This window comes from Hippopotamus amphibius, chromosome 6 (genome assembly GCF_030028045.1).
Source record: "Hippopotamus amphibius kiboko isolate mHipAmp2 chromosome 6, mHipAmp2.hap2, whole genome shotgun sequence".
Taxonomy (NCBI): domain Eukaryota; kingdom Metazoa; phylum Chordata; class Mammalia; order Artiodactyla; family Hippopotamidae; genus Hippopotamus; species Hippopotamus amphibius.
In genome coordinates this window covers 164,866,817-164,986,867 of record NC_080191.1, presented here as the reverse complement: position 1 = coordinate 164,986,867, position 120,051 = coordinate 164,866,817, and the positions used below count along the sequence as shown (strand labels likewise).

General features: G+C 37.1%; 2 protein-coding genes across 2 annotated transcripts; one reads left to right on the top strand and one right to left on the bottom strand.

Annotated features, from left to right (window-relative positions):
- The first annotated feature begins 837 nt into the window (after nt 1-837).
- On the top strand, nt 838-24,926 carry TMEM207 (transmembrane protein 207). The gene is made up of 5 exons (XM_057737816.1): nt 838-912; nt 2,755-2,792; nt 8,941-8,985; nt 9,823-9,965; nt 24,790-24,926. Exons 1-5 carry the CDS (start codon nt 838-840, stop codon nt 24,924-24,926), a joined length of 438 nt encoding a protein of 145 aa, XP_057593799.1.
- Nucleotides 24,927-42,587: 17,661 nt separating this feature from the next.
- CLDN16 (claudin 16) lies at nt 42,588-63,264 on the bottom strand. The gene is given in 7 exon segments (XM_057739701.1): nt 42,588-44,213; nt 44,847-45,038; nt 47,196-47,360; nt 51,215-51,317; nt 62,942-63,076; nt 63,078-63,155; nt 63,157-63,264. Coding segments are annotated over 7 exon segments (915 nt in total). The 3' UTR covers nt 42,588-44,079.
- Between the last annotated feature and the right edge of the window lie 56,787 nt (nt 63,265-120,051).

Below are 120,051 nucleotides of genomic sequence, written 5' to 3'. Positions count from 1 at the left end.
TGCATCCAGTCTTTTTTCAAAGTCCTGGATCATCTTCACCATCATTATTCTGAATTCTTTTTCTGTAAGGGTGCCTATCTCCTCTTCATTTAGTTGTTTTTCTAGGGTTTTAACCTGTCCCTTCATCTGGTACAAAGTCCTCTGCTTTTTCATTTTCTCTATCTTTCTGTGGCTGTGGTTTTCAGTTCCACAAGACGAAATACTGCTGATACTGCTTGATACTGCTGTCTGCCCTCTTGTGCTCCTTAGACATTTCTGTAAACTTTTTGGTGGCAGTTGTGTTAGAGTTGTTTCATTTATATAAACACTGAAATATACTCTACTTAAAAGTAAGGTGCAACTATTATGAGACAGGGAAAGCTTTATGCCCAAGGTTGGGTTAGGTCTGGGACTTAAAATGATGTATAGGAAAAGAAGAATAAAGAGGACCAACAAAGGGAAGAAAGCTTAATAAATTTTCCAAATAAAAATTGTTCAAAACAAACAAACAAACAAACAACCCAGAAGTACCCTGGAATAAAACAGGCACTTGAATGTCGTTAGTTATTTCAGCAGCCAGCTAGTTTTGCAGGTCAGCATGGATAACCCTGGCTTTTAAGGGCTTTACAAACATCATCAGGGTTCTGACCTTAAGCTGAAATTCCTTGAACTCTCAGTACCTGTGAGCTTGCACCTAAAGTTCTGGCTCCTGGCATGCACATTACCAGTCATAAGGATCCAGCATTAATTAGCATTCTGGCAGGAAGCAGAACTTGTAGAGAGGCTAACAAGTTCTGAGAAAGACGGAGATAAACACAGACAGCAAACCACTGTCTCTGAGCAGCTTGTCCTTTAAGTATGTCAAGATCCAGACATTTAAGTGTTACTTCAGTGATCTCACAAACAGGAATCTTGTGTTTGCCACTATTCCAGGTAACCATCTCTCTTTCTGGGAAAAGATTTTCAAAGCTGCTACTCTAAGAACCTGATTTGTTATAGATTTGTGGTTTGGATAACAACTCCAACATTTAGAAGATTTCCTTTAAGAATGTGTTACCAGAATCTTATGACTTACTATATTTATTGGTTAAAGATGCAGAAAACAAAATAGTTCATGACCTTAGCCCTATGTCTTCTTTATTTAATTGTATTGCTATTGAAATACTATGATGCAATTTAATCTTTAACTTTGCTATGCTGTAAAATTTTTAAAAATCAGAAGTGCTATTGACATAAAATGCTATGGCAGGATTAATTTAAGGCATGTCTACTGTTGCCCGAAGCCATACTTGAGGCTCAACAGTTTTTCAGTGCTGAACAATGCAGACAGAACCATCTTAGGGTCTATTTTGATTCCTCTGCTCTAGCATCTCATACCTGCATTTCTGTATCTGTGTTACTTGAATGCAGTGTATCTGAAAAATTTAGGTCTGAAATATATTAAGACTTCACTCCCCATTTCATGATAACTCCAAAGCCTGACATTGGAAGTGAGGTGGTAATAATGCAACACTGTGTACTTCTTGCTAGGGTATAGCATGCAAGACTAGGAAGTGACTTGAAAGTGAAATGCTGGCTTTGTTTATCTGTTAAGCTGGATCCTAAATGATTTCATCTACTCATAAATAAACTTTCTTTATGGACAAAATTTGAATGTTCATTTTCCCCTCAGTTAGTATGCAAGTCTATTTGCAGCATTCTAGCACAGGAGAGTACAACTCATTTTCTGTGCTTATAAATTGTTCATTACCACGCGCTCTGATGGCCAATTCTCGGCTCCATCTGCAACTCCACAAATCTCTTTGCCCAGATAAACGTGGTGGAGTAAATATGAGGTGCTGAAAAAGATGAGTTTGGGATTAAGGAAAAAAAAAAACACATATCTCACACAAAATTCCCGAGTCGATGATTTTAAATTTTGTAACTTCTTACTGATATTGATATTTGTATGTCGGGGTCCAGGAAAATAAATACTTCATTGACCTCATCAACACAAATTTTAGGGCTACATATAAATAATATTTAACAGTTTTCTCATTGTACATGAGAAGGGTGTCTGTTCAAAAGAAAAACAAACATACAGACAAATCCTCTAGATAGGAGTACTTTCTTTACTCTGTGATGTGAGTTATTGTAGCCTATAAGGCTCAACACAGAGGACTAAAATAATTGTGTTAGAATACTTATGGTTTGGGTCTTTTAAAACAAAGTAATTAAGGTTAGTAGTTTTCCCCTCTTCTTTGATAAAGAGAAAAATGTAAATCTCGACAGGAATGTCAATGGATTTTAGGTTGACCTTAGCCTTAGAGCAGGTTAAAATCACTCCTTCATGCCTATATTTAATATCCACTAATGCTAATGGGATAGACTTCAGTTTTCACGTAGAGAACTTGATTCCTTTGCTTGAAAATAATATTCACGAGTAATTTAGCTCCTTCCTCTAGCTGAAATGTGAAAAAGAAAAAAATGCCAGGTGCACAAAAGCTCTTTAGATGAAGCAAAATCTGCCTGTAGAAAAAAGTGTTTTCACACCCACCTCTGGCCATGTGTAGGATGGGAATCTGGTTCACAATATATATCTCCTGCCACTGCTGAGCTGGAGAATCTACCCAGAGATTTTTTTTCAATTAAAATTCTGTGCACCAATAGACTCTGCTGCAGAGCTTTTAATTAAAAAAAAATGATATAAACTTGCATTGTCTCTAGGCGCTGTTTTTATTAAAGGACTAGACTGATGAGATGTTTGGATTTTATTGTTTTAAACATGTGTTTCAGCTGGTGCTATCGGACTCACCATGTGAAGAAAATGAAATGTAAGTAAATAGCAAGAGACTCCACAGTTGTATTCAGCATTTTCAAAATTCAAAGAATAAAAATGTCTCAAGTCACTTGAGAAGCCCCAAATGAGTTTCAAATGATCCTTATAATCATGCAAGAAAAATAAGAAGTAAATTGCTTTTAAATGCAAATGCCTCAATTTTTCTAAAAGCAGAAAAGATGCGCTTTCATTATGACCAGCTTTGTTAAATCAATAAAGGGCCTAGTTAATTTCTAGGTATTTTTGCTCACTGCATTCTCCGTCCTTGAAGTTTTAAGGGTCCTTTAAATTCATGAAAGAATCATGATGTCCTCTACGACTCCATCCTCAGGAGTAAGTCACAGGGAAGACAGGAGACAGTTTTCTGGATAGTTTGGTTTCAAATATAAGCAAACTAACAAAGATCTATCCTGTATTATGTGTGCCTTTCATAGTGCTTTTGATATAAGTTGTGTGAATAATTGACTCTATATTCTCACTTTTCATGCCGTAGGCTTAATGCTGCTCAGAATTCTATTCGGGGGATGGGGAGAAGGTGCCATTAATAAAGCTGCTGCTGATTGATGATAACTGTAATGTACTGAGACTTAGTGCAAGTGTCAGAAAGCACTCCTGCCAAGCACTGTCTTCTCCTGGGAGTAGCCCTCACTGCCAGCTAGCTGTTCTTAATTATCATGGACTGTTACCCTTAAGGCTGGGGGTGTCTGGGCATTGTCTCCAGATTAAGAGGCCACACTGGTTGGGATGCTTTCCTTGGCCCTGGAATCCTTCACCTGTTTGTGTTGGGTCATCCCATTACCGATCATCTGTTGATTATGTGTGTGCTGCCCTTTCAGCTACGGCACGGCTCTCCATTGCTCTTTCTTTGCATTGATTTTGGACTTGCTTTTTTCTCTGTCTTCTGGTGTTGGTAACATAATGGTCTTTTGACTATTGGTGTGCTTACCTAACTTTCGACCTCATGGCTGCCTCATCTTGCCCTTTCATCTTCTGCCTTTGACCCAGAATATAAAGAAATTCATAATTGGAAAGGATCATAAATGTTGAATCTAATGACAGGAGAATATGGTATTGAGGAACTGTATAAGCTAACTTTAGAGTCACTGAGGCAAGTGGCCTTTTTTTCAGGTGAAGAAATTGAGGCCCAAAGAGAGATCATAAGAAATTAATCGCAGGACTTAAATTAGTACTTAGGTACAAACTTTTTGGCTACATCATTTTGCATGTAAATGTCTGTTACATTTGTCATTATTTAATTTCATTGCTTTTGAATAAAAACAAGAAACAATCTCAAATATAATGCAAGTTAGTAGAAAATGAAGACAGAGAAGGCAAGAGAGTGGCTGATTTTATGGGGAATTGATATAAGGTAAGTAAATGTATTGAAGATAGACACAATATTTCAAATATTTTACCACCACAAGAAGGTGTTTGTGGGATCTATTATTAGTTCTATTTAAATTTTTTTTCAAACACCAGACTGATTTTTTCTGCTCTAACCTGATCGATTTATTTTTTTTAATAAACATTTATTTATTTATTTATTGGCATCATTGAATCTTCGTTGCTCTGCGCGGGCTTTCACTAGTTGCGATGAGCAGGGGCTACTCTTCTTTGTGGTGTTTGGGTTTCTTATTGAGGTGGCTTCTCTTGTTGCGGAGCACAGGCTCTAGGTGCTCAGGCTTCAGTATCTGTGGCATGTGGGCTCAATAGTTGTGGCTCATGGGCTCCAGAGCCCAGGCTCAGTAGTTGTGCATGGGCTTAGTTGCTCCGCAGTATGTGGGATCTTCCCGGACCAAGGATTGAACCCATGACCCCTGCATTGGCAGGTGAATTCTCAACCACTGTGCCACCAGGGAAATCCCCCAATTGGTTTATTTTTGTAACAGCATTTTTAGTATAAACAATGCATCACTAGACATTTTGTATTTAATTTAGATGTTATAAGTAATTTAGTGTATGAAATCAAACATGTCAGAGCCTTTATGAAAAAGATTTAAAAGATTAATCTTTTCCCTTCCCTAGAAATAACCAAGTACACTGATGTGCATGTATATATATAACTAGGGTATTTTACAAAACATAAATAAAATTATACACATACAGTATTCTGTAAATTAATTGCATTAATACATTGCTGATGATAGTCTACCGTATTACCTGGCTTGGGGAAGTTAAGTATTTTGCTCAAGAGCAAACAAATAAAAGGCAGAGCTTGGATTTGGGCCTATGACTGACTCCTGAGCCTGGGATTTTCACTATAAAGCCATACTGCATGTCCAATACTTAGATAAAATTATACACCTGGTGAAATACCTGAGGGATGAACAACCCATTCATTCTTTTTTTTTTGTTTAAATAAATTTATTTATTTACTTTATTGGCTGTGTTGGATCTTCGTTGCTGCACACAGGCTTTCTCTAGTTGCGGCGAGCGGAGGCTACTCTTCCTTGTGGTGCGCGGGCTTCTCATTGCAGTGGCCTCTCTTATTGCAGAGCACGGGCTCCAGGTGCGTGGGCTTCAGTAGTTGCGGCACATGGGCTCAGTAGTTGTGGCACATGGGCTTAGTTGCTCCACGGCATGTGGTATCTTCCAGGGGCAGGGATCAAACCCATGTCCCCTGCATTGGCAGGCAGATTCTTACCCACTGCGCCACCTAGGAAGTCCAACCCATTCATTCTTTTGCTTACTGTAAAATTTACCCACCCCAAATTAATTAGGTCAGACCACTAGTCTTTGGGTAATATGATTTGGCACTCATCCCTCCCCCAGATTATTGGAGCTGAATTGCATTGTGACTTATGTTATGAGTAATTTTTACAAAACAGACTCATGAAATTTGTTATGGCATTTATTCTAAGAGTACTGTGATAAACACTGTTCCTGTTGTTAAAGGCAGCCTCTTTATGAAGCCCCATAGTTTGAGTTTGTCTCTCATTTCTATACCAGGAATAATTGTGCCTTTGGTGAATAATGCTGCCTGTTTTTGTTAATTTTAGAGGATACTGTATAACCAATACTCTCTTTCATCCTATTAACTGCTAGAAAGCTTAAGCCAGATCTGGAGTTCAGTTTTAATTTTATACATGGGATTTACTACATTCAGTTTATGAATTGATCTCACCCTTGGCTTATTTTCTTTGTCTGATACTCTCTGTGCTCTCATTTCTAATTTTTTTTTGTATTTTTAATATTTCTTAAAGCATTTTGGAACACAGGATATTGAATGCATTCAGGCAGTACTCCACACAGTAATATGAGGCTAGAGCTGACTTTATCCTTCCCAGCTGCAGTGCTGCATGGTAGTAAGAGACATGAACTAAGGACCATTTGGGTTTAAAGCCTGCCTCTGCCACTTCCAGCCATGTTATCATGGACAAGTTACTTAACCTCTTTATGACTGAATTGTCTCAACTGTAAAATGAGGATTATAATAGTGTGACCCTACTTTATAACATTTAAGTTTGAAAGTGAGTTAGTTCACATGAAATTATACAACTGGTTTAGAAGAATGCCCAGCACAGGAAATTATGGGCAATTCTGGTGGAAGAGACAATGAAACAACTCCGCACTTTTCTTCTATTTATCAAATTAATGAATTTGCAGTTAATCTGAGGTCCACAGTTTCTTAGCATTGAGAAAAAAAAATAAGATCAACTAGTTTGATCATCCCTGTAGAGCAGGAATGATCTCCACACATCAAAGTAGAGCACTGGTTGTTCCGGAAGGGACAGAAATGATCTCCTGCAACACCTACTTCTAAAGAGCCCTTATTATTGGAAATGTCTTCCTTAAACATTATAATCACTTCTCACTTCTCCTGGATTTTTTAAATTTCTTTTTGGCATCCTCATCCCAATTTGATCAAGCATAGACAAATCTCTGAGTAAATAACTTCATTTAAAAATATATAACTTTTTCTACACTGAAGATCTTTCACCTAAAATTTGAGTATTTAAAATATTGTTACTATTCAGATACTATTTTAATTTTTTAAGAACTCAAAAAATTTCTGTTTAAAAATTGAACTTGAGAAAGACATGGAAACAATGGTGAAGAGGGAGGCACACGGAGTCAGAAGACCTCTATTCTAGTGTAAGTTCTTTGGTCAGCAAGTGACCTCCCCATTTACTTCCCCACTGTGAGTGTCCTTTGCGCAGGGCTCAAAATCCTCAGGATGAAGTAAATGATCCCAAAGGAGCCTGCAATTGTGAAATTATCTGATCACTTTGCATTTCTCCACCTAATTGCTTCCTGGCTGTTGTACTGCATATCAGTAGCTTTACCGGTGTGTACACAAGGTCAGAAAGAGGAAGTAAAGTAAATAAGTTTGGATACTTGTTAGTACTTGAAAAAAATATGGCTCAAATTCGAGTGGCTCAAATATTAGAACTAAGAAATGGCATAAGGCACTTAATACTTAGAATTTGCATTTTAATAAGTATACAGTCTATTTTTACATGTAAAGAAGAGAAGCAGAGATTTATATGTGGAGTAAGAGGAAGGAATCCATACTTCTTTCTGGTCATAAGCTTAGATTTCAAGATTCAAAACCAAGAACTTTGAGATGTTTTATTGGGCCAGGACACTAGGAGAATTTCCCTACATTTATCTTTAAAGTGGGGTACTACATTTTAAAGATATTTTATATTTTTAAAATACTATTTAAAAATTTTATGACTATGAAAGTGATACATGTACATCATGAAAATTCAAACGATACAGAAACATTGAAAATACAAGGTGCCTCACAATACCATCTCCAAGAGAAGCAAGCTCTCTTAGTAATTTGGTATATATGTATACATAATAACTGTATAATAGTTATTTAGTGAAATCATTGTATTTACATAAAAGAAAATATACAAAGTAGAATTGAGCTGTCTGTATTATTTTACTTAATTGTAAATATAAATCTATATTCTCTTTGATGAATGGGTAATATTACTTTATAAGGATGTTCCATTAATTATCTTTAAAATCCTTTATTGATAATTGCTCATCTCAGGGTGCTTTTTTAAACCCATACTTCAGCTGCCATTTTTTCCCCTGCCATTTGTACCTATGTACTTGGCTAAACCCTCTAGGTGCACACACACACCAAAATTTTGTTGTCTGAGTGATTGACGTTTGTGTTATGTGTTTGTGGTGAAATGTTTAAGTTGACACTTCACATATGTTAAAAAAGTCATTTCTGACTAGTATAATAACAAACATGGCACACTGCCTCCTTAGAGACGCTGGGGGCAATAAATTAGCTGACAGTTATAAATGCTTTCAAGACGAAAAGTACTGAACGTTACTTTAACAATGGCTGAGGAAGGCATGATTAAGTACAGCTCCATCTCAGAAGCTTATCAGGCTGTGATGAACAGTTTTCCACCGGTTAATCCCAGAATACTTTAACAGCAGCCCATCCACCAAGCTGTGAAAAAAGTCCATCAGCAAACACACGTTTAGTGCACATGTCTGACATAGTGAGGGACTCTGGAATGAATAGCTTGTGAGTCTCTTTCCCTGGGGAGTTAAACCTCCTGAAAATTATTCTGTGAACTTTATTTTTGTGTCATTTTTAACCTAAACTCAGGAATGACCGAGCTGTGCCTAAATAAACAAATGGTTTGACCATCCTGTTGGAAGATCAACTTCTAACTCCTTAGTAAATGGTATATGTGACCACACACACTCATTTTCCTTTTTTTCCAATTTTTTCTCCAACAAGGTTATAGGCCCACTATTCCTTACCAAGATATTAAAGGATAATAGAGATTATGAACTTTCCCTGGAGAATTTGCATTTTGAAAAATTCTGGGTCTCTGAATAAACAGAATACTGGGATGGTTGTCTGCCTAATACCTAATACCTATGACATGTTAGCCCTGAAAAGTTGGTCACTACCTTCTCAATGCACAACAGTATTCGTAACCCTAGAATCAAGCTTATTACAGTGCAATTATCTGTTCACACTTACCTGTATTCTCAGTGCCTTAAATGAAGTGGACATTTATTTAATTATGTTGGGGGGTACAGTGAGTAAGTGATTGTTGGGGAAACAAGTGTGGTCAGAACAAACACTATGGTCCAGAAAAGTAATCCTTGTCCATCTAGAGGTCCAGCACTAACTGCTCTTCCTTTATCCCCAGGTGCATAAACTATAAAGATCAGTACACAAACGGCTGGTATCTCTGGTAAGGACATCCTCATGTTGTGTTATAAAACCTCTGCTTGTATATACACACACTCTTTTTCCTAAATAATTGAGATAGCTTCTGAAATCATACAGCTTAAAAAACCTTTAGGGATCATGTAGATCAACATATTAGAAACATCACTTTCAGGTTGTTGGCCAGTGTTTACTTAAACACTTCCTATGACAAGGAACTTGCTGTTTTTAAGAATAATAGCTGATTCCCAAGTTGGATATTTTTAAAGGTAAAATCATTGTTCTTTCTCTTGAAATTTCCCAAAGTGACTCCTCCGCTGATTTTAGTTCTGACCTTAAAAGCCATTCAGAATAAGACAAAAATGAGTTGCTATAACTTCCTAAATCTTGGCTTCTGTATTTTCCAAACTAAACATTACTAGTTCTCTCCATTAGATGGTTAGCTCCTGAAAGACAGAGACCTTGTCTTGTCTACATTTGAATCCCCAACCCCAGTATCTAAAATCCATTCGGTCACTTACATACTATTTGAATGAATAAATGGATAGCTGAATGGGAGAAATACTGGATGAATGAGTTAAGGACTCAAGATGCTGCTCCTTTGAACAACACTCCAATTTCTAAAGAGCAAACAATTAAGATTACCTGGCAAGACAGACGCCCTCTAGGCTCAGAGAACATTCCAGAGTCAGTGAAAATGTATGACTGTGGGGCAGGGGTGGGGACATTGCTTAAGGAATTCAGCCTCCCAGATTGCTTGCAGCCAGTCTTGCTGAGTTGGTCCCCTCTCCAGGAAGTAGCAGGAGCTCTTGATTTCCCAGCATGCTCCACCTCACTCCTCCCCTGCTCCTTCTGGCATCAGGATCTTGCTGCTAATTTTCCTGGTGGCTCTTCTCTGTGGAGCAGTGCTCTTCTGCCTCCAGTGCTGGCTGAGGACACTCCAAAATGGTCCCCGAAGACACACCATGGCTGTTTTTGCTGTTGGAGACTTGGACCCTGCTTATGGTAAGCTGTCTACACACTTCTAGACTTCCTCTTTGGAAACCTTATAGTTTTGTGTGAGTTGAAAAGCTAACCTATGAAAAGCAGATTGGTAAACATAGAACAAGACATAGTTTACTGAAGACTCAAAGATATGTACTGGGGAAAGAGTCTAAATGAGAAAACTTCGGAAGAAAGAAGACCCCGAAAGAAAAAAAAGTGTGTCCTGGGGAAGTGACTCAGAGTTGAGTTTGGGGATAGAACCTAAACATGTCATTCGGTCAACAAGCGGAAGGGAAAAGATACACAGAGCTGGCCACTCCAAGTGAACGGTAGGTTTAAGGTACAAAAGAGCATCTATGGGCTTTTGATCTCTGACTCTCCTACCCTGTGTTCATAGTCTCATTTACGAAGCTCTCCATGTCTCACTTACCTGCAGCAATGTTGAACAACACTTTCCAGAATGTCTACTGCACAGGCAGAACCTGAAATACTCGGAACTGGGCCGGAGAATTTCAGTACTCATGGCTTTTCTCCCCAGACACATCCTGTTGGCTTCCAACCCCCATCCCCCAAACCATGCCCTTCCTATTGTTTTCCAGTCTGCATTAAGAGGTACGAAATGGAGGATACTGTGGTTTTAAGTTATTTGTAATTGCTAGCTTCAGCTGTAAAGAGAAACATGATAACTTTCTGACTTCTGGGAGGTGACAATTAATAGTTTGTTTCTTTGTGTTAAGCAGTGTTCTCATCCAGAGACTGTCTGTTATGAGACTTTTCTGCTAAGGCACTGCATTGTATACTACAGATGCCACAAGAGTGCTCGGTAGAGCTTAACAGCTGCCTTTCAGAAACTTGGGTCAGCGTAAGATTTTCAGCAAATAAAGCAGGAGGTGTTCTGGAAAAACTAACAGCTAAATAGGAAGTAGAATAAAAATAAACTAAAATGTTTTAATATCCAAATTCAGTACTAAGATTTAGTGATTATATTCACTACTGGCTTTTTTTTTAAAGTTATTATTTAACAGGAAAACACATTGTTAATTTGAGAAATGGTTATTTGGGGAAGGGTAATTAAAATCTCCAATGAAATTAGCTTTTGCTCCTAAAATGAAAAACGCTTTCCACTGAGCATACAGGGAAATACAAGTCACTGACCTTCTAACAAAATATGTTGGTCAAAGGGATCAACGTGGTCACATTGGTCTATTTTTCTTTATCTAACAAGAGGTATTTATTAAATAAATGCAATTATGTTTCTACCAGCTTGACCCGAGTTTCTAAAGAGGAGAATCCACGCTGGTCTTTTTAGCCCTTCTCTCACTCTGAGGAAGACTCTTTCACTAGATGAACTTGAGGCACCAAGACAATTGTTTTAAATTTTTGGTAAATAAACTACCCAGTTAGAGTGTTATAATTCCTATATATGTAGGAAGAAATTATCTTATATATATATATATATATATATATATACATATACACACACACACATATATATATGTCACAGTTTAATTCACACCTACCAAGTACTTACTAGGCACTTAGGTTAGGAGTTTCTCAAATATTATCTCTAATTCCTAAATTACTTCCCTTAGAGGATGCTATCTACTTTTCTCACTCTATTGTATAAGTATACCCCATAAATCTTCATTGCAGTTCAACTAATACGCTACAGATTATCAAGAATTGAAGGTAGATAACAATGGAAATTTAGGCAGGGCATACGTGACTTAGCCACCTCATCCCTAGACACCAAGTACTGCCTTCTATCTTGAGCCTCCAGACATTTCCATTGGGTGATGATGCCTCAGTGGTAGGTATTGCTCTCCAGAGTCCTCATTTCCTCGCTCATTCCCTTCCTCATTCTATCTATTCTTCCCTAATCCCTCAGGTATAGCTCTGGTTCTTATTTTGCACAAGGAACACTTAAACTCTTTCTCAGCTCAAACTGCATTACCAAGTTCACTTCTGTTGATGTCCATCTTAGAGAACACAGGCTCAGTTGCCTCTTCTCCTTTATTTTTATCCTCACCTATGCTGGGATCGGTGTTGGGTTATCCCGTCCAACGTCTGTCTCCCATCCTGTCCTATGGATGCTCAGGGTGGCCATACACCTGGCCTCTTGCGAAGCCTGTTTCTTCTCACCAAAACAAAACACAAAAGAGTCATTTAGGAAGTGATATTCTCTGTGATCTCTAGTCTCCTCTTCTTCACGAGTAATTTCTGGAAGTAAACTCCAGGGAACCGATATTTTAAGGCAGCCTGAAACCCAGACCCACACTGGATTTCCTTTCCACACTGGGTTCTCATTACACTTTCAGCTTTCCAGACAAATGACCCTCCTTATCTAATATTTCCATAAAAGGAGGTGCTCTCCAAAAGAGAGGTATGGGTCTTTTTATGGCTACAGAGGGAAATAAGGGCCAAACCACAGCTTCTACCTCCACAGCCCTGAAAACCTTTGTGCTCCCAGCTTGTGGCTGAGTCCACTACTGCTGGATTCATCTGTCTACACTGCAGGTTATGGGTTTGTACTTCTGAGCCTTCCCTGTAGCCACTGTTCAGAAGCAGGAGAGGAAAATAAGAAATAGTTTGAAAAATACTGGTGACATATTAGAATATGAAATAGGGTTTCTGGACTCCCTGCCACCCCTTGAGCACAAAGGGGCAGAGAGGATATTCCCTCCTGAACGTAAAATGTGGGAAATAAGTTATTTAAAATGGTGAGACTAGATTTGATATATAAACCTTGAGGGGTTCCTCCAGGACCTTCATTTTATTTCTTCAAAACTTATTTCATGTTATTACCATTATTTGCTGAATATATTAGTTGAAATAGCTCTGCTCTTGTGGCCTGTGGGGCAGAAGCCTGGCTCTCAGGATCCCATGAAAGCTGCCCGCAGCTGAGAAGAGCAAAGAGGAGAATTTTACTATCAGTGGAGCGGAGTGAAATTACTGATGTTAAAATATGTAAAATAGGGAATTCCTCTCACTGGCAATTCCTGACAATATTACATGGCTCAGGTTGTCAATTATCGTGATTAGATATATTAAAGAGAGAAAGGCAAACACCTGGCTTGGGAATCCTTGCAAAATGTGTTTAAGGAAGGCCTTGCCAGCCCAGCCCATCACAGGGTCTGATGAGATTTCTGTCCGGGAAGGGTCTTTAGGAAGCTCAGCCGAACAGCCAGGCCTCAAGGGCATCACCTGGACCAATAATCCTGCCTTTTCACAGTTCTCTGCTGACTCGGTGCTCAAATTTCTCCGTTTTCCTTCCCCTCTTATGGGCTCTAATGTTTCTATGCATAACATGTTGTGATGAAGCCCTTTATGCACCAATAAAAGGAGAAGTAATCCCTCTGATACCCCAGTGGAGAGTAAGGAGGAAGGGGAGGTATTGTTGAGAAAGAGGAGGAGGAAGACCAAAATAAAGTCAAGACAGTGGAGGGGGAGGGGAAAAATGAAGAGCAAGAGGAGAAGGAATTTACAGTTTGAAGTTGGAGCTATTTTAAAGACTGAAATTAGAGGCATATATTTTATACAAGCCCTAAAATTATGCTATTTTCTTCTGTTTCAGGCCAATCTCCTTTTCTGGGACCCAGGCCCAGGGTCTCCTAAACAGTCCCTTCTTCTGTTACGTTCCTGCCCCTACCTCCAGCTCATCTTCTGTAGCCAGCTTTCCCTTACCAGAAGGTATCCATTCTGTGCTCTCCATCTTCTTGAATGGAATCACCCATGAAGTAGTCTCTGAGAACTTCTTGCTCTCTTGTCTCGACTATTAGAGCCTAACAGTTCTGGTATAATTCATTTTTTAGCACCTATGTAAGGGGTAAAAATGATTTAGTGTTTTAAAATTTTCTTATCTCATTACCTATTTTATTCAGTTTATTTTTTTATTTTTTTATTTTTTGGGGGGTACACAGGTTCAATCAGCTGTTTTTATACACATATCCCCATATTACCTTCCTTCCTTGACTCCCCCTGCCTCGAGTCCCCCCCACCCTCCCCGCCCCAGTCCTATAAGGCATCTTCCATCCTTGAGTTGGACTCCCTTTGTTATACAACAACTTCCCACTGACTATCTATTTTACAGTTGGTAGTATATATATGTCTGTGCTACTCTCTTGCTTCGTCTCAGTTTCCCCTTCACCCCCCACCCCCTCCCATACCTTGAGTTCTCCAGTCCATTCTCTGTATCTGCGTCCTTGTTCTTGTCACTGAGTTCATCAGTACCATTTTTAGATTCTGTATATGTGAGTTAGCATACAATATTTGTCCTTCTCTTTCTGACTTGCTTCACTCTGTATGACAGATTGTAGTTCTATCCACCTCATGACATATAGCTCCATCTCATCCCTTTTTATAGCTGAGTAATATTCCATTGTATATATATGCCACGTCTTCTGTATCCATTCATTTGTTGATGGGCATTTAGGTTGCTTCCATGTCCTGGCTATTGTAAATAGTGCTGCAATAAACATGATGATACAAGTTTCTTTTGGGATTATGGTTTTCTTTGGGTATATGCCCAGGAGTGGGATTACTGGATCATATGGAAGTTCTATTTGTAGTTTTTTAAGGAACCTCCAAATTGTTTTCCATAGTGACTGTACCAACTTACAGTCCCACCACCAGTGCAGGAGAGTTCCCTTTTCTCCACACCCTCTCCAACATTTGCTGTTTCCAGATTTTGTGATGATGGCCATTCTGATTGGTGTGAGGTGATACCTCATTGTGGCTTTGACTTGCATTTCTCTGATGATGAGTGATGTTGAACATCTTTTCATGTGTTTGTTGGCCATCTGTATGTCTTCTTTGGAGAAATGTCTATTTAGGTCTTCTGCCCATTTGTGGGTGGGGTTATTTGCTTTTTTGGTATTAAGCTGCATGAGCTACTTGTATATTTTGGAGGTTAATCCTTTGTCCATTGTTTCATAGGCAATTATTTTTTCCCATTCTGAGGGTTGCCTTTTAGTCTTGTTTATGGTTTCTTTCGCTGTGCAAAAGCTTTTCAGTTTCATGAGATCCCATTTGTTTATTCTTGATTTTATTTCCATGATTCTAGGAGGTGGGTCAAAAAGGATCTTGCTTTGATGGATGTCATAGAGTGTTCTGCCTATGTTTTCCTCTAGGAGTTTTATAGTGTCTGGCCTTACATGTAGGTCTTTAGTCCATTTGGAGTTTATTTTTGTGTATGGTGTTAGGAAGTGTTCTAATTTCATTCTTTTACTTGTTGCTGTCCAATTTTCCCAGCACCACTTATTGAAGATGCTGTGTTTTTTCCATTGTATACTCGTGCCTCCTTTGTCAAAGATAAGGTGCCCATATGTGCTTGGGCTTACTTCTGAGTTCTCTATTCTATTCCATTGATCTTCCTTTCTATTTTTGTGCCAGTACCATACTGTCTTGATCACTATGGCCTTGTAGTATAGTTTGAAGTCAGGAAGCCTGATTCCACCAACTCCATTTTTCCTTTTCAAGATTGCTTTGGCTATTCGGGGTCTTTTGCATTTCCCTACAAATCGTAAGATTTCTTGCTCTAGTTCTGTGAAAAATGCCATTGGTAATTTGATCGGGATTGCATTGAATCTGTAAATTGCTTTGGGTAGTACAGACATTTTCACAATATTGATTCTTCCAATCCAGGAACATGGTATGTCTCTCCATCTGTTTGTGTCATCTTTGATTTCTTTCATCAATGTCTTAAAGTTTTCTGCATACAGATCTTTTGTCTCCTTAGGCAGGTTTATTCCTAGGTATTTTATTCTTTTGGTTGCAATGGTGAATGGGAGAGTTTCCTTAATTTCTCTTTCTGCTCTTCCGTTGTTAGTGTATAGGAATGCAAGAGATTTCTGTGCATTAATTTTGTATCCTGCTACTTTACTAAACTCATCAATGAGTGCTAGCAGTTTTCTGGTAGAGTCTTTAGGGTTTTCTATATATAATATCATGTCATCTGCAAAGAGTGACAATTTTACTTCTTCTTTTCCAATTTGGATTCCTTTTATTTCTTTTTCTTCTCTGATTGCTGTGGCTAAAACTTCCAAAACTATGTTGAATAATAATGGTGAGAGTGGACACCCTTGTCTTGTTCCTGTTCTTAGAGGGAATTCTTCCAGTTTTTCCCCATTGAGAATGATGTTGGCTTTTGGTTTTTCATATATGGCTTTTATTATGTTGAGGTAATTTCCTTCTATGCCCATTTTCTGGAGAGCTTTTATCATAAATGGATGTTGAACTTTGTCAAAAGCTTTTTCTGCATCTATTGAAATGATCATATGGTTTTTATCCTTCAAGTTGTTGATATGATGTATCACGTTGATTGATTTGTGTATATTGAAGAATCCTTGCATTCCAGGGATAAACCCCACTTGATCATGGTGCATGATTTTTTTAATGTGCTGTTGGAGTCTGTTAGCTAGTATTTTGTTGAGGATTTTTGCATCTATATTCTTCAGTGATATTGGTCTGTAGTTTTCTTTTTTTGTGACATCTTTGCCTGGTTTTGGTATCAGGGTGATGGTAGTCTCATAGAATGAGTTTGGAAGTGTTCCACCTTCTGCAATATTTTGGAAGAGTTTGAGAAGGATAGGTGTTAGTGCTTCTCAAAATGTTTGATAGAATTCACCCGTGAACCCATCTGGTCCTGGGCTTTTGTGAGTTGGGAGATTTTTAATCACTGCCTCAATTTCTGTACTTGTGATTGGTCTGTTCATGGTTTCTATTTCTTCCTGGTTCAGTCTTGGAAGATTGTACTTTTCTGAGAATGTATCCATTTCTTCCAGGTTATCCAATTTATTGGCATATAGTTGCTTCTAGTAGTCTCTCATGATGTTTTGTATTTCTGAGGTGTCGGTTGTTACTGCTCCTTTTTCATTTCTAATTCTGTTGATTTGCATCTTCTCCCTTTTTTTCTTGATGAGTCTGGCTAATGGTTTATCAATTTTGTTAATCTTCTCAAAGAACCAGCTTTTAGTTTTATTTATTTTTGCTATGGTTTCCTTCCTTTCTTTTTCATTTATTTCTGCTCTGATCTTTATGATTTCTTTCCTTCTGCTCACTTTGGGGTTTCTTTGTTCTTCTTTCTCTAGCTGTTTTAGGTGTAAGGTTAGGTTGTTTGTTCGATAATTTTCTTGTTTCTTAAGGTCGGACTGTATTGCTATAAACTTCCCTCTTAGAACTGCTTTTGCTGCGTCCCATAGGTTTTGGGTTGCTGTGTTTTCATTGTCATTTGTTTCTAGATATTTTTTGATTTCCTCTTTGATTTCTTTAGTGATTCCTTGGTTGTTTAAGAGTGAATTGTTTAGCCTCCATGTGTTTGTATTTTTTGCAGTTTTTTTCCTGTAATTGATATCTAGTCTCATGGCATTTTGGTCTGAGAAGATGCTTGATATGATTTCAATTTTTTTGAATTTGCCGAGGTTTGATTTGTGACCCAAGATGTGATCTATCCTGGAAAATGCTCCGTGTGCACTTGAGAAGAAAGTGTATTCTGTTGTTTTTCGATGGAATGTCCTATAAATATCAATTAAGTAGAGATGGTCTAATGTGTCATTTAAAGCTTGTGTGTCTTTATTTATTTTCTGTTTGGATGATCTGTCCATTGATGTAAGTGGGGTGTTCAAGTCTCCCACTATTATTGTGTTCCTGTCGATGTCCCCTTTCATAGCTGTTAGCATTTGCCTTATGTATTGAGGTGCTCCTATATTGGGGGCATAGATATTTACCATTGTGATATGTTCTTCTTGAATGGATCCCTTGATCATTATGTAGTGCCCTTCCTTGTCTCTTTTAATAGTCTTTACTTTCAAGTCTAATTTGTCTGATATGAGTATTGCTACTCCAGCTTTCTTTTGACTTCCATTTGCATGGAATATCTTTTTCCATCCCTTGACTTTCAGTCTATATGTATCCCTTGGTCTGAAGTGGGTTTCTTGTAGGCAGCATATAGAAGGGTCTTGTTTTTGTATCCATTCAGCCAGTCTGTGTCTTTTGGTTGGAGCATTTAATCCACTGACATTTAAGGTGATTATTGACATGTGTGTTCCAATTACTATTTTCTTAATTGTTTTGGGTTTGTATTTGTAGGTGTTTTCCTTTTCTTGTGTTTCTTACTTAGAGAAGTTCCTTTAGCACTTGTTGTAAAGCTGGTTTGGTGGTGCTGAATTCTCTTAACTGTTGCTTGTCTGGAAAGCTTTTGATTTCTCCCTCAAATCTGAATGAGATTCTTGCTGGGTAGAGGATTCTTGGCTGTAGGTTTCTCTCTTTCAGGACTTTCAGTATATCCTGCCACTCCCTTCTGGCCTGCAAAGTTTCTGTAGAAAGGTCAGCTGTTATCCTGATGGGTTTTCCCTTATATGTTGTTTGTTGCTTTTCTCTTGCTGCTTTTCATATTTTTTCTTTGTGTTTAATTGTCATTAGTTTGATTAATATGTGTTTTGGTGTATTTCTCCTTGGGTTTATTCTGTATGGGACTCTCTGTGCTTCTTGGACTTGGTGAATTATTTCCTTTCCCATGTTGGGGAAGTTTTCCACTAGAACCTCTTCAAATATTTTCTCAGACCCTTTCTTGTTTTCTTCTTCTTCTGGGATGCCTATAATTCGAATGTTGGTATGCTTAATGTTATCACTGAGGTCTCTGAGACTGTCTTCTATTCTTTTTATTCTTTTTTCTTTTTCCTGCTCTGTGGCAGTTATTTCCCCCATTCTATCTTCCAACTCACTTATTTGTTCTTCTGCCTCAGTCATTCTGCTGGTTATAGCATCTAGAGTATTTTTAATTTCAGTTATTTTGTTATCCATTGCTGTTTGTTTTTCTGAGTTCTCATGAACTGTTTCTTGTACTTTCTCTATTTTGTTATTGAGATTTTGTATCATTTTTACTATCATTACTCTGAATTCTTTTTCAGGCATTTTTCCTATTTCCTCCTCATTTATTTGGTCTTGTGGGTTTTTTTCCTGCTCCTTTGCCTGCATGGTGTTTCTTTGTTTCCTCATGGTTGTCCAAACTTTTGGGGTTGCTTGTCCTGGCGATAGAGGTGTTTATAGAAGACTGTCCAAGCCTCAGACTAATGTCCAAGTATTAGATTAAACAGATATTAAGTCTAGGAAACACATACATGTATAAGACACACAATTACTGAATCCATTAGGACATAAGGCTCTGGAAAGACCTGACAGAACCCCAGTGTGCTATCAGATATTCAAAGAGAAACCCAACAGAAATTGACAACTGAAACAGAACAAATCAGAGACAAAAGTAAAAGCAAACAAACAAACAAATAACACCTTACACATAGAAACATTAATCCAGGGAGATTTTGCAAGCTAGGATCAAATATAGAAAAGAGCCAGAGTACCACCAGAGAGAATGGAGATTCTCAGAATGTAATTAGACAACTGTACTAAGAACTAAGATAAAGACCAAAGCCTAATATTAAATACCAAGGCAGTGCATCATCTGGAGAATAGAGCAAGGAGTCTGAGCAGACCGATAGCGTTGCTTATAAGTATGTTAAGATAAAATAAACTTAAAAAGGCTGGAAGAAAGGGGAACAGAAGAGTGTAATGTGGTTGGAAATATGCAAATAAAAAGAAAGGAATAGAAATGTATAAAAGATAGGGATGAAAGGAAAGTATGAGAGATATATTGTCTGTACTACCAAAAACTTAGCTAGATATAGAAGTATATAAAAAGGCAAAAAAAAAAAAAAAAAAGAATAAAAAAATCATTAAAAAATTATGTTATAAAACTTGTAGATCCCTTAGGGCTAAGATCATATTTAATAAAGAAAAAAAAAAGAGAGAGAGAGAAAAAGAAAAAAAAAAATCCAGAACTGATCCCAGAATGGACCAGTTCAATAGGTATTGATACTACTATTTCTGTTTCCCTAGTGTCTCAGCTGTAAGTGTCCTTCTCCTTGCCTTGGGTTTTTTTGCATTATTCTGTGACCAGCAGAGGTTCCTTTATTGTTCGTCTGTAAGCGTGGGTGTGTGGGGAGGGAGAGGGTACAATAGTGGCTCCTTCTCCTGGGAGGGAGTGAGCAGTGGCGCACTGTTGTTTCAGTCAGGCTTGGAGGTGCCTGTTGCAGAGGGCGCTGGTGGCTCAGGTGTAAACAGAAAGTCTTAGAGTTGGGCCTCTCTCGGGGTTTTTTTTTTTTGTTGCTGTTGTTGTTTTTTTTTTTTTTTCTCTCAGCAGCCTCCCTGCTGCTGGCTTTGCAAGGAGTTTTAATCTAGCCCCGCCCGAGTGCCTGAGGGTGCTTGTTATCCCTGAGCGCCTTAGGTGGCCCGCAGGGCGTCTCTCCACTGCCAGTTGCAGAGGCGCGGAAAGAGAAGGAGAGGCTACGCGCGGCTCCTCCCCCCCGCCCGGGAGCCTGCAGCCTCCAGCCGCCAGCATGGCGGCGCAGCTCTCAGGGACGGGCACTCCTCGCCGCGGACCTCCTCCCTCCTGTCCTCTCGGTCCGTCACCCTACCGGCAACAATGTTTCTCCCCCTGAACCAGCTCTCCAGTTCCCATGCTCCCGCTCCTGGACCCTCCGTTCAGCCGCGGATGGATGTCTCGGTCCGGGAACGCTGAGCTGGGCTGCGGACCCTCCGTATGTTTCTCATTCCCTCCCGTCTGCCACAGCTCCACCGCTTCACCCTCTTTGAGCCCTCGTAGATGCCTCCCTACCGGCTATGTCGGGCTCCCCGCAGTCCCATCCGGTGTCCGAGGCCGTCTGCTGGTGTTCAGCTGGTTCTCTGTGGGAATGACTGCGTTCTTCCGTGCATTCCCAATGCATCTGTGGAGAGGGATGCACTCCACATCCCTCTACTTCGCCGCCATCTTTTCTCCCCCTCATTACCTATTTTAACGATGCTTTTGGACACCCTCCTTTCTGACAGTTGACAGAACACAGGAGATTTGCAACCAGTTTTTTTTTTCTTTCCTCAAATGTATAAATGGAGAATGAGAACACATATTGGACAATAGAAAGTGTTTTTTTAAAGGGATGTGTGCAAACTTTTAGTAAAGATGGGAAAAGAAGGGCAGAAAATTATTCCCACATAAGCTTATCCGTATCCCCAAAATCTATTATTTGCAATCAGTGCTCTCTACTTTATAAGACTACACAAACAGGGTGAGGAGGTAGAAGATGCAAGTGATTTAAAAACAAAACAAAATAAAAAGTTTTGGGTTTGTTAGGTTAATTGGTTTATTTATTTTTAAAATTTTTAGCTTTATTTTTTAAAATTTGTATTTAAAAGTAAATGGTGACAAAGGAGTTTTAAAATGTACTAAAAACAATTTTTTTCAAATTCACCAAAAATAGGGATGAAAATAAGTTTTCATTGAAAATAAGGTTGTAAAGATGAGTGGAAGTCCTTACTTATGAAGAATTAGATATATAACGGTAATGAAGAGAGGTTTGGGGTTTGGGAGGTGAGAGAAGAACGAAGGGCTTGAAGCAGAAAAACAATCTAGTGTTCATTAGAGAAGAGAGAATTTACAAGCTTAGGAGAGATCCCAACCATTATCCGTCTATATGTTTTAACAAAAAATAATAAGTATAAAAATCTACATTGACTCCTTTTCTTCCTCCCTCACGTGGATCAGAGCTGGGTCCCTGACGAGGCAACAGGCAGGTCCCATGCTTTTCCTGAGAAGACAGCGAGGTGAGAGCCGCAGAGACACCTCTCCTGGGACTCATCCTGGCTTAGCTCCCCCTCGGCCTGATCTCCCTGATAGTGCTGCCTTTCAGCTATCCAATCTCTCTGACCCCATTTCTTCTGCAATTTCAGAAGTCATCTTACCTTTTTCTTATTTCAGGGAAAATAGAAATACTAGGCTTCCAGAAATGATTAAATGTGAGTGCTCCGATCTGGGGAGCGGAAGCAGGCTGGACAGAGCCAGGCTACACACACTGCTCTCATCTCCCTTCCCCTCTCCCAGGATCCTGCCTTATTTTAGGATGCTTTTTGAAATGTCATTTTCGTGTACTTTATGTGCTTCATGTGAATATCCTGGGACTTGTAGGAAAGGAATGAAAGTATTTCCTTTCTACACTGTCGTGGGTGGTCATGATAATAGTAACGGCTCGTGCTTATTGAGCACTTACAGTGTGTCATGCTCTAGGCTAACTCTTGGCATCTCTCATCTCATTTATTCTTCCCTGCAAGTCCATGAAGGGTTCCCTATCATTCTGAACGCTAAAGAGGAGGGAACAAAGGCACTGAGAGATTAAGCAACAGAGTAGATGATAGAATGGTGACTCAAATTCAGGCAATTCTAGCCACCCGCATGTAAGAAAACAGAATGACCGAGAGAAGGAAACAGAGCAAAAACAGGAAGAAATGCATGTTAAAATAAGCCAAGTCCATTGGAGTGATTCTTTTTTTTTTTTTTAATTTTATTTATTATTTTTTGGGGGGTACACCAAGTTGGAGTGATTCTTAATGACTTCTGAAACCTGGCTATAAAAACTTAATAGTGAATTTATTGGTTTTACAAAATTAAACAACAAACTCTAATAGCTGCACCAACAGCTCTATCAAAACCATAGGATTTTTGTAGGTATTTTAAACTGAGTTCTCTCAGGTTCTTAATTTGTCAAAAGATAAAAAGAATGCCTGTTTCCCCTCCCAAGCACATGAAATTATATGTAAACATGCTTTGAAAAAAATTGAAAAGTAATATATATGTTCAAATTTACAACAGCTCTCTGACCTTAATTCTGTTTATCAAATGAGTGCCCTGTGGTTTTCATAAGTTTAGGGGCAGTGGGCAAATGTGGAGTAAGGAAATAACAGTAAAACTTCTCTACCACAAGGAGCAAGTATCAGTATCTTATTGCCTGGAGCATGATATTAATAATGGCAGTGGTGGAAATAATGTGAGCTAATAATTGTGTCAAGTCAACCTGGTCAACCAGTCCAGGTACAGTGATAGCCAAGTTACCTCTGACTTTGTATTAGATATGCCAGGAGCAGTTCATCTGGAAAATGGGCAGGGGTTCCTACCAGTATCCACAAGGGAGGGAAGTACTGATTCAAGTCCACTTTGCCAGCGTTAATGCTGTTTTATCAAGACCCTTGGATTTAGCCTACGTCATCCTAAACTTCCTAACTATTCAAGGCTCTAACTCCTGTGAATAGAACGTTTTCATTCGGTAATCTCTGTGTTGTAACATTAATAAGGATAATGATTAAATCATGTAACCATTAAGATAGCATAGCTTGGGAAATAATATTGTAAAAGAAAGAAAATACATCATACTCCTAGCTTAGTACCATTCTTTCTATACAGTAATAATGCTGATATTAACGTCACTACTAATAGTAGTGACAATCAACTTTAATGTGTGTCAGGCTTTGTTTTAAGCACTTTACGTTCATTTAGCCTTGCTTTTATAGCTGTAGATACTATCACTAGCCTTTTAGTGAACAACAGCAAACTGAGGTGTAAAAAACTGTGTAATAACCTAGGAGTAGATTATTCAATTAAATAAATAAGCCCTAAGAAAATTGTTGAGGTGAGATTTATATTCTAAATATGGCCCCACCCTTCACATATTATATTAATATTTGAATTATTATACTTTGTTCTGTGAACTGTGAGATACAAAATAAGGCAAATATAAATGTATGGAAATTCATGATTCTAAATGAATAGAATGCACTCCAAAGTCATCATTTTGAGTAGTCTACATATGGATCCCAGTGGAGCAGCCATTGCCTAATATGTAACTCCTCTTGGAATCGTTTTGATAATCGTGGCACGTTCTTTGGAATCTCCTCAATGGAATCGAATCTTAATCCTTTCAGAAAGAGGTCAGCAAATTTTTTATATTAACGGCCAGACAGGAAATATGTTTGACTTTGCAGGCATATGGTCTCACTCCTGCAATTATAGTAGAAAAAGCAGCCAGAGATAATATGCAAATGATAGACATGTTTGTGTTACAATTCAATTCAATACATATAAACAGTCAAAGGGCCAAGTTTAGTTTAAGGGTGTAGTTTCTTCTTGGAAGATGGATGTATGGCTGTTATCATTGTTTTGGGAAGAAGCAGTCAAATTGTTCCCAGAAAGGTAGACTCCTGTGAATAGAAGAAAAATTATAAACAGGAAAATGGCTATAAAATATTACTATTGATTTCCTGTATAACTCGAAAACAGTCTTTCAAGCCAATACTAATAGAAGATTTCCCCCAAAACTATTGGAATAAGTACATGATCTCTCAAGGTGATCAGTTTAAGGAAGAAAATGCTTGTTTTCTGATATTTAATGGTTTGTAGTGTGCATAGTCTAAAGTCAAGAACTTTGATTTCAAAGTTTAAAATTTGAGAATGTCTTTTGTTTATTATATGTGTATGCTTTCATTGCAAACTTTTCATGACTTGGTATTTTTACTATTCATCATAGAGAGATGTTGAAATTATATTATTAGTTGCAGTTTACAGAGGAAACATATAAAATAGTGAAGTTCAGACGTAATACTTTAATGTTTCTAGTGAGATTTGATATCTCATGATGGGAGCATTAGCTAAAATGCCATTAGTGCTTACAGGAATCGTGTCTTCTGATCTACCAAAAGGGGTATTTCTTCTAGTTTCAGCTGTTAAATTGTAAATGCTTCTGGATGGCTTAGTCAATGATGGTCTAATCGGTTCATGAGAACAAATTTTCTTGTTATAATGACTAAACTATCACAGCGGAGAGTGAGATGGCTGTAAATTTTTTCTCAAGGGTACAAATAATTTTCTGTTGCTCCAGTGATCAAAGAAATGCCAGATTTTATTATGCAGTTCATGTGCTTCTGTTTTGTGCTGACTAGAAAGATTATGTCTCCACCTTTCTCTTTCCAGGGACAGAAGCAGCTGTGAATCCAGCTGTTGGAACCCACCTTCAGACTCAAAACCCTGAACTGTATCGTGTTCCATGTTTTCGTGCTTTAGACCCCCCACCTCCATATGAAGAAATTCTAAAATCAAGCCGGTTTTAGATCTGGATCATTAATTGAAACTATTAGAAATATTTTAAATTCCAAAACGTAAAATTTAAGAACAATCCTTTCATTTAGTGGGAATTACTGGAGATCAATTAACATAGTCTAAAAAAGGACGAATAGATGAAACAATGCATGTAGGAAAAAGAGTTTGGGGCATGGAATTATTTGTAAATTAGTGGAATCTTGGTATATCACTGCTGCATTATACTTTTATGCTGCTAATCAAGTTTTCTCCATGTACTCAAACAGGCAGTAATTAACTCAAGGAGTGGCTTCCATTAAGTTTAGAATTCCACTCTAGTTACACATCACAACTTTTTCTGCCTCAATCTCTGTTTTAATCTGACCTCTTCCCTAGTATGGAATCAATAAAATTATCATAATTTAACTGTGACCCAAATAGAGATTCATACAGGTCCAGATTCAGAACCAGAAAGAGAATATTTGGAATAGGGTGAGGGGAGAGAGTAGGAAGCACCATTTGGAGTTGAAGAGTGAAGGATGAATGAAGTGGAAGATTAAAAGTTCAAGGAGTTGTATGTCACAGCCTTAGGAGGGAGAAAGTGCTGACAGAAGCTGAAGGAGACTACCTAAGCTATGAGGCACATAGAATCCCACAATGTGGAGAAGCAGAGGCTCCCATTTTATATTAGTGAGTGAAGACTCCAGAACCCAAGAGTCAATGCCTCAAGACTTGGCATTTCTTAGCAAAGCATGATAAGAACCCTTATTTTCATTGAGGACTCTGACTACAGAAGTAGCAATGAGATATCATCAAGTGACATTTTTGCAGTGGCCATGAGCAAGGGGTCCAGGAAAAGAAATTCATGGCAGACATCATGTGGTCTTCAGCTGACAAATGTGTTGAACAGAACGGTTGGTATCTTCACTTGTTAGTCTAATATACCTTTCAAATTTAACTTTGACCAAACTTATCTCCTAATTTCTTCCCAAACATGTTTATCCAAACCTTCTGCATATTAACTGATGGTAATAGCTTCCAGGTGCTCAGAGCAAATAACTTGGAGTCAGCCTTGAGTCCTCCTTTTATGTGACTTCCGACATCAGGAAATGCCTTGGTTTGGCTCTGCCTTCAACATATGTCTAGATTCTAAACATTTTGCTCCATCTTTGGTGTGAGCCAGGTACTGTCAGTTCTTGCTTGGATTACTGCAATAGCATCTAAACTGCTCTGTTTGCTTCCATCTTTGCCCTTCTAAATTTCCAACACAGTAACTAGAGCAGTATTCTTATAGCATAAGGAGGATCACATTCCTTAGCTGAACTCCAGTGACAACCTATCTCACTCAGAAAATGCCAAAAGTCCTTGACACATGGTGCTATAGGAGCCATACCCCTTTCAGGTCTCCTCTCTAATGGCTCTCACACTTACTCATTTGCTTCAGGAACACTGTCCTGTCCTCAAACCTACCAGGCATTATCCTACCCCATCTATCCTTTTGGACGTTAGTGCTTACTGTTCCTTTTGCCTGCAAAGCTCTTCTCCCAGATATCAACATTGCTTCATACCTTCACCTCCTGTAAGTCTTTGCTTGAAAGTCACCTTCTCAATGAGGCCCACCTTAATTACCCTACTTTAAATGCAATTTCTCCCAACCCTGTCTCCTTTTCCTGTCTCTTCCCTAGCACTTCCACTTCCCTGTCTCCTTTTCCCATAACATCTATCATCTTCTACTTATCATCTTCTACCATACTACATAGCAAAATTCTATTTATAATCTGCTTTTGGCCTTCCCTTGTTAGAATGTGAATCCATGAAGGGAGGAATCTTTGTGTCATCCACTAATTTATACCCCAAGGCTCTAAAGCAGCTTGGCACTTAGTATGTATTCAAACAAATTTTATAAGTAAAGTTCCCTAGTTCTGGAAATTTCCAAAAATAACTGGATGGGAATTTGATGGGGATGAAGCCTTACAGAAGTGAGTGTGGGTAAAAACCGGGGACAGCTGACAATGCTGTATAACTTTAAGTTATACATGGTAGATTGAATGTATCCATTCTTTTCTTAAATACGCTAAGATTATAGTAAAGGAGTAAAAATGCATTTTCATTCACAAGAGCAAAGAGAGTGGCCAGAAGATGAAGAAAATTAGCTATAAGTTTTAGTATGTGGAAAGACATCTGAGATAGATGCAGATAGATAAATCATAATTGACTCAATTTCAAGTTTCTCCACTATGCTAAGTGACTTAAGGAAAGAAACTGAGACTAATCAAGAAAATTCACGCTGTACCAATGCAGAAATGCCCAAGACTTAGAGGCAAGAGAGGTGAATAGAATTTTGGAAATGAGGATGAACTTCATCTACAGAAAGATAGCATTGCAGCAGCCCAGAGAAGAGTCAATCAGAACATGACAGTGAATAGCTATTGGAGAATACGAGGTAAGATTAAGGAAAAATATGTAATGAAAATGTGGTGATAACGACTGGTAAATGGAAAGTGAAGAAACTAAAAATGCAAGGTGATTATAAATCTATGAGAAACAAAAGTTGGACTAACCAACCAAATGGTTAAGTTGTGAATAAGGTAAATAACTAATGTTGAATTATAAAAGCAGGGTTATTCACATTGACAATGTAGGCAGAGGAGGAAAGTTTGAATGAGGGAAGGTGGGTTAGGATTAGAAACTAAATCCTAATCTCAGATTGTGTGGAATCAATGAATAATATCTAAACTTTTTAAAAAGTCAGGAAATAGTAGTAAAGTACATCATGTGGAAATTAGGTCATAAATATCTGAAACAGGATGCCAAAAAGTTGAAAATTATTTCCTCAAGAAATAGGACTTGGAGATAATGCTATATGGGAACAGGCAGAGGAGAGATGCACTAATTTTCATCATGAGCCAATAGTACTATTTGACATTTAAGAAAACGTAACAAGACAAGAATACAACCCCCAGCATGGGAGAAAATATTTGCTAATGAAGCAACTAACAAAGGATTCATCTCCAAAATATACAAGCAGTTCGTGCAGCTCAATATCAAAAAAACAAACAACCCAATGCAAAAATGGGCAGAAGACCTAAACAGATATTTCTCCAAAGACATGCAAATGGCTAATAAACACGTGAAAAGACGTTCAACATCACTAATCACTAGAGAAATGCAAATCAAAGCCACAATGAGGTATCACCTCACACCAGTCAGAATGGCCATCATCAAAAAAAATCTAGAAACAGTAAATGCTGGAGTGGGTGTAGAGAAAAGCAAAGAACTGTTGGTGGGAATGTAAATTAGTACAGTCACTATGGAGAACAATATGGAGATTCCTTAAAAAACTAAAAATACTACATGACACAGCAATTCCGCTACTGGGCATATACCCTGAGAAAACCATAATTCAAAAAGATACATGTACCATAATGTTCACTGCAGCACTGTTTACAATAGCCAGAACATGGAAGCAACCTAAATGCCCATCAACAGATGAGTGGATAAAGAAGATATGGCACATATATGCAATGGAATATTACTCAGCCTTAAAAAGGAATGAAATTGAGTTATTTGTAGTGAAGTGGATGGACCTGGAGTCTGTCATACAGAGTGAAATAAGCCAGAAAGAGAAAAACAAATGCCTTATGCTAATGCATATATATGGAATCTAAAAAAATGGTACTGATGAATCCAGTGACAGGGCAAGAATAAAGATGCAGATGTAGAGAATGGATTTGAGGACACAGGGGTGGGGGGTAGGGAAAGCTGGGATGAAATGAGAGAGTAGCCTTGACAGATATGCACTACCAAATGTAAAACAGCTAGTGGGAAGCTGCTACATAACACAGAGAGAACAACTTGATGATTAATGATGACCTAGAGAGGCAGGATAGGGACGGTGGGAGGGAGGCTTAAGAGGGAGAGGATATGGGGATATATGTATTAATATAGCTGGTTCACTTTGTTCTACAGTAAAACTGGCACAATAGTGTAAAGCAATTATACTCCAAGAAAGATCCCAAAAAAAAAAAAAGACTAAATGCACGTGTTACTTTAATAAAAATAAAGTTAAACAAATAATGGTTTGTCAGATTTATACTGTGCAATTGGAAACAAACAAAGGAAATCATGCCATAAGGAAACATAAATTTCTTTAGGTGGTGGGGCTATAGGTGATTTTATTTTTTATTCACAATTTTGGAATTTTCTAATGTCTCACTAATATGTGTGCATTACTTTTATAATTGAAAATCTCAGCAAAATTCTGTTTTAAAAAAACATAAAGTACTGCCTTCGTTTAATAGATGAGAAAAATGGGCTTTGGAAGGATAATTGACTATTCAAGGTGCATAACTAATTAGAGTGAGACAAAACTAGAGACTATTTTGATCTTTTAATTCCTGTTCCAAGTATTTTTTCACTATGGTCTTTTATCTTCAAAAGTGGCTGTAAAAATAAACATCAGAGAATGTGGGTTATAAATACATTTATTTCAAATAAGTAACTCTAACAAAAGAGATTTTGGTCATATCCTATAAGCTACGTATGTTAAAATCCATTCCAATTACAGAACATGCAGCAGTTATAATTAACACGTAGAGAAGTGTAAGCACATCTGGAAACAGGGCTAATGACTCAGCAGCTGGAGTTTTTTGGTTTTTTTTAATAAATTTATTTTTATTTATTGGCTGTGTTGGGTCTTTGTTGCTGCGCGCGGCCTTTCTGTAATTGCGGAGAGCAGGAGCTACTCTTCATTGTGGTGTGCAGGCTTCTCATGTGGTGGCTTCTCTTATTGTGGAGCACTGGCTCTAGGTGTGCGGGCTTCAGTAGTTGTGGAACATGGGCTCAGTAGTTGTGGTTTGCAGGCACTAGTGCAGGCTTAGTAGTTGTGGTGCCGGGGCTTAGTTGCTCCGCAGCATGTGGGATCTTCCCGGACCAGTAATCGAACCTGTGTCCCCTGCATTGGCAGATGGATTCTTAACCACTGTGCTACCAGGGAAGGCCACAGCTGGAGTTTGATGAAGACATTAGTGAAAGTCAGGATTGAAGCGGTTGGAATTTATTTTTAAGTGACTTACATTTATGTGTCAGTGCAAGTCTAACCAAAGTTCATGCTTGGTGTATGGTTCGTTGGTTTACTTTTGGGGGCTGGGGAGGAAGTGTGGGGAATAGACTGTAAGTGGGTGGGTAGGGTTGGTAGAAAATAGTTTGTTTTCATAGAAAGTTTTCTGGCAGATTTCTTATCAAATATCACAGGTCACATTTTAATTTAATGTTTTAGAAATACTTATTGTATGGCTATTTATGTCAAGTATTGTACAAGGTTCTGGATATATCTCTCCAATAAACTTTCTTAGCATTATTTTTCATGATACTAGGGTTTCCCTACTTTTCTCTGACCTCCAGACAGAGACTTGAAAGTTCTGTAGCAGGTGCCCTTTATGGTTCACTGAAAACTACTGCAAATAATAAAATGATAAAACTAATTTGGGTTATATGATTATCATGATATTTAAAATAGAATTTAAAAAAATAAGCCTGTGTTTCTTTCTGTCATCTCATTTCTGAAAATCTTTGCCTGCGTCTTAGTTCATCAATAAATCATTAAAATTCAATTTTACCTGGTATCTCAGATTTTAGTTCTGATAGGACTAGATTTTTTTTCTTCCCATGTTAAAGAGCATTCATTTTTAAAAGGAGATTTTTCTTACTGATGAAGCATGTAGCTTTTTCTTTGAACATCCAGCAGAGGGCATGAAAGCCTATCCATGATTCTAGCCCAATAGCTGGATTTGATTTAATGGCTAAATGCAACCATGAAGCTAGGTTTTGGACAGACCCTAGCAGAATGGAATAATAATGAGGTTCAGATTTGCAAAGAGGAATTTAGTACTTTAGCTCATGCTGTTCACAATGAAGCTGAGCATCGGGTGAGATGCCTGCCATCAGAGAGTCTAGGAAATTTGAAATATACTTGTACTACTGAGGATGACACCTGAGAGTTTGAGTTGCCTAAAAAGGCAGGGTAATTTGTGTATATGCTCCTCAAGTGGCCTGTGACATCTACAGCACTGACCCTATAGGTCTAGTCTATTTCTTTTTTATCTGACCATGAGTTCCCCTTTAATTTTCCATTTCGTAGTTCCAAATTTGTTTCATTTGTGTTAGGAACACAACTTTTATCAAAGACAACTATAAAATTCAGTATCTTTCATGAAAATGAAATAGATCTAGGATAGGACTGAACAGCATTCAGGTGGACAATGAAATGAAACTCAGCCAAAATATTATATTTAAGGCAAAATGTGAAATACTTCAGGTTTGAATAAGAGAAAATGAGACAATGAAAATGTGTTGTCTATAAGGCTCCACTTTCAACAGAGAATGCTTTTTTTTTTATCAGAAGAAAGAAAGGAAATAGAGTATAGACTCCAAGGGAATCTTTCACTTTTAAATCCATTCTGCGTTGTGATTTTGTACAGAATAACAACATAGGCTATTTTCTTTCTGTTTAATACTACATCTTGGAAAAATAGTGTATTTTCTTGTTATTTTACTAAATGTAGTTCTGGGAAAATGAAATGAAAGTAATATCCCTTTGCAAAATGGCATAATTTGGTGACAAACAAAATCTAATTTATATCTGTGATTTGGAAATAGTTATTTTTACTTTTCTCCCTTCTAAAATTATGCCAGCCTGGAGCTACTGTCTGATTCATGAAGCAAGTGATGTATATCAGTCAAGATGTCAGTTTTTATATTAATAAGATGAAGAATGGTATTGTTCTGAAGCACTGAAATTATCAATGAATGTAGGTGTCTTAGTTTCATTATCACATTTATCGAGGAGAAATTTCCTCTTTGGAAAATCTGTTTATGGGATGCAGTAAGCAAAACTAAGAGAATTTCCCTTTGTCTAGTAACTAATATAATCGTGTCTCTGTTTATATTTAGTAAATGGTCAGCTTTAATTTTTTCCATCCGATATGAAAACTGAATTCATGTTTCAATTCAGATATTTCTCTCATTTAGGTATTAAATCTGGATAAATTTATAATGTTAAAGTCTTAGGTACCACTAACTAATTGCCTTTTAGATTTAGAAGGTCTGGAGATATTATTTTTTTTTTGAAGAATATTGAGAGACAAAATAAGAAAGCCTAGGGATTGATTTTAAACAATCAGCAGATGATTGCATGCTTACCTGATAGTATGTGGAATGCTTGTCACTTATGACATGGCCAACAAAATAGATGGATGCTATATGAGGAGAGTTGGATGAAGGGATGGGATGACAATCTCTCAAGGATGTCAAAACATTACTGGTGTTCTAAGGTCTTTCTGGAGATAAGGTTTTTTTTTAAAGGAGAGTTTGTGGCTAAAAGGACTGCGTTGATAAGCTGTGTAACCCAGCCAAGGGACACACTCAAGTAACAATAAATGGTCACTAAAAAAGGTAAGTCTGTGTAACTGTAGGACTTCTGTTTTGCTGTTTGAGGTTTAAGTGTTTGGGACCAAAACTAAAGTGTGTAAGGCTTCAGAAGAGATTTTGTCTAATTTATTAATACAGTTTTACTATAATTTTATTAGCACAAGGAGAGAACTCCATTGAGAAGGCAACAAAAATTGGCATATGCTCAGAACAGCCAATACTGGAACATTAACTCCATGTGATTAAGCCTCTGCTGTGTTTTTAGTGCTCCAATTTTTATTTTCCAATAACACATTTTTTTCTTAGTTTCCTTCATCTTTATTTTGCCTGTTTTAGACAAGTTTTGCTGACTGCATCAGTTTCTGCTGCATTAACCAAATTAGCTTATTTTGTTTTTATTTACTAAACTTGAAGCTTCTCCCTTTGCCAATAAAATAAAGCCCTCCTTTGATTTCCTCCTCTAATCATTATATCTTGCTGCATAGTTTTAGCAAACAAAGACCTTGTATAATGTTTAAATTTAGTAAAAGGAAAACAACTATTTGCAACTAAAGCATCTCTCCATTCCTTCCCCTAATTCTCTGGGCTACACCGGCTTAGCTTTGCATGCAAAAATTTAATTTAGAAAGCAGTAGAAAAGTTTGACGATTTCTACAACCCTGTCCAATTTTCTGTCTATATCCAGCCCCTCCTCCAGCAAACTCAGGAAGACAGTAAAGAGCCAAGTGTATTTGGCTTCACTTCCCTTCATCTGTACAAAGGTTGTATCACAAAGGCATCTCCTTAACTTCAGCCCTGATTCAAATACAGATTATAGAAATTAAAATTACAGGATTTTATTTGAGTCATAGCAAAAGCAAAATGTGGGTAATTTTGGATCTCGCATTTGAGAGCCAGTTGAAAAGGACATTTTTCAGACAATTGGAACAAAATAGACATTGGGAAAATTGCTATTAAGGAGTTGTTAACTGTTGATGCTGGCTGTGATAATGGTATTGTAGCTACATTGTTAAAAAGTCTTTGTTTTATATATATATAAAATAAAGTATTTCTGCATGAAATGATGTGACTTCTGAGATCTATTTTAAATAACCAAATAAATAAATATACTTATTTTCTTATTCTTTGGCTCTGGAGAAAGCCTATAGGTTGAATTTGAGCATATGTTCATTTTTCACTTCCTAACTCTAATTCTAGCTTGTGGTTCTACTTTGCCTGAGGAATGAAATTTAATAAACTATTGAAACTTTGGCTTAAAGTATATTTTATTTTAAGAATATTACATTGATTAACCCATTGTATATCCAAATTCAGTCACTCAAATATGGACTTACCCATTTTTGATAACCCAAAAAGCATTTTACTTGTTTTTATTTAATATATGTTAAAATCAACTCAGTTTCAAAGTTAAATGTATTTAAATGAAAACTTCAAGTGGTATCCTAAGTGGAAAACATGTTTTTTCATAACCACATAAAAATAAAATAAAAATATTCAATGTACCACCTAAAGATATTTCAAATACTATTGGTAGTAAGTATAAAACACTTTGAAAAAAATAAATATATGTTTTGAAATTGGGAATAGACCATACCACGGTACTAAAAACAATAAAAAATTTCCATTTGCAGAAATAAATATTCAAACAATTAGTGATTATTTTTAAAAGTTTATCAACTGTACTCAATTTAGTTAAATAAGTGCAAATTAAAACAGTAATATGATATCATTTTTTCCCATAAAAGTGGTAACAATATTAAACATTGCTAATATCCTGTTAGCGAGGGTATGAGGAAACAAGCATTTCTATACACCACTGGGAGAAGTGTGAATTAGCATAAAATTTTTTTGAAGCCCAGTTTGGCTATGTGTGTCAAAAATGATAATACCATATTCACATGGGATTCAGGATTTCTACTTTTCGACACAGAAAGTAATTCTATAGTTATAATCCTATGGGAAGGCAAAGATGTTTTTAAAAGAATATTCATTGCCACAGTGTTTATGATAGAAAAAGCAGTGGAAGCAATGGAGATGTTTAAGGGGACAAATTAGACAAATAATGGTGCATATGAACAAAGAACTATATAGCCATTAAAAAGAATAAGCTGCTATGGAAAATGTCAATAAGTATAGCTAACGGCTCATTTTATTTTTAAAGGGAAGATAAAGAGTAACAGTATGGTGTATACATTTTCAAAGGATCTATATATGCCGTAAATCTTTATTTCTTTTCCTTGTAAAGACAGAAGAAATATACGGTAAGTACCTCTCTTGGGAGAGGGATGGTGGGGGGAACCATGGGGATGGGTAAGAGAGAGATAGTTACATATTTACATCTCTGTACTGTTATTTTTTGAAAAATCTTCTGCATGTATACTTTTTCTCTATATTAACAGACACTCTCTGGGTACAGGGATTATTTTTGTGTTTGTTTTATTCTTTATTCTTTTCTGTTTTAAACAAATAAAGATTACTTCTATAAAAATTTTAAAGGACAAATCACCAACTGTTTTGCATGGAAACATAGGGTAACCAATATTGGATTGTGTATTATATTGTTTTCCAATTAATTACTGCATATCAGGTGCCAACATTATTCATTTGAGAGCAATTTTTCGTAGCTCAAATGCTGTAGAACCTGCCCTAGGAATGGTTTTTCCACATAAATCCCCGTTTCCCTCTTTCAAGTGAAATTGGAACTATTCTCTCCAGCATGAGGATGCTGAGATAAAGAAACAAAACCAAAAAGGTAGAAGAACTGATTTGAAAGAAGATTAAAGTGTAAAGGAGAAGATATGGTAGGAAGATTAATTTGGGCATCAGACTTATCTCTGCCATGGTGAAGACTGGCTTAATAAGACTTTGCTGCATAGATGATGCCTCAAAGAGGCTGACTGTGGGAAGGAAACTAGGATAGTTAACCAGCAGAATAAAACTAGCACCTTACGACCTTGAATTGCATTTCTACTGAGGACTTCTTAGAAAAAGTCTTCATCTCCATTTTCCTACCTGGAAAGAAGGAAAATACTACCTTCCTAGGGTTTTCATTTTAAAGTAATGTGTGACTATCAAAACCTACTTATCCCAGTTATGCTCTGAGGATATGGAACTATCAGTAATTTTTAGCACATTAGTTGCCCTCTTTTGATTCTATTTCTTTGTGCATGTTTTTCCCTTTTCACAGAATTCTTTTCCCTAATTTGTTTTCTTTGAAGATGCCTGTCATCTTTCTTTACACAACTGAAAATTTCCCTCCTCTATAGGAAGCCTTCCCTGACTCCACAAGCAGATGCAGAGATGTCTTTTTCCATGACATTTCATATATACCCACATTATAGCAATTACTTTATTGTACTCTAAGGTTCTTCTTTTTTACGCCTCTGTCCCCTCTATGTCTTAGGCTGCTTGAAAACATAGAGATGGCCTTTAAATAAAACTGCACAAATGTACGCATGAATAATGGAAGGAATAAGCCAGTGAACAAATAATTGCATATGCTGGATACAAATAAAAAGCTTAGCTTCTCCAGGTTAGGATATTATCATCATTCACTCACTCATTTATTCAAAAATATGTATTGAATGTCTACTATGCACCAGGCACTCTGTCAGGTGCTGGGAACAGAGCAGTACAGAAAGTATGTCTAGTGGTGTATGACACCACTTTGAAAAAATCTTCTATTTTAGTTTTCTCATATTATTATCAAAAGTAACTGAAATAGTAACCCCTTCTGTAGAATGAAGGAGTTAAACAAGATGACCTCAAAAATTCATTTTAGGGCAAATCTCTACTTCGAAGTCATTATTGTAGTGAATCCTTTCTAACATTAAAATTTTTCTGTTATGTTTTAAAAACAATTTGAAAGAAAATAGACATATTTCTAATTATCACTCTGCGTATTTGTGTGTGTGTGAATTTGTAGTTCTATGCAGAGAATTAATTAAGATACCCTGTGATACTTAGATTTAATTTCTATAACTACTTCTCTCTAACATGAGGATTAAAAGAGAGTAAGGTGATATGAATAATTGAACAGATAGGTGTGACTATGGAAGGCTAATTTTCAGACAGAATAATAATCCAGATAACATTCTATTATTTTTTACATATTTTGCATTATTAGAAAGTTTTCTGGAATACCCTCACCCTCTTCTTTATTTTTTTATATTTTATATTTTTATGAAGAAAAACTGAAAAGAGTTATAATTGCCAAATTAAAAACTAAATCTTAGAATTATATTTTCAGGACCTCAATTCAGTTGTCTGGGAACAAATTCTAACCCAAGAATTAATATTTTTATAAGAAATTTGTTAAAGCCAATTGACCTACTCATTGGGGATACATATAAGATGTTTTTCCATGACTCTTTAATCTTCCAATAAAGTGCTGGTTATGGATACTATTTTGTTCTTTAAATTTATTCAAAAACACTTGGATTCATATTTAAACTGAGTAGCAGGGACTTCCCTGGTGGTGCAGTAGTTAAGAATCCGCCTGCCAATGTAGGGAACATGGGTTCAGTTCCTGGTCTGGGAAGATTCCACATGCCTCAGAGCAACTAAGCCCCTGTGCCACAACTGCTGAGACTGCGCTCTAGAACCTGGGAACTACAACTACTGAAGCCTATACGCCCACAGCCCGTGCTCCTCAACAAGAGAAGCCACCACAATGAGAAGCCTGTGCACGGCAATGAAGAGTAGCCCTGGCTCACCACAACTAGAGAAAGCCTGCACACAGCAAAGAAGACCCAATGCAGCCAAAAATAAGTAAGTAAATACATTTTTAAAAAATAAAATAGAATGAGTAGCAAATGTGATCCCCCATGTGAGTAAGTGATAGAGATTCCTACTGTACTTAGAAAGAGTTATTCATGCTTTCAAACAAAATGAAAGATTGAGTCTTTATGAACCCCAAGCACACACGAAGTATAACCTGTGTTTAGAGGAATTAAACTCTAGAGACCAAAGAAAAACTCCAATACTGTACTCCAATTGCGTCACTTGATTTTAATCCCGATAAGTATTTTTTTATGTAAGGGTGTGTGTGTGTGCACAATCAGTTGTGAACTGTATATTGATCATTATAATATCAGCATATCTCAAAATTTTAAAATTTATGGTACTATGAACAAGGAAATTATATGGTGAAGGACATAATATAAAATCTGTACAGTAGTATTATCCAATCTCTTTGTATGGAAATCATCTTTACCCAGATATTTTGCTAAAAATGATTTTTACACTTGGGTCAGTTAAGTGGGATGATGCAAGCTGCAGAGGAATCATCTAGCAAGTATATTAAAAATAACTCCAAAGTTCTGGTATAGTATTATTTTTGATCTGGATGCTGATTACATAGTATGTTCAGTATGTAAAAATTATACACATGATGTGTGCACTTTTCTGTATATATGCTATACTTTAATACAAGAAAGAAAATACATAAAAGAAAATACAAGGGATCACTAAAATAGTTTAGAAGAAAACAGAAGAGAATAGCATCATTATTTGGGGCAGACAAAAATTTCTTAACCAAGACACACAGAAATGATCATCATAAAGGGAAAAAATGATGAACTGGACATTAAAAATAACTTGTCATCAGAAAATTTCATTAATACAGTGAGAAGATATTTGCAACACACATATCTGATAAAGGACTGAGATCAAGAATATATAAAGGACTCCTTAAAGAATAAAGAAAATAGAAAGATTGGCAAAGAAATTGAACATAAAATTCACTAAATAGAATAGTCAAATAAATCATAACCCTATTAAAATGTGTATGCCTTTATTAGTTATTAGAAAGATGAAAGTGAAAAACTATGAATTTTTAATTTTTGATGCATTGCATACCTACCAGAATGGCTGAAATGAAAACAGATAGATAATATTAGGCATGGACAAGGATGTGGAACATCAGGTACTGTGAGTGTGTAAATTGGTACAAGCACTTTGGAACGTGGCTTGGCAACATCTACCTCTGAACCTATGCACACCTGTGATGGAGCAAGTCCACTCCTAGGTATCAGAGAAGGGAATGCATAGATCTCCCCAAATCATGTACAAGAATGTTTAAGCATAATGATTTACTTTATATAATACAGGAAATTATATCCGATATCTTGTAATAATCTATAATGGAATATAATCTGCAAAAATACTGACTCACAATGCTGTACACCTGAAACTAATACCATATTGTAAATCAACTACACTTCAATAAAAACAAAGCAGAAAAAAAAGAATGTTCATAGAAGCACTATTTGTAATCACTAACTACTGGAAACAAACCAAATATTCATTACTAGTAAAATGGATTAAACATTTTGCTGTGGTACATTCTGCAGTAGAAGACTGTACACCAATGACAATAAGTGAACTAAACTACATGAAAACATATAGATGAATTTTGAACCTTAGGATATAAAGTTGAGTGTAATAAGTTAGACTGAAAGAATTAAATATACGGTAGTTCAAAACCTGACAAAGCTAAACTATGGTTTTGGAAGTCAGGAGAGGGGTTGCCCACAGAAGAGTGAGGGTAATGACTAGAATGTGGGACAGAGGGAGCCTCTGGGAAAGGATAATCCATTTATCGACACGAATACAGATTACACAGGTAGTTATATTCACTGTGGGAAAATCCATCTAGCTGTAAACATGTACTTTTCTGTATGTACTTCAACATTATGATTACTTTAAGTACTGCATCAAGAAAATACAGGATCCAGTTTACAAAAGCCCACACAGACCAAAGATTAACAATTTAAGTATCATCATAATAATAGCTATTATGGATTAAAGCACATTGAATCAACAGAAAGCTGCAGGTTCATAATGACACTAAAGTATAAATAAATACTGAAAAATAATGTGCATCACTCTTTGAGCTAAAAGAAGACCTATACCTCCTTACTTTCTCAAGAAAGTCCTGACTTAATTATTGATGGCACCCACTGTTACTCTCAAATTGTCCCTGTTTGGATGATAAATTACATATTATCTCATTAATAAATGAGCTCCTTATTTTGTATTAGTGAATTTGTAAGTGGAGGGGAAGAATTTTAAGCATTTATCCTGCCTTTTCAGGGTAACTCAATAGACTCAAATGAAGAGACTAAGGCTTATTTTACGGAAGAATTTTTACTACAGGTGAAGATAAAATAGAATTAGAAAACCATCTTTCTACAAACTGTAACCAATGTATTGACTCCAGCAAAGATTATCAATTGTTAAAAGTATTATTTGAAAATTATTCTTATGGTTGATGGAGAATAGGATATTCCTATAGTTTCCAAAATAACACCACAATAATCACTTGTTTTTGTCATTAACGGAAAAATACGTACAACTGAAGAATGGAGGGATCAGATTAGCATTACCCTAATCCAGTGAATAACTTTAGCATAATTAAGGCTAAATAAACCAGATATTAGGTCTTCGGATACGCTTCCCATCACCTACAGTGTATCTTAGAAACTATTTAACTTGATTCCATCAAAGCCTTTTGATTTAAATTTCAACTTATTGGAAGTACAAGGTATAAAGGAACAAGCTAAATGACATCACCAAACAAATCCAGAAGATAGAATAAACTATAGGAAAGCTGGTTCAGTTTTTTCTTTTTTTTAATAAATCAAGGATGGTGAAAAATTAAGGAACATAACAACCAGAGGAATGCAAATCTTGGTTTGGACAAACAGGTAGCATAGTGCACTTTGAGAAACTCGGGTAAATTTAATCATGGATCAGTTACTAGATAAGATGAAAAGAATGATAATGGGGAAAATTAGATTACAAAGCCACACAGATGGAATGATCTCAAAAAAGAAATACATTGTCTTTGTGTGGATGTGTATAAACAGAATATCTGGAAGAATGTGCAGATGTTTTAGGGGTAGGGATACAGGTGGAGAGAAAATGGTCCCGTGGTGTTTAAATAAGTTTCACTTTTGGTTCTTTGTGTTTTCCAACTTTCTACAATGCACATACCTAACTTATAATCCCAAAAGGCTAATTTCAATTAAAAATGTGGTATTAGAAAGTCATGGTGAATAAAGGGATAGGTAAATAAGATTGTTCCATTTTATACATTTTTTCCCTTATTGCAATTAACAGGATATGACTAAATTATAGTACTCAGAATTTAGTGGGCTATTTTAATGTTTCAACCTAACAACCGGATGTGTGTATACTTTAGCCTTATATTATTTTTTCTTTCTGAGCACCTTGAGCTACCACTATGTCAATTACTGCTTCTTCACAATTTGATATCTGTTTTGCTGTTCACTAGTTGCTATACAAAATAGACTCTTTGTTATGCTTTATTTGGGGATGCTTCATTAAATTATAGTGGATTAGGAATAAACATTCCCAAGGGAATTTTTCAAAAAATACTAACATTCTTCCCAGGATATACAAAATGTTTTTATTGAGAAAAAATTCAAAACATTCATAGACGTCAATTACCACCATAATCCTTTGAAATATTTCCTCATAGAAATGAAACCTTTAAGGAGGGAAAAATTTATATCTCTAAAATCTAATTAGTTATTTAATTAATTTTACCCTGCCTTCCCCCAGAAGTATTTCAAGAGACATTTGAATATATAAAACATGGGAAAAAAGACAGCCTCTTCAATAAGTGGTGCTGGGAAAATTGGACAGCAACATGTAAAAGAATGAAATTAGAACACTTCCTAACACCATACACAAAAATAAACTCCAAATGGATTAAAGACCTACATATAAGGCAAGAACTATCAAACTCCTAGAGGAAAACATAGGCAGAACACTCTTTGACATACATCAAAGCAACATCCTTTTTGACCCACCTCCTAGAATCATGGAAATAAAATCAAGAATAAACGAATGGGACCTCATGAAACTTAAAAGCTTTTGCACAGCAAAAGAAACCATAAACAAGACTAAAAGGCAACCCTCAGAATGGGAAAAAATAATTGCCTATGAAACAACGGACAAAGGATTAACCTCCAAAATATACAAGCAGCTCATGCAGCTTCATACCAAAAAAGCAAATAACCCAATCCACAAATGGGCAGAAGACCTAAATAGACATTTCTCCAAAGAAGACATACAGATGGCCAACAAACACATGAAAAGATGCTCAACATCACTCATCATCAGAGAAATGCAAGTCAAAGCCACAATGAGGTATCACCTCACACCAATCAGAATGGCCATCATCACAAAGTCTGGAAACAACAAATGTTGGAGAGGGTGTGGAGAAAAGGGAACTCTCCTGCACTGTTGGTGGGACTGTAAGTTGGTACAGCCACTATGGAAAACAATTTGGAGGTTCCTTAAAAAACTACAAATAGAACTACCATATGATCCAGTCATCCCACTCCTGGGCATATACCCAAAGAAAACCATAATCCCAAAAGAAACTTGTACCATAATGTTTATTGCAGCACTCTTTACAATAGCCAGGACATGGAAGCAACCTAAATGCCCATCAACAAATGAATGGATACAGAAGATGTGGCATATATATACAATGGAATATTACTCAGCTATAAAAAGGGATGAGATGGAGCTATATGTAATGAGGTGGATAGAACTACAATCTGTCATACAGAGTGAAGTAAGTCAGAAAGAGAAAGACAAATATTGTATGCTAACTCACATATACGGAATCTAAAAATGGTACTGATGAACTCAGTGACAAGAACAGGGAAGCAGATACAGGGAATGGACTGGAGAACTTGAGGTATGGGAGGGGGCGGGGGGTGAAGGGGAAACTGAGAAGAAGCGAGAGAGTAGTACAGACATATATATACTACCAACTGTAAAATAGTCAGTGGGAAGTTGTTGTATAACAAAGGGAGTCCAACTCGAGGATGGAAGATGCCTTAGAGGACTGGGGCAGGGAGGGTGGGGGGGAATCGAGGGGGGGGCGTCAAGGAAGGGAGGGAATATGGGGATATGTGTATAAAAACAGTTGATTGAACCTGGTGTACCCCCCAAAAAAATAAAATAAAATAATAATAAAAAAAACAAACAAACAAACAAAAAAAAACATGACAGACAATATATCATAAAATAAATGTGGGAATAAAAAATTTAAAAGCCAAGATGGAGGAAAAAAAAAACAACACAAAATAAGTTTTAAAATGTTTAGAATATTACCCATATGATTAGTAAACATAATCTACAGTTAATTTTGTTAAATGTCAACTACACAGTTAATAACATTCATGAAATAACTGAATCAATTGCTCTTAATTCTAAGATTAGATTAGGAATTCTCCTTGAGATACCGGTCAGGAGATGCCGTGTGAAATCATTCTCAACAACATATGTACCGGCCTCCAGCATCTCATTTTCACATTATTTTTAGCTTTTTAAATTGGAAATGCTTCTTTTGGAGGCTTCAGAAATACTCTACTAAATTTTCTTTTTCCAAAGAACTAAGGGTTTTTTTTTTGTTTGTTTTTGTTTTTGTTTTTTACATTTTAGTTTGTGGCTTATTATATTTTTATTCCATACATCTGGTTACAAATCTAATTTTTTTTTCCGAAGAACTAAGCTTTAGTTCGGTTAATAGTCTGCAAAGTTACTGCATGGCTATTAATGCTATTCATGTGAGTTTCAAGGAATCAGAAAACCTGAGATTCAATTTTATAACTTAAAAGAACTCTATAATTTAAAAAATTGAACAACGGTTATATTATGGTTATGACTAAAATCCCATTAGCACTTATTCACTGATTTCTTTAAGTGTGTATATAATTCTCTTTTTTCAAAAAAGCACATATTTTGTGAGGAAAATTGATTTTTTCAATAGAGAATTGTGAGCCTTCATTGCTTTCAAGCAACAAATATTTGCTACATTGTACCATATGTCAGCCCTTTTGCTGGGTGTGAGGATCCACTGGTGACAGGACTCCCCAACCGGTGAATAATAATATGGTAACATTCTTAAAACACATTTGGAGGCCCAATCAATACTAAGTGAACTCCTTGGTTTAGCTATTAACTGCTGCAGCTTAATCTTTGACAATACATAGGCAAACTTGGAGTAGTGATAAAATAACACACAGGTCTCTAATAGTGTTAATGAGGAAGCAGGGCAGCACTGTCTCCGGTATCAATCCAGCATTTGCTTTTGACATTCAGAGCATGGAGGGCGACCTTTTTATCTTTGACCACCAGTGGCTGGTACATGAAGCTATTATTTTCTTTTTCGATTTTAACAGAATCAGAGCAATGGTAAGTTTTGATATACTGGTTTGAATTTGGAAGAATCGTCTTCTTCAAAGTTATCAAATCCAATCAGCTGAGAACACAAAAAATGAGCCAAAAGCCAGGGAAAGAGCTAAGAGCTTGTCAGTCCCTTGGAAGATGAGAATCTCTGGCCTCTTTTGAAAGTTGCTTTCTATTCTTAAAGTGTCAATTTATTTTAATATCACCATGTCACTATCTCTAGCAGCAGTGTAGAAATCACAACAAACATTTTTATATCCCAGCAACCTTATCTTAAAATACAGGGAAAGTGTGTGTGTGTGTGTGTGTATGTGAGAGAGGATAAAAGAATGTGGAAGAAAGTAAGAATAATTGAGAAGGAGAAGTGATAGGAGAATCAAACTTTTTGGTTAAGCTGAGCCATTAACTCAGTTGAACATGACGTCTAGATACCTGTTCCTGGATTGGGCCGCTATTTTATTAACTTGAACATATTGATTGATTAGTTAGACAATATATACACACAGGCTGATGCGTGTCACTTCACACCCTAGTGTCTACAGCATACATTTTGGCAGTCTGTGTCCGAGGGCCCACATATGACTGGGCCATGGAAACGGCTGTAGTTGAATAGGCTTTCCTCATGGAATAAGGATAGTTCCTCTCAGGTCCAACATCTGTTTGGAAGAGATAAACGTAGCAATACAAAAATAATTATGGCTGAGTAAACTTTGGGGGAAAATGTAATTTTATATAATTCTTCCTCAAAAGGGTCAAGAATATAAATATTCTAAGAAGGAATCATCTAAGAACCCTAGAAGAAAATCTAAGATTCTCAACCTGAAAGTTCCTTTTAGATTTAAAATTCAGCCAAGTAATTTCCCTTGTTTTCCTTAGTTTTTTTTCAGTGACATTTTTAGAAACCTACTAGTAACACATTACATTCTTTAACAACAAGTACATATGTGACTAGGCCCTCTGTCTACTTCTCTGCTCAACTCTAGATATAAATTTAGTCAATGGGGTGAAGTGAAATATAAGATTATGACATCAAAATAATCATTACATATTTGGATACTGGACACAGTTGTAGCTGTGGGTTTTTTTTTTCTTTTCAGCAAATATACCATTAACTAGATAGTAAGGTTCTAGTATTGCAAATCAGTTGTCCTTGAACAACGGAGATTTCTAACGGTTTTAGATAGGGATCAAGTTATCAACATTACTTTGGGCTGGTGAGATGTGTTTCCATCGGGTTGGGAGGAATGATACTGGAGGTGAAGAAGTGTGCCATTTTATTTTGTTCTTACCTTTGAGGAGGTATAAGCAGCATGTGAGGCCAGCACCAGTCAAGAAACAACCCAGAGACCCAGCCATTCCAAGCCAACAGGACCAACCAAATTTATATTGGATGCCAAGAAATATATTGTGAAAAATCAGAGAAGAACGTTCCATGTAAACATCAACAGCATACCACACAGAGCCAATGATTCCTGGGGCACCTGAAAGAAGTGAAAATTGCTAAAAATAATGCTAGCTTTTCCAAATTTAAATCCAAGGAGATTTAAGAGTATTCTATTGTATTATATTTAAGAGTATTCTGTGGCTCCCCTGACCGACCACCCAGACCCAAAACTGAAGGTATGTCAGCTACATAATCAGCACCGATGGAAACTATGTTTTTAAGGTCATTCATTTTTGTGATTTGGGGTTAAAAACAAATAACTGAAGTAGAAATTGAAAATTTATCTACCATTCCCACACAGTGTAAGAATAGACTAAGAAATTTTGCTCATTTTAAATAAAATTTAATCCTCACAGATTAGTCTTTATGAAAATTGGTTGTCTTGAAAGGATGCCACTAGAGTCCTCTTGAATGTATAAACTGCAAGTATAAAGTTCTTGTCAGGGCTTGGATGGAAGAAGAAAGGGTGGGGAGTTGTGGGACAAAACACTATATGAAAATGGTGTTTCTGAAATATGTAACCCCCAAGAAACTCTCACATTTTTTTTCTAGTAAGTCTGTGATTTCTATTTAAGTCACAATTTGATTGCAATTCTTTTCCCTGTTGTTCAATGCAAGAAGTTTAAGAAGGACCATACCATGAACAGATAGTAACCTTTAGATTATAGGGTATAAATTACCCACCTTTTTATAATACTGTGACCTATAGGTTTAGGATGAGAATTCTTTTTTTGAAACTTAGAAGCATATACACTATATGTATGGCAGACTAATTTCAATTGATGATTCCAAGGCTTGGGCCATCTCGGGCAATTTAATTTAGTCATCTCTTTAGCGATTCCTGTGGGGATTTTCTTCACTGACCGATTTTTCTTTAAATTTAGTTTTGCTAGTAGCCCCCACTCTCTACAGCTAGAGAAAGCCCACATGCAGCAACGAAGAACCAACGCAGTCAAAAATAAATAAATATAAATAGTAAAATATTTTAAAAATTTAGTTTTGTTGTTTTATAAAAAATGGAGATTATCTAGTGATATCTCAAAAACATTCTAGGACAAAATTGTATAGCATTAAATGACATTTAAACTTGTCAAATAAAACACATTGTTACATACAAAAGCTTTATATTATCAGTAGGCTAGAAATGGGAATGAATATCTTTAAAAGGAAAAAAAACACTAAATTCTTGTGACTCTTTAATACAATCTAAGAATCCTTAGGGCCTTGTGTGAAAATATCAGGGAGGCCCCATTCTTGACTATGTGATGGGTGAAACTTTCTGCTATGGGCTTACTCTGCCCACATTGGGATCTTTACAACAGTTAAGAGAAGATGTTATTGCTGAGGCTTCATGCTAATTTGGAAACCAAGAAAAAGAGACAGATTAAGCAACTTGCCTAAGGTCAGACATTATATATATTATATATATCTCTCCAAGCATTTACTAACTTTTTGCTGCCACCATAAAAGGAGATGATTTTCTCTCTGGAGGGTGGACTCATTGGTTTTCAGTCTTCCGACACTTTGATTTTTTTCATAGTGCACTTCCTCCCAGCTTGGTTTATGATTCATAAAAGACATGGTGATAGGGAAGACTGAATTGAATTTAAGACAGACCTCAGTAAAATATCAATTTTGCTGTTTCGCTAATAAACACCATATAAAGTGATTCTTGATTTATTATCAGTCATGCTTGGCTTATGTCTTCCGAACTCCATTTATTCACCTGCTTCTTAAGTGGAGATAACAGCACAATCTGCTTATTGCTACAGATATGATCATATGCCTTGGCACATGAGAAAAGTCTAACATAAGACTTGGTACGATTTAGTTCGTTGCGAAGAAGTATTGATGCAGGTGTGTACAGGCAAGGAGGTGGCGGCTTGGGGCTGATTCTAGGAATTTAACTTCGGAAATAATCACAATTTTTTTAATCTAAAGCTGTATATGACTTTTAAATAGTTAAAAATAGCTTGAGGACTTCAATAACCCCTGATCAGGGATATTAACCAAAGATTAATTATCTGACACCAAAACTAAGGAAAGCAGGGTTGTTGAATGTGCTTATTATTCCTTCAATCTAGAAAAGCAAGTCACATATGATCCTAAAATTAACTACTTCAGAACAGCACCCTTCCTTATCCCAAGACCTCAGTCGAGTATCTTTGTCCCTATCACTAGTCCAGACCAGTACCTGCTATTAGTAATGTGGTTCCAGCAACAAAGCAGATGCGGACTTTGATGTATGGCTCATCAGGGAGGAATTTCACGCAGTCAAGACCAAGGAGCAGGGTGATAAATCCAAATCCAGCTAGAATATCTGCAGTAATCATCAGGGCTCGAGTCACCACCAGCTTCACTAGAAGATCAGAGCAGATGGTTTCAGCACAGTCAAAGGAAGGAGACATGTTAACACACAGGGGTACCCCAAAAAACAGACAACACATACGTTAACACTTGCCCACTGAATAAAATCAGACTTTAAACGCGCATGAACTTGGAAATAAAAACCCTTAATTTTTTCATAAGATGCAAGAATATTATGAGACTACCGACATTATTATTTGTTTAGGCACTGCTTATTATAGCTTTGTTATCCTCCTAGCAAAATGCCTGGCTTATGGTGGGGACTAAATAACTATTTCCCTTTTTGCTTCCTGTTTTGGAATGAGTCTCATTCACAAGTATTAGCTGAATGCTGAATTGAAAGTAGAGTATTTCTTCTTCTGAAGATACCCAATAAATATTCAATAAATAAAGTTGTTTGAAGTTTCATTGAAAAAAATGTAAATAACTGGATGAAATTTGGTAAGGGAAGAACAAAATACTTCAAGAGGTCTCATGCCAGTTCAGGTGGAAGCCATCAGCAGATCTTTAGAAGGAGAAGGAGCTTCTGTTATTAAGTAAAAGACAATTTATATCTGGAAGCCAGATCATACTTTCTTTCATTCCTTCAGGTTGTGACCCTCCTTGGCCAACACTCTGCATTAACCGTTCAACCTTGCCTTGTCAACGGAGCATATTTTAAAGCTATTGCCAATGAGAACATATGGTAGAAAGTCCAAGAAATAGAAGATCAGGTAAATGGGAGGGGGATAGTAGCAGTCTTCTACAATGGAAGCATTATCAACTGTGAAAACCTCCTTAACTGAGTCCCAATGACACTAAATTAAAACTAGAATAATGTTGTCACAAATGGAGGGATAATTATCTGAAGTCAGAACTACTGCCATTTTAGCTGTTTACTGGAGAGGAGTAATAAAACTTATTCCTTTGGTACAGTACAGTAATTATGTTTTATTTTCATAGTGACTTGGGGTTTCCTTGTCTTGAAATAATTTTTCCCCAATGATGAGACCACTTTAGGGCCTAATTAGCTGAAGATCACTTTGTAAAAATGTGGCCAATTTTCTTCATTTCAAATAAGAAATATTTTTATAATCCATCTAAGAGAGGAAATCAATGTATAAAATCAGTTTCTACCTTATTAACAGCTGAATATTTAAGATCTCAAAATGTGGCATTCTTTATTTAAATGTAGGCTCAAATTTCAAATTTAGGCCAAATCTAAGATTCTTTTCTTTTTTTTCAAAATTGAGGAAAAAGAAAAATATGTAACTCATTAGGTGATATCAGTTTTTATATTTCAACAGATCTCCTTGATCCTCAAGTGATCTATACAAGTGGGCCTCCTATTGAGCATCCGAATCCAAGTGATCCCACACTTTGGAATGTCTCCTTTGGAATTTTCTCTCCACTTCTGGAACCTGGGGTCAACAGGGCTAGGACTGCCCTCTGGATGGGGTGCTCTGGCCTTCCCCTCTCTGACCCTTGCTCCCCTCCTCTCCACCCGCAAAGTGTGATTCAGATGCTCTGCGACACTCCAGGACTCATGCCTCTGGTGCCATCCAGGGGCCACATGGCTGGCCCAGTTCCAAGAGGGCAGCTCTGCAAACAGGTTGCTAATGCTGGCCTGCCAGGAATTTCCTTTTGGAGGCTGCCTGAGATTTGGCTGCCAGAATAATGTTAAATACTCTGATTTGGAGGGGAAGGGAAGGAATCAAATGAACAGTAACAACAGAGCCCTAAACAATGCATCTGGGTCTAAATACCCTAAGATACAAGGCAATGAGAAAGGTGATCTAATCGTAATTGTATCTAAGATATCAAAGATTGAAAATAAAATCCTACTCTCTTATAGGTAACATCCTAACTTAGAGGGTACAGTTATATTATTTTCTTAGAACACATTTTCATCTCTCTTGTCTTTAAGCACATGATAGAATTTTCAAAAGAATATTGAGAGATTTTAGGATATTATTTGAAAGTAATAGGTTAAAATATCAAAAGAAAAATGTGAGATAGTCTAGGCAAAAGATAAAGGATCATATTAAAATATAAACAGTGGCTTTTTCTACATAGCAGGCTTATGAATGATTTTATTTTCTTCTTGCATAAATGTACATTACATACAATATGTAAAAGTTTGAGAGATTTCATCTTTCTATTTTCTTCTCCACTCTAACCATAGCACTGTGTTTCTGGAATAGCCTACTGTCCACAGGAGCATAAATGTCCATTCCTATTGACCAAGTTGTGCTTCTCTGTAGATAGAACTAGGTTAGTGAAAGAAGAGAAAAAAGAGAAAAAAGTAAAAGGCCTTTTTCTGAAAAATGAAATAAAAGCTTTATGAATTATGTTAAAAAATGTTTCAAGCACTCAAATCCTAAATGGCAGAGAAAAGATATTTTTAGAGCATATCTCCTTTTAAGTGCTTTTCTCTGGACGGAAATAGCTGTCCAGGGGAAGAGTCACATTCTAAGGATTTACTTTTCATTTATCTTGAGAAAAGAAGTCGCCAAGTTGTACTCCTGCCCATCATTTGATTTGAAAGAAACTAAAACCAATTTGCTTTAGTAACTGCACCAATATTTCTTGGCACAATTTGATGTTTAAATTAAATAACTAACTAACAAACTAAATAAATAAATAAATAGTATGGAGAAGAGTTGAGAGAATCAGTAATAAGTTTTTCAATCTATGAAATCTCTTTATTCATAGAAACATGGGCCTTTTTAATACCTAATTATAATTTAAAGCTAAAGTTAGGGGAGATGAAGAACGTGGCTTTATTATTTCTGCTAATGATGTGTCACATTTTAATTTTTTTCATTCCCTGATCCCACAGTCTGTGTCTCTCTTTGCCTATCTGTCTCCCTATCTGTTTTTCTGTCTCTGTCTCTGCTCATCTCCATCTTCTCTCTTTCTTAGCAAATCATCCACTGAAATATTGTAAACTTTCTATGTGACCTAAGCCATAGCTAAAAGACATCTCTGAAATGCTTTCCGTCTAACCTGCCAATCCTAATCATAAAATCACTGCTCCTGAAGAATGCATTTCAATTTAAAAAGTGTTTATTATAAGCCTGCTGTGTGTAAGGCACTATAGCAGATACTTTGTGGGAGGGCAGAGCTGAATAAGATAGTATTTTTACCCTAAATGAATTTATAAGTACATGAAAAAAGAGAAACTATGCTAAAAATCTTTCAATTCACATTTCAGAAATAAACTATATATGTTTTTGGCTGTGATGCCCAGTATTTTTTTTTCAGATCTTTATTGGAGTATAATTGCTTTACATTGTTGTGCCAGTTTCTGCTGTACAACAAAGTGAATCAGCCGTATTTATACATATATCCCCATATCCCCTCCCACTTGAGCTTCCCTCCCACCCTCCCTATCCCTTCCCTCTAGGTCATCACCCATCATCAAGTTGATCTCCCTGTGTTATGCAGCAGCTTCGCACTAGCTAGCTGTTTTACATTTGGTAGCATATATATGTCAATGCTACTCTCTCACTTCATCTCAGCTTCCCCTTCCCCCACCGCCCTGTGTCCTCAAGTCCGTTCTCTACGTCTGCACATATACGCAATGGAATATCACTCAGCCATAAAAAGGAATGAAATGGAGTTATCTGTAGTGAAGTGGATAGACCTAGAGTCTGTCATACAGAGTGAAGTAAGCCAGAAAGAGAAAAACAAATACCGTATGCTCACGCATATATATGGGCAAGAATAAACTACATTTTCAATCAAAACATTTAAAACTGAACAGAGCCTTAACATAGAATAGCAGAAAGCAAAAGCACATAATGGAAACCTGAGTTCAGTCTCCTTTGGTCCTCCCTCCCACGATGCCCGAGGCTTACGTACAGGGGTGTTCAGCAAGTATAGAATCGTAGTCATCGCAGGTGCGAATCCCGTCAAAAGCATTTGTGACACACTCCCACCAGAGGCCTCGGCATTTTGTGCTCACCTAGATATTGCAGAAGATACCATGTGAAACAACTCAGGCAGACACACTTCAATTCACTTTGATCAAAGGAAGAACGTGGCTGTTGTGAGTTTGATAGCAAAGTACAAATGGTTGCAGGCATGATCAGAATTTCATTTATAACAAACACAATGCATTTTAGAGGATTTTCCCTTAAGCACTAACAGTTAAAGACTTTCCTTACCAGGAAGTAAAATCACTTCCTGATTTGGGAGTGGGGGGAAATAAAGCTTGCCTAAAATGGATTAAATCAGAATTAAACGTATGCAAGTGCCTATGGCTGGTTCCATCATTGAGTCAATTTAACATGGAGACACTTTCTTTCAATCCCTATGCTGACATTTACTCACCAAAAAAAAAAAAAAAAAAAAAATCAACATAACAATAGGTGATACCTGTTGACAACTTGAGTCTATTAGGAATGTACATTAATTTTTCTTCATCATGAACAGTGAGTTCCATGAGGAAGCAGGTTATTATATATGAGGTTCATAAATTTAAAATAATGGTTAAAGAAAGTTATACATAAAGACAACAATAAATGAAATACAAAGGCCAAGCGACTTCTTCCTTGCTCCACTGATGGACTGTAAATGTTTAAACTATGATATGAATGTAAACAACCTGAACATTAATTTCATACAACCTGACAGTTGTAAACCACGTTTACTTAGAAATGCTGTACAGATGATTCTAAACATCCACTTAGAGCTTAAAGGTACCAGTGTCCTGAGACTTCTCATAATTTACGAGCTACAAGTCAAAATAGATCTCCTAGAATTATAAACATGTCAACAGGAAATGTTTGCAAGTATTCTTGATAGGGCTCATGCATATGGAACAGAACTAATACGATTGCTTATTCTGATTCGATTACAGATTCACATTACTTTGGTGATCTGGGAATAGTTTAGTAAGATTTAACCAACAATGATCTTGGAAAATGAAAACTTAAAAATTTTCCTTAAAAAAGAAAGAATAAATAACAGAGCAGAGTGGGAAAAGAAATGGGAGGTTGTAGTTGGTGTGGAGCGGAAAGGAAGGAACATGGAACATTTTGCTTTGCAAGAGAAAATTATATCAGAGAATAATTGAGCTATGAAACTCTCTGCCCCATGTTCTGCTTTGAAGTTGGGCACCAAATAAAACTTTACTGCTGGCTACTCCACCACAGTTTGGAATGTTGTGCTTCTATTTTCACTTTGTATGTAAAATGTATAGAATTGTTAATAATTAATAATTCTGTATTGAGTCTATAGTTTGAAGCAGTTACTATACTATTTAAGTATATTATTACCCCACTTATTAATTAAAAGTTACTGTGAGATATTATGATTGTTTTCCATTTTACAAATAAGGAAAATGAGGCACAGGAAAGTTAAGTGCTAACTCCAGAAAGTGTAGTGAAATGGAGGACGTGGGATTCAAACACCGCAGTCTGTGTACACTCTTAAACATTGCAGTCTACTTAAAACCTATTTTTTTTTAAATTCCAAATTTATTTCAGGTGAAAGTACCCCAGAATTGGAAATTGGAAGATAGCTTTGGGTGAAGTAGTAAGCCTTAACTTTAATCTTATCCTATGGCCACTATTCTACAAAACCTCACTTTGGCTTACTCTTCCTAAGGTTAACTCTAGCAGTGATGTTTTAGAATTTTGGAATATTATCTGACCCGAGGCACTGTAGAAACCAAAATTTTAATAAAGAAAATCCATCTTGTGAAACCTAACATGTCAATTTCTAAAGAAGGATGTGAACATCTAAATTTACATACACATGAAATTTAAGCTATAACTGAAAAAACACAGACTAAATTGACACTCTTATTAGCTGTGTTGCATCCTCGGGCAAGACCTTACCTTTTCTGAGCCTCAACCTGTTTATCTCTATAAAAGAGCTAAGGCTAGGGTGACTATAAGATTTAAAAGTTACAAACACACACAACATCAATGATTTGCTCAATAAATAATATTAGTAAAGTACTTCAACAGCGTAATTACCTGAGTAGTGACTAAGTTCAGCATTACTAACTAACCATATGAAAATGAAGAAAGGTAGATGTAATGGATAGAATGGCAGCCCCCCCAAAAAGACATGCCCATGTTCTAATCCCCAGAACCTGTGAATGCAGTCTTATTTGGAAAAAGGGACTTTGCATCTGTAGTTAAATTAAAGGTTTTGAGATAAGGAGATCATCTTGGATTACCAAGCTGGGCCCTAAATCTAATGACAAGTGTCCCTATAAGAAAAGATACGCAGAGGAGAGACAGATAGAAGAGGAGGCAACATGACCACAGAGGCAGACATTGGAGTGATGTGGCCTCATGTCACGGAATGCCGATGTCACCAGAAGCTGCAAGAGGCAAGGAATGCACTCTCCTCTAGAACCTTCAGATACAGGGTAGCCCTGCCAACACTTTGATTTCAAGCTTCTGGCCTTCAGAACTGTTAAGAGAATAAATTTGTCTTGTGTTAAGCCACCAAATTGCAGTAATGTGTTATGGCAGCCCTAGGAAATGCACACAGTAGAGATGATTTGTACGGAACTATTATCCCACAACAGAAAACAAGCCTTCCCATAGCCTATTACCTTTCAATCTCTCAGTTAACAGGAGCACACTGAATCCAGTTCATTCCAACCTGAGCTAGGTTATGTGGACCTGAAGTCACTACTCTATGATCAGAGAGTGACGATCCTCAATTTCCTGCTGTCTAACTCAGCCACTAAAAAAAACTAATAAACCTCCTAAGGTTATTCAGAAAATGAGCTGAGATATATATGTGAGGATACTTATTTTAAGCTAAAAAGAGTATTTTTTTTCTTGCTAAAATAATCCAGTAGTGGTGTCATTTTCAAGGCTATTGATCATTTACCTGCAACGACCGTATTTAGAAAAGCAATGAGCTCATTAAAGGAAACAAGGAATCCAATTTCATTAGGTATTAATGCTCAGGGGTACAATATTAGATTGCTTGATATTCACACTCAGTTAAGGTATGTGAGAATAGTGGCTGTAATTCACTACACTTCTGTGTTAATATAGCACTTACTGGAGACACCCTTAAAGGTGCCTTTGTGCACAAAAGACAAGGTTAGAAGACTGTACGTTATTTATCACACTTAGGAAAGCCCTCCTGGCCTATAATTCAGAGTCTTCACTTACCTGCCTGTTGTACAATGGCTTATTAAGAACTCTTTAAAACAAGCAAATCTATGTTCTTTAAAATTTTACGACAAGGTTCTTAAAAAGCAGATTGACACAAAATATTATGGCTAACCTTTCTTATAGAGCAAAAATGCAAAATGTTAACTAATAATTTTATCTCACAGGGTTGTCCAAAAGAGATGATTTCAAATTTAAGCTTTCTCCTCTTAACATACAATTCATATATTAATAAACAATATATAAAGTAATACTCGAGACATTTTCATATCATTTCAGTGAATATCTGTTGATCCTGAAGTGAGGAGAAGATTATATCCTATGTGAGAAGTCAGTTTATCCAAGGTGTGGCAATAAAAGTGCAAGTCACAAACATGAGGCCGGCATAAATTTCTTAATATTAATTACTTGCCAACAGTAAAACATAGAGATTTTACAGAAGAGTCCAGATTATTGCCTTCCCTTGGAAACTTGATCAGTCTGGTCACCTGGACTCCCTGGTCCCATGTAGCAACAATTAGCAGGATCTGAATGGCTCTTCAAATTTCTAACTCTCATTTAAATCTGACCTCAGAGATATTTCTTCTTCCATGAGGTTTTCCCAGTGTCTCCAGCTGGAGTTAATCTCTTCTTGGATCCCACAGTAATTTGTCCATATTTCTACAGCATTTACAATATTGCATTATCTTTTCATGTGCATTTATGTGCATCTGTCTCCCAAGCTTTTCAAACTGTGTTCATTGAATGTCTGTCATGTGTCAATCAACAGCTAACTAAGTGCTAGAGATACAGCAATGACCAACACAGACATGACACCTTGCTTGGAGGAGCTTACTCCTTCTCAGTATATAACAGATGCTCAATAGATGTTCACCTGAGGGACAATATCTCAACTTTTTAGTCCATATACATTAACTCTCATTTCATCTTTGACATAGAAAATGGTTACTGACATACTGTACACACAATTGATGTTTAATATGTCCTTTCGACTTGACTGAATAGAGTGGAACTAAATCCAGGAGTCTAACGACTATTACTGAGACCAGATGGTTTATGCTGATTTGGTGTCAGCCTGGCTCTGGAAGGTGTTTACCACAGTGGTGAGGATGAACAGGACACCACACAGAAAAAGCTTCAAGAAACTAGATTGATGGTCTCTCTTCCCAGGTTGTAACGGCATAAATTAATTCCGTAATCCTGGGATGTCTTATTCGGGTCTCTTTAGCAGTTTCCCATTAAGCCTTCTCTATCCTAGTCTTTGCCAATTTCCCTTTTTTTAGCACTCTGAAAACATTTACAGGCAGCAACACAATTTTGCCTGCCTTGTCTTATTTATTGCAGTTTTGAGTGTGTCTGTCTTGGCTCCATATATTGTATATATCTTTTGAGAGGCAGAGAAACTTAAAAATACTTTAATTAATAGGCATTTTTTTCTCCTCCAGTTACATCTGAGAAATATATGTAAGTATTTATAGTAATTATACACAGCAGGCTTAGTAAATATTTTTTCTTGGTTGACCACTACCAAACAAGATTTTTCTTTGTCACTATGAATTACATTGTAAATGCATATGCATTGGGATTTGTGTGTCAATATAATACATATAGGAAGAATAATCATTAGTCAAAACAAATATGGGATGTCATGAAGATATATTCTTTTAAAAACCACCTTGCATGTGCATAAAATAGAAACTTATAGTTTTCACACCAATTTACCATCCTTATCCTAGTGTACTTTAACATTGAAGAGGCAATTTACTTGTTTCCAGTACTTACCTGAATATATTTGTTAGGATGCAAAAGTTGTAATAATACTATGGTAAATAACATTTTACCACTAAAACATGAAACATTTTCACTTTGAACAAAAAAGGCATTTGAATTTTTCTATACTAGAGTTCTGAACTTTTAATTTTTACGTTTTCTTTTCTTTTTCTTACTATCCCAGGGCCTAAAAGAACTCAAGGCAGATATTTAGAAGGATGAGAAAGCAAGATTGGAATAAATTTAATAGATGCCAACTTTCCTTTCTACTCCACTTCTGTACCATGAGTTTATTTGCTTGCTTAGCTGTGAAGCATTGGTTAAAGGTATAAATGGCAAGAATAGAAGAATGCAAACTTAGTAGGTAAAATATAATGTTAGTGGCCTTCATGGTGATATTACCAAATTTACATGTATGGACTACATAAATACTTCAATTTTAATATTTATATTTGTCATACATTTAATTATTTTAGAAGGTTTTTCTTATGAAATTATGGTATCATAACTTTGCAGTGATTACTGCCCAGTGACAGAGATCCCAATTTATGTTGAGTGAATTGTTACAAAATATTAATTTCCTTTTCTCTCTCGTTTCCTTCATTTCTTTTCCTCTTTGAAGCACCAGGCAGAAAAGCTATATTTTCTAGGTGGGAATACGCTCTTCACCAACTTTATTATACATCTCAGGGGTTTGGCTCTTTATTCCTATCTGATTAAAAACAGAGACCAAATCCATATCTTGAAAAAAATTAAATTGCAGCAAGATGCAAGCTCTTGCCTAAGAAAAAGTGATAGTCTTTCTACACAGATACTTCTTTAGTGTTCATTGTGAGATTTCCAAATATCACTTCACATTAAATTTCATTCATTTATTCATTCCTTTAGTAAGTATGTCAAGTATCACAATAGGACCCATTCAGTTCATATTAACAAATGCATCCTGGCTTCCCATTATGTGAAAAGGGGTGTGAGGAGCTGTAGAAAATCATGAGGCAAATTAAAGAATATTTGTAGACTCAAAGTCTAATGAAGGAGTCTGAAATCAGTTGGAAAGAGAAACTAGTATATAAATAATCAGAGTGCATGCTAGCTTATAATATTTTCAATATTTACTTTATGTCTGAAAGAATTGTAGCATCATTAATGCAAATAGAAATCCTAGGGGAGAACCTGGTTATGAAGATAAAATAAATCCAAATGTGGATTACCTTTCATTTGAGGTAATAAAATTTTAATCATAACTCTGCTTGGTATATGGCAGAATCTCAGTAAGTGATTAACAAAAGTTGAACTGAAAAATGAAACTTGTGAAACGTTTTTTTTTTCTGATAATTGAGAGACCAGTAACTTTGTGAAGAACCTACTTTTCTATCTCACTGTGGATAATGGATTATGTATTTTATGGTATAATTAACATATTAATGTTATTAATTCATAATGTATTTACTTCTTAAATGTATTTAATAGATAACATGCTATTTTGTCTCTATTTTCTGTTTTATTCCCCTGGTTAGACAGAAAGGGAACAGTCATAAGTGTAAAACTGGAAAAACCAAAAGTTCAGAGAAGTAAACAAAATTTGTCCAAGAGAATCAATAGAGGAAATAGGAACAGAACTTACATTATACAAAATGTCATCTCCTCCTCCAGAACAAAAACAAAACAATAAACTGCAAATAGACGATAATATATCTAATGTTTATTGACTGATTTGTATTTGCCTGGTACTGTGGTAAACACTTTAGATACACAGGCTCATTTAATCCTCACAAAACACTTACCATGTGCATATTGATATCCTCCCTTTATAGAAGAGGAAATGTGGTTTTACAGCAGCTTAAATGTCTGTCTAAATTCACACAGCTACTGCCTGGCAGGGTGGGATTTAATTTCAGGTCCCTGTAACATCAAATCCAACCTGTAAACATACACACTATAAATCATTACATTCCTGGCCCCTTTAAGGTGCTGTGCAACGACCTAAGTAAGAAAAAAGTATGGCATGGTCCAGGGATATTGCTCTTTAATGACTTCTCTTTAGAGACTAATTTTCCTCCATTTAAGCTCCAGGTGAGTGGCTCCATCCTTCCTTCAATTACCCGAAAATGGTAAAGTGGATTTTAAATTTTACTTCTCCTTCTCCATCAGCCTTCTTTCCCCACATGCAATCAATTATCAATCCCATCCATTAGAGTTCCTTAGTTTCCCATACCTTCACGTCTTTTTTAAAAACTTTTATTGCAGTAGTTGATTTACGTTGTGTTAGTTTCAGGTGCACAGCAAAGTGAATCAGTTATACATATACATATATCCACTCTTTTCAGATTGTTTTCCAATTGGCCATCACAGAGTATTGAGTAGAGTTCCCTGTGCCGTACAGTAGGTTCCTATTAGTTATCTACTTTACATATAGTAGTGTGTATATGGCAATCCCCATCTCCCAATTTATCCCTCCCCCCACTTATCTCCTGGTAACCAAAAGTTTGTTTTCTATATCTGTGACTCTTCTTCTGTTTTGTAAATAAGTTCATTTGTACCCTTTTTAATGCTTGCTGCTACACTAGTTCAGACCTGTTCTATGGGAAAAGCTTCCTAGTTGGTCTCCCTAAATTCATTTTACCCTTTCTAATCATTCCCCACATTAATCAGAATGATTGCTCTTTCTAAAACACACATTTATATTTGCTTACAGTGAACCACCCTTGTCTATGGTATAAGATTCATATTTTACATGAACACAAGCCCTTGATGATCCAGCCCCTATATTCTCCTCCCTACACTGGAAACTCTTTCCCATATGTCCAAAGCGGTAAACACTCTCATACCTAGATCTCTGCCCATATCCTGTCCTGTGCTTGCAATACTCTCTACCTTTTATGCCCCCCTCACCTGTTCTTCAAGTCCAGTTTGGATACTTCTCCTGGGTAGCCTTCATTGATTATTCATGATTGAGTGAGCTGGCCACTTGGAGTTTTCTGTAATCATAGCAATCATATCATACTGTGTCTATCAGTTTACGTGTCTGTCTCCCCCAATATGCTGGGAGAAATCTAAGGAAGATCCAAGTCTCATTCTCCTTCATAACCTGTTCCCACCACAGTATAGGTAGACAGCAGGTGTAAAAGAGCATGTGTGGAATGAAAGATGGTAGAAAGAAAAGAAAAAAAAAGGGGGAGTACAAAAGGGAGGGATAAAGAGATAAAGGAGAAGGGTGGGGGGAGAAAAAGAAGAAGAAAAGATAAGTAGAGCATAGAAGACTTTTTAAAAAAGGAGGAAAAGAGAGAAGGGAAGAAGGAAGGGAGATGAGGGAGAAAAAGAAAGAGGAAGGAGGGAGGGAGAAAGGAAGAAAGGAGAGGATTAAAAAAAGTAAGGAAGGAAGGAGAGTGGGAAACAGGAAGAAAGAGCATAAGAAGTTACAGAAAAAATGAAGACTATACACACTAGATTTCCTAGTGGAAATTTCTAGGGAGACTCTAGAATGCTGTCAGCCCTCCAGAGGCTCGCCATCTTTCTGAAAGACATAGTCATGTCTCTAGACATAGTCGTAGTCAAGGAGCTCTGATGTTTAAGAGTGTAAGACTAAAAAGAACCCTAATACAACTGAGTTCAACTTCATTTTTCAATTGAGGAAACTGAGCCAACGATACAAGCTGTAACTTGCTCAGTAGAAGACGGCTAAGATGTGAACACAGGCTGGGATAATCTCAAAACCCAAGGACGCGTCACATATCAGTCTGCCCTGAGACACACGTGAATCAGGAATGACAGGAGCAGTATGGTAGCTCAAGATCCCTGCTCCCCAACTTGGGGCTGTGCATAATGCCACCCCATGTGCTATTTCTTTTTCCTAATGTTTTTATTGATTTATTTCTCTAATTTGTATTTTATATTGAAGTATAGTTGATTAATAATGTTGTGTTAGTTTCAGGTATACAGCAACATGATTCAATTATACATATATATGTATCCATTCTTTTTCTTAATGCAAAGAACTTGCCTCTTCAGGACAGGCATAAATGAGACACAATACTATTTTGTAGTATTTTGAGTTTTCTCTAGTAAGGCAAGAGGATATTTGAGCTCTTTTTGCCTCGTGCTCCCTGTTACTCACCTTTATTCTGCACTTTTGCTATTTGTCCTCTCTTGGAAGATCTCTCCTGCCATATCTACCTTTTGAAATCCTCTGCATCTTTTTGAGGCTTTGTTCAAATGTCTTTTCCTCCCTGAGGCCTGATTCAATGTCCCTGACAGGAAATAGTCATTCTGTCTTCTTTGCTCCAACGGAACTTTGTTCATTTCTTTCTCAAATATGAATTGGCCTATGCCCTTTATTATAGTTTCATGCGTATCTTTGTTCCTCACTAAATGTACACTCATGAAAGTCAGGACCCCCTCTTGCTGTATCTTTGCCTCCCCTTGTAGGATTAGCACAGCACCTTTTAAATGACATACATTTCATGTTTGTTGTGTTGAGTTGAACTTTAAAGTCCATTTTCCAACTCTGATGCTTACATCTCCATAAAAGATTAACAAAGCTAAAAATTCATTATATTACCTTTTGTTTAAATTTTCTATGGGTGTGCTTTTTTTTTTTCTTTCAAAAAAACACTTCTACTGTGTCAACTTTTGTCCAACATTTGTTTAAAGTGAGCTGGTTAATATGTACTGACAACGATATACACACGAGGAAGAAAGCAAAGAGACAAAACAGTAAAACTGAGTCAGTGAATATCACACCTTGACATTTATGTATAATATTATGACTTTATATGCTGGCCAACTGGAGGAGTAATTATGAGAACTCCCTGCCCCTTTAAAAATATTGACAAATAAAGAGATTGTTGGAGAGAAGGGGGCCTCATTTGCTAAAGGGTTCTTCTGTCAATGGGGAGGCTTCTTGGGGAATATTTATTGCAATACATCTCCAGTATGGGAAACATAAAAGAAGCTAAAGAATGACTAGCTGTAGTCCAAGGTTAGCAAGGATTTACTCGAGGCAAATAAACCGGACGGTTCATTCCATTCATTTTCACTAGGCGTGATCTCACACAGAGCAGATGGCAGATTGGTTGGATGTACTGAGATGAAAGCAAGAAGGCACTTTAAATGCCAGCACTCCCAATCTCTCTCAGCAAGATCTGACCCTTTCTAAACCTTCATTTCTTATCAAATGAAGTTAGCAGTTCCATCAGCTTAAGGGGAAAGATTTTCAAATTGTTTTGGCAAATGTTTTAAGAATGCTTTTAGATGAGATTTTGCATATTTTTAAGAACCAGAACTTTAAGTGTGTTCAAGTCCAGCATATTTTTGTATTTATCACCTACTACTGGTAGTTCATATTCTAGCAGGCTAATGGCAATATACCATGTCTATCTGCACTTATTCTGATTACTGTTCAAAGGACAGTTTGTTTTTTCGTTCACCACTTATGTGCATGGCCAGACAATGCACCACTGGCCTAATATATCGCAGACATGCTTTATAGTATTTCAATTCTATCACAATTTTCAGAAGTATAATTTTCTAGTGCTAAAGAAGTACCTAAAACTCTATTGGTTTTGAAACGCCATGTAGGAGTCAGAGGAAATTTAAAAGCAAGAAAAAAATAAAACACAAAAATAATACACAGAAAAATAAAAGATTATTACTTTCCATTTGAAACTCCAACTTGGGAGTTTAATAAATGAAATTAGGAGAAGAAAAAATTTCCCTCAGGTATCTTTCTTAAACTTCATAAAGGTATAGCATTTGTTAGAGTAAATTGTTCCATTCAGGATGTATGTAGGGGAACATAGTGAGTTGCTATATATTCTTTGAGTTCCTGATATATTGTTTCCTTTTCTTACCTACACTTTTTGAAACCTTTCAAACGAATACATGCTGAGTCTGAAGAATTGATTTTTACTTAGTTTTACCACTCTCAGAACCCTATAGCTACAGAAAATAATTCTAAATTTCAAAATTACTTCTTTCAGAGCTTCTCCAGTGAGAAAAACTAAAATTTCAAATATTAAACACTCACTCATCTCTTACATGAACAGGAGGTTCCCAAGAGCAACTCATTTTTAAAAGAGGCTTTCTTAAATCCATATCTGTCCCCTGTACTTTGGGACACACTGGAAAGACTCAATTTCTTGCAGAATGTTTTCTCCTACTCGGAAACTCTTTAAAATGACAATTTTCCATTGCACAGTAAGTGGGTAGGTTTTATATGACTTGAGTTTGATCACTTGATCAACTTTTAGATGATCACTTTAAGAAAGTCAATCATACTACTCTTGATGCTGTCTTCAAGATTAGCAATTTTCTTTTTTATGAGAAAGGATGTTACTGGAATGTTATTCACTTTGATATGTGCAGCAATGAAAGAGGTGTATTTCTGGAAAGCTTATGTAATTATGTTTGTGTGAATTTACCTTTATGAAAAAAGAGGGCTTATTCAGTTACATCATCTGTAAAATGGAATAACAACAATACCTACCTCCTAGATGAGCTGTGAGGATTAAATAAGCTAATGATGTAAAGACTCTGTAAGTCGTATGTAAGAAGCAAGTCCAACCATGTTGGCTATTATTACTAACTTAGTCCTAGTGAATGTCATGGGACAGTGGGCTTAGAGAAAAGCTGGACAGGCTTGGGTCAGTAAAAGAAGCTGCTGACTTCTTACCTCCAGGGAGTCATCTGCATTCACCATCCAACAGTCTGTCCAGGTGGCCACAACCAAGAACCCAGTAGAGAAAAATGCAAAAAAACAGGCGACATACTGAAAAAGATCCCTCATCTTAGTGAGCAGCCTGTCTGCAAGGAACACAGGGGCAGCTGCCAGCCCCAGGCCCATGCAGGTAGTGGGGATGCTGTCAGTCTTCTGGTACCTGGGGATGTTGAAAATACTGGTCTTTTCCTTGTCCTTACTCCCCACTGCAGGTGTCTGAAGCTGCCGTAAGAGCAATGCCAACAGGCTGTAACCCACAGAGGGGTCCTGGAGGTCATTATCTGCAGCAAGCAGCCTCCAATCAGAAGCCAGGTCAGTGAAAGGACGGAGTAGGTTTTGGGTGGGGGAGAAAAGGAGCCCTGGTAATGTTTTCTGCTCAGACCGTGCACTGCTGTGAGATGATGGTCACCAGAGGCACACGCCAGTGCCAAGATGGAGAGAAGGAAGAAGGGTCACACCACATGCTGACGCCAGTAAACTGATCTTTCTCAGGCCCTCCGGGGAAAGTGAGCTATTCTCCCCCCCCTCCTCAGTAAGGGGGCTACATGGTTGACTGAACGCTATTTTATTATTAGGACTATTTTAATATTCACTTACTGCCTTAGACAGACAGGCCACCAGTGAAACTATGCTAACAAGGGTTTGCTCAAGGGAGTTTGCATTCCAAAGTGTTGGGCAGAACAGCCCATAAAGGGTTTCCAAGCACCTGGGCCCCAGGTAAAGCCATGGCTCCTAACCTTTCAACATCATTCAGTGGGAAATAGTGCATGCATTTTAATCCAGACAGCTCTGGGTATATATCCTTGCTCTGAAGCTTATAGGTTGAAGGCACTCGGGCTGCAGTTTCTGTAAAATGGGGATATTAATACAAATAGACATCATGAAATGTTCGGGAAAATAAAACCATATTGTGTGTGTAATTCGTTTAGAATAGCGTCTGACAAAAAAGAAAGATAGCTAAATGGTAAATACTAACATGACCAAGAATTCTCTATATGATTACTTCCCCCCATGAACCAACGTTTGAAAATATGTCTGAAAAGAAACTGTTTATGCTAGAATAAAAGGATTTTTTTTTTTTTAAGTTTGTGATATAGCAGGGGCAACTTGAGTTTTACTTACACCCGAATGGGTAGCCTTATTGAGCATAAATATTCTGTAACAAGTAGTATTTAAGAAATAGTTAAAAGAGCATACACACCCTCATTTAATCATCATCGGATAGGCCTCTCTACACTAAAATACAGATTTTCAGTGACAATAAAAATATTTACATTGTTCTTAAAGCAAGAGAGGGAATGAGAAAGGCAGGGAGAGAGAGAAAGAGATTGAGAGAGAGAGAAAGATGAACAAGGGAAAGGAATTAAAAATAGGTCATTATTCTGGGAAGAATCAGCTACTAAGATAGTTATTTTAGTGACAGTTCAGGAAGGGATTACTTTTTTCCACTTAATAATGATTTGGTCACAATGTTTAGGGTAAAAGGCTAAAATCAGTATTGATACAACATCTTTCAAGTACATATCAAAATAATAAACTTTTGTGACTAAAATTTGTTGTCTTCTAACTTTAATTGATTTGTGTTCAAAAGTACAAACTGTAAATATAAATGTAAAAGCTTTTGTAAAACCATATGTGGAATATGTCTAATTACTGCCAAGAATAAGCATATATAGTTATCAGTAGTTATCATTAGTTTGTGAACTGCATTACAACTGGTTTTAATTTTATTTATTTTATTTGACTTATTTCACTTAACAATTGGGGAAAAGAACACTTATTTTTTAAAGTGCTTATTCAAAGAATGGAATTACCTGTGGTCTAAGGCAGCTACAATGCACACATGCCGCTTCAGTGAGTCACAAGTGAATCTGTCCCTGTGCCCTAAAATCTAAAATGCTCATGCTCTGTTGATCTGGGAGAGGAAACCAATTCCAAAAGCACATGCCCATTACAGCAAAAGTCCTGGACTTGGCTGCTAGCTTGCCACCCAGGGACCTTCCACAATGCACTTTTCCTGCTAACAGTGTACCCCAGGGCAATGGTTCTTAAACTTGAGTGCACACTGGAATCTCCAAAGCCTCTTGTTATAAATGCAGACCTGGGAGCTCTGCCCGCAGGGATTTGGATTCAGGGAATTGGGAATGGAAGCCAAGGGTTCACATTTTGTAAATGTCTTGTGTAAAGTTCTGATTCTGAGCCAGATGGCCACACTTTGAGAGACTAAGAAGAAAAGAAAAATCAGCATTAAAACCATCATATTACTTTACAGAGTCATATATTATAGGTCATGGACAAAGCTGTGGGAAGGGGGGATACCAGAATTACATCTTTGGTACCAAGTCTTCCCTAACTAGTACCATAGCAGGTCCCAAATCCAAATACCAGAACTTAATGGAGAAGATGAAGTAAGGGGGAAAAAACACTGAACACCATGCGTGCACTATGCATGCAGACATACACAAGTACACATATATCTCTGGAAATCAGAGATTCCTTCGCAAGGAATCTGTACCTTAACTTACTTCATTCCCCAAATTGTACTGGACTTTGTATGTGGTTAAGGATTGAGAGACTATTAATGTGACTATAGAAGTCTTCCTGAATCAAAGCATAGTACTTTTAGAGAATAATGTAAGACAAACATGCTTAAAGGTCCATTTCTGTGGGTGTGGTCATATTATAATAGGAGATGCAAGAAAGAAGAGCCATGCAGACTAACTGCTGAGTAAGAAGGACTCCACGCATAGGGCATGAGTGTACGTCAAAGGAGGAGACAAATGTGCTGGGAGCTGTGAGGACAGAGGTGCATGTGCAGAATAAACCATTCATGAGTCTAGAAAACGAACTTATGGTTACCAAAGGGGACAGAAGGACGGAGGAAGAGAGAAACAGCAGTCTGGGATTAGCATATACACACGAATATATATAAAATAGGTAAACAAAAGGACCTACTGTATAGCACAGGGAACTATACTCAGTATCTTGTAATAAGTAGGATGGAAAGGAATCTGAGAAAAGGATTTATATCATGTATGTGTGTATATGTATATGTGTGTGTATGCATGTAACTGAATCACTTTGCTGTACACTTGAAGCTAACACAATGTTGTAAATTACCTATACTTTAATAAAATAGAAAAAAACATTCATGAGTCTGTACAATTAAGTCAATTCTTTCTGCCCAAGCTCCAGATTCCAATATTTAGCTTTATCAACTCAATCTTAGTTTAGATCCATTCCACTCAGTACACATGTTCATACAGCCTACTCTGACCAGTACTATGCTAAGTCCTGGAGACACAGAGAAAAGAAAATATAGAAGAGCTGGTCCCTATCCTTGAGAAGCTGCAGTGAGTGGACCAGAGCCCAGCGCATGAGCAGAAGTGAAGAGCTCTGTTCAGGTAACTCTGAGTACAGTCTTAAGTGATAGTATCCCTTACAGTAGTACTACACAAGCACATTGGTTAGAAACACGCAGGGTTTCCCAACGTGGTATAAACACGAAGGACAATCTTCACTCTGCGTGTGACCCAGTAGTGTTTACAAAATATTTTCAGATACATTGACTCATCTAAGCTCCATGAGACAGATTTTTTTTGTTCACCAATGCACCCCAAGTGCTTAAAATTCTGTCTGCCCTATAGTAAGCGCTCAGCAGCTAGATGACAAATTGTATTTAATCCTCACAGCTGCCACATATGACAGAAGAGGTAGTAATGGTGGACTTGCTCTTTCTGAATCATCCAGCATTCCCCAGGATAAAACACTGAGCTGGCAGAAGTGGCTCAATCATCTTTGCAGCTCCGGAGCTGCTCATTCTGCAGGAGCCCTAAGATGTGGTGGTCGATTCCTAAGTACTGTGTTCCTACTCGCTCAGTGTTTGCATTACTCTTGGTTGAAGCCTTAGAGCCGCCAGGCGATGAGGTGAGTGGAGGCCTGGGTCTAGCACCCTGTGGGTATCTGCTCAGCTGGAAATACTGCAATTGTCCCTTTGGCCTGCAGGTGGAAGCAGCTCTGCATTTTCAGTTGAGAAAAACTGAGTTGTTTTTGTGCTGTTGTTTCTGTTATGGTCACACACTGTTCTTTCTATGCTCATTATATGTCCTTAGGATGAATAAGCTGATTTACACCACATCTTAGGAATAATCTCCTCACTCCTTTTTAATTGCCCAACGCTCACTGGACAGATGTACATAATAAAATCATCTGTCGTTGTCGAAGGCCACACTGCTTATAACTATGGGCAAAATCAACCAGTGGTTAAAAGGCTTGGACCTCAGAGTCAGGCAGACCCAGGTTCAAACTAAGGCATTTAACATACGTGAGCTCTTGGGCACACTGCTTGCTACCTAATTAATAGCTGGCTCAGTAAGATGCAAATGACAACTTCTGTCTAAGAGGGCTATGAAAAATAAATAACAGTTGTAGAGGTCTTAACACAGGGCCTGGAACATAATAAACAATAAATTATAGATATTATTATTTGTGTTACAATCTTGTTCTTCTACAGATGTGCCGTATACACACACACACACACATGTGTGGAGGTATGTATACACACACACACACACAGACATCATAAATACACAGATATAGAGTAAAACAACTTAGTCAATTGAACACAGAGGAAACAAAAGGTGTAATCATAAAGAAATTTCATTTTTCTCTATGATCCTTTCAAATCCTTTCGTTTGGGGCCAATTCTTCCCCTGCCTCTTGGATGAAATCTAGGGTAGGTCCCATGACATTTCTGTCCTTTTTTAGGTAATATAAATCTTTCCGGTCATTTCAAGGCACAAAGACACAGCCTCATTCCAGTTATGCAAACGTGTACTCCTGTACAGAGGCCAAGCCCTTTGTAGTCAGTCCTCCTTCCTGCAGGCCTCACAGCAATGCACGTGCCTCAGTCTCCACCCTTCAGATTTCTTGGGCCCGAGACGGACAAAGTCCATTATGTCTCTCCAGGTCCAGGGAACAAATACCAGGCTTTCAGTGTAGATGAGTTGAAACTCCTTTCTCTGGGCTTAAAGTAAGGTACAAGAACACTCACTCTCCTCCAAGGTGCCAGGGAAGTGGGACTCAATGCATATCCACCTCCAAAAATCTCTCCTAATATCTATCTCTTTTCTTGGAGATAAGCTTGTCTACTTTTGTCGAGGGATGGGGAAGAGCGGGCAGGGTGGAGATAGCTGGCCCACAAAGAGTAGCAAAACTGGTTCTAAGACACCTCTTTTACAACTCCTGCCTGGGGTCCCTCATCTCATTTTGGAGTGTGGTATTTACTGTCTAGTGACTTCGGTCAAAACTGGGACTAACCAGTTTGGGAAAAACCTATTCCACAGACTCACGTAGTGTTAGACTGAAACTCTAGTGTTCATCCTGGCTAGACCACACCCGGTTTCACTGTGTTCACTCCTGAGTACCATCATTTAGGATAGCCTGGTGCCCACCTAGAGGAGAAGGTTCCAGTTAGAGAAGTTAGTAAGGAGATTGGCACCCATCTCATTTTAAGTATAACTGAAGGAAGTCAAGCAGAAGAATAAAAAAGATTTATTTCCAATTTAAATAAAGGAGATAGTAAACATAGCAGTGGGTTTTAAATAATGGAAGGGTTGTCAAATGCGAAAGGAATAATAATCTTTCTAGGAAGCTTCAGAAAACATAACTAGAAAATATTGTAAAAGCACAGAAAGGCAAAGTTGTGTTCAATTCAAGAAGAATTTCCAACAATCAGAACTGACTAAAAGGGAAGTGGTCTGATCTGATGGGTTTCTTGACACTGGAGATGTTCAAACAGAGGAAGGATTACCATTGGCAGAGGTTCACGAATCAGTTCGTGATGGAATAATTGTACGCTGATTTGGATGATGTTTGGTGAGCATGGGGTCCTGAAAAATGTGTGCTCCTAATTTATCTCTTTCCTTACATAGAATCTGAGTCTTTCTTAAACCAAACCTCAGAGATGACTCAGTGGATCATTCATCAAAAATCACACCTCAAATTCAGCAACCACGCATATATCATTACTCATTCTGTAACTTATTTCACCTTGAAAAACAAGATTTTCATCATGGTACACACAACTAAGCTATCAAGGGTGCTTTGGGTGAACCACAATGTAACAAACGTGGTGTCAAAGTTTAGCATTTTACTCCCTTTGCATTAACAGGTAACTCATGAAGCCATCCTAACCTGAAACTTTTCTCTTAAATGGCCTCCACCCTTCCCCATATATTCTTATGTTCATTATTAAATCGGTATTAAATAAATCTATCGGAATCAGGCTTTGTCGCTCAAGTTGAAATTTTTTCAAGTGACTTAAGCACATTCACTTGACCATTAACATTTTTTTTCTCACCATTTTGTACTTCCTTCTTCTTGTTTTCTCTCCGCATATTTAAGCATTCACTCACGGAGTCATTTTCAACTCATCTTTTTAAATTACAAAGACTATGTAATGGTGAGTTTTCAATGTATACTTAGTCCACACTGAGCAGGAAAATACTGAAATTGTCAGGAAATTGTAGGAGATGCTCTTATAAACTTTCAGGTTGTGTCCTTATCGTTGCCCTTGTGCTCACAATTAAGCCCTTGGCTTAACTGCTGTATTCTTCACTCAGCTTATTTGGAATGAAAATTGCACAAAGCCCCTATCCAAGACAGTAGATGCCTAATTTGGGGTTTCATTCAATAAACTGGTGCTAGATAACATCGGTGATAAAAATAATGTTATTAAGGGTCTATAGGCAGAAGGACAACATATAAGATGAGGAAGCACTGAGTGGTCTGCTATGCACAGAGTAAAGTATATGTTTAGGACAGTAGAGAAAAAGAAAGCTGGAGTGGCAAATTATATTGTAGAAGATCCTCAGTCCTGGAAAAGAAAAAGTAAAACTGTCACTGTTTGCAGATGACATGATACTATACATAGAAAATCCTAAAGATGCCACCAGAAGATCCTCAATCCTAGGTTAAGAGTGGTCACATAGCAGGCAGGTCAGGTAGCATCCCTTTTTACTACCTATTTACTGCCTATAAACTTAATACCTATTTACTACCTATAAACTTAGTTCCTATTTGCCCTAATCCTTAGCCTTTAATCCAGAGCCATATGCTACCAACCAGGTGTGAGGACGCTAAGAAGAACAAGTTCTAGTCAATTAATTATATTTTAGAAAACTATTTTGGGTCCTTTCTCTTTACTCTGTTCCTTGCACTTTGCCCCATATCACCCTGTACCACTGCCCCGTCTTCCTGGATTTACAGCCTTTGGAGTTTGTCTGTACTTTAAATCCTAGTATTGACCCCTTGGACTTGGAATTCGACTGTATTCCCTAGCTTTCACCTTTGGTGCTCCCGAGGGCATAGCTCATGTTCACCCTCCTGGCCAATCTGAATAACCTCCATCACATCCTACTTGGCTCTGGTTCTAGGGGCCCTACCTTGTATCAGTTAATTTGCAAGATCTAGTTCCTTCTGCCCACCAAGCAGAAGCACCTCCAAGCCTTGATTGTCTTGTCCCTCTGATTTCTTGGCAGGTGAGCTAAAACTCTACTAATTTAAAAAAAAAAAAAAAATTCCACCAGCCTAATTTTTTTTTTAATCTTCCTGATTTTTTTTCAACAGTATTTTCACAGTCAACTTTGAGCTGGAGGAGCAAGAGGAAATGTGAAGAGAACAGAAACTCAAAGGTCTTGACTGTTGAGGGGAGAGGAGGTAAGGACGGGTCATTTTGCCACTCCCTGTCTGTATCCTAAGTGATGCTCCACGTAGGTGACCACTGCCAGAGCCACAAATACTCTGTCCTTTCCCGAGTTATACCTTTGTTCATGCTGCTTTGTCATCAGGAATGACTCTCACTAAAACCCAAAATCCACTTATCCCAAACCTACATATCCTCAAAGATGTCTTTTTCATAAAGCTTCAATAATGCTAGATGAAAATTATCTTTCTAATATTTTCTCGGTATATCTTGTGATAGTTAATTTTTCTGTGTCAAATTGATTGGGCTAGAGAGTGACCAGATATCTATCTGGTCCAAGTAACTGAGTGTTTCTGTGAGGGTGCTTTGCGTGAAACTGACACTGAAATCAGTATTCTAAGTCAAGCAGATTGCGCTCTCTAAGGTGAGTGGGCCTCATCCAATCCACTGAAGGCCTGAGTAGAACAAAAAAGGCTGACCTTCCCCTGAATAAGAGAGAATTCTCCCTGCTGGACTGCCTTACAACTGGGATGCTGGCTTCTTTCCTCCCTTCAGCCTTGAATCGAAACTAAACTTGGGTCTCAAGCCTGTCAACCTTAAAATGAGAACCACACGGTTGGCCTTCCTGGTTTTTAGACCTTTGGACTTTGGACCGACTTCTCCTGGTCTCCAGCTTGCCTGCTCACCAAGCAGATGCTGGGATTTGACTTGCCCATAATTGAGTGTGTGTGTGTGTGTGTGTGTGTGTGTGTGTGTATTTCTCTGGTGAACCCTAATACACATCTCAGAAGATTATATATCACCCCTCTTTGCTCACTCAGTTCTTCTCAACAGAGTTTTCATTCTACACATTATGGAATATCTTTCTTAACCTCTGGTTACTTCTGTCTCTGAACATATGTTTATGCTATTTCTTCTGGATGGAATGCTTTTTATTTTTCTGGCCATTTATTACAATCCTACTCATCAACCAAGGGATGAATATTAACTTCACAAAGCCTGATGAAATATCTTTAGCTCACTTTCCTCTCTGTCTGCTTGACATGTAATCAGTAACTACATAGTTTAGCATGCCATCATTTCAAGTTTTCCATACATTAGTTAGATGTCTCCAGATGACGTTTAACAAACAAACAAAAAAATCACCAAGTAGAAAGTATGTGTCAGGCACAGGGTTAGTTACTTCATATCCAAACATTAATAAAACACCATTCAAGAAGTCTGTAGTCAATGGGAAGAAGAAATGAAGATAGATCTTGTGTTAAAATATATGTTTTTGAAAAATGTTTTAGGAGCATAAATGATGGGGTGATTGATAACTCTAGGCAACATTACAAAAGCCTTTATGGAAGAGAAGATGGCTGATTTGGTTCTTAAATGATAATAATTCATTACACATAAATGAAGGGAACAGACAAGGGAAACATCTTGAGCAAAGAGAGAGGGGTGTGAATATGCATCACATTATTGAGAAATGAGTTTGTGACAAGCACCAATAAGCAAGCAGCAGTCCTTTTTTTTTTTTTTTTTTTTTGGCCTGTACTTTAAATGTTCCATAGTATTGAGTACAGCAGTGGCATCATTGTAGAAGCTTACATGCTGGGGATGTTTAGTTGTTCACAATTTTAAGCCCTATAGAAATAGGAACTATGTGACTAGCTTTACTGAATGCTGGGTTTCAATAAATACATATTGAGTGAAAGAATAAATGAATGAATGAGTTCCATGTGCCAGGTATCACGCAAGGTACGGGAAACACATCAAAGAACAAAATATTCTAGTGGAGAAAAGACATTCAATAGTATTGAGGCTTTTAATAGATATGTGATGGCTCTCTGTGAGATAAATCTATAGATTTACCATCAGTATTCTGAAGAGGTCCTTCGAAGGTGGTCCAGTTTGGAATGTATTTTATGTTCTAGATGCAGGGCACTTTAATAGAAAATATTGGCCTGGAATTCCATATACTTGGTTTCAGTCCAAGGTACATTTTAGATTTTCTTAGCTTGTATTATATGAAAATAAAGGACCTTTAATCCTGCTGTATAGCACAGAGAACTATTTTCAATATCCTATGATAAAATGTAATGGAAAAGAATGTGAAAAATAATGTATATATGTATAACTGAATCACTTTGCTGTATGACAGAAATTAACACACAACATTGTAAGTCAACTATACTTCAATAAAATAAAGGTTTAAAAAAAAGTCCTTTAACAACTGTCCAGTAATTTGATCATTATAGATAGCCAATCTATATAACAGGCTTAAAAAACAGTCAAGTGTATTTCTTCACTTATGCCTCAAATGAGCAGAAAGGTCTATATACCAGTGCTTAAAGAATTCATGAAAAAACTCTGTATCAGCATTCCTAATTTTAATCTTATTTAATTGGAGTTTATAGGCATTCTCATTTGTATTATTTCATTTTTTATTAAAGACACAATTGGAAAGGCATCACATCTCATATACAGATGGGAAAAATAAGGACCATTTATTTAGTTACTTATCCAACCTGACAGAGCTGGAAAGGCGCAGAATCAGAGTTTAGGATCCAAGACAACCAAAGCAGAACACAGGCAAGCAACCAATGGAAGCTGTAAAACCCAGTGGAGATGAGTCAGGGAAATGGAAGTCCACCCGAGGAGAGCAGGCCTACTCAAAATTGGCAAGTGTTCAGGGACAGTCCCACTCCACCTGTTGGGCTCCTTAATCCTAAAGCAGGAATCAGATGTAAGATCCATCCTAACCACCGCTGAAAAGAAAAGAATCAGGAACTGGCACTCATGATATTTGGGTTACTATCCTGGTATGACCAAAGCCCTCTGCTGAAACTGCGAAGCTAGTCATGTTACTCGTTTGAATTTACCAGCGAAAGAGTTTCAACCAGTCTGCCCTCAGGGAGACAGTGACATCACTCATGAAGGGTGAAAGGCTCCATTGTACTTCATGTCCTGTTTTATGCACATGTATAAATGCTGTGAAGTTCTACCTTCCTTCAGAAAAACCTTCTCTTCCCACTCTTGCCTCTTGTCTCTTTTGTCTCCCGTCTCTTTTGTCTCCCAAACCCACCTGCTGAGATCCTCTTCCATCTTCCAGGATCTTCTCAAATGTTATCATCGTTTGAGTGCATTACGAGGCTCCCATTTGTATGTAATTCCTCCTTTGAATCAATACTAACTCTTAGCTTGGGCTTCTCTGGTGGCGCAGTGGTTAAGAATTCACCTGCCAATGCAGGGGACACAGGTTCGATCCCTGGGCCGGGAAGATCCCACATGCTGCAGAGCAACTAAGCCCATGCGCCACAACAACTGAGCCTATGCTCTAGCGCCCATGAGCCACAACTACTGAAGCCTGCATGCCTAGAGCCTATGCTCTGCAACAAGAGAAGCCACTGCAATGAGAAGCACGAGCACCGCAAGGAAGAGTAGCCCCCGCTCACCACAGCTAGAGAAAGCCTGCACAGCAAGGAAGACTCAATGCAGCCAATAAATAAATAAACTTATAAAAAAAAAACTCTTAGCTTGTATAACATTTATTGAGAGTTTATTACATGCTATGGACTAAGCTAATTGATTTTTAATTGTTGTCTTTTTACATTCTCCCAACAAACATGAGGTAGTTCTATTTTACACATACACTTTATGGATAAGGAAACAGATGATTAGGGTGATATTTTAACTTATCCCAGTTTTCACAACTAGCAAATAATGGAACCAGCATCCAAAGCCAGGTCTGACTGACTCCGGAGAAGGTGGTCCTGGTACCACTAAAGCACTACAGACTTCCACCTCTCATTATCACTGTATCTTTTCCTCGTAGATCACTGGAAACCCATGGTTAAAATTGGAAGGCTACCTTGGATTAACAGATGAAGAAACTAAGAATCCGGGAAAATATCTTACCCTAGGTGACTCAATTGTTACTGAGATTGATAAGACCTCAAACTCCTCCACTTCACACTTTGCATACTGCCTGACAGATTCATAAGGGCATGGAGGGCACCTCCTGGTCCGCTTATCACCTGCAATATTGCACAGACATCTTGCTTATAGAAAGTGCATAAGAATTGAATTTTATTGGGAATTTTTATGATCAGAGATCACTAATTGGAACACACTGAGATATTATCGCATATCATGATTATTAATTACACACAGAATACAAACTAGTAACCATCATTTACTTGCATATCTAAGGAGAAGAGCAACACATTAAACAGAAGAGCAAAACGTTGGTCTTGGTTTTGGTTTTGGTTTTTTAATCAGTGATCAACTAAATTCTGCTAAGCTAAACTGATTTACAGCGATGAAAAACTAAAAGTGATAAAGTCCAAAATGGAGCCCAAGAGTGGAAAAGTGGAAACCCTTATGATAGAAGGAGACCAATTACGTGATTCCTCCGTTTTAGTGCAATGTTCCAACTACAAAATTCAAACATCAGTGAGAGAAAATAAAAAAAGAAAGCTTCTTTTGGGATCAAATGCATTAGCAGTAATTCCCTCATGCCTCCTTTACCACATTGCTCTCCACCACCCTTTTAAAGATTCCTGTCACTCTAAGGATAAAATACAAAGTGTTTAGCATGGCATGCAAAATCTTTCTCAATCTGACCCTTCTCTGCTTCTCTAGATTCACCTGTTATGACTTCTAACATGCAGCCATGTTCCTTTGAACCAATCACTATTTCTCTAGCATCTGGAAAAAGCTCTTCCTTCTGCCTGGAAGATCCTTGCCCTTCACCTCTCCTCACCACTTAACTAACTCTTCTGCATCCTTCTGGACTCAGGTTTCATTATCTCATAGCTGGTTGATTCTAAAACCTATTTACTCACCAGAATCACCCGGGGAGTTGTTACCAAAAAGCAGATACCCACAGAGATTGTGATATCATAACTTCTTAAAAGATCTCCCAGAGATTCTGGGAAATCACTGCCATAGATAATTTCCCTTTTACATCAGGCTGTTACTGTCTGTGTCTCTCCTCCCCACCAGGTTGAGAGCTCCTTATCAGCAGAGACATGCCTTCCATTTCTCTAATGCCAGCCAGCATTAGATCAGTAATAAGTGTTGGATGAATAAATGAAGTTAGCAAATCATCAGTGTCTTTGCTCAAATTGTTTCCTCTGCCTGCACATGAGCATATCTATGCCTTTATTTTCTGATAACATTTTCAGATCCTCTTCGTTAAAGTGAATCTCTCCTTGCTGTATATTACTGTGGCAGATATTTTTGTTTCTTTTTCTCTCGTAACTCGTTATAGCCTGACATATTTATGTATTTGTACATATCTCCCACTGAGTTCTGAGCTCCCCATGCCAGAGACTGAGTCTTTTTCAATTTTGTGATTCTTAAAGCAATCATCAACATACCCTATCCATACTTGTTGAATTAAACCAACATTTTTATTTAATTTTCTACAGTTTTATATTCCAAGAACAAATAAAATCCTTATGACCACATAACATGCAGCATGCAGAAATACATCCAATAATCTTCAGTTGATATCGTATGCAAAGCTTTGGATTCCCAAGCTTTATGAGGACCACACTCATATCAATGTATGATATATATATGTATGTATATATAGATGTGTGTGCGTGTGTGTGTATACACACACACATCTCCAATAGGAAGAGAGATGAGAGAGAGAGGAGGTTTCAGGCCTTTGGAGTAGGACATAATTACTACAAAAGTACAAGGAGACAAGATTCTTTTTTTTCTTCTTTATTAGGCTCTTTATTGGAATATAATTGTTTTACACTCTTGTACCAGTTTTTGAGGTACACCAAAGTCAATCAGCTGTATTTATACACATATCCCCACATTCCCTCCCTCCTGCGACTCCCCTCCCAACCTCCCCGTCCCGACCCTCTAAGGCATCACCCATCATCGAGTTGATCTCCCTTTGTTATACAGCAACTTCCCACTGGCTATCTATTTTATAGTTGGTAGTATATATATGTCTATGCTACTCTCTCATTTCATCCCAGCTTCCCCTTCGCCCCCCGCCCCCCCAACCTCGTGTGCTCCAAGGGAGACAAGATTCTTAATAATAGATCTGTAATAGTTTTGGCAGTGGTGTGGATTAGTTTGCAAATTGTGTCTCAACCAGACAACCTTAATGTTCCTTCAGTTCCGAGTTACGTCAAGCAGGAGCTGTCAGTAGAAATAGTGAGAATGGTTGTGAGGCTTGACAAAGCGAAAGAGGTGGTTACTAGACTTACTGTTGCAGATGTGAAAATCTGAAGTCAAGATACTGAGACAACAGAGACATAAATTTGGAACTAGGTAATTAATCAGGGATTTTTGTTAATGGAAGAGCTAAACTAAGGCAAGAGTGAAGAATGGACAAGGTTTAGAGAAGGAGCATGACCAGAGGAAAGTAACATTTGAGTTGGAGAAGCTGAATCCTCTAAAAATAGAACACCTATGAGACATTTATTTTGGATTAACTCACATATACCTTGTTGGGTGGAGGGTAGAGTCTTGAAGGGAATCAATTGTAAATGCTGAATAAATAGATAAATAATTCATGAATAAATGCATGAAAGAATTTCTGGCTCAATTTATGTCCATAATTTCAAGTCGTATCATTATGCTTTGTTCTTTAAAACTTCTGCCATCTTCAAGCAGAAATGTCTAAATCTCTCAACTGTAACTAAGCTACAACACAAAACAAACGTTTTTTTTCCTTACTGAGTCACATCCCTGTCTGAAGCATTTTCTCTTACTCTCATCATGTGGGTCTCCCTTCAGCTGAGGTCCTGCATGGCCAAGGGTTTTCTCCAGTCTGACCCAACTCAGATCTATAGTGAGGCTATACTCATAACCCTGACATTCCAAAGAGCCCAGGGTTTGAAGCAAAATTAAATACTAAGTCTTCAAAACAAAATAAAACAGACTAAATCCCCTTGGTCAGTTAACATTTGCAAAAATGCTGCCAGTAAGTTTTTAAGCAAACATCATTTATTTGACTTTCCGGAATTGTACGTGAAAGGAAAAGGTACGACTGCTTACCATTTATCCTAAAGTGTATTTCACTAAACTGGAGTTTGAACATTCCTTCTGAATATATAAAAATAACAGGGCTAGGTGTAGGAAGGAGAAAAACAGAAATATAGTACTTCACAATATCACACGAGAGATCTTTGGAAGCTTTGTAAACATATACCCCGTTTTATAAAGAAACATGGTTTAGATATAAATCCATAGACCTATAAATCTAATGCCATTTAAACTTATTTAACTGTTCCCTACTCTGCTACTCTATTGAAGATGCCACATACAGTGATAGACCTAATTACTCTTCGGTTATATTCTTATTAATGATGCTTAAAGTTAGAGCAAATATAGTATTGAAACTCAGCATATAGTATGTATAAACTTTAAAATCTTCTTTCAGGTATTGTAGGCTTCAGTTTTCTTTTTTTTTTTAACAACAAAAAAAGACTCTTTTCTGTTTAACAACTGTTATCGTTGAATTTTTTAAAAATGTGTCAACTAAAAAATTAAGTTTAACAGGTGATGTGCCTGGATCTAGCAGATAAATTGGTGTCTGGATGTGGGCAAGAACTCATGTATCTTACATGCGGAACTCCACTTGCTGCACGTATTAGGTTCAACCACAAAAGGACTGGTTTTCAAACAGATGGCCAACAGCAAGTCCAGTCCTGCAGAGTGATAGGGAATGGAGTGTTTCATGGTATTAGAAGAGCAGGAGGAGAGGGAAGTAAATAATCAGCTTGCCACTCCTTTTGATGGTATCCTTCAAAAGCCATGAACTTTTTCAGATCTAAAGCAATTCATGGAACTTGTTGAGTACTTATATGTTTGACCCGGTACATATTAAGGACCTCTGCCTCTGCCCTCAGGGGAAATAACCACACACACATACACACAGAGGCTAGTTCTGAGGGAAAATGGAGAAACTCTTATTGTTGCTTCCAGTGACGGATGGTCCTACCTCTCACATGTTAGATCAGTATAGATTCTTGGTATCTGGAGTTTTTTCACCTGCACTTTGATCTCTGTAGAAACTTTCTGTGTCTGAGTTCTATGATTACATAAGATATAAGCTAACAAGCTCAAATTCTGCTGCCTAAAATCCCTACTCTTACTGTCATCACCCATAAGAGAGGAGAAGCATCTGAGATGACCCGTGGGAAGTTTCTCCTCACAAAAGTGAAAGAAAAGGGGAGTCAGGAGTTTCCTAACAAGTAAGACAAGATTTTTAATTGCAGGATAACTATGTATAAGGATCTCTCGGATCCCTAACCAGACTATGAACACAATACTATGACTGTCTTATATTTATAAAAGCATGAGTGCATTCTGAGCTGTCATATATTTTCTACGTCGTGGATGGGCTCTGAAGAACCAGTCATAGATTCTCTACGTCATTGACTGGTTTGGAGCAATGTATTCATAAAGGAAAAATGCTGCCTGAGCACTGTATTATATATTGGATAATCCAAGATGACTAAGAGAAGTTTTTCTAGGAGCTTACAATCTACCTTGAGCACCACAGCTCTTGGGGCAATGCAAATTAGTTAAATACCATGTGTTACAGCTATATTTGAGGCATATACACTCCCCATACTAAAGAAGTTTCAAAAGAGAAGAGTCTGTTTTAACACATTTGTTAAAAAGCAGAACTAAGTCAAAGTTTCTCTACTTAAGCTTGCCAAGCAGACTAGGAATCAGGGAATGTATTTCTTTTTCATAAATGAGTCACTCCTAAAAATACACCATGTTCTTTGCCTGTATGTTTTATGGAATCATTAATAAAATGTTTCTTCTGTCATGGGTATGAAGTAGGACTGTGCAGGCTAAGAGTCTCAGCAGTACCCTTGAGATGGAAGTAAGTTATGAATGAGGAACAAGGAGCAAGGCGAGTGATTCAGTGGACAAAGGCTCCGCAAGACCCAAGTTTCAGCTCCGACTCAGGCATATATTCATTATTTTAAGAAAAATATTTCACTGCCTTCAGCCTCATTTTCAAAGCAATGGGAGGAAGGGAAGGGAATTCCCAGCTCCGTAAAAGTCTTAATTCTAAATTGAATTTCCTAAACCCTACATATGTTGAACAAGGGAACAGAGACAGAGTCGGGCTGGTTACGTCAGCGATTGGAGGGAGAAAAAACAAAGGGGCTGAATTTTGAGAACTGGGCAGATATCAGCATATACAATAAGGAAAGAGAACCAGGCAGAAATACCAGAGGTGAACAGTCAAAGTCTAATGCCAAAAGTCAGGAAATAGGAGCCTGAGGAGCAGGCCCTGGCAAGCAGACCAGATACACAGATCAGAAACAAGCCACCTGCATTAGGAAGACCTTGATAACTAAGGAAGGCCCATGCCCAATCTCAAGCCTTTGTGTTTCTCTTTAAGAAAAGGAATAGAGAGCTAATTTGTATGTAATTTTTAGGTGCCAACGTCCATACTTCCATAAATGTTACCTCTTTAACTCCACTTGCTTTTGACGAAGCCCAGGTTCAGAGAATGTTACTACCTGGCCCAAGGTTCAGGGGACATGAGAGAGCTGGGTGTCCATTCTGAAAAGATCTGGTGATGAGTCCTTTGGCTGAAAATGAACTCTGTTTTTTTGTTTTTGTTTTTGTTTTGCAAAGCTTTTCAATTCTTTAGGTTGGGGGGAAAAACTTCAAATGCTGTCAAAATTAAAGATCTATCATTAACCAGACTTCAAGTACAGTAAGTCCTGCCAAGATGTGAGCTAAGAAGGAATTGAGGAAGGCTGGGAGGTAGGGCCTGGGACCCGGAGACGAGACATACTTCACATTAGAGCAGGTGCTCAAGGCCAGACTAAGCCCTCTGAGATATGAAGGCAAACAGCTCAGGAGGTAGAAGACAGAAAAAAAAGATTATGGTGGCCATGGAGAGGGAGCAGCCCAGCCAGGCAGATGCTCAACCACCTTGGACAGCAGGCATGCAGGCTCCAGTGTCAGAGAGTCTGGGGTCTGGCAACATACAGAACCAAGAAGAACGGCAGAAGGTGTGAGGGCAGATACCTGGATGCTTGGCTTGGAACTAGGGTTCAGGAGTGGGCAAAAATCCCAGCTGCCCATTGAAATGGACAGAATGATTCGGTGTCCTATCCATTAATTAACAAATCAATAATTTATTTTGTACTTACTGAGTTCAAAGCTTTGTTCTAGCCTGGGATAACCTGAGTGAACAAAACAGACAAAAATACCTACCTTCATAGCACTTACTTTCTATTGGAAGAAAGAAAACAGCAAGTAATGCAGGTTCCAAGGATCAAGGCAAGAATGACATTTTAAGAGCAGACATTAGTGGACAAATTGAGAACATCAGAGAGCCTGGCACAATTCTCTGCCTGAATTATTATGCTCTGACTTAAAAGATTTCTTCCTAATAGGAACATACTTGGTCTCAAAGCCTAGAGTGACATTGAACCTATAAAGTGGAGAGTTTGGAGGGGTAGAACAGCAGGAAAGTCACTACTGTTGTCAGAGGATATATTAAAAAAATTATTATGAATAAATGTAACCCTCACATACATATGACTTATTCATATCTACCTGGTTGCCTACATTAGAAGTTTAATGATCATGAGAACACCCATGGTCACAATAGAGATTTATGCAGGTTGCACTTTACACAAGTCTAGTTCATCATTTGGATTATCGTCTATGTGAAGTACATCCCTGCAGATATGCCACGTACAACTTGAATGGCCATTTCCAGCAGTCCTAAACATTTCCAAGAGCTGTAATGACATATATTAACTTGGTAGTGGTGTTAACCAAGATGTAGGACACTAAAATCATTCACTAAAATTAGTTTGCAAAATACTAAGTTAAATTCACCCATTTAAATTAACTAGTGTGTTCAAAAGTAGATAAGTTCATTTGTATCATTTTTTTAGATTCCACGTATAAGTGATATCATATGATATTTGTCTTTCTTGGTCTGAAGTTATTTTACAAAACAGAAACAGATTCACAGACATAGAAAACAAACTTATGGTTACCAAAGGGAAAAGGCGGGGAGGGTTAAGTTGGGAATTTGGGATTAGCAGATACAAATTATTTTTACATGTAAAATAGATAAACAACAAGGTTCTACTGTATAGCACAGAGAACTATATTCAATATCTTATAATAAAATGTAATGGAAAATAAAAAGGAAAATAGTAGTTAAAGACACAACATAAATTGAGAAAATTTAATATTTCTCCTGTCTTTTTGCAAGTGAAAGGAGAAACTTTCAAATTAAATAAAAATTACTGGAAAAGCAAGATTGACTCTCCCTGTGTTTTGAAAAGAAAAAAACACATATTCCAATCTACTCTTAAAGACTCATAAACTAGCCAGAGCTAGAACACCTCTAACAGATATCGGAGACAGAAAGAGCCCCTTCCAATGTTATATAAGCTCAAGTGACAGTCCTAGATTCAGAGCCCAGGTTCCTGAAGGCCTGTTTGATGCCCTGTCCACCTCTATCCACTACGCTATCATGATCTCCATACAAAGAATGTCACATGTTTAGGGTGAAAGGAAATGTGGTCTCTATGCCTCAGGTTTTCTCAGAGTATAAACTTCGCCTTCACCTTTGTGCTAATTCTGACTCAGTTCACAGAAGTTTCAGAGGTTTCACCTACCCACACCTACTTTTATTTGAGCAAGGGAAAATGACATTTAGTTCTTCCCTCTAATAAACGAGTCTTGACAAAGCCAAAGCTGCTTCAGTCATTTTTCCAGCTATTCTTTCATAAGACTTCTTTTTATCATAAGGAGCCTGAGTCACTGTTTTCCCTAAAGACAGAAAGAAAGAAATAACAGAATGACGTCTATCGCATAGAACTAAACAAACAAATTAACATATTCATATTTGTTGACATGGAAAGATATTCAGGATAAATTTTTAAATGATAAAAAGCTAATTAATAAAGAGTAAGGGCTCATTTTTGTAAAGTACATATGTAGTTTTTGTTTAAAAAAAAAAAGGCTAGGATAATTCACTCTAAAATTTAAACAGTTAAGAGTTCCCTTTTAGTATAATACCTGCTAGGTCCATCAATATTGACACAAATGGCAAGATTCCATTCTTTTTTTTGATGGCTGAGTAATATTCATATATATATTTCTATGGCTAATATTCATATATACATACTGTTGTGCCTCCAGATGAGGCTGTAGCCCCAACCAACCCTGAATCAGAAACACCCAGCTCAGCTGAGCCTGTGTTCCTGAGCCATGGAAACAAATGTTTGTTGTTTCAGGCAGTTACATTTGGGGATTATTTGTTATACAACATTAGATACCTAATGCAATAATTTAAACTAATCCAATCAGTGCATTTTGGTTGGCATCTGATCTAAGCTGGTGCATTTGGGGTGACTTTCAAGACTCTCAGTGGGGATTCCAGTATATGGAGAGTTTCCCATCTCCCAGATGGTAAAATGTGCATATATAAATGTTGGAGCCATTCTCTCAGGATAAGGAAAGCCACCTGGAGGACAAAGCTGTCATTCTGAAGAGGGTAGAACATAAAGAATTGTGGAGACATACCCAGAATTCTGATTTTAAAAAATGCTATGTTTCTATCTTTCCTCTATATCTTTTCACTTATACATATCAACCAAACCCTTTTGTTGTTTAAACTAATTTGACTTGGGTTTTCTGTCCACTTGCTACCAAAAAATATCTCAGTGTATACACAGGCAAAGACTATGCCTTTAAAGCTTAACAAGCATCTTAGCTTATAACGTATTATTGGAGCACAAAGACTAGTCTTCCAAAACATCCTGATTCTCTGGATGTCAAATAGGTGGTTCTAGAACATAACAACTTGATTAGCTCTCCTTTCCCTTTCTCTGAATTATACTGTCTTGAGTTTTGCTTCTTAATGGATGGACTCCCTTTCACATAACATTGCTGTTCACCCCATTTGCTACTGTGTAGCAAATCCTGCTTCTGCAAGGCCACTCTTTAATTTAGACACCATGCCTAGATAGTAACTGACTTTGAGAGGCCAGGCCTAAAGTCAAGTCTATTCTATAGGTCCATTGTACCTGACCATACCTTTTCTTTTCTCTCTGGTGATTACCACTAAGATTCCAGGTCCAGTGTATTTTTTAATTGACTCACTCACAAAGTCATTATGAGGTTCGAATGAAATTGTGTATAGGTCTGATTTTATAATAGTTGTTCAGAAATGTATACAGGATACATAAATGATTTTTTAAACTTAAGAAATAAATGTTCATAAAGGAACATTAAGTGAAAAATTGGTGAAATTTGATTATTCTATCATTTTTATTATTCAGCGAATGTTCATTGTAGAAAAATTAGAAAATCTAGATAAGTAAACCACTCTCTCGATTAAAATAATCTAAAATATATCCATCAGCTATATTTATATGTAATATAGATACATAAAACTTTCAGTTCTATTGAGATATAACTGACATACAGCACTCTATAAGTTGCAGGTGTACAGCGTGATTTGACTTACATATCATGACGTGATTATCACAGTAAGTTTAGAGACCTGCTTCCACTCCACTATTGTTGACAGGCCCTAGTCCCTCACTAGTTATTGGCTATTCGCTTTAGATCTTCATGATATGAGCCTATCCATTGGTCTTCAAGACATGGCAGCTGACTTACTGAAGAGTGAGTGGTCAGGAAGAGAAAAAGAGAGAGTGTGCTCCTAAGAAGGAAGCTACAGTCTTTTTTGTGACCTAATCTCAAAAATACCATCAATTCTGCCAAAATTTACCAGTCACACAGACCTGTAAAATGTGGGAGGGGAGTACACAGGGTGTGACTACCAGGATGGGGGAGACTACTACGGGCTACTTTGGAGGCTGGCTACCCCAGCCATGTATACTACTCTGCAGCCAGAAGCAGTTTCAGCTTCCCTAAAACCACGTGGGACTCCTTCCTACCCTCCCTATCCCTCTAAGGCATCACCCATCATCGAGTTGATCTCCCTGTATTATGCAGCAGCTCCCCACTAGCTACCTATGTTACATTTGGTAGTGTATATATGTCTATGCTACTCTCTCACTTCGTCCCAGCTTCCCCTTCATCTCCCACCCTGTGTCCTCAAGTCTGTTCTCTACATCTGCATCTTTATTCTTGAAGGGGTTATGGGGATACATGTATAAATACAGCTGATTCACTTTGTTGTACAGCAAAAACTGGCACAACATTGTAAAGCAATTATATTCCAATAAAGAGCTTAAAAAAAAAAAACACGTGGAAACCTTACACAATTAAATCTCATTGCGTTCCCATGGAACACTAATTCAAATGAATTATAAAGAATTCCACAATAAACTGGACTCTGTGACCAGAAGAACTCAGGCAACAAAACAAAACTAACGTGTTTCTTTTGGGATAATAAAACTCTTTTAAAACAAAATATTCTGTAGGTCCTGTTTTCTATGGAATTCTTTTTGGCAGAAATTAATTGGACATCTGGAGAAAATTTTCACCTTGAACTCCCTCTAATCCTAATATATTATATACTCCTTGATTAGTCAACAAGTGTGTATTGAATGTCCCCACTGGAGAAACTCACATCAGAATAGCTGTTATGTCTCTAGTTCACAGGCCAAATTTCACTATTTGATAGGTTTCAGCTGGTGTGTGAGTAAATTCTTGAGAGAAGATAATTTATGCCTATAATTTCAAGTCCTAGGCATCATCAATTTTCCCAAAGTTCACAGGATAGAAACGTTGTTTCATGGAAATAATAATGATATATATTATCTTGCTTTCTATCACAGTCTACAGTTTCACTATGCACTTTTATATCCATTGTCAAATACAAATGCTTGTAGTTATCAGGACAGAATGTATTATCCTACCATAAAACAAAGAAGAAAGAAACTTTTCTTTCAGGATGAAAAATTAATCTCCCTACTCAAAAGGAAGCAGGATATGAAAGATAGTCTTCACTTACAATAAGAAGGATTTAAAAATAACTCATGGTTTCAAATCTTGTGTTGAAATGAACATTTTGAATGTTTCCATTTATCTTGTTCCTTGAGCACTCCCACATCTCGCCCTGGAGCAGTTTAAGATTTTTGCAGTCCTCAGACATTCTTATTTTTGGAGGTCCCAGTTCATGTCATATCAAATATGGTGAGGGCTGTGGTATGCTGCCCAAATCTTCCTTAAAAATAAAGCACTCCCTCCCCTAAGATTCTGGGAGTGCTGGACTCGGGTGAATCATAGCTAGCTAAGCCCCTCTTCCAGTATTGCTCTCAGTTACAGGGAGCTTCTCACCTAAGCACACGCTCCCTGCTAGGAAACAGCTTACATCTTGGGATATAGGAAAACATATTCATGGTCCCTTTTCCCAGTTTGTGACAACTCTGATCATCCCAAGTCAAGATATCCCTATGGGATTAGCCAAATCCTTGCTGCAACTGCATCACAGTTCATCTTCTCGCCTCACCACTCACAGGTATGTTCCAATGAATATGTCTCAGTAAATCTGATTCCTAGTCTCCATCTCAGAATCTTTGTTTCCAGGGAACTTGACTTAAGACCATTGGTATTCGGAGTAAGACTAAGAAACAGATTTTAAAATGGGATTTAGAAGCCAGATTGCCTGCTGGTGGAGTACTTACAGTTATTGGCATATATATTAGTGAACTTATTAAGACTTTCACTAGTGATTAACTTGGATGGCATAACATTGGAATGGAATACCTTCATGGTACAACATGCCATACATTTGGAGGAAAACAACAAAAAGTCAAAGGTGATAAATTACCTCTCTAAATTACCAACTTAAAGTACAATTGAGAGGCAACATATACAAAGACTCTCATCTCTCATAGCTCAAGGGAGCAATCCAGGACTCAAGAGCTCCAAAGAGTGTTGAATTGCTACCTAGAAAGTCTGCTGTGCCAGGATCAGAGGCCTGATTGGGATGGAATAGGATCCTTAGATTTGGAATGGGAATAACTGAGCTTATGTACTTAAAAAACTCAACTCCCCAATCTGCATCCTCTGGGCCTGTAAGAGAGGCCCACTCTTTCAAGTTATAGACTAGTTTCCCCCTACTTGAGAACCATGTAGAAGCTTCTGCCTTGCAAGACAACACATACCCTCCCCACCTTTGAATATATCAACACTTCTCCTCTAGACCAATAACTAGAGTTAAGTAACAACATAACTTGTCTGGGAAGAACTGGGCCTCATAAGGGAGGAAGGAGGCACAATGCTGAAGAAATTACTGGACTTAGCCAAAAGACAGTGACAGGAGCTGGGAGAGTATGTAGAGGATGAGGCCCTAAGAGTGCAAAATGAAAGGGGATGGGCAGGACTCAAAGCTCTGTAAGGAAGATTGATTGATATGGGATCACTCTTCTGAGATACAAGATTTAATACGTGATCAAGGACTCTAGAAGACAGTACTAACAAGTTTCTAGGATGGCTCTAGGAAGCTTGAGGAAAGAAATGGCTATTAGGTGAAGTAAAAATACTAGAACTCTCACGGGGGATGGTGGTGGGAGATATCAAATGGCTCAAAGTCATGGGCATGCCAGAATAGTTATACCACCTAAAGCTGGAAGCCCACTGCCCAATTATTTTCCATGGAAAAGCCCAAAAGATGTTCCATTTATCAATATAATAAAGAATGAGTAGGGCATCAGCATGGTTGAAAAGTTCGGTCATGGCTGTCACCAGCAGATCAAAACTGATGACAGAAGAGGTGCTTACAGAATAACGAGGATTCCTAAAAGAACAAGGGCCAGTGGTAGCAACCAACCACTTGAAGCAAAGAACTGTAATTACTGTAAAGGTCAAAGTGGCAGCCAGGGGAGGTGAGAGATGTATACACCTACGAAGATGGTTAATAGACCATGGTGTTCTCAGGCACAAGATAATTGGATAGCCAAGACAGTGTTGTTTAATTTATACAGCCAAACAAATTGAGCGTGGATAAAAAGGAGGCTGGGACACTTGTCCTAATAAAAGTCCTAGTTTCCAGATCTGAGCCAGTTTTCAAGACCAGAACCCATTGGCTAAAGGAGAGAAATGAGAGACAAGGTCCCAACGAGAACATCTAAAAAATATCCAGGGGCCTGCCACACCAGTGAAGTTTTGAGGGACTCTCTAGTACATGACACTCTAAGACTCCTCTCAAACAAACAAACAAACAAACAAAAAAGCACTGAACAGCCCTCTTTGAAGACAATATATTCTGCCTCATTTACCAAATGACATGCAAGGCTGCCAGCTTTGAGTGGGTCCAGATCATAAAGGGTTCTGTTACTAATTCAGATGGTAGTGAAGGCAGCCTTGTCACTTGAGCCATATGAACAAGCAAACCCTTATGTTACTAGAAATATGGCAAGCTCCGATAGGATAATAACACATTAATCTCTAGGTTTATGTAGCAAGTTCTGGGATAATGCCATGCAAGTAAACACTGTTTGGGAAATAGTCCTTGATGTGCTACTGGGGCCTGGTAGAGATAGAGTATCTATCCGTGGGACAACAAAAAGACATTTGGCCAGAGCTACCCAACATGAACTACATCCTATCAGGACCACAAAGTCATAAGATCAGGCATGTCCGCAACAATTTATTGCTAGACCGAAGAGGTACATCCAGGATGGCATGAACAGGGCCAGAGTTACATGGACAGGTGGTCTGGACTCCCAACCCATACATCACTGTAATACTGGTACCTGTCTCTGAGCCAACATTATGTTCACATGGGGGCTTCCTTATATCTGGCTGAATGAAGGAAGAGGTAAAAAGGACAAGCTTCGTTCACAGATAGTTTGGCTCAACATGTGGTGAGAACCAAAAGTGGACCATTTCACATTACAGCCTCATTCAGGGCAGCACTAAAAACAGCAGTGAGGAGAAATCCTGCTAGTAGGCAGAACTTCAGGTGGTACACGTAATCATTCACCATGTGTGATAAGAGAAATATTTCTTAGTAAGAATATACATAAGTTCAAGGACAAGGGCAGCTAGTTGGCCAGGAGACTAGAAAAAGATTAGATTTGGGGAAAGGAGGTCTAGGGATAGATCTATGGGGCTGGGCACAAAGTGTGATCCTTGGATGACATGTTAATGCCCACCAGAGGGCGTCTATTATGAAAGAGGCAATAAACAATCAAATAGGCAGTTGACATCAGCCAGTAAGCATAACCTGTTCGCAGCTATAGCCTCAACTCAACACTTGAAGCAATCTAAGTGACCAGCACATTACCCTAATTGCCAGACAGAGGAAAGAAACAAAACAAAGCAAAATTATACTTTGGTCTTCACTTTCTTTTATTCACAACATCGGAACTATAAATAAAAAATATAATTAAAAAGTATAAAACAGTCAATGAAGCAGAAACTTGTGACCAATAATCAAAAGAAAACACAGTTTATAGACACAGTCTCAAAAATGACCCAGACATATTTATTGGAATTAGCAAAGACTTTAAAATAATAATTATAAATGTGATAAAGCATTTACAGGTAAAGATAGATACAATGAGAAAGAAAGAAATGGAAACTCTAAAAAGAATAAAAAGGAAAGTTTATAACTGAAAAATTCAATGTCTGAAATTATAATAATTAACTGAGTGGGCTCAGTAGCACACTGGAAAGGAAAAGAAAAAAAAAATTAGTGAACTTAAAGCTAAGCCAATAAAAATCACCTAAATTAACTGAAACAGAGAGAAAAAAAGTGGGGGCTGGGAGAATTAGTAACTTGTGAATAATAACAAGTGTGTACATGGTTGTAACTGAAGTCTCAGAAAGAAAGAAAAGATAAATCGGAAGAGAAAAATATACTTTAAAAGTTATTGCTCATTTTTTTTAATTTGATGAAAAAATATCAATGTACAAATCCCAAAAGTTCAATAAACCTAAACAGGAAAAATACAAAGAGAAGCATACCTGATCAAAACCAAAAATAAAGGCAAAATCTTGAAAGAAGCCAGAGGCAAAAAAAAAAAAAAAGAAAAAAGAAAAGAGAAAAAAAGAAACAAACATATAATGTATAGGGAAATAAATACAAGAATGACTGATTTCTCATTAGAAACAATGCAAGTTAAAAAACAATAGAAGGGCGCTTTAAAGAGTTGAAACAAAGCAAATCAAAACAGAAAGTCAATCTACAATTTTAATCCAGTAAAAATATCCTTCAAACATGAAATTAAAATAAGGACTAAATGAGATAATACATGCTCAAACACCCAATCAATAATGGCCATTTCATAAACAGTATAAAGACTAAGCCCTCGGTGTCTATTAGGTGACTTGCCTGTAGTGGGCACTGAATAAATATTGGCTGAATGAAAGAATGAAATAATCTCATTACATTTATGTCTGTGTGATTATAATAAATGTTTGCTTTTTATCAGAAAAAATAACAATAAGGTGAAGAAAAGACATTTTCTGATAAAAATTGAGGGAATTAGTTCCTCCCAGAAAACTCACACTAACCACAATGCCTTAATTTCCTTAAACTAATTTATTTAAAAATCGTTTGATGGTTTAAAGCAAGAATAGTAACAAAAAATTATGGGTTTTATCACACTTGAAAATAACACAGAGAAGAGGAGGGGTAAATATATGTATGTTTTGTAAGGGTCTTACTTTTCTAAGTGTTATAATATTACCTCTACATAGACTGTTATGACTCAAGAATACATGTTTTAATCCCTAGAGTAACCACTGGGGAAAAAAAAAAAAAGGACATAATCAAAACGTCAATAGAGAAAATTACATCAAACTCTAAGAAAAAAATAGAAGTTTATCTGAAGAAAGCAGGAAAGAAAGAACAAAGTCACGTAAACACAATGAGAAAAAAAAAAAAACAAATAACATAATGGTAGGCTTAATTGCAACCAAATAAATAATTGCATCAAATGTAAATGGACTGAAAGCTCTAGCTACACATGGGTCTTACCTCACTCATCCTCCCCATTTTTTCTCTTATTGTACCAGTTCACTTTCTTATCATCTCCATTTTAATGACTGAGAAGGCTTCCTAAAATGCTCTTCCTGCCTCAACTTCCTCATGTGCCACATCAATACCAGATAAAGCTTCCTGAAACCCAAACTTTGTCACAAAACAGCTCACACAATCCTGCTTATTCCCTGACCAGTTCCTTTTCCACCTAGATATGAGGTTACAGGTGTCTTATCTACCAAAGAGGGTCTGGAGCTGAATGTTGGAAACTGGGGAAACGTCCCTATTGCCCTTCCTGGAAACAGCCTATATTGTTTTAGAGAATTTTGCAGACCTTTTACCTCGGACTAGATTTCTGACTCTCTGTTCTAGTTCTTTGGCCATCTATACTTGGTTTGCAAGGTTTCTTTGCTTCCTGTTTACTTTGTCCTAAATACTGCAGTCTCTTCTTTGCTCCACAATTAGAGACCAAAGGTCAACCAAGTCTCAATCCCAACTCAGCCCAACCCAACATAGGGAGCTAAATCCAGTTAAGAATCCCAGTCTTTGTCAGAATATCACCAGCTTGGCCAGCAGGAGTATTCAAATACTTTGCATCGTCAAAACTCGACCATACAGTTTCCTTCATGTCATGCCCCACAGCTCCTTCTTAAAGCACAGCTTACAGCTACAAAATTTCAGAAATTTCCTGGACGTGCCTTTCCATGTCATTTGTTTGCATTTTTATGCTCCCTCTTCTTTCTCAAATACCCTAACCGTCCTCTCTGCTTTGGGAACTCTTACTCATCCTCTAAGACATGGCTGAAATCTCACACATACTATAATAAGCACAATTAGTCTGCCTCCTCTTCCTCAGTGTCCCAAGTTCCTTTGGAACAACACAGATCACATTAAATTGTTAAGTATTGTCTTCCTGCTCCAACCATTAATCTGTGAGGAACAAGATTGTATCATTGTATCCCCTTTGCTTTTATTACTAATGCAGATATTTAAAAGATTTTCACTAAGTGACAGTTGAGGAAGCATATAGTTTGTCACAACCTAGAACAAGAAACCTATCAGAAAAAGAATGGAGAGTTATACCCATTAACTGGTTAGAAACAACTGTAGGATTGCAGTAAAGTTGCAGTGAATTTACTCATTTAATTCAACCAGAATTGACTAAGAACTTACATAGAGTTAGAGTTCAATGGTCTAGAGAAGGAACTTATGGTTAATAATATAGAATAGGTAGAGGCAGGTCAAATCGAGAAGTCTCTCCTATAAGGTATGTAAAGTCTGAACTTAATTTAAATGTTAACTTTTTTCAGGAGCAAATTCATAATAATATTTATTTGGCAACATTTTTGCGGAGATAGGGCAAACTATAGTACAAACAAGATTGAGGAAAGTGCTAAAAACACTTCTATAACCAAATTCTAGCACTTTTTAAGTATCCAAGTATATATAGGAAATTGATACTCAGGTTGCAAATCATACTTACTGTGCTGTGAGAAAAGTTCAAGAGGCTTCAACAACAGTTTATTAATTAATTTGAATAAGTGTATGCATCAAAATAATAGAATATTAGGAAGTTATTCCAGAATGAGACCACCTGCAATTTATAAAATTGTATTCTAAAAATAATAATAATAAATTAGGTTTCAGTAATGTCCTGGATATTGAATATTTTCCAAAGGAAGGTCCATAATATCTCTTATTCAGGTAAATTTACCAACTACATTGAAATATAAATTTCAATAACTACTGAAGCCCTTCCAAGAATGACAACTAGGGGAAAGAAACATGATCTGCAGCAGAATTTGATTTAATTAAAAGATTATGTTTATTGAATTTCAATTTAGAAGGGCCGATACAAGCGGTCAGGCTATGATCTGTTTTCTAATATAATCTTGACTTGTTAAAGCCTCGAGCGATGGACTTATGTTTGAATTTTCCAGCAAAAATTCACTGCAGAGATTAATTATGACACACTGGGAATAAGCATCTAGCTCTCATCTCAAAATCCCACACTATTTACAATCCTCTTGCAAGTGGTACTGTCTCTGGAGTTGCTCTTACTTTTCAATCCACCTTTTGTGTGTGCTGGAGAATTTATAGAGTGAGTTTCTCTATCTGACTGATCCATTTTTTTGTACCCAGGAGGGATTTGCCAGATTCTTATTCTATTTTACATATTCAGTCTTATGTGGCACTTCTACTTTGAAAATTGCTGAACTGGAGAAACAAGTGCATTAATGGTTTGGATATTCTTCTCACATTGTGAGAGAAAACTTGCTTTATAAAATATACTTTATTTTGGGTTTATCTTTATAGCATCTCTCAGTCGCCCTTATTATGGTATAAAATTCACAGTCACACTCTGGGCTTACAAAATGGGAATTTGAGACAAGAAGAAAATAATTTTCCCCACATCACAAAGAAAAATTATATTCAATCTTATTTGCAAAAGAAATGTAAAGACGAGAGAACCCAAGGAACAGAAATCAAAATCTCAGATCCCTACTAGTTTATACTTCTTATTCCTCAACATGTATAAATCTCATATTTAGAATCCCAATCTGCAACTATGTATTGATCATTTACTATTTAACAGGCCTTTGTACTAATGCCTATGACTTGGAGAAGACGCAAACATAAAAGTAAAATAAACCATCCTTCCCTCAAGGAATTTAAAGGTTGTGGCAGAGAGATAAACTAATACTAATATGAATTAAAGTGTAAAAAGGGGCATGAGACTAGTACAAAGTGCCATGGGATAAATTAGAAGGAAATGTAAGTGACAGGGAGATTCAAAGATGGCTTGAGACATGTTGAGAGGTTTGAACTGGATTTTAAAGGAAGAGAAGATTTATGAATGGCAAGAAAGAGGAAGACCTGCAATCTAAGCTGACAGAAAACCATTAGTAAAGCACCAAAGTGGGAAAATGAAAATGTAGTCCACGTACAAACAGTGCAGGGTGTGGTGTAGGAATCAGAAAGGTAAGTTCAGATCACATTTGTGAAGAACTTTGAGTGTAGTGCTAAGAAATCAGACTTTAGTTTTCAGGAAATCAGAAGCCCTTAAAGATCATATTTGAAATGTATAAAGATTTCTCTAGAACAGAGTAAAGTGAGGGAGAATAACTGAAATGAGGAGAGAAAAAAACTAAAAACAAGGAAAATAGTTAGGGCTTACTGTTTTAGTCCAGGCAAAGATAAAGAGCATTTGCATAGTAATGGAAGTTCTAGCCAGAGAAATTAGGCAAGAAAAAGAAATACCAAATTGGAAAGGAAGAAGTGGAAGCATCTCTGTTTGCAGATGATATGATCTTACATGTACAAAACCCTAACAATTTCACACACACATACACACATAAAACCTGTTAGAGCTAAAATGATTTCAGCAAAGTAATGGGACACAAAGTCAATATGCAAAAATCCACTGCATTTCTATACACCAACAATGAACAATCTAAAAATAAAATTACAAAAACATTATAGCATCAAAAGGAATAAAATACTTAGAGAATGACTTAACCAGGAGGTAAAAGACTCGTATAATGAAAATTATAAAACATTGCTGAAATAAATTGACGTAATATTAAGACATAATAATATTAAAAAGACATAAATAAATGAAAACACATCCTATGTTCATGGATTGGAGGATTTAATATTGTTAATATGTCAGTACTACCCAAAGCAATCAGTAAATTCAATACAATCCCTGTCAATATCCCAATGACGTTTTTTGCAAAAATAGAAAAACACATCCTAAAATTCATAGAGAATGTCAAGGGACCCTGAATAGCCAAAACAATTATAAAAAAGGACAAAACTGGAGGACTCACAGTTCTGATTTCAAAACTTACTATAACTCTACAGTAATCAAAACAGTATGGTTTTGACATAAAGACAGACATACAGACCAATGGAATAGAATAGAGAGCCCATAAATAAACCTTCCTGTATACACACAAATGATTTTAACAACTGTGCCTAGACCATTCAGCAGGGAAAGGACAATCTTTTTGACAAATGGTGCTGAGAAAACTGGATATCCACATGCAAAAGAATGAAGTTGGACTCTTACCTAATACCTAATTAAAAAAGTAACTCAGAATGGATCAAAGTCCTAAATATAATACCTAAAACAATAAAACTCTTAGAAGAAAACAGAAGACAAAAGCTTCACAACATTGGATTTGACATTGATTTTTTGGATATGACCAAAGGCATAGGTAAAAAAAAGAAAAATTAGACAAATTGGACTTTATGAATATTTAAAAATGTGGGCATCAAAAGACAATATTGAGAGAATAAAAAAGGAATGCACAGAATGGGAGAAAATATTTGCAAATTTCATATCTGATAAAGGAATAACTAACAGAATATATAGATAACTCCTAAAACTCGACAAAAAGCACAAATAATCCAATGCAAAAATGGGTAAAGGACTTGAATAGACATTTCTCCAGAAAAGATATGCAGTCAATAAACACATGAAAATATGATCAATGTCACTAACTACTAAGAAAATGCAAATCAAAACCACAATGAGATACTACCTCATACTCAGGAGAATGGCTACTGTCAAAAAAAAAAAAAAGAAAAGAAAAGAAAGAAAAGAAAACAAGTGCTGGCAAAAATGTAGGAAAATTGGAACCCTCGTGCACTACTATTGGGAATGTAAAATGATACAGTCACTATGAAAAAGAGTATGGCATTTCCTTGAAAAATTAAAAATAGAATTTACCATATAATATAATAATTGCACTTCCAGGTATATAGGCAAAAAAAAAAATCCCAAAAGCAAGGCGTCAAAGAATATTTGTACATCCATGTTCATAGCCGCATTATTCATAACAGCTAAAACATGGCAGCAAGCCAAGTGCCCATCAAAGGATAAATGGATAAGCAAAATGTAGTACATACATACAATGGAGTATCATTCAGCCTTAAAAAGGAAGTAAATTTTGACATATACTACAACATGGATGAACCTGAAGAACATTATACTAAGTGAAATAAGCCAGTCAAAAAAGACAAATACTGTATTTGAGATAATAGGGGGAAAACTCTCTCTCTGTGTATATATAATGTATATATGTAATATATATATTACATTGATACACATATGTCTCTGGCCCTGGTTCCTGGTATAGGGATCCTAAAACCCTTGTAATTTCCTAAGTAACAAGAGCACTAGGGACAACTTTTTGTAGAACAAGCATTTCTTGCTCTAATATTTGTCTCTGAGCCCATTCCTGACACAGGGCTCCTTAAATCCTTGTAAATTTCTAAGTGATAAAAGCACTAGGACTACCTTTGTTCTAATGAGGTGACTCTGGGTGGGCTCCTGGATGACTCCTGGATAGGGGCTGTCACCAGAAATATCAAGCCAGCATTAGAAGCTTGGAATTTTCAGCTCCACCCACCCCCATCCTGTAGAGAGGGGAGAGGGGCTGGAAATGGCATTAATATTTGATCATACCTATATGAGGAACTCCTCATAAAATCGTAATAGTACAGAGTTCAGGGAGCTTCCAGGTGGGCAATCACATCCACATTGGGAGGGTGAGGAACCCCTACTCCACAGGGACAGAAGTTCCTAAACTTGGGACCATCCTCTAACTTGCCCTAAGGTATCCCTTTATCTGATTGTTCCTCTGTATCCTTTATCATATCTGTTAATAAACTGGTAAACGTGTTTCCCTGGATTTTGTGAGCTGCTCTAATAAATTAACTCAACCTAAATACAGGGTAGTTGGAACCTCTGATCTATAGCCAGTTGGTCAGAAGCACAAGAGTTTACCTAGGCTTGTTATGGGCTTCTGATGAGTGTAGTGGGGGAGGGGCAGTCTTGTGAGACTGAGTCTGTAGTATCTGACACCACCTCCAGGTAGTGTCAGAACTGAGTTATATTGTAGTACACCCAGTTAGAGTCACAGAGAATTGCTTGGTGGATATGCAGGTGAACTTCACCCTCAACACTGTAATAGGATCTTAGAACCTCTACGTGTATGCATGTGAGGCATTTAGAGTAGTCAAAATCACAGAGACAGAAAGTAGAATGGTAGTTACCAGGGGCTGGAGGGAGGGGAAAATGGAGAGTTATTGTTTAATGGGTACAAAGTTTCCGTTTTCCAAGATGAGAAGAGTTATGGAGATGCATGGTGGTAATGGTTACACAACATTATGAATGTACTTAATGCCATTGCCTTGTATACTTAAAAATGGGTAGGGTGGCAAATTTTATTACTTATAGTTTACCACATATTTTTTTTTAAAGGTGAAGAGCATTTGAACCAAAGTGTTGGCTATAAGAATAAAGAGGAGGCAGTGAATGTGAGAAATTTTTGATAGACAAAATTCAAAGCTCTCAGGGAAGAGTATGGCTCACTGGTTAATTATAGTCAAGGTTATCTTGGTTCTAATCCCAGCTCCAATGTTTACTAGTTACATAGTCTAGGAGAAGTTTCCTGTTTTATAAGCACATCTCCAGAATAATGCCAAAATTTGGTTACTATGACACACTCCACAGAAGGATAGTCATGCCATGTGAACATCCTCTGGAGAAATGGAGGCAGTCTCTAAAGTTTAAAAAAAAAAAGAGGATTATGATTAAGTTGAATTCCTTTAAAGTGGGTTTATTGAAAAGGATTTTGCATATATCAGATAATAATCAGAAGGTATTTCTATAATATGAAGTATTAATTTTATCTTTTGAGAATATACAATGCAAGACAGTGTATAATCCAGTATAAAGAATTATATACCTACGATACTAATGTCCTTATTCACTAATTCACGCAAGATAAACTTTAAATTTGAATACAATATTGTATAAAATGCTTAATCATTGAATAAGGTATTTTAAACCTAAATGATGAATGTTTTCTGCAATCATTAAAGTTCAAAATGATATACAAATGATTCATAGTCATAATGATAATCCTTGCTTTCTTTCATAACACCAAATATTTATTTCAGCAAGACTTTATGCTGTAAGGAAAAGATATAACTTTATTTTCTTCAAAATAGAGAGCTATTTCAATATTGAATATCATATACTTACTGTTTTAAATGCCAACTTTGTTACAAAGTAAATTATTTCACATGTTTGAATATGAATAACATGTTTTAGATGAGAGTAGGGAAGGGTTGCGTAATTACTTTGGATAAACATGCCTTTGGTTTACCACAGATAGGTAATTTACTATGGTATTATTTGTGCCTGGCAGTTCAAAAACTTTCCATTAGTCTGAAAATCTACAGATTTGTCCAGACATGATGTATCTGTGCTCCATGTATACAAACATTGTGTTAAAAAAAAGAATCACGTAAATTTGAAAGTTATTACAGCTCTATGATCACATTGTGCTTACTATAGCAGTATTTTATCAGCACTTAAAGCAGAACAATCTGAAAAAAGACATACCCAGGCTTGTTTGTTAATCTCATAAAACGTAGTTATAAAAACCTGAAGATGTAATTATTAATTATTGTTTGCACTTGTTTGATGTATGAACCTGAAAGGAAAAAAGATTTCACATTCCCAATCCACCAACATGATGATTTTTATTATTTTCTGCAAAAATCATATTAGTTTTCCTCTTAATTTCTTTTAGGCTCAGTTCAACTTTTAATGACTGAAGATCTTCATGTGACAGATCCTAAAAGTTAAAGTTGAGGACTTCAGATGTCTGTCAAATAGAAAAATAAAAAAACGAAGTAAAATGAATGAAAAAAAATCCACAAATTAAAAATCTAATTAGGGACTTGGATATTGCTCAATTATTCTTTGCTTGCATACCTAAGCTCCAGTAATCATTAATTACATTGCAATTTTCCTTTTATATGAGCCATCTCCTGGCACTGGCTGTGAGCATGCCGCTGGGATGTCTGTGGATGGGAACACTCCATTAAAATACCCTATATTGGTTCTCAGAGGATCCATGAGGAAATTTTTCTCTTAAAAAATTATAACAACCTAAATGTTTACTGTTAGAATTACTGAGAATTATATTTAAAGCCTAAAAATTACACATTTTCTAATAATCTGAGACCTGATATTTTCTTCTAAATTCTTATTATTTTTAAATCATCCTAGAGAAAAAGTGAAGCTTTCTACAAAATTATTTCTCAGTTTTTATTAGAAAGTTTTCAAAAAGCAATGAATACACAGAAGTGCTTAGGACACTGCCCTTGTATTCCCAAATCAAAAGTTAAAAGAGAAAGGATTAGGACTTGGGGATTTTCCACAAACCAGGAATTGTTAAAGTATTTGGCTGAAACAGAGTAAAGAAAGATCACAGAAATCAATGTGTTAGTAGAAATGAAAATATGAAAAAAACAAAGTTAAATGTGTCAACAAGGCAAAAGCAAATGAGTTAAGTCTAGCCACGGTAATCCCTACTCATCATAGACATTTAATTACCTCTGAAAGTGTGTAATGATGGTGTGAAAAACAGAGGCCAGATTACTAGGAGGATTTGTTGTGTAAGAGTGAGGCCAACACAGGGAGTTCTAACAATATTTTTTTCCCCCAGATCTTTATTGGAGTATAATTGCTTTACACTGTTGTGCCAGTTTCACTGTACAACAAAGTGAATCAGTTATATTTATACATATATCCCCATATTCCCTCCCTCTCGAGCATCCCTCCCACCCACCCTATCCCACCTCTCTAAGTCATCACCCATCATCGAGTTGATCTCACTGTGCTATGCAGCAGCTTCCCACTAGCTATCTATTCTACATTTGGTAGTGTATATGTCAGTGCTACTCTCTCACTTTGTCCCAGCTTCCCCTTCTCACCAACCCCCCACCCCGTGTCCTCCAGTCTGTTCTCTACATCTGTATCTTTATTCTTGCCCTGCCACTGACTTCATCAGCACCAGTTTTTTAGATTCCACATATATGCATTAGCATACGGTATTTGTTTTTCTCTTTCTGCCTTACTTCATACTGTATGACAGACTCTAGGTCCATCCACCTCACTACAAATAACTCAATTTTGTTCCTTTTTATGGCTGAGTAATATTCCATTAACAATAACTTTTTGTGTGTCTCATATATGTTTGATGGGCTTACCATAATAAAATTCATATTTAAAAAAATAACTTTTGGTATTAGTGTGAAAAGTAAGGGTTAAAGAGAAGAGACCGAAAACAGGGAGCGGTTAAGAGGTTGTCAGAGAAGATTATTCACACTAACTCACTCAGACTGAATTATGAATGAAGGTAGCACAGTCCTATCACTAATATAGTTAATAATATAATAATTAGCAACACACAGGATTGACAAGTATGTGGCAGTCCCAGTGACTTTGTATTAATATTCATAATAATTATTTGGGGGAAATACTCTGATGATTCCATTTCACAAAATCACTTATTCCACAAATAGTATTGAGTATTTACTACGGGCTTAATAGTTTATTAGGAATTGGGGAGGAAATTAAGATTAAATTGGGATCAAGGTCCTTTCCCAAGGACACACAACTTCTACTGAGCTGGTATCACATTCAGGTCTACCTGACACCTATTTCTGAAGGGCAGAATGAAAGACAGAACAAAGAGGAAAGTAAAGTATGAAATAATTTAGCATTATTATAACTGCTTAAAACCAATGATCTACTCATTGCCTAGAGGAGCTAATATGAGGAAAGCAACAGAGCCCTGATAAACTTTGAGATGTTCACTGGGAGTCCCAAACTCGTTTGAAGGCAACAACAACATTTCAAGGTCCTTTTGGTGTCCCAGAATTGTAGCTTTGACTTATACTAACGAGCAACAACAAAGAAAAAGAAAAAAGAAAAAGAAAAAGAAAAAAGAAAAATCAAAACAAAACAAAACAAACAAAAAACAAATACAGTAATTTTTTTGTTCAACTTTTCCCAACCATAGCTAATTTGACTTCTAATTACATGATTAGAAGTTAACCTGATTAGCTGTCTGAAATAAATAATTCAAACAGCACTTTACTACAGAAAGTGGAATTTACAGTTGGATTAAACATTCCAAAATAGTGTTATAAATATTCCTAAAGCTGGAAATGACCTTGAATCATTATCTTTTTTATCCTTCCACTTTCATCCTTCTGTTTAGATGTGTAGGGCAGACCTACAGAAAGATGATTCCAATGCTGTATTCTGTTTCTAAAATATTCCAGTACAATTAAATACAACAGACTTATTGAGAATTTACGTGCTAGGCCCAGTGTTTAGAAAAGAAAACTAATTCCCTCAGTAATCCTTCCTTATTCTTTAAAAATTTTTAATTATGTTTGACATTAGAACGAAGCAATCCTGAACTCCCTTCCCCTTTTAAGTTTTATTAATTTATTTTCCCTTAAAAAAAAAAAAAAACTTCAGTTTCCCTCCAGCTTAAATTTCAGTCAAATAATGTTGAGTAAAGCATGATCCAAATTATAATCACTGTCAAATTAAGACCATTAATTACCTGTGTGCCCTCTACCTAAGCAAAATGTAGAATGTATATAATTACTGGGATAATTCAAGCCAGAAAAAAACATTTTGCTGCACTTGCTAAACCTCTCTCTGACATTCTGACTTATATTTGGGAGATGATAGCCTGGGTTAACCTGAATGCTCTTGAATTTTTCCATCATCAAAAGAAACCTCAGTCCCCAATGTCTCTATAACACTCAGGCCAGGTTACTTCACCCTGGGATCAAATATCACCTTTCACTTTAGATGGCTAACAGGTGAAATAATCTTACATCTTTGTGATTGATTTGACCACTTATATTGGCACTAATTTGTATATATAGTGTTTCTTGATTATTATTTCATTTCCATTTATTTTATACCTATTTCTCCCTAGCAACAGATAATCCTCAGCCTAGATGTGCTAATGCATGTTATTCACTAAAAAATAAAAAAAAAGACTAAGACGTAATATTAATAATAAAAGTTTCTGTTAGTTAATCTAAGCTTTATAAATACCAGTCACTGTACAATATTGCTTTAAATTCATTGGTTCATTTAAACCTTATTCAAATCCTATTCTATTTTACACATGAGGAAACTGAGACTCAGAAAGGATAGTGTGATAGTCTGGCTCCTTCAGAAGCAGTTGCCAAGATGGGATTAACTGTGCAAAAATTTTATTAGAGGAAACATTTGTGTGGAAAAAAATAGGGAGGGAGCTGGAGAAGGTGCGGAAAGAAACCAGACTACCATACAATACAAGCCTGACCCAGAATGAAGGAGAGCGGGAGAGGAGGTTGACACTGCCCGCAGTCTAAGAAGTTTTGGCAAAATTGTTGGGACTCCTTGAGTCAAAGTCACAGAAGAGAATGGGTCAGCCTGGTATCTCACCACTCTCAGTCACTGGCCTGAACAGCCCATGGAAGGCATGGCCTCAACCCAAACACATTAAAGGATTTCAAAGCCAACAGCCCGATCCATCGGTCAGTTACTCTTCCTGCAGTTCAGGGAGCTGTGTTCTCATGGCTGTCACAGCTAGTTAGGCTGATACTCAACCCTGTAAAGCCCTGACTCCAGACACCATCTCCTGTAACGTTAAGCTTACTTGTCATGTTCTCTCGATTTTGGTAATACTTCTTTCAACATTTAAATTCAGAATTAGCAATTCTTAGTTGCTTTAAAATACAAGCTTTGCCATTATTTCTTTTTTAACATTGAGCAAATCATTTTCAGTATCTTTAAGATGGTAAATAATTTAATAATGCAACCCATCTATAACAAAGTTTATATGTCATGATAAATTATGATTCTTAAACTCCAAGCACTACTGTCATCTAGAAAAGCTTTATCATTTTACCTCAGAGTTTGGGTCAATTTAGCAGGCTTTATACAAAGAATAAAATCAATCATGTCTCAAAAACATGTGCTTTTCTAAACCAAATCTGCAGATATTCTTACTGGACTCTTAGAACCTTCACGAAATATTGGGATGTAGTTAGATATGGGAGATGACTAACTGCTTTTTTCCATGCCTTTCTCTGACTCACCTGTCAATACCTCATTATCCTGCAGCTTGTTCAACTAGGTCAACCCTTAAAAGCTTGGTAAATCAGTTAGCTGTTGCTGTGAACCAAACCACTCCAAAACCCAGTGGTTTCAACACCAAACCTCTATTTTTCTAACTTCCATGCTTGTAAGTTGACTGGAGTGCTCGAGGCTAATCTAGGCTGGGCTCAAACTCCTGCAGCACAGCCAGGAGTCCCTGCTCTAGGCTGGGCTTGACCAGGCACAGCTGGGGCAGTAGCATTCTACACATCTCTCCTTCTTCTTCCTGGGTCTAGTCTAGCCATGTCTTTCTCATGGTGATGGCAGAAGTACAAGAGTATAAGAAGAGACATAGAAGGCCCCTTGAGGCCTGCACTGAGAACCAACACACTGTCACTTCTACCATATGTCGCTGGCCAAATAAGGTCACACAGTCAAACCCTATGAAAGTTAAGGGTTGAGAAACTATACTATGTATCTGTTGTTTTTTTTAAAAATAATAATAATAATAAAAACCATACAGTAAAGTCACAGAGCCAATAATGTGGAATTAGGGAAAAATAAAGCCTTGGCATCACTGATGAAAAATACCATAAGTGGGAGTCTTACTTTACTATTTGCTTTCCATCTGTTTGAAATTAATTTGTTAGATATTTATTGGCACAATTTTGTACAAGACACTTTTCTTGGCAATTGGGGGACAGCTTTCAATGTAATGGGGGAAGCAGGCAAGAAAATATAAATTTTCTTCCTTCTAGTCCGACCACCTCTTCTCCATGAGATTTAAATAACTGCAGGCCTTCCTTTTTCCTCACTCTGCTCTCCCTCCCGAGTGATACCTTCCATTCCCATGACTTTAAATAAAGCAAAAATCAGATTATGTTACTTCCAAAGACACACACACACATACATGTACACGCACGCACACATACACACATTTGAGGTCTCCTACTGACTGTGGAATCTCAGCCTCGTGCCCTACTCCCCTTCCCCATTCCCTAGGTTCCCTATGCTCCAGCTACAGAAGCCTTTTTTCTGTTTCTCACAAAGTACAAGCACACACCTGCCTCTGGGCTTTTGTGCACTGAAGGTCCATGAAGTTAGCTCCTCATATCAGGCAAGTCTCAGTTCACATGTCATCTCCTCAGAGAAACCTACTCATACCATCCGAACGAAAGAAGGTACTCTCTACCGATCATTCTTTTTCATATCACCCATTTTTACTGTTTACATAGAAGTTTTCTCTATTTGAAATTGCCTTATTTTTGTTGTTTAGCATCTGACTTCCCCATTAAGAATGGCATTTCTAATACGATAGAGAAAAAAATGACTTCAACAAGTGATGCTGGGAAAACTGGACAGCCACCTGTAAAATAATGAGATTAAAACATTTCCTGACATCATATACAAAAATAAACTCTAAATGGTTTAAGGACCTAAATGTAAGATATAGAGCCATAAAACTCCTAGAAAATAGCATAGGTAGAACACTCTTTGACATAAATTGTAGCAATACTTTCTTGGATCAGTTTCCTAAGGCAAAAGAAATAAAATGAAAAAGTAAACAAATGGGACCTAATTACACTTAAAAGCTTTTGCAGAGCAAAGAAAACCATCAGCAAAACAAAAAGACAATCTATGGAATGAAAGAAAATGTTTACAAATGATGAGACTGTCAAGGGGTTAATCTCCAAAATATACAAACAGCTCATACAACTCAATATCAAAAAAACCAAACAATCTAATCAAAAAATGGGCAGAGACTTGAATAGACATTTTTTCAATGACATACATATGGCCAACAGGCACATGAAAAGATGCTCAATATTGCTAATTATTCGGAAATACAAATTAAAACTACAATGAGGTATTGCCTCACACCTGTCAAAATGTGTATCCTCAAAAACTCTATAAAAAATAAATGCTGGAGAGGATGCAGAAAAAAGGGAACCCTCGTACACTATTGGTAGGAGTGTAAACTGGTACAGCCACCATGGAAAACAGTATGGAGTTCCTTAAAAAAAATAAAAATAGAGTTACCATATGATCCAGTAATCCCACTCTTGGGCATATATCCAGAAAAGACAAAAATTTGAATTTGAAAAGATATATGCTCCTCAATGGTCATAGCAGCACTATGTACAATAGCCAAGACATGGAAGCAACCTAAATGTTGATCAGCTGATGAATGGATAAAGAAGGTGTGGTATATATACGCAATGGAATACTACTCAGTCATAAAAAAAGAATGAAACATTGCCATTTGCAGCAATATAGATAGACCTAGAGAACATTATGCTTAGTGAAATGTCAGACAGAGAAAGACAAATACTGTATGATATCAATCACATGTGGAATCTACAAAATGTATATGCAAAACAAAAACAGACTCAGAGATATAGAAAGCAATCTTGTGTTTACCAAAGGAGAGTGGGAAGCAGGGAGAGACAAATTATTATAGATAAAATAGATAAGCAACAAAGATATACTGTATAGCACAGGAAATTATACCCATTATCTTGTAACAACCTATAACGGGGCATATCCTGCAAAAGTACTGAATCATTATGCTATACAGCTGAAACTAGCACAATATTATAAATCAACTACACTTCAATTTAAAAAAATGGTGTTTCTATGAGAGCAGAACTTTGCCTTTCTTTTCACAGCTGCGTCCTTGGTGCCTATAGAGGTACCTGACACATGGAAGGCACTCATAAAGAAATAATGAACGATTAATTCAATTTTCTGATAGTCTAGCCAAACCTTTCTCTTGAGTGCTAGACTATCATATCCACTTCCAATTAGATGTTTCATCAGGTGCCCCAAGCTCGACACTGACTATCAAGAATCTATTCCCTACAAACATATGGACACCAAGTGGGGAAAGTGGGGAGTGTTGGGGGGGGATGAATTGGGAGATTGGGATACCAAATTGTACACTCTAAATATATGCAGTTTATTGTAAAAACTAAAAAATTAAAAATAAAAAAAAAATCTACTCCCTTTCTCTCCAAAGCTGCCCTTTGCCCTTTCTCTATTGCTGTAAATGGTAGACCTGCCACCCTATTCCTCAGATTAGAAACCTGGTTTCTAGTTTTTCTTAACGCTTCTCTCTCATTTACGAGTCACATCAAAATTATTAACAAATGTTATAGATTTTACTTTTCCAGTATTTACCAGAACCATCCACATTTTCCATCCCCACTGCCATCACCAGCATCACTCTGCTATGGTTTCCTAACTGGTCTCCCTGCCAACCTACCTCGGCAACATATTAGTTTTGTAACTTTAGACACATTTCTTAACTTCGTAATGCCTCAGTTTCCTCACCTCTCAACCTGGGTTGACCTCTTAATGTTATTGTGGTAGGTTAGTGTCCCCCCAAAATTCATGTCTACCCATAACCTCAGAATGTAATCATTTGCAGATGTTGTCAAGTTAAAATGCAGTCATACTGCACTAGGATGAGCCCCAATCAATGACTATTGTCTTTATAAGAGGATGGGAATTTGGACACAGAGACAGAGACAGGGGAAGGAAATGTGAGACATGGGGAAGAATGCCATGTAAAGAAGAAGGCAGAGATTGGAATGATGACTCTATCAGTCAAGGAATGCCAAGGATTGCTGGAAACCACAAGAAGATAGCAAGAAACAAAGAAAGACTCTCAACCATAGCCTTCAGAGACAGCATCGCATGACCTTGTAGACATCTTGATTTCAGACTTCTGGCCTCCAGACCTGAGAAAAAATTCTGTTACTCTAAGTTACTCAGTTTGCTGCAATTTGTTACAGCAGCCCTAGGAAACTAATACAGTTATTGCTGAGGATTAAGTAGGACAATTTTTTCTGTAGATAACTTATAGCTGTACCTGTATTAAGCATGCAATAAAAGTTAGTTATTATTTTATTTTCATTATCATTATGAATCCAGATTGAAACTCAAAATGTAAATACGATCAGGGCACATTCTGACCACACACCCACCTCTGCATACTTCTTCTCCTTCATTCAGTCTTCTCCGACTCTACAGACCTTCTTTCAAATCCTTGTGCTCTCCCATCTCCAAGCATTCTAACATGCTATTCCCTCTGTCTGAAGCAGTCCTCCCTTTCTTTCTCCTCCTTTAGGATTCTGTGTAAAGTCCTTTAAGGGAGGTTTTCCTGATTAGGAGAGATCCCTTTTGAATCCTTTAATACTCTCTACTTTTATCTTCTGCTACTTTCATCGAGTCGTATATCATTATATCACATTCCTAGTTACTCTGTAAACTCTAAAAGGACTGGCCACAATTGTTCTGGTCTTTGTGCTTGCCAGTACCTGACATATAGTCAGCAGTAACTCAATAAATATATATTACATAAATAAATGAATAAGATTATTTAATTACAATGCAATAAATAAAATAATAAAGATACAATCATAGCCCATAAAGGGAGAACAGATGGGCAGGCTCTCATGCCACCTAGGACAAACTATAAGTCATAAAATTTTATGGATAGGAAGTCTCTGAAGCGCTTTATTTTAGCCCCTTCCTGTATTTTATGATCCAGAAACTGAGTGAGGTAAAGCATTTGCCTAAAGCTGAATAGCAAACAATGGCAAAACTAGAACCAGAATTCCTTTTCCTCTCCAAAGAGTTCTTCCATAGCATTATGCTGCTTATACTAAGAGAGATGGAGCTGGGACTTCTTTTTTTTTATTATTTTTATTTTTTTAAGCTCTTTATTGGAATATAATTGCTTTACACTGTTGTGCCAGTTTTTGCTGTACAACAAAGTGAATCAGCTGTATTTATACATGTATCCCCATATCCCCTCCATCCCAAGACCTTTAAAAAATAAATGAATAAGAGATAATGCCACTGAAGGAATGAACCTGGGGAAAACACTAGATTTGTTTACAGAGGATGGAAATAATAGTGATGAGATGAGATCATGTTCAAATGACTGCAAGATTGCCAAATAGGGTGGTTCAAAACTGATAGGAAGTAACTCAAATTCCTTAAGTGCAGTCAGAGAATGTGTAACTAAGGGAGGATAAATTAAATTCCTAAAGTGCAGCAAGTGTGTGATTTGGGGAGGAGGAGAAGAGAAATTCCCTAAATTGAGATATGCCGCAGAGAGAACAGAGAATTTATGAAAGACCTGTTATCTAACAGTATCCATCCAAGCCCAAATCCTGCCTGCCTACCTGTCCCTTATAGCTCTCGCCAGCTGTCTGTCTCCCTGGATGCCACCAGAGTGGATAAGATAACAAGAAATAGGAACTAACAATGCAGTTTAACACAGATAACAGAGCAGCACTGCTGTATTAGGGCAGGGAAGAGTGTCTTTAGTCAGATTCCTTTACATCCTAAATCCATAAATTCCAGTGTTAACACTGGTGTTCAGTTAACTTCCTCTGTCCTGGAATTCTGCCTATTTATCTTACACTTTTCTCTGAGTAAAAGCCCAGTCTTCCTATTCACTCTACTTATACTTGTGGGTAGATAGAATTATACCTACTCAATCAACCAATCTGGAAAACTCGTAGTTACCTGATCCTCTTCTGCCAATATCCAATCAGTTATCAAATCCCAACCAAACCTCTAATATGGACAAGAAGATTTCTTACAGCTTGGTCTCAGTTAACTTTTACAATATTTTCTCCAATTGCTTATCCTCATATACCCTACACTCTGGCCACACTGTCCTCTGAAATCTTTACATACAGTAAGTCCCCTACATACAAACCTTCAAGTTGAGAACTTTCAAAGATGCAAATGTGCACTCTCATGTGCAAACACGTAAGTTAGCTCACGTGTCTAGTGTACATTGTCATGTGCGTGCATCCTCTACAAGTGGTTCTGTTTTTGTGCACTTTACTGTGCAGTACTGTATAGAGTACAGTAGCACAATATCTTTATTTCAAGCCCAGGATGTCCAGAAGCAAGCGTAAATGTAGTGGTGATGTAGCTGGTACTGCTAAGATGTGCCAAGCGATAACAATGGAAACAAAAGTGCAAATAATTCAGATAGTAGAGTGAGGAGAAAAGATGGTAGACATCGCTCATTCTTATAACATGAATCGTTCAACCATCGGCACATTTCTAAAGAACAAGGACAAAATCATGGAATATGTGAAGTCTGCTATGCTGATGATGTTGACAATAATACCGAAGAAGCATGGAAAAGTGATGGAGGAGATAGAGAAACTGTTCAGTGTGTGGATGCAGGTCAACCTCAGCACTGAGTCCTGCTCAGTTTAACGCTGATTCAAGAGAAAGCTAAAAGCCTTTATGAAGACTTGAAGAAGACACATAGTGAGGAATCAGGGGGCATCTTTTAATTCCAGCCATGGCTTGTTTTATCTGTTCAAGGCTAGAGCCAATCTTCACAATGTAAAAGTCAGTGGCGAGGCAGCGAGTGCAGATACAGTAGCTGCCCAGGAATTTCCTGAAATGTTTTGAGAAATTATTGATGAAAGCAGGTATTTACCCGAGCAGGTTTTCAATGTGGATGAGACAGGACTATACTGGAAGAGGATGCCAGACTGCAGTTACCTCAGTAAGGAGGAAAAGTTGATGCCAGGCTATAAAGCAGCAAAGGATAGGCTGTTGTTTGGTGGCAATGCTCTCAGTGATATGAAGCTGAAGCGCCTCTTAGTGTATCATTCAGAGAAGCCAAGAGCCCTTCAAAACATGGCCAAAGGCTCTCTCCCTGTTGTGTGGAAGAGTAACCCCAAAGCCTGGGTTACACAGACCATTTTCCAGGACTGGTTTTTCCAACACTTTATCCTGGAGGTAGAGAAATATTGCTTGGAGAAGGATGTCCCATTCAATATTCTTTTGCTGCTCAACAATGCTCCAGGCCACCCCCCATTCATAGGTGACTTTCATCCCAGCATCAAAGTAGTGCATCTGCCACCAAACACTACATCACTCATCCAACCTATGGACCAGGGAGTTATAGCAACTTTCAAGAACTGTTGTTTACATCACATTTTCATCAGGCAGCAAAGGTAAGTGATGAATCAGGAACAACCCTGCAACAATTTTGGAAGGACTATACCATCTACAAGGCCATAAAAAACACTGACTTCGCTTGGCATGAGGTTATGGCTGTCACCATGAATGGGTTTTGGAAGAACCTTTGCCCACAGTTTGGTCATGATTTTCGTGGATTTGAGAAGGTGGATGAGGAATCCAAAGAGGTCTTCAGCAACACAGTGACACTCAATGAGAAGCTAGAGCTAGATATGCAAGAGGACAACTTCACTGAACTCCTTGCTGTGCAATACAAGGAGCTTACTAATAAAGGCCTGGTGGAATAGGAGGCCCAAAGAAAGGCCGAAGAGACACAAGAGGAAAAAGAAGTAACTGAAGAACTGAAGAGATTCAGGATGCAGGAAATGGCAAGGGAACTTTCTTTATTTGAGGAGGCACTGTTAGTTTTTGAGGCTCAAGACCCGAACATAGAACGGTACACAAAGGTTGCAGCAGCCATTCAGAATGCAATCCAGTGCTACAATGTCATCTATGACAAGAAAAAAAGAGCTACTCCCCAGACATCACTGGATCATTTTTTCAAAAGGGTAGATAGACTCGAATCTGTCAAGGAACTAGAACCTGTGCCATCAACGTCACATGTGAGTGAAAGTGCAACTTGCCCTCCATCTCCTGTTCCTGACGGTCCTTCAGCTGCACCATCTCCCACCTCATCTCCCTCCTCCAGGCAAGGGATAATTTAGTTATTTATTTAATTCTGAATGTTTTGCCAAAGTAAAATTTTGGGCTAAAATTATATATTCAGACACAATTTTAATATATTATATAATTTTAATATATCTCACATATATATTATATATAACATATAATAAAGTATCCACCATGTTTAATTTTGAAGTCTACATACATATTATATACATTAGTCATTACTCCACTATACTTACATGAAAATTTAGAGTTAGCAATTTATATGCACATTAAACTCATCAAATGTTAACGACAGTTTAAATAATATTTAATAGGCATTTCTTTGTAATTCTTTTAATAGTAGTAGCGAGTGTGATTAAAGTAATTAAATATTGCCCCTGGGAAATGAATGCCTAAAAAATCCATGTATGGATTTTTGAAGAATTTAAGAAATTAATCAGAGATGTTTGTGTAATGTAGCAATTTCTTTGAAGACATATATTCAGGTAAAGAAATTAGGCAATTCTGTGCTTTATAACCTTAGAGTGATGGCTATCCCTAATTATGTGGTTTCACAGTCACGTGCTTATAACTCTTTATAATAACTATCAAAATAGGAATGATTCAACATTAAGACCACAAGGTCATACAAGGTAAGAGTAAATGTATTTGTTAGTCTGATCAGATCACTCCTTGCTTGTCCCTACTTTATTAGTCAGGGCTGTGACAGGAAATCAATGTCACACACAAATGGGGCAATGGAGATGAGTTAAATGAAGGGACTGTTTTCAAAGATATGAGCAAGATCAAAGGAACGGTAAAAACCTCAGGACTCTCAACAGGAGAAAGCCACTACCAGAAAAGGGGGAGGGCCTTTACCAAAACCAGGCAAGAGAGCTGTAGTTACAGGAAATGACCGCCAGATGAGATTGTGGTCTTAGCTAGAGGAAATCAGCCATTGCCACACTCAATTGATTTGGATCAGGTAACCTGGAAGTAGAGCATAAGACAGGCAGGCCTGTGCAAGTGATCTTTGAGGAAGTACTCAGCTGAAATCTGTAAGGGAGTAAGAAGAGTGAGAAAAGGAAAGGATGAAGTTAGGCCAAAATGCAATTCCAGGAGAGAGGCTCAATCTAATCCCATAGGACACTTCAGAACATAGATTGTAGCTAGAGGTTTTCCTGCCCAGAGAAAGGAGGGCTTCACTTTCTTATCTGTGCCTTAGACAGTTATTGGAGACTGTCTGACTCCTGTGGGAGGAGACAGTTTAACTTCTCAGAAATCTCTGGGTGTGACAGTTTCAATCAGCCTAGGGCAATCCTCCAGAGAAACATGCCAGCTTGAGCAGTTATCAGCCAAGACTAGCCCAGTCTAAGCTCTTCTTATCCATTCTCAGCTTCTTCAGAACTGGGGTTGGTCGAAATTTGCTAAACAACTTGTAAGAGGACCATTAGTAGGATGAATTACTGCCTTCTTTGCTTCAATTTGTTTTAAATTTGTAAGTGAAATTCATCATCTCCTTCTCCTACACATCTAAATTTCTCTTATTGTCAGCTAGAACTTCAGATGGCCTCAGTAGCTTGTTTGGTGAGACGATTCAGACTCTCATAGTTGAGATGCTTGATACCATCATTACCATACCTTTACCAGGCAATGATTGCTGTACTTGTTCATTTATACTTAAGTTAGGCATGGAAGTACCAAGAAATATCCTGTATTCACCTAAGTACCAAACACATTCCTTCATGCTCCCATTAAGTAACAGCAACCATACCTCCTTAGGATCATCAGGTTAAAATACTGAAGTGTATACAATTGTGCCAGTATGGTAACTTCTTCCTTTGCTTGCTGGTCAATTGGAAAAACTCTAAATGATCAACTGTCAGCCATGGCTTAAGTATAGTGGGACTTTTGCAATGTCTTTGAGCCAAAACATTCCTCTTCTGGGAAATAGGACCTCATCTAAGCCCACAGGGTCTTAAGTTGATGAAACAGAAAACACAAATTCTCCCAGTCAGGCCCTGGAGTGATTGCAAAGTGGAGCCACTCCTTCCTCCATCTCTTGGTTTCTGAACTCAAGTATTCTATGGGACACAGCACCATATATGGCCATTGCTTTAGGATAAAGGTACTGCTCTCTGAAGGACAGTGTCCCCATTACAGGGTATCATCTCCAAACTGGTATTGCAGATGTACCTTAAATGGGCATTTTCATGCTCTATCAGGTCAGCAGCCTCCAAATGCTTCAATATATGGTAACAAACACAAGAGGATTTATTTGCCATGTTCCCATCATTGTGCTTCTTTTGCCGCTAAAAAACTGAGGAGAAAAAAATGGATGACCCCACTTTATAGATCACTCTGTGAGTGCTTACATATGACCCTGACTGAGATACTGCTAGGAAAAAAAAAAAAAAGTAAACACATACTCAGAATATGTGTCACTCTGCCCAAGACAAATTATTGCCCTTGTTAGGATAAGAAGGGCCCAGTGTAATCAAATTACCATCAAGTGTCTGGGTGGTTTCCTCAAAGTATGGTATGTATCAGGGGTTCAGCATTAGAATCTGTTTCCAAACAGAACAGACATTTAGCTGGGGCATTGGCTAGATCAACTTCAGTGAGAAGGGAGCCCATGCTATTCGTTCCAGAGATAGTCTCCATCTCTGTCATCACAGCTATTTCATTCATGAATCTATTCAGCAAGCACGGAAGTTGGTTTATAATTTATTGGGCCAGTCATTCTCCACACCTGGTTAACATACTATAGTAAACTCCTCTTATTTTGTGTCCATTCCTGCTTGTCCACCCACATTCATCTTCCTTACACATCCTTGTCCCTAAACTGCCAGTTTTGTTCCTTATATGCCTCCAACCAATTAACCAAGTCATTCATCACTGTCTATGCATTCCTGTCTATCTTTTGAGCCACCTGTCTCTCAACAAAATTGGAGATGAGCAATACTGATCAGAGCCCTCTCTACTGTTCGAATTTTCTCATCACTACTGTCTTTCAAGTCTTCCTCTGAGTGGGCTGTACTGCAACAGCAGCCTATTTGGGGCCCAAACTAAAACACCGAGCTGAACTATCTATGGACCAAGTCTGGGTTGTTTTCTTCTCCTCCCAAGTTGGTCATAAAGAATCACCCATTAGACCACAATTGTAAGCTGTGTGAGTGGTATGTTTTGAGACTGTACTGGGTGACATGGAAGTCTGAGATTCTTTTTGTCCAGCTTACTTATGCCCTTTGGACCCGCTTAAGGCTGATCTAAGATGTAACCCTTTCATTTTTATAAATAATTGCTGCCTGGGCTGCTAAAGTTTATGATTTGGTGGGTCTGATGGCCACCAACTCACAATGAGCAGCTCTGGTGTCACAGTTACTTGATGTCCCTTGGCCAGATATTTATGCTACCTATGATCCTGACTACCAAGGAGAAATTGGACTACTACTCTACAACAGAGGTAAGGAAAAGTGTGTCTGAAATACAGGAGATCTGTTAGGGCATCTCTTAGTATTGCTAAAGCCCTGTGATTAAGGTCAATGGAAAAGCCCAACAACCTAATCCAGGAAGAACAATCAGTAGCCCAGACACTTTGGAAATGAAGGTTTCAGTCACTATGCTACATAAAGAACCATGACTAGCTAAGGTACTTGCTAAAGGCAAAGGAAATATAGAATGGGTAGTAGAACAAGGTATTTATAAATACCAGTTATGACCATGTGACTACCATCACAAACAATGACTATAACTGTCATGAGTATTTCCCCCTAATTTTGTTATGAATAAATTTTGTGTATATTTATAATATACTAAGCAAATAGCCTTGATTTCTTTCCTCTCTTATGTCCCTACCATATAGCATAAGATTTATTGACTTTCTATCAGCATTTAAGTATTATTACTTTTAAATCATAGTATTTAAGTTATGGGATAGCAGGAGTAGAGCAAATATCACTCAAGGATTTTAATTCCTCCTCTGGAGAAAAGATTAGTGCATTTTCAGTTGTATGCAGAATAGTTACATCATGTCAGGTAGTTTTACTACTTGGTTATTATCTTTATTTGGAGATTAAGTATGGTTTAAGAAGATGTGTATAGGGGAGGAAAACAAGATGTCAGAGTAGGAGGATGCAGAGTTAACCTCCCCCAATGAACACATCAAAAATACATCTCCCTGTGGAGCAATTCTCACTGAAAACAAACTGGAGACTGTCAGAAAGACCTTTACACATCCAAGGCTGTAAGAAAGATCCACGTGGATTCAGGTAGGAAGAGAAGAGAAGTGATCATGTCAGGACCTTTGCCCCTAGTAGGGGACACAGAAGAGAAGGAGGATGACACAGACTCAGAGATCCTGCCTGGGGAATGAGCAGTTTGAACCACATATGTCGGAGACCCAGAGCCCAAGTCCCCTTATCTGGTTTGAAAAACAGTGAACTGACTGTGGGGCTGCAAGAAGCCTAGACTCCACTCATGAGGAGCACACACACTTGCTTACTTCAGAAACAGGCTGGGGGAAGCTGATTATAACTGCCCAGGACTCTAGCTGGTTTCCTACAACCATCCCAGCATGCACCCCAGCCCAGGACTAGAGTCCTCTCCAACTCCTCTTGCTCCACAGTGCAGCTCCACACTAGGGTGAAGGCTGCCACAGCTGAGGAAAGAATGCAGTTGAGGGGGACAAAGGTGATTTGGACTCAGCATAGCATCTGAGTGGGGCAAGGGCAATCTTTACTGGTGCTCATCAAAGCAGCAGATCAGGATTGGTCTGGAACTCTAACTGATGTGCTGAGACCACTGCAATGCACACTCTAGCCTACACCAGGTACCCACTCCACCCCCTCTTGCTCTAGCACTGCTCATCTCTGGGGTGAGGGTGCTGGTGCTGGGAACTGAAAGAGAACACACTTAGTGGGAACAGGAACAGCTCAGACCAGATCCTCAGGGCTTCTATTCCAGCAACCTGGGACCCAATCCCACTCCCAATAAAGTAGTGTTGACCACTAAGCAGAGGAAAAGTCCTAGCTCCTACCTGGTTCTGGCTCTAGACTCTCCATCTCCAGCCCCACCTTCCACAAAGGTGATAGCTGGTAGCACATCTTGAGGGAAGACATGACTTATGCTCACTTCAGATCTAGTTCTCTCACCAAAGCCAATGGGCACACACAGTCAACATATATGAAATCAATGGTAACAACAGATCAAAAACCTACAATAGATACACAAAAACTAAAGAGAAAGAACACAAGTATACCACTAAAGTAAATTATCAAACCACGAGGGAAGAAATTAAAAGAAGAGAACAGAGAACTACAAAAACAATACGAAACCAAGTGACAAAACAGCAATAAGTGTATACCTATCAATAATCACTTTACTTGTCAATGGATTAAATGCTCCACTCAAAAGACATAGGGTAACTGATTGGGAAAGAAAGAAAAAAAAAAAACATTTTATGCTGCTTGCAAGATACTCATTTCAGAGCTAAAGAAACCCACAGAGTAAAAGTGAAGGGATAGAAAAAGATATTTCATGCAAACGGAAACAACAACAAAGCTAGGGTAGCAATACTCATACTAGACAAAACAGGCTTTAAAACAAACACTATAATATAAAGCAAAGAGAGGAATTATATAATGATAAAGGAGTCAATACAAGAAAAGAACATAATATGTGTTAACATGTATGTACCTAATATAGGAACACCTAAATATATAAAGCAAATTTTTTTTTATTTTTTTTATTTTTTTGGGGGTACACCAGGTTCAATCAACTGTTTTTATACACATATCCCCATATTCCCTCCCTTCCTTGACGCCCCCACTCCTCGAGTCCCCCCCACCCTCCCTGCCCCAGTCCTCTAAGGCATCTTCCATCCTCGAGTTGGACTCCCTTTGTTATACGACAATTTCCCACTGACTATTTTACAGTTGGTAGTATATATATGTCTGTGCTACTGAGAAGAAGCGAGAGAGTATAAAGCAAATTTTAACAGACAAAAAGGGAGAGATTTACAAGTATGCAACAATAATATGTGACTTTAACACCCCACATACATCAACTGACATATCATCCAGACAGAAAATTGATAAGGAAATAGCAGTTTTAAATGACACATTAGAACAGCTGGACATAATAGATACCTACAGTATGTTTCATCCAAAAACAGCAGAATCTAAATTCTTTTCAAGTGCACAATGAACATTTTCCAGGACAGATCACAAAACAAGTCCCAAAAAATTTAAGGGATGGAAATTAATCAAGCATATTTTCTGGCTATGATGGTATGAAACTAGAAATCAATTACAGAAAGAAAATGGGGGGAAAATACATGTGGAGACTAAATAACATGCTACTAAACAACCAATGAGTCAATGAAGAAATCAAAGAGGAAATCAGAAAATACCTCAAGACAAATGAAAAATACAGCTTTCCAAAATCTATGGGACACAGCAGAAGTAATTCTAAGAGGGCAGTTTATAGCAAAACAGGACTACCTCAAGAAATAAGAAATATCTCAAACAAACAATATAAACTAGTATCATCAAGAATTAAAAAAAGAAAAACACAGTCCAAAGTCAGCAGAAAGAAGGAAATAATAAAGATTAGAGAGAAAAAAAATGAAATAGAGACAAAAAAAAAAAAGCAATAAAAAAGATCAGTGAAACCAAGATCTAGTTTTTTGAAAAGATAAAATTGATAAGCCTTTAGCCAGGCTCATCAAGAAATAAAGAGAAAGCATGCAAACACATGGGAGAAGAAATAAAAGAGTAGAAATAACAACCAATATTAAAGAGATATGTAAAGTCATATGAAAAGTTATATGCCAATAAAATGGACAATCTAGAAGAAATGGATAAATTTCTAGAAACATACAATCTTCCAAGACTGAACCAGGAAGAAACAGACAATAAGAACAGACTGATCTTTAGTAGTGAAAATGAATTTAGAATAAAAAATCTCCCAGCAAACCAAAGGTCAGAACCTGATGGCTTCATAGGTGAATTCTACCAAACATATAAAGAAAAGCTAATACATCAAACTATTTCCAAAAATTAAAGAGGACAGAACACTCACAAATTCATTCTATGAGGCTACCATTACCCTGATACCAAAACCAGACAAAGACTCTACAGAAAAAGCAAATTATAGGCCAATATCTCCAATGAATAAAGATGTAAAAATCCTCAACAAAAATTTGCAAATAGAATTCAAATATATATAAAAAAGATCATACACCATGATCAAGTGGAATTTATTCCAGGGATGCAAGAATGGTTCAATATCCACAAATCAATCAGTACCATACACCATGCTATCAAAAGGAAGGATAAAAATTACATGATCATCTCAATAGAGGCAAAAATATCATTTAATAAAATTCAACATCCATTTATGATACAAACTCTGGTTACAATGGTATAGAGGGAACATATCTCAACATAATAAAGATGACTTATGACAAATCCACAGCTAACATCATTCTATTAGTGAAAAGCTGAGAGATTTTCCTCTAAAATCAGGAACAAGATAAGGATGCCCATTCTTGCCACTTCCATGAATATAGTACTGAAAGTCCTAGCCACAGCAATCAAACAAGAAAAAGAAATAAAAGGCATCCAAAATGGAAGGGAAGAAGTAAAACTGTTACTATTTGTAGATAACATAATACCATATACAGAAAACCCTAAAGTCTCCGCCAAAAACTATTAGAATAAATGAATTCAGTAAAGTTCTAGGATACAAAATTAATATACACAAATCTGTTGCTTTTCTATACACTAATAATGAACTACCAGAAAAAGAAGGAATAAAACAATCCTGTTTAAAATTGCATCAAAAAGAATAAAATAACTAGAAAGAAACTTAACCAAGGAGGTGAAAGACCTATACTCTGAAAACTAAAAAACACTGATGAAGGAAATTGAAGATGATACAAATGGAAAGATATCCTGTGCTCTTGGATTAGAAGAATTAATATTGGTAAAATGTACATATTACCCAAAGCAAATTACATACTTAATGTGATCCTTATCAAAATACCCATGACACTTTTCACAGTCTAGAACAAATAATCCTAAAATTTATATGGAACCATAAAAGACCCTGAATTGCCAAAGCAACCTTAAGAAAAAAAGAACAAAGCTGAAGGTATCAAGTTCCCTGAATTCAGAGTATACTGCAAAGGTACAGTAATCAATACAGTATGGTACTGGCACACAAACAGATACATAAATCAGTGGAACAGAATAGAGAGCACAGAAATAAACACATGCACTTATGGTCAATTAATCTATTACAAGAAAGACAAGAATATACAATGGAAAAAAGACGGTCTCTTCAGTAAGGAGTGCTGGGAAATCTGGACAGTCACATGTAAAAGAAAACAATTATAGTATTTTCCCGCACCACATACAAAAGTAAAATCAAAATGGATTAAAGATCTAAATGTAAGACTGTAAATCATAAAACTCCTAGAAGAAAACATAGGTAGAACACGCTTTGACATAAATCATAGCAATATTTTTTTTCTATCTGTTCCTAAGGCAAAAGAAAAAAAGGAAAAATAAACAAATGGGACCTAATTAAACTTAAAAGTTTTTGCACAGCAAGGAAAATAATCAGCAAAATGAAAAGACAACCTACTAAATGAAGAAAATATTTGCAAATGATATAACTGATAAAGGGTTAGTATCCAAAATATGTAAACAGCTCATACAACTCAATATGAAAAAAACAAGCAACCCAATTTAAAAATGGGAAAAAATACCTGAATAGACATTTTTCCAGCAAAGACATACAGATGGCCAACATGCACATGAAAAAATGCTCAACACTGCTAATCATCAGAGAAATGCCAATCAAAACCACAGTGAGCATACTGTATTAGTTTTTCTCTTTCTGATTTACTTCACTCTTTATGACAGACTCTAGGTCCATCCACCTCACTACAAATACATATATATGGAATCTAGGAAAATGGTACTGATGAACCTAGAGACAGGGCAAGAATAAAGATGCATATATAGAGTACAGACTTGAGGACACGGGGGCAGGGGAGGGGAAGGCGAGGCTGGGATGTAGTGAGAGAGTAGCATTGACATATACACACTACCAAATGTAAAATAAATAACTAGTGGGAAACTGCTGCATAGCACAGGGAGATCAGCTTGGCGCTTTGTGACAAACTAGAGGGGTGGAATGGGGAAGGTGGGAGGGAAGCTCAAGAGGGAGAGGATATGGGGATATATGTATAAATATAGCTGATTCACTTTGTTGTACAACAGAAACTAACACAACACTGTAAAGCAATTATACTCCAACAAAGATGCCTGAAAAAAAACACAGCGAGACATCACATCACACCTTTCAGAATGGCTCTCATCAAAAAGACTACAAATTACAAATGTTGGTGAGGATATGAAGAAAAGGAAACCCTTGTACACTGTTGATGAGAATGTATATTGGTGCAGCCACTATGGAAAACAGAATGGCGGTTCCTCAAAAAACTAAAACTAAAACTACCATATAATCCGTCAATTCTACTTCTGGGTATGTACCCCAAGAAAACAAAAACACTAATTTGAAAAGATACATATATGTCAATGTTCATAACAGCACTGTTTGCAATAGCCAAGATATGGAAGCAACCTAAGTGTCCATCCACAGATGAATGGATACAGAAGCTGTGGTATATATACATGGAATATATAATAATGGAATATTACTCGCCCACACAAAAGAATGAAATTTTG

Excerpts from the sequence above, each read along its gene's own strand:
- TMEM207 (XM_057737816.1), top strand. The coding sequence starts at position 838 with ATGTCAAGATCCAGACATTTAAGTGTTACTTCAGTGATCTCACAAACA. Across the intron at positions 8,986-9,822 it reads ACAAACGGCTGGTATCTCTG|GATCTTGCTGCTAATTTTCC; the intron begins GTAAGGACATCC and ends TTCTGGCATCAG. Across the intron at positions 9,966-24,789 it reads AGACTTGGACCCTGCTTATG|GGACAGAAGCAGCTGTGAAT; the intron begins GTAAGCTGTCTA and ends TTCTCTTTCCAG.